This window comes from Nansenia antarctica, assembly GCF_963989245.1.
Source record: "Nansenia antarctica genome assembly, chromosome: 1".
Classification (NCBI taxonomy): Eukaryota; Metazoa; Chordata; class Actinopteri; order Argentiniformes; family Microstomatidae; genus Nansenia; species Nansenia antarctica.
The window spans coordinates 51,869,373-52,004,372 of record NC_137674.1 but is presented as its reverse complement, the minus strand read 5'-3'; the positions used below and the strand labels follow the sequence as shown (position 1 = coordinate 52,004,372).

The following is a 135,000-nucleotide window of genomic DNA, read 5'->3' as shown; positions in this document are numbered from 1 at the left end:
ATCTTCTCGAAAAGCTGTTATTTGTCATTTTCCCCCGTGTGTCATCATGGTCCTGTGTCCCCCCCCCCCCCCCCCCCCCCCCTCCCAGGCTGAAGGCAGCTAGAGACGCTGTGACGCGGACGGGCCACGCCCTGGCCCTGGGGGCCCTGTACCGCCACGTAGGAGGCATCAGCTCCCCCCACCACCTCTCTGCCTGCACTGGGGTCCTGTTCACCCTGGCCCAGGACAGCACCTCCCCCGAGGTCCAGGTACACACACACACACACACACCCTGGCCCAGGACAGCACCTCCCCTGAGGTCCAGGTACACACACACACACACACTCACACACACACACACACACACACACACACACACACACCCTGGCCCAGGACAGCACCTCCCCCGAGGTCCAGGTACACACACACACACACACCCTGTCCCAGGACAGCACATCCCCCGAGGTCCAGGTACACGCACACACACACACACACACACACACCCTGGCCCAGGACAGCACCTCCCCCGAGGTCCAGGTACACACACACACACACACACACACACACACACACACACCCTGGCCCAGGACAGCACCTCCCCCGAGGTCCAGGTACACACACACACACACACACACCCTGGCCCAGGACAGCACCTCCCCTGAGGTCCAGGTACACACACACACACACACACACACACACCCTCTTCACACTATGTCAGGATAGTACACACACACACACACACACATCCTCTTCCCACTGTGTCAGGATAGAACACACACACACACACACACACACACACACACACACACTTCATTCCCAGCTGTATTAAGGTCTATATGTGTGTGTGCCCCTCCCTCCAGACGTGGGCCCTGCACTCCCTGGCGGTGGTGATGGACCTGGCGGGCCCCCGGTACCACGCCCACGGGGAGCCCAGCTTCACCCTGGTCCTGAGGCTGCTGCTGGCCGTGCCGCCCACACACCTGGAGGTCACCCACAGCCTAGGACGCTGCCTCAACGCCCTCATCACCTCCCTGGGCCCCGACCTGCAGGGTGGGATAGACACACACACACACACACACACCCCCTCATCACCTCCCTGGGCCCCGACCTGCAGGGTGGGCTACACACACACACACACACACACACACACCCTCATCACCTCCCTGGGACCTGACCTGCAGGGTGGGCTACACACACACACACACACACACACACACACACACCCTCATCACCTCCCTGGGACCTGACCTGCAGGGTGGGGGCTACACACACACACACACACACACACACACACACACACACACAAAGAAGTACACACACACAGACAGGCACGCAGAAGCATGCACACACACACACACACACACACACACACACACACACACGCTCTCTCTCTCTCTCACTCAGCAACAAGCAGGGCTAACCCTCTCGCAAACTAAAGTCATGTCTCTATTAAGTCCAACCTGTTGAAATATGTGTGTGTGTGTGTGTGTGTGTGTGTGTGTGTGTGTGTGCCCCCCCAGGTGAGAGCCCCTCTATGGCGGCCCTGCGGGCCTCGTGCCTGGTGGGCTGCGGGGTGATGCAGGCCAGCCCAGCCTGCCTGGTCCAGGCGCAGGCCATCGCCTGCCTGCAGCAGCTGCACATGTTTGCCCCACGCCACGTCAACCTGGCCGGCCTGGTGCCCACCCTCTGTGTACGTACCCCCCCCCCCCCCGGGCCAGTACCCCCCCCCACGGGCTCAACACAACCACTCAGAATATATGTGACACATTCTAAAGCTTTGGTCCTCATGTCGGGATCCGATGTAATGATCAGACTTTTCTTTTGAAAAATGGGAATACGTTTCTGCGTTGTTGAAAATCAACGACACGTCGCTAGTCAACTAACACAGCTTGTTTCGTGAGCCTGCTAACAATGTAAAGTAGTGTTCTTTTTTTTATTTTATTCTTTTTATTGTCAATGGTCATTGGTTACAACAATCGTCATTACATTCAACATATCACAATCAACTCAGTTCCTATGACCAAAGTCTTTTTTTCTTTTTTATATTAAGTAAAGTAAAGACAAAACAGAAACTAAAACAAATGTTGTGTATTTTACCTTATTGGTTATGAATCAAAGAACAGTTATTGAGTTTAAGACGATTTATTTAAAGTACAAAAGTATACAGTTACCACAGCTGGATTTCTGGTCTGCTCTCCTCTGTGGGGCTGGGCTGGTTAAAGAGGGCCCTCTGCTCTTGTCTTGCCCTTTTTGTTCCCCTTTTCTTATGCAAATATCTACCAGTGATCCTATCACAGCCACTACAGATGCTTGCCCCACCTTCCCTAGAGCTGGTCAAGGGGTGAGAAGGGGCAGTCACCTGTGATGTCACTATGGCCTACAATCATTCCAGGAAGTAATTCCTCAGCTGTCCATAGAAGGACAGTCAGTGTCCTGAGCATGTGATCGTCATACAACCCCCATCTTCAGTAGCACAGGCCCACACCATGTGTGTTTTAAGTACAAATAAACTACACAAACAAAGAAAAAAGAAAAGCAATAGCGAGTGAACTTTGGGAGCTTTCATCTTACATATGATAGATTAGAATCGAAAATGATTCAAGAAAATAAACACAATTACATCACCCTCTCTTGTTCTTTTAACAGTTCAACAGAAATCTGACCTTACAGGTTTAACATATCCCGTCCATTTCGTCCAGATCCGATAGAATTTTTCTACCTGAATTCTAAGGGAGTATGACATCTTTTCCACTATATATATATCATGAATTATATCTATCCATTCATCCACTGTAGGTACATCTGGCTTTAACCATTTTCTTGTGATAGCCTTTTTACTTGCTACCAGAAGTATCAATATGAATTTTCTGTCGTTACTGTCCCAATTTTCGAATGAGATGTTTCCCAGGTATAAGGTGTCACATTTGAAGGGGATGTTAATTTCAAAAATAGCTTCCAGATTATTGTGTATCTCCCGCCAAAATGGGACTAGAATTGGGCATTCCCAGAATACATGGTAGTGATTGGCTTCATTCAGTCCACAGGATCTCCAACACCCTACACCCGTCCCCTGGTGTCGTTTTTGTATGGGGGTGATCAAAAACCTTGTAAGGTTTTTCCAACTAAATTCTCGCCATGTATTTGAGCATGTTGTTTCCCGTTGTAGTTTACATAATCTGTCCCAATCCTCCCCAGAAATAGTAAAATGACCCTCTTTCTCCCATTTCTCTTTAATATATATTGTATTGACTGTTTTGAGATTGATCTGGCGGAAGCCATTGTATAGTCTAGATACCACCTTGTTACATATCAATGATTTGCTTGCTGATGTAAATACTTCCATAATTCCTGTTACCCCCTCTTCTGATACTCCCCCTAAATTCTGATTGAAGTGGTGTCGGACCTGGAGATACCTATAGAAATAATTTTGTTCCAAACCATGCTTTCTCTGTAGCGATTCAAAGCTCTGGAATGTCCCCTTGTGGACAAAAGTTAAATAGTTCGAAAGGCCTTTTTCAACCCAGACTTTAAATCTAGCATCTGTTTTGTTTGGAGGGAAGTCTGTGTCATATGCACACCGTCTTAGCATTTTAAGTGAGTCTCTTATACCACACAGTCTCCTGCCAAATCTTCAAAGCCACGTTAATCCAGGGATTATTTTTATTTGTCATGTTGTTTATTAATTCACTATCTGCAACTATCGCTGCTATTTGAACCCCTTCTGTCATTGCACTCTCAATTTCCTTCCATCTTGCAGAGTATGATGGAGTACACCAACACACTACAGGCCTTAATTGAGCTGCGCAATAGTATTCTCGTAAGCAAGGAAGGCCAAATCCCCCGTTTTCTTTTCTTAACTGTAGAGTTTTGTATCTGATTCTGGGTTTTTTCCCTTGCCATAGATATCTAGATATTAATTTGTCCCATTCTATAAATTGCTTAGCAGGTATCTCCACTGGAAGAGTCTGGAATAAATACAGTAACCTTGGTAGGATGTTCATCTTAACAGACTCCACCCTGGAGCTCAAACTCAAGAAGGGAATGAGACTCCACCGTAGTACATCTGATTTTATTTTTACATTCAAAGGGCCATAATTAAGATCAGATAATTTTGAAACATCTTTTGGCAGGTTAACACCTAGGTATTTTATTGAATCTGCCTCCCATTTCAGGTTATATTTCCCTCTAATATGATTGGGTGGGTCATAGTTAAGTGTAAGTACCTGGGTCTTCTGAATATTTAGTTTGTAGCCTGAAAGTGTCCCATATTCCTCTAATAAACCCATACATTTTGGGATTGTCTGTGTGGGCTGTGTTAGATATACCAGGACATCATCCGCAAAAAGACCAAGTTTATGCTCATCAGCTGCCATGTCTATTCCCTTAATTTCAACATTTTGCCTTATCCATTGGCTCAAAGGCTCAATAAAAAGGCTGAATAGGAGTGGGGAGGCGGGACATCCCTGCCTGGATCCACGTTCCAGAGTGAAGGATCCCGATAGGTCACCATTAATTTTGATCCTTGCGGATGGGCTATCATATAATGCTTGGAAAGTTGCAATAATAGACTCATGAAAGCCGAATCTCAATAGTACCTTGTATAAAAAGGTCCACCTAACTGAATCGAAAGCTTTCTCTGCGTCCAAACTTACAAGAGCTGCCTCTATTCCGTGTTGTGTGATATGTCTGATAATGTGTAATGACCTTCTAATGTTGTCTTGTGTTTGCCTTTGTCTAATGAATCCTGTCTGATCTAAATGAATGAGTTTAGGTAGGATCTTATCTATTCTTCTGGATAATATTGATGTAAACAGTCGATAATTGAGGTTGAGCACACTGATAGGGCGGTAGCTATTACATTCTAGTTTGTCTTTCCCTTCCTTCGGTATGACTGAAATTATTGCTTCCCTCCACGAGGGTGGAATTTCCCTTTTCTGTAGTACCCAATTAAATGCCCTCAGTAATGTTGGAGCTAATTGTTCTCTAAATGATCTGTACCATTCAGCAGTGAAACCATCTGAACCCGGGGATTTGTTTGCCTTCAATCTCGAAATTGCTGATTGTAAATCCTCTATTGTTATTTTGGCTACCAAGTCTTTATTTTGTTCATTAGTGACAGAGGGTAAATCAAGAGAGGCTAAGAATGACTCAATCTGTAGGTTGTTATCCACTTGGGAATTGATTTGGGAATATAGTGTTTTATAGAACTTTTCGAAACTCTGTTGAATTTTGTCTAGCTTACACTCTATCGCTCCGGATTCGGGGTTCCTTATTTTATAGATTGCATTATCTGCTTGTTGTTTTCTTAGTCTATATGATAGGAGTTTCAATGATTTCCCACCTACTTCATAGTATCTTTGTTTTGTAAATAATAGTTTTTTTTGTATGTCCTGATTGCCTATTTCATTTATCTCGTTCCTTATGTCTTTCATTTCTTGTTTCACCCTGTTATCCAAATTGTTACTGTGTTTTAATTTCATTTCCAGGTCATGCAGTCTTTGTCCTCTACGTTTTTTTTATAAGTGAAGTAGTGGCGATGATGTTACCCCTCATTACTGCTTTAAGTGCATCCCAGAGCATATTCGGAGCCACTTCCCCGTTATCGTTTAATTCAAGATATGTTCTAATTTCAGTCTTCAAGGCCTCCCTCGTCTCTGGGTTATTCAGGATACTTGAATTCAGCCTCCATATTGTAGACCTTGGCTTTCTATTGAGACACATACATGTAAATAGGGCTATGATCAGAGAGGGCAATCGGTCCTATGTCACATTTACTTATTCTATGTAGGTCTCTATTGTAAATTAAAAAATGTGTGGTGGCCTGGGAAAACCCGTCGGATGTCGCTGGCGTTCGTTTGTGGCAAAGAGCAAAAATAGATGGAAATGTCCTATTTCTGCGATTTTGATATTATGTGGTATTCTAGTACTTTGAACTCCATACTACATTATGGTGAATAAACATTTTAAGAAAACAAAAGAGAAAGTACTTATACTTTACCGACGAGGCGAGCAGACTAACACCGCATCACAAGCAGACAAACGAGACCGGCCGATCTGCATAGGCTCCTCCCCCGACCCGGAGGAGAAAGGAGTCGGTAGCAGCATGGGGGCAGCATTTCTCACCTTTCACTTTTTTTGACATGATACCTTAAAATGCTCATAACTTTTTAAAATAAAGACCTATCTCAGTCATTCAACCAGTTATGAATATCTGAGAACTTCTAATTTATGGAAATATTAAAAAATGAAAATGTCAAAATGCCACCATGTGAAGGGTTTTCCCAGGCCACCACACAAATAATCTATCCTTGAGTATACGGCATGGGGGAAAGAGTAGTGGGTGTAGTCCCGGCTGGATGGATACAATTCTCTCCAAACATCTATGATTCCCATTTCCTTCATTAATGCTTTTATCTTCCTACTTATAGGTTTTGACTCTGGATTACCGCTAGATGCATCCAATCTTGGGTTTAAACGAACATTAAAGTCCCCCCCACAGATTAAAATTCCCTGAGATTTTGTGGCCATTAAATCAAATATCTGTCTATAAAACGTCCAGTCACTACCAGGAGGAGCATATACATTCAGTAAACTCACTAGGGTTCCTTCTATTTTCCCTATTATCATTATAAATCTACCTTCTTTATCTTTAAACTCTGATATGTGTTCATAGGTCACTATGATGGTGGCACACGATGGTGGCATCTTGATGGGGAGACCTCTGTTAGCCATGTCCTGCGTCGCCTCTTCCACGGTCTCGTAGATCTTGGTCCCCTCGTCATATTTCACCTTTAACCGGGCTGGGAACATCATTTGAAAGTGGATGTCTTTATCCTTCAGGATCCTCCGGGCCTCTGCATATTCTTTTCGCTTTTGGAGAATGCGTGGGGCATAGTCGTTATCCAGATTGACTCGCGTCCCCTGCCAGGTGAATCCTTTCTTTTGCCATGCCGCGCGGAGCGTCGTTTCTTTGGTTCTGAAGCTGAGGAATTTTACCAAGATGGATCTTGGCTGTGCCTCCGCTGGTGGCTTTGGACCGAGGGCACGGTGGGCTCTCTCAATTTGTAGACTCGTTGTGTTGGGTATGGCGAGGTTTTCTAGGAGTAGTTTTTCCACAAATGTGAACATCGACGAGGAGTCCTTCTCTGCCCCCTCCGGAAGATTCGGATATTATCCCGTCTGGAGCGGCCCTCTAGGTCGGTTAGCTTCTCTTCTTCTCCTGGCCTGTAGCTTACGCATTTCTGTCAGGATATCTTCTGTGTTCTGAATTCTCTCCTCAGCATTCACAATTCGCCCTTCTGCCTCCTCCAGTCTAACGTTTGCACTCGTTATTTCTTCTTTTATATCCTCGAGTTGGGTCTTATTGTCCCGTCGGAATTCTCTCAGTTCTCTCAGAATCAGACCCAAGTCTACCGTGTTTTTCCGGGAGCATTGAATCGCCCTCGTCGTCATCATTGCTAGCATTGGGAGAGTTGCTACGACTTTTTTCGTTTGGAAACTGTTAACTAGGTAGCCGGGGGGATTACTCACCCAATCCATTGCGTTGTTGCAGTGTTTTGGCTTGACTAGTGAGTTTGTGTTGGGATTCTCAACAACGTCGAAAGGTAGTTCCGTGTTTCAAAAGAAAAGCCAGAACATTTTGATTGGTTGCCGACATGTGGACCAAATGATCAGACTGTGTCACATATGCCATTTAGCTGAGGTCCAGGTAGGACACACACACATATACACACACACACATCCTCTTCATTAATCTCTTTGGTATCTCTTAAGTCTCCCTGGGATATCGGGTCTCTTTTATGAGAGACCTGGTTGTCCCAGTAGACGATGAGGAGACTTGAAGTTGAAGTTTCCTTCCTACTTTAGCTAGTGTACTAGCTATTTAGTTTTGCTAGCTAATCCTTCTAGCTAAAACTAAGATAACTGTCCTATATTTGCTGACTGCATGGCTTAAGGTAGCTAGTTAGCTAATTTGCTAGTGGCCCCGGCTAAAGTCAAGCTATCAGGCTAATTGCTAATCACTTAGTCTTAGCAAGCACTCTCTCTCTCTCTCTCTCTCTCTCTCTCTCTCTCTCTCTCACTCAAACACTTCTCTCTGTTGAGTCGAGTAGATGTTCATGACATTGTTGATAGATGTCATAACTGTCAACTGCAAAGGAGGCTGGTGGAGGTAGAAATCGGAGGACAGGCTCATTGTAAATGCATGGGACGGAATGATTAATTGCTCATTCCATTCCTTGCATTACAACACGATTCCTCATTCCGTTCCATGCTTTACAATGAGCCCCCGAAATCCTCTGATTTCTACCTCCACCAGCCTCCCCCCTGGTCCCCTGCTGTGTAGACCTCTGCTAGACCAGGTGGTTGACCAGGTGGTTAGTGAGTGGCGTGCGCTCCTCTGTAGTGACCATGTCTTCTCTCCCACACAGGAGATCTTGTTGGATTACTCTGTGTTGGTAGGTTGTCTCCCGTGACGACAGGAGTTGACGTGACCGTGTGACAGGTTTCTGTTTGCTGTTGCCCCCTGGTGGTGATCTTTACTGCCACTGTTTTATTTATTATTCTCAACCCTTTTTGGGGGGGGGGGTTGTTGTTTTTTTTCTTTCTTTTCCTTCTCCTAAACTAACACCAGAAGAGTTTTCCGAAAGGTTCGTAGCCCTGAGGTCCATCCCAAGTTGTGGAAGACGAAGGAAGGTTTTGCGCTACGAAGCTTTTGGGAAACTCTGTCCGGAGCGGGCGTCACAGTCAGCATGAGGCGATGGCCCGGGCCTCCCAGCTCCACTGCAGGGGCAGTGCCATGGATTGCGTCCTCTCTTTGTCACTATTTACTCTCCTGACAAATGTGACAGCAGCTGGTGAAAGCGGGAACATGTCGTCCGCCGACCAAATGTTCAGACTTTTATTCAGAAAAATGTTTTCAGCAGAAATGTCAGTCCTACTAGGAGGAATACAGCGTATGATGGAGGCTAAAACAGATAACAGTTTAAGGTAGATTTTTTGAAAATCAATGACACACTCGCTACTCAAGCCAAATATTGCAATGCAATGGATTCGGTGAGTAACCCCCAACTATTACCTAGTTAGTGTAGAGTAGTGGGGATTACTCACTGAATCCATTGCATTGCAATGTTTTGGCTTGAGTAGCGAGTGTGTCATTGATTTTCAAAAAACTTTATCTGTTTAAGCCTCCATCATACGCTGTATTCCTCTGAGTAGGACTGACATTTCTGACGACCAAGCGGTAGATATTAATATCACGACATTACTATGCAATTCCGTACAACGTAGTCTCCAATCAGACTCTTACATCAACCAATCCATAGCACTACCCTTGCAGTCAACCTTCTTACCCACAATCCTCCTTCCTCTGGAAATGGCACAGGATATGAACCCTGTCATGGTCCACCCAGGGAGGCCTACAGGGAGATAATAACGCCTCTTCTGTTTCCTGGAATGTTGTGTTGGTGGTGTTTTGCCCTCCCTCTCCCACCCTGCCCTCTCCTCCCTTCTCTTGGTTTGCTGCCTCTCTGTCATGGATAACTTTGGCTTGCTCACAGTTGAGATATCCTCTCCCTTGTCACTCCTGGGCCCTGGAATGAAATATGTTGTTGCTTACTGTCAGTTCACTCTCTGTCAACTTAATTAAGGTGTGTGTGTGTCTGTGTCTGTCTGTCCTTTCGCCCATCCTTCTTGTGTATCGTGTGTGTGTGGTGTGTGGTGTGTGTGTGGTGTGTGTGTGTGGGTGTGGTGTGTGTGGTGTGGTGTGGTGTGGTGTGTGTGTGTGTGTGTGTGTGTGTGTGTGTGTGTGGTGTGTGTGGTGTGTGTGTGTGTGTGTGTGTGTGTGTGTGTGTAGGTGAACCTGTGCAGCTCCTACCTGTCCCTGCGGCGGGCCGTGGTGGCGTGCCTGAGGCAGCTGGCCCAGAAGGAGGCGCTGGAGGTGTCAGAACACGCCGTGGCGCTGGTCAAGGAGCTGCCCCGCAGGGACAACACTCAGCTGGGTGAGGCTCACACACACACACTCACACACACACACACACACACACACACACACACACACGCACACACACACACACACTCTGTCTCTAACTCAGCAACAAGCAGGGCTAACCCTTTTGCAAATGATGTTTCTATCTATAAATCCAACCTGTTGAAATGTACTTTGGATAATGAGTAGGGATGTCCCGATCCCACTTTTTCACTACCGATACCGATACCGATACCTGGGCTTCGGGTATCGGCGATACCGATCCGATTATTTGTATACATTTTTTGACCCCTGAATTTTTTTTATTTTTTTTTTATTTTTTTTTTCCTAACACCAGGGGAGCCACCCCTCCTAAATTTCGTTGTTTGGTACCTGTACTGTAGCAATGACAATAAAGACCATTCATTCATTCATTCATTCAAATACCTCCCCAGTATATAGTCCACACCAACAACAGTTAAATTAAAGACTGCCAGCCTTTATTAAAGCAACAAAAATAGTACTCTGCAGTACTCAGTGACCACCTCTCTTAAAACGACATGGACTTTGCTTTTGTTAATTTTCCATTCGAGCAGCATCTCCTCCATGGCTGCCTTAATGGAATCCCCAGTGTGTGAGCCACGGAACTCACGGGCATGCAGCACCGCTTTCTTGAAAGTAAAATCAGAGTCTATCCAGTGTGCTGTGAGACTCAACAACGACATTGGACACACGTCTGAGCTCCAAATGTCCGTTGTGAAGCTAATAGCATCGACATTCTCCAATAGTTTGGCGAGGAACTCACACACTTCATTGTGCATTTTCGGGATGGCATTTTCGGTTATATAATGCCGACTGGGCAAAGTATAACGCGGCTCTAGGTGTTCAATTAAACTCCGAAACCCCACATTCTCTACCACCGAAAGTGGTTGGTCGTCGAGCACAATAAACCGAACCAATTTCTCCGTTATTGCTTTTGCAATTTTGCTGTCTGGGGGGAGTTTCTCTCGCATCTCGCCAATGTTATGTTCAATAACGGAGTCGAACTCAGAGCTTGTAGTCGGAGCTGGCAACACGAGTGTAACACAAAACGTAATACGGCACATGTCGTAAAGCCCAAACTGTCGTAAACACAGACGTAACACAGACGCGGATCGGGCACGCGGATCGGAGCCTTTTTTTTTTCTGGTCCGATCTCCGATCCAGCATTCAGGACCAATATCGGGTCGATATCCGATCTCAGTATCGGATCGGGACATCCCTAATAATGAGTCATAGAACCATAGAAGGTGATAGAAACAAACCTCATGTTCTAGTGAACATGTGGAACAGTTGCAGCTTACAACACAGAAAGCCTCTGAAGCAGTGGAGGCTGGTGGATGGAGAACCCAATCACAGGCTCATTGTAACGCCTCACCTGGGTTTGATACCGTTCCTCATTCCAGTCCATAAGTTCCAGTTCCATTCCACCTCCACCACAGCCTGGTCAGGTCTGCTGATATGAGTGTTGATGTGTGACTGTGTTCCCCCGTGTGCCTCTCCTCTCCCAGACGTGACCATAAAGGAGGTGGGTCTGGAGGGGGCTCTGTTCAGCCTGCTGGACCGTGAGTCGGACCCCCGGCTCTGCCAGGACATCCAGGAGACCCTGGTCCACATGATGGGCTCCATCTCCACAGGGAAGCTGGCCCACTGGCTCAAGCTCTGCAAGGACGTGCTCTCTGCCTCCGCAGGTAGGAACACCCGTCAAACTAGAGAACAGAGTGGTCTGGGGTGGTCCAGTGGTCTAGCACGGCGGTCTACAGTGCACACATGCCCATGTCGGCATGGGTTCGAATCCGGCCCATGCCCTGCTGACATGCCTCTCTCTCTCCCTTCTCCTTACTTTCCTGTCTGTCTTTACTGTATCTGTCCGATAAAATGAAAAATATGAGTGGGACTGCCCCACTCAGAAAAAAAACGTTCTTAAACTCTAGAATAGAATAGACTAAAAATAGGATGGAGAACGACCGTATCGCCCGTCCACATGAGAAGGTGTTTTTTGCTTTACCTCAGAGATGCAGTGGTGTATCCTTGTGACTTTACCTGAGTTCCCAGTTCCCACCCATTATCATAGACCCGTCTCATAGACGTACTGGTACCGGTTATCCTAGATCCAGTGTTCGAGATCCAGTGTTCTAGATCTGCCGCGTCTTGTGTTGTGTCAGAGTCCACCGCCCCGGTGGAGACCAACCAGGAGGACGAGGTGGAGAGGGACATCGACGACGCCTCGGTCTTCCACGCCAAGTCGGACTCCAGCGGCCCCTTCACCAACCTGCGCTGGTCCACGCGCGTGTTCGCCGTGGAGTGCGTGTGCCGCATCATCGCCCAGTGTGAGAACGGAGACCCCGCCCACTTTGACATGGCCCTCGCCCAGGAGAAACGCCTGCACGAGTCCACAGGTGAGTCAGTTCTCTAGGCCACTGGTGAGTCAGTTCTGTAGTCCACAGGTGAGTCAGTTCTCTAGGCCACTGGTGAGTCAGTTCTTTAGTCCACTGGTGAGTCAGTTCTCTAGGCCACTGGTGAGTCAGTCTTCTAGGCCACTGGTGAGTCAGTTCTCTAGTCCACTGGTGAGTCAGTTCTCTAGGCCACTGGTGAGTCAGTTCTGTAGTCCACAGGTGAGTCAGTTCTCTAGGCCACTGGTGAGTCAGTTCTCTAGGCCACTGGTGAGTCAGTTCTCTAGGCCACTGGTGAGTCAGTTCTGTAGTCCACTGGTGAGTCAGTTCTCTAGTCCACTGGTGAGTCAGTTCTCTAGGCCACTGGTGAGTCAGTTCTCTAGGCCACTGGTGAGTCAGTTCTGTAGTCTACTGGTGAGTCAGTTATGTAGTCTACTGGTGAGTCAGTTCTGTAGTCCACTGGTGAGTCAGTTCTGTAGTCCACTGGTGAGTCAGTTCTGTAGTCCACTGGTGAGTCAGTTCTCTAGTCCACTGGTGAGTCAGTTCTCTAGTCCACTGGTGAGTCAGTTCTGTAGTCCACTGGTGAGTCAGTTCTGTAGTGAAAGTGACTCTCCTACTGGACTGTGCACGCTATCCTGCTAGATCTAAGCATGTGGGTCTTCCTTAGTAATCGAAAAATACTTTTCTGTCATCAGTGCTCTATTCAGCCTGGCTGTCATGGATACCTGAGCCATGGACTCTTCCCCTCCGATTGTTCAATAAAACAAACCTTGATTGATGTGATCTGGGCAGACTTCCTGGTCCTCCACCTGGCGGACCTGATCCGCATGGCGTTCATGGCGGCGACGGACCACAGTGACCAGCTGCGTCTCTCCGGCCTGCAGACCCTGCTGGTCATCATACGCAAGTTCGCCTGCATCCCCGAGCCCGAGTTCCCCGGCCACGTCATCCTGGAGCAGTACCAAGCTAACGTGAGTCTGTAGACCTCCACACTTACCCCAACCCCTAGACCTAGCCCTAACCCTAGACCTAGCCCTAGACCTAGCCCTAACCCTAGCCCAGCCCTAACCCTAGACCTAGCCCTAGCCCAGCCCTAACCCTAGCCCAGCCCTAACCCTAGACCTAGCCCTAGCCCAGCCCTAACCCTAGCCCAGCCCTAACCCTAGACCTAGCCCTTACCCTAGCCCAGCCCTAGCCCAGCCCTAACCCTAGCCCAGCCCTAACCCTAGACCTAGCCCTAACCCTAGCCCAGCCCCAGCCCTAACCCTAGCCCAGCCCTAACCCCTAGACCTAACCCTAGCCCAGCCCTAACCCTAGACCTAACCCTAGCCCAGCCCTAATCCTAGCCCAGCCCTAACCCTAGCCCAGCCCTAACCCTAGCCCAGCCCTAACCCTAGCCCAGCCCTAACCCTAGACCTAGCCCTAACCCTAGCCCAGCTCTAGCCCAGCCCTCACCCTAGACCTAGCCCTTACCCTAGCCCAGCCCTTACCCTAGCCCAGCCCTAACCCTAGCCCAGCCCTTACCCTAGACCTAATCCTAGCCCAGCCCTAACCCTAGACCTAGCCCTAACTCTTGCCCAGCCCTAACCCTAGCCCAGCCCTAACCCTAGCCCAGCCCTAACCCTAGACCTAGCCCTTACCCTAGCCCAGCCCTAACACTAGCCCAGCCCTAACCCAGCCCTAGCCCAGCCCTAACCCTAGCCCAGACCTAACCCTAGCCCAGCCTTAACCCTAGCCCAGCCCTAACCCTAGACCTAGCCCTAACCCTTGCCCAGCCCTAACCCTAGACCTAGCCCTTACCCTAGCCCAGCCCTAACCCTAGCCCAGCCCTAACCCTAGACCTAGCTCTAACCCTTACCCAGCCGTAACCCTAGCCCAGCCCTAACCCTAGCCCAGCCCTAACCCTAGCCAGCCCTAACTCTAGCCCAGCCCTAACCCTAGACCTAGCCCTTACCCTAGCCCAGCCCTAACCCTAGCCTAGCCCAGCCCTAACCCTAGACCTAGCCCTAACCCTAGCCCTAACCCTAGACCTAGCCCTAACCCTAGCCCAGTCCTAACCCTAGCCCAGCCCTAACCCTAGACCTAGCCCTAGCCCCAGCCCTAACCCTAGACCTAGCCCTAACCCTAGACCTAGCCCTAACCCTTGCCCAGCCCTAACCCTAGCCCAGCCCTAACCCTAGACCTAGCCCTAACCCTAGCCCAGCCCTAACCGTAACCCATCCCAGTACCAGGCTAAAGTGAGTTTCAGGCCCTGTTCTGTTCCTCTACCCCCTATCCTACCAGGTCTTTTATTATGGGCCGGTTTCAGAGACAAGGCTTAAGCCTAGTCCTGGACTAAATCACACTTTCAATGTAAAATCTCCATTGAAGATGTTTTTTAGTCTAGGATTAGGCTTAAGCCTTGTCTGTGAAACCGGCCCTATGGACCTGTATGTTAGTCTGAGGTAACATAGACCTGTATGTTAGTCTGAGGTAGTGTTGTTCCGATACCGATACTAGTATCGGCATGGCCACCGATACGCACAAAAATGCTGGTATCGGTATCGGCGAGTACTAACAAATTTTTTATTTATTTATTTATTTTTATTTTTTATTTTTTTTACTAAAGTTATTTTGTTTGTAAATGTTCACTTGCTGTTGCACTACTACTACGACTGTTTTATATCTTAAATGGATATTGCACTGATTGGCATCTGTGAGAGCCACATTTCAGGTTTTATAAGGGGTTGATTTTCTTGTCACCATACCAGGTAGACAATAAAAAAAAGTTCTATAGCATTCACTCTGTTGGTATTTTTTCCTGTTTTACAAAGGTTTTGAGCAGTGCCAGACTAAGTGTTAGCAATAATTTTACATCGAGGTGAGTATGCGGCTCAAAAAACATGTTTTTTTGTTTTGTTTTTTCAAACGCCGTGGTATCGGATCGGTACTCGGTATCGGCAAGTACTGCACGGTCAGGTATCGGTATCGGGATCGGGATCAAAAAATGGTATCGGAACAACACTAGTCTGAGGTAACATAGACCTGTATGTTAGTCTGAGGTAACATAGACCTGTATGTTAGTCTGAGGTCTTGTCTCTCTCTCTCTGTCTGTCTGTAGGTGGGCGCCGCACTGAGACCAGCCTTCACAGCTGATGCTCCTCCTGACGTCACAGCTAAAGCCTGCCAGGTAGGACCGTAGCTCTCTCTGGCTCTCTCTCTCTCTCTCTCTCTCTCTCTCTCTCTCTCTCTCTCTCTCTCTCTCTCGCTCTCTCGCTCTCTCTCTCTCTCTCTCACACACACCCCTCTCCTAAAGCCTGCCGGGTAGGACTGTAGCTCTCTCTCTCTCTCTCGCTCTATTTCTCTCTCCCCTCCCCTAAAGTCTGCCAGGTAGGACCATAGCTCTCTCTCTCTTGTTCTATCTCTCTCTCTCTCTCTCCCATCTCCTAAAGCTTGCCAGGTAGGACCATAGCTCTCTCTCTCTTGTTCTATCTCTCTGTCTCTCTCTCCCATCTCCTAAAGCTTGCCAGGTAGGACCATAGCTCTCTCTCTCTCTCTCTCTCTCTTTCTCTCTTTCTCTCTCTCTCTCTCACACTCCCCTCTTCTAAAGCCTGACAGGTAGGACCATAGCTCTCTCTCTCTTTCTCTCTTTCTCTCTTTCTCTCTCTCTCTCTCTCTCACACACACACTCCCCTCTTCTAAAGCCTGACAGGTAGGACCATAGCTCTCTCTAGGACCGTCTCCCTCATTTACATTGAAGTCATTTAGCGGACACTTTTATCCAAGCGACTTAGAAGAAGTACGGTAACAAGAGCAGTCACAGTTGCAAGTCACAGTCAAAAGAAGATAAGTTGCTAGGGTTGTTGGCGGTGCCATGAGCAGAGTGACTGGTCTGGGGTCTGGAGACGGGCCAGCGTTCAGACAGGGAAGGCCTGTGCAGCGACTCCATGGTATAATTCTTTATGCTTAACTGGATTTTTATGGTGTAATGCTTTATGGTTAACTGGGGCTTCGTGGCCCCCAATCAATACAACTCAGTTCAATACAACTTTATTAGCCCACTTAGGGGAATGAAGATTGGAGTAGAGGCTTTTTATGACCTCCTTTGCATTAGACAGAGTAATCACACAGACAGCCACGTCCTTTAGATCCATGCAGATGCATCAACAAGGCCATTTCAGAGCCCTTGTGTTCAGTTACGTTCATTCATTGTCCACATCTACAATCCAGGCGTTACGTTTAGACATCACGCTTTGTCTGTCAGGGGAGGCTGGTGGAGGCAGAAATCAGAGGACGGACTGATGGAGGATGAATATATCATTCCATATTCCATTCCATGCATTACATTGAGCCCGTCCTCCGATTTCTACCTCCACCGGCCTCCCCTGGTGTGTGGTGTCTATTAGCCCTCTAACAGGGTCACTGCACTGACTCCGGTGTGTAGTGCATGGATCTGTTCCTCTGTGCTGGTCGGTCAGGTGTGCAGTCCTCTTAACTGTTCCTCTGTGCTGGTTGGTCAGGTGTGCAGCGCGTGGATCGCCAGTGGCGTGGTCAGTGACCTGAGGGACCTGCGGAGGGTCCACCAGCTCCTGGCCTCCTCATTGGTCAAGGTGCAAGCAGGGAAGGAGGTCCCTAGCCAGCTCTACAACGAGGGGACGTCCACCATGGAGACCATGGCTGTGCTGAAGGCCTGGGCTGAGGTAGGACACCCCCAGACTACCTTCATCTAAAAACTCCTCATTTCGTACCATTTCGTCCTCCGATTTCTACCTCCACCAGCCTCTCCCCTGACGCTGCTGTGTGCTCCCCGTTCTCTCAGGTGTACATCGTAGCGGTCCAGACCAGCGGGCAGAGAGAGAGCCCTGATAGGCTGACCGGCGAGCTGGCCGGCTCCACGCTGTCCAACGAGGGCTCGGGGGCCAGTACCGGAGGGGCTGGAGGGGCGGGGCTTCTGAAGCTGGTCCAATCGGACCTGGCCACTCTGAGCCGTCTGTGGTTGGCGGCTCTCCAGGATTACGCCCTTCTCAGCCTCCCCCAGGACTACGCCACACAGCTACCTGCTACAGGTGAGTCACACAGCCACACAGCTACCTGCTACAGGTGAGTCACACAGCCACACAGCTGCCTGCTACAGGTGAGTCACACAGCCACACAGCTGCCTGCTACAGGTGAGTCACACAGCCACACAGCTGCCTGCTACAGGTGAGTCACACAGCCACACAGCTACCTGCTACAGGTGAGTCACACAGCCACACAGCTACCTGCTACAGGTGAGCCACACAGCCACACAGCTACCTGCTACAGGTGAGTCACACAGCCACACAGCTGCCTGCTACAGGTGAGTCACACAGCCACACAGCTGCCTGCTACAGGTGAGTCACAACTACACCACGTCGAAATCACATCTCACCTTTCCACCAAAATAGACAGAACATGACACGTCCATCTCTGTGTGGTAGACTTGGTTCGTAGTGCCGTTTTTTGAGGTTTGCCACCTCTATGGTCTCTAATCAGGATGAGCTGTTCTGGGTCGTTCAGGGGTTTATTTGATTTGGATTCAGCTAACTGTTTACCAGTGGATTTTGGTGGAGGACAGTTTCATAGTAATGCATGGAATGGAATGAGGAACCATTGAGGTACCGTTCCTCATTCCATTCCATGCATTACTGTGATACTGTCCTCCGATGTCTACCTCTACCAAAACCCAGGCTGATGGAGGTAGACATCGGAGGACATCTGGACAATGAGGAATTCCATTCCAATGCGTTACGACGAGCCTGTCCTCCGGTGTCTACCTCCGCCAGCCTCCCCTTGGTGCAGCTCAGTAACCCTCTCCGAGGCGTGCCCTCAGTGAGCAGCGGTGCTGACTCTGCCCTGGCCTCTCTGTGTCTCCAGGAGGCACGTTCTACACAGCGGAGACGGTGGAGCAGGCCCGGCCCCACTACAGCAGCTCCTGGGCGCCGGTCCTCCACGCCACCGCCCTCTGGCTGAGCAGCACCGGCTTCGTCATGGTGGACGAGGGCCCCGCCAACCTGTCCCGGCCCGTCACCCCCACCTCCATGGGCCAGTCCACCGCCCTGACCACGGCCCAGTCCCCGGAGGACATCAGCTCCAACCGCCTCAACCTCATACTGGGTCAGAACCTCCTGCCCCCCTCGACCACCCCCTCTTTGACACTTTGAGTCTTTCACACTGATCCACTCTGAGGAGTTCTGCCTGTGCCCTTTTTGTTGTGTCGTCAGCCCTAGAGTGACCTAGGGAGGCCATGTTTAGATGTCTTGTTGTGTCTCTCTCTAGTAAAAGCTGAGTGTCTAGCTGAAGATGGAATAAGGCAATGATGTCATTGTCTTCTCTCTCTCTCTCTCTCTCTCTCTCTCTCTCTGTATCTCTCTCTCTCTGTCTGTCTCTCTGTCTCTCTCTCTCTGTCTCTCTCTCTCTCTATCGCTCTCTCTCTCTAGGTATCAGTGTTGAGTTCCTGTGCTCACCCCACTCCCAGGACCAGATGGAGAACATCACTTCCTGTCTGTACGCCCTGCAGTCCCTGCTGGACGTGTCCTGGCCCAGGGCCCGGGTCGGCAACGACCAGGTACCTCAACAATCACAACAACCGGAACTAATACGTCTAATTCGTTTATTAGCGCACACCGTTTTCCAAATCAATAGTCTTTAGTGTGTAGCGCTCATGTCGCTCACACGTGTTTGATCTCATTTCATTCCATGCATTACAATGAGCCTGTCATCTGATTATTGTGTCCACCAGCCTCTCCTGCTCATCCCAGGTCACAGTGAGTATCCCTGGCTTAACCTATGTGTCTGTCCTCTGTCCACCAGGCTCTGTGTGTGGAGCTACTGAGCGTGCTCCACAGGCTGATGGTGACCCGGGAGGGTCCGGAGGTCCAGCTGGCGGTGCTGGAGCTGGTCAGACAGGTGGTCACCGCTGCACAGGAGCACGTCAAGGAGAAACGACACAGCGCCGAAGGTGAGGGTGTTAGTCCGCTGATCTAAAGCCCATTAGACTGGACAGCTCATCCAAGTCTTAAAATCCAGTATTTCAAAAAGGTTCATCTGGATTAGAAAGATCCGGATTCTTTTTTCACCATCCAGGATCAGATGGAGCTGGGTGATTTCCCCAATACTACTCACAATCCGCCAGGTAGACCCGATCCTGGATTGCTAAATAGAGTCTGGATCATTCTGATCTAGATGAAAGCTTTTGAAATACTGGGCTCAGGTCTCAGCCATGTTTCTCTATAGGAGAGGTTCACTGAATCGTCTTTGTTACTGTCGACCAATTTCCTCTTGAGGATTGATATGGGGTCTATGTCTATTTTATTTTGAATCGATCTATAAAACCAACGCAGGTGTACAGTTGGATACATGAAGTCCATATCCCTATTGAAAGTTGTAGAAGGACATTATCATATTTGACTAAGTTTTACTGTGCTAAAGCCCAGGTGTTCAGGTGTCTGGTTCCTCCATCTCTAGTACCTGAACACAGACCGAGTCAGACATCTCTAGTACCTGAACACAGACCGAGTCAGACATCAGAGTCACTTTTCTCCCATTCAGTGTTTGAGGTGAACCAACATTCAAATACGCCTGTCGTGTTCAATCTTTCTCTGATTTGAATGTATGACACATCATTTGAAAGCTTACAATCTGTAGTTTAAGCATGTGTAAAAACTGAAAAATTACGTTGCACATTTCACCAAGAGCTGTCACATATTGGTTGTTGGTTATAATTGTATAGCCTATTGGTTGTTTTCTGGTGTTGTTTTATTGTTTTGCTCTGTTTGTAGTCTACTTATTGATTGTAAGTCGCTTTGGAATAAGGCCAGTGTTTCCTCTATATGCATTTATTGGTGGCGGGCCGCCACGAATGAATTTCCTCCGCCACGAATTGATTCAGTCCAGAAAAAAAAAAAAAAAATATATACAATTATTTATTTTTTTTACTTTTTAGCTGATTCAAATATATCTGATCCTAGATCAGCGCTATAATGGATGTTGACTAAAAGTGCACCTAAATCCACGCCCATCTCTCTCTAACCGCTGATCCAAAATCAGATTAATGACATTAGGGCTACTCCTGATTGGTCTAAATGTGAACCGGCATGAGAACCGTGCAGACTCAACCATCCCCGCTCAGCTTCCGAAATGCTCGGGCGCCTGTGTTTTCTCCTCGCAAATAACGGGCTAAAAGTCACCGGTAGTACCATCTAAAAGATACAAAAAGCTGTCCCAGACACTTCAAACATTGCTGAAGCTAGCAGTGGCTATGAGCGATACAAAACTGCATGGCTGGGTGTCGTATTGCAGGATTTAAGTTTCTCTATATATTTCGGGACGAGGAGCAGCATGGCATGGTCGGACCTTCCCAGCGGTGCCCTCGGGAACGAACGGTAAGCCTCGTTGATAGTAACGTAGCAGTGGTCTAGTATGTTAGCTCCTCTGCTGGGGCATGACACCTGTTGTTTGTAATTGGGAAGTTCTGTTGGTGTGATTAAAATCGCCGAGCACAATAACTGCTGCGTCGGGATTAGAGTTTTCCACAGAGGAGATGTAGGTTTATTTGTTTATTTGTTTATTTAAAAGGATCCCCATTAGCTTATGCCGTAGCAGTTTGCTAATCTTCCTGGGGTCCACATATAATCAACAGACAAACACCTAATACATTAATACAACATATAATACATTAAAGGGACAATGCGTGACCCTCCACGACATCCACACACTATCCCCCTGATACAGTAGTAAATACAACAAAATAAACTAAAATAAATAAAAATGTACAAAAAGGGCAAATATTATTAATCCATTAAAATATAAAGACCTATAAAGACATGATCCTAATGCAGTCATCTCTTCTATGAAAAAAGGAATCAACCAAAATAAACAAAGTGAAATAAAACAGCTACCCATCATCAGCCACTTAATAGGTGCCTCTTCAGTCTCTTTTTGAATAACCTTGTACTTTTTTCTTGGCGGATATCAAGAGGTAATTCATTCCAAATTGTACTAGCTCTATAAAGCACTGTTCTTTTCAAAAAATTTGTTCTTGGGTGGGCTTTCATAATGTCACCATTGCCGGCCTTCCTGGTATTATGGCTATGAACAGTATTACAAAATACTATGTGATCTTGCAGGAACTCAGGTTTGTGTGTTCGCAGTGTATTGCTAAAAAATGTCACTGTGCCTGAGGCTAGCCTTTTCTCCACATTAAGCCACGATAGGCTAGACTGCATTTTATGAATGCTAGTTCTAGAAGAGCAACCCAGAACGAGCCTAGCAGCCCTGTTCTGAGCTACTTGTAATGTAGATAGTTCTGTTTTTGAGGCCGAGGCCCACACCACTGAGCAGTAATCCAGGTGAGTTAAAACTAGTGATCTACAGACTTGTTCCAGGATATGAGATGGTACATATGGTGCACATTGTCTTGTGATGTGAATGCCAACACCCATTTTCTGAATGATTCTATTTATATGCTCTGACCATGACAGGTGGTTATCAATGACCAAACCAAGTAACTTTACTTTCTTCACTTGTTCGATGGGTTCCTTGGCTATATATAGATTCAATTTAGGCATAGAAGCCAGTTTGTGCCTAGACCCAAAAACAATACTCTGAGTTTTGGATATATTCAAAACAAGCTTGTTCAATGTAATCCATTCATGCACCATTTCTAATTATTTTGAAAGAACTTCATTGAGTTCGTTATACGTATTTGCTGCATAATAAATTGTCGAGTCATCGGCATACATCACAATACAAGAACTTTTTATAGCATAAGGCAAATCATTAGTGAAAATAGAGAAGAGGAGTGGTCCCAGACAACTTCCTTGAGGCACACCACAAGCTAATTTGCTACTATTCGATAAGCTGCCATTATAGTACACTCTCTGTGTTCTTGCAAAGAGATAGCTTTTAATTAGGGTAATGGCAGGAGGTGTGAACCTGTAACACGTGAGCTTTCTAATTAACAGCTCATGATCAATGACGTCAAAAGCAGCACTGAAGTCTAGCAACACTGCAGCCACTACCTTTGAGTTATCAATTTCTCCTAACCAGTCATCGGTCATCTGTGTGAGCGCAGTTGAGGTAGAATGGCCTTGCCTGTACGCATGTTGGTATTTGGTGGTTAGTCCATTTGACGTGAAATAGTCCTGAATCTGAACATAAATAATCCTTTCCATGACTTTGCTGAGTACAGGAAGAATACTTATAGGACGACTGTTGGGTCCACTGAAAGTTGTTCTACTATCCTTTGGCAGTGGTATAATTTTACCCTCTTTCCACAATCCAGGACACATTCCACTTAATAAACATCTATTTAATATATGACCTATAGGCCCAGAAATGTGATTAGCGGCTATCTTCAATATCTTACTGTCTAGGTTGTCAGTACCCGCCGAACCATAAGCAGGGAGGGACTCCAGCAACTTCCTAACCTCCTCAGTGTCAACACATTGAAATTCAAATGAACAGTTCTTACCCCTCATTATTTCGTTGCTTATTAGTTTACAAGTGTTGGAATTGGTGCAGCACATGTTCTGTCTCAATTTGTCAGTTTTACTTACAAAAAAATTATTAAAGTAATTAGCAATATCTAGTGGTTTTGTTAGGAACATCCCATTGGCTTCAACAAATGAAGCACACCCATTTTTCCTTCTTCCCATGATTTCATTCAGAGTGTTCCAAAGTTGTTTACCATCATGTCTAACATCACTTATTCTTTGCTTATAATATTCCTTCTTTTTGGTTTTGTTCAATTTAGTTACCAGATTTCTCAATCTACAATAATTTAGTCTGTCATCTAGTAAACAAGATTTTACTGACACCCTTTTAGCTTCATCCCTTTGTTTCATTAAACATTTCATACCCTCATCAATCCAAGGGGCAGTTCTGGATTTCACTGTGAACTTTTTCATGGGGGCATGTCTATTAACTAGTTCCATAAAAACATTCATGAAAACATTTAAAGAAATCTCTGGGTCATCAGCAGTGTACACATCATTCCAATCTAAATTTCCAACATCATGTATGAAATTGTCTTCAATAAAACTTTTGTATGTCCTTTTGAATACAATTGTAGGGCTTGCTTTTGGAATCTTTGATTTTCTTGCAGTAGCAACCATATTATGATCACTGAATCCTACTGGCAAAGAAACTGGCTTTGAACAGTGCTCAGAGACATTGGTGTAAATATGATCAATGCATGTTGAAGAAGTATATCCTGCATAATTGGTAAAGATTCTTGTTGGCATAGAGACTATTTGTGACAAATTACAAGCACTAATTAGTGATGACAACTTATTCTTCAAGGAGCAGTTACTAGCTAGCCAGTCAACATTCATGTCTCCAAGCAAGTAAATTTCACTCTTTGTATCAGCAACTCTGTCAATCATATCACATACATCATTCAAATACTGAGAGTGTGCTCCAGGGGGCCTGTAGCAGCAGCCCACCAATATTGGTTTCAAGTGGGGTAGATGTACTTGAACCCACAGTGCTTCTACATTATTACACATAAATTCCACACACAATTTTGAAGGAAGATGACTTTGTATGTAAATAGCCACTCCCCCTCCATATTTGTCTCTGTCCCTCCTGAACAGAGAGTAACCCTCTAATGATACCGCCGAGTCTTGAATGGAAGAGTCAAGGTGAGTCTCAGACAATGCCAGTATGTGAATGGTATTACCTTGCACTAGGCAGTTCAATTCATGAGTCTTGTTCTTGATACTACATATATTCACATGTGCAATCACCAAGCCTTTGTTTGGAAGATTTAAAGAGTTCAAGTCCATGATATTAAGCAGTAACCTAAAATGAATCTAACATCATCGCAGGCCCAGTAGGCCTGAGATGTTTGAGTTACGAACCTTCAAACTTGGCTGCGTTTTCGTCTTTGCCTCCCGCTCCTTTGCTTGAGTGTCGGGATGCAGGGTGGACGATGAGTTTATCATAGCGCAGGAATGCTATTTCTCCTCTCGCACGTGCAGCCTTCATCGCTGGTATGAGTTCTTTGCGTTTTTGGCGAACAGCATCTGGATAGTCCTCGTTGATGTACACATCGGTCCCTTTTAGGTCTTTAGCTTTCTCCATTACTCTGGCTTTGTCCTTGAATCTAAAGAATCTTGCGACAATTGGTCTGCTGGCTCTCTGTTCAGTCGATTTTCCAGTCCGATGCACCCGTTCAAATTCCATGCCTGTGAGTTTGAGTTTGTCAGAGAGGAGCTTCAGCACCTTCTCCTCTGATTCAGCCCAGCTCTCATTTCCAGACTCTGGAATCCCGTCAATCACAATGTTCTTTCGTCGCGACTGACCCTCCAAGTAGTCTAACTTTGGCAGGAATGAGCGAATGTTCGTAGCAACAACTGAAACATCTAAGTCAATTTCAGTGAGCTTCGTGGCTGATGTCTCCGATTTGGCGCGGAGCTCATCCACATCCTTTTGGGTGTAGTGGAGGCTTTCCCTTAAACCGCTTATTTCCTTCACAAACTCGTCCAGTCTCTTATTGTTTGACTCGGTCACAATTGTCAAAAAGATCTTAAAGCTGCTCTCCTGTTGTTCCAACATCTCTCTATAAAAGAGTCTCTGCTGTTCCAACATTTCATGCACCTGGGTTAGGGTCACAAAGTCATTTCCCGCATCCTCCTCGTTTTTCTTGCCTCTCTTTGACATGTTTTTAGTAATGTTTACAACAATGTTTTGTGGGCTGGGCAGGAGAGCCTGGGCCTGGTGGTGTTGGCTGGGCTGGACAGGAGAGCCTGGGCCTGGTGGTGTCGGCTGGGCTAGGCAGGAGAGTCTGGGCCTGGTGGTGTAGGCTGGGCTGGGCAGGAGAGCCTGGGCCTGGTGGTGTTGGCTGGGCTGGACAGGAGAGCCTGGGCCTGGTGGTGTCGGCTGGGCTAGGCAGGAGAGTCTGGGCCTGGTGGTGTAGGCTGGGCTGGGCAGGAGAGCCTGGGCCTGGTGGTGCAGGCTGGGCTGGACAGGAGAGCCTGGGCCTGGTGGTGCTGGCTGGGCTGGACAGGAGAGCCTGGGCCTGGTGGTGCTGGCTGGGCTGGACAGGAGAGCCTGGGCCTGGTGGTGTAGGCTGGGCTGGGCAGGAGAGCCTGGGCCTGATGGTGTTGGCTGGGCTGGACAGGAGAGCCTGGGCCTGGTGGTGTAGGCTGGGCTGGACAGGAGAGCCTGGGCCTGGTGGTGTCGGCTGGGCTAGGCAGGAGAGCCTGGGCCAGATGGTGTTGGCTGGGCTGGACAGGAGAGCCTGGGCCTGGTGGTGTCGGCTGGGCTAGGCAGGAGAGCCTGGGCCAGATGGTGTAGGCTGGGCTGGACAGGAGAGCCTGGGCCTGGTGGTGTAGGCTGGGCTAGGCAGGAGAGCCTGGGCCAGATGGTGTAGGCTGGGCTGGACAGGAGAGCCTTGGCCAGGTGGTGTTGGCTGGGCTGGACAGGAGAGCCTGGGCCTGGTGGTGTCGGCTGGGCTAGGCAGGAGAGCCTGGGCCAGATGGTGTTGGCTGGGCTGGACAGGAGAGCCTGGGCCTGGTGGTGTCGGCTGGGCTAGGCAGGAGAGCCTGGGCCAGATGGTGTAGGCTGGGCTGGACAGGAGTCCAGCGACCAGGGCCTTGGCTAGATGGATGCAGCTTAGCAGCAGTGCTTATGCGGTGTGGTGTTGGGCTGAAGCCTGTGCCTAGTCCAATGTTGGTCTTAACTTTCACTTTTTGGTGTCCAATTTATTGATTGTTAGAAGAACAAAAGACTCAAACCTTCAATTGTGAAGTTTTGATAACAAAAATACAGAGGATTGCCAAGATATATGAAGGATTGGAATTAAAGATTTCACCAGCAAACAATGTGTGCAGCCATCTTGGAATGGGAGGTAATACTTGGGACATTGCAATTGAAATTGCGTTCAAAGTAAAACACACACACACACGCAAATATTGACAGTAGAGCTTGGCTTGATAGTGTATATCCCCCCTGTGCTGGGTCGCCTCCACACCTGGCACCACAGAGGCCCGTTAATAAGACTGCTGTCTGTGGATTAGTTCGAAAAAAATGTGTCCAATACAACGTTGTAGTTGTTTAGTACAAATGGGTCTATAGCAGTTAGGTAACATTAGTCCTGTATCAGAGTCGTGTTGTTGGGTCTTGTAGCAGGGTTAGCTATAGCAGCTAGGTAACATTAGTCCTGTATCAGAGTTGTGTTGTTGGGTCTTGTAGCAGGGTTAGCTATAGCAGCTAGGTAACATTAGTCCTGTATCAGAGTTGTGTTGTTGGGTCTTGTAGCAGGGTTAGCTATAGCAGCTAGGTAACATTAGTCCTGTATCAGAGTCGTGTTGTTGGGTCTTGTAGCAGGGTTAGCTATAGCAGCTAGGTAACATTAGTCCTGTATCAGAGTTGTGTTGTTGGGTCTTGTAGCAGGGTTGGGTTAGCTATAGCAGCTAGGTAACATTAGTCCTGTATCAGAGTCGTGTTGTTGGGTCTTGTAGCAGGGTTAGCTATAGCAGCTAGGTAACATTAGTCCTGTATCAGAGTTGTGTTGTTGGGTCTTGTACAGTTGCTCAAAATGCAGATAAGAGAAAGTATAGGCTAATATCAAACAACAATCCTAGAGATGACTAACTCAAACGTACGCATAACTAAATAAAAGCAGGCCAACTAACGACAGCTACACGCCCTCAACTGGGAACATAAAGGATAAATGAATTTTGCAATCGAACGTGTCCTACAGCGACAGCTGGTCGTGCAAATGAGGATCTGGGAAGATTTTTGTAGCTTTTTTTTTTTTTGCCATCCTCCCTCTAGTTTGAAAAAAAAAAAAAAAGGGAGTTCTGGAGTGGAACCCTAGTTCTGGAGTGGAACCCGAGTTATGGAGTGGAACCCTAGTTATGGAGTGGAACCGTAGTTCTGGAGTGGAACCCTAGTTCTGGAGTGGAACCCTAGTTCTGGAGTGGAACCCTAGTTCTGGAGTGGAACCCTAGTTCTGGAGTGGAACCCTAGTTATGGAGTGGAACCCTAGTTCTGGAGTGGAACCCTAGTTATGGAGTGGAACCCTAGTTCTGGAGTGGAACCCTAGGTATGGAGTGGAACCCTAGTTATGGAGTGGAACCGTAGTTCTGGAGTGGAACCCTAGTTCTGGAGTGGAACCCTAGTTCTGGAGTGGAACCCTAGTTATAGAGTGGAACCCTAGTTCTGGAGTGGAACCCTAGTTCTGGAGTGGAACCCTGGAACCCTAGTTCTGGAGTGGAACCCTAGTTATAGAGTGGAACCCTAGTTCTGGAGTGGAACCCTAGTTATGGAGTGGAACCCTAGTTATAGAGTGGAACCCTAGTTATAGAGTGGAACCCTAGTTATAGAGTGGAACCCTAGTTATAGAGTGGAACCCTAGTTATAGAGTGGAACCCTAGTTATAGAGTGGAACCCTAGTTATAGAGTGGAACCCTAGTTCTGGAGTGGAACCCTAGTTCTGGAGTGGAACCCTGGAACCCTAGTTCTGGAGTGGAACCCTAGTTATAGAGTGGAACCCTAGTTATAGAGTGGAACCCTAGTTCTGGAGTGGAACCCTAGTTATGGAGTGGAACCCTAGTTATGGAGTGGAACCCTAGTTATAGAGTGGAACCCTAGTTATAGAGTGGAACCCTAGTTATAGAGTGGAACCCTAGTTCTGGAGTGGAACCCTAGTTATGGAGTGGAACCCTAGGTATGGAGTGGAACCCTAGTTATGGAGTGGAACCCTAGTTCTGGAGTGGAACCCTAGTTATGGAGTGGAACCCTAGTTATGGAGTGGAACCCTAGTTCTGGAGTGGAACCCTAGTTATGGAGTGGAACCCTAGTTCTGGAGTGGAACCCTAGTTCTGGAGTGGAACCCTAGTTCTGGAGTGGAACCCTAGTTCTGGAGTGGAACCCTAGTTCTGGAGTGGAACCCTAGTTCTGGAGTGGAACCCTAGTTCTGGAGTGGAACCCTAGTTCTGGAGTGGAACCCTAGTTCTGGAGTGGAACCCTAGTTCTGGAGTGGAACCCTAGGTATGGAGTGGAACCCTAGGTATGGAGTGGAACCCTAGTTATGGAGTGGAACCGTAGTTCTGGAGTGGAACCCTAGTTCTGGAGTGGAACCCTAGTTATGGAGTGGAACCCTAGTTATGGAGTGGAACCCTAGTTATGGAGTGGAACCCTAGTTCTGGAATGGAACCCTAGGTATGGAGTGGAACCCTAGTTCTGGAGTGGAACCCTAGTTATGGAGTGGAACCCTAGTTCTGGAGTGGAACCCTAGTTCTGGAGTGGAACCCTAGTTCTGGAGTGGAACCCTAGTTATGGAGTGGAACCCTAGTTCTGGAGTGGAACCGTAGTTCTGGAGTGGAACCCTAGGTATGGAGTGGAACCCTAGTTATGGAGTGGAACCCTAGTTCTGGAGTGGAACCCTAGTTATGGAGTGGAACCCTAGTTCTGGAGTGGAACCCTAGTTCTGGAGTGGAACCCTAGTTATGGAGTGGAACCCTAGTTATGGAGTGGAACCCTAGTTATGGAGTGGAACCGTAGTTCTGGAGTGGAACCCTAGTTCTGGAGTGGAACCCTAGTTCTGGAGTGGAACCCTAGTTCTGGAGTGGAACCCTAGTTCTGGAGTGGAACCCTAGTTCTGGAGTGGAACCCTAGTTATGGAGTGGAACCCTAGTTCTGGAGTGGAACCCTAGTTATGGAGTGGAACCCTAGTTCTGGAGTGGAACCCTAGGTATGGAGTGGAACCCTAGTTATGGAGTGGAACCGTAGTTCTGGAGTGGAACCCTAGTTCTGGAGTGGAACCCTAGTTCTGGAGTGGAACCCTAGTTATAGAGTGGAACCCTAGTTCTGGAGTGGAACCCTAGTTCTGGAGTGGAACCCTGGAACCCTAGTTCTGGAGTGGAACCCTAGTTATAGAGTGGAACCCTAGTTCTGGAGTGGAACCCTAGTTATGGAGTGGAACCCTAGTTATGGAGTGGAACCCTAGTTATAGAGTGGAACCCTAGTTATAGAGTGGAACCCTAGTTATAGAGTGGAACCCTAGTTATAGAGTGGAACCCTAGTTATAGAGTGGAACCCTAGTTATAGAGTGGAACCCTAGTTATAGAGTGGAACCCTAGTTCTGGAGTGGAACCCTAGTTCTGGAGTGGAACCCTGGAACCCTAGTTCTGGAGTGGAACCCTAGTTATAGAGTGGAACCCTAGTTATAGAGTGGAACCCTAGTTATAGAGTGGAACCCTAGTTCTGGAGTGGAACCCTAGTTATGGAGTGGAACCCTAGTTATGGAGTGGAACCCTAGTTATAGAGTGGAACCCTAGTTATAGAGTGGAACCCTAGTTCTGGAGTGGAACCCTAGTTATGGAGTGGAACCCTAGGTATGGAGTGGAACCCTAGTTATGGAGTGGAACCCTAGTTCTGGAGTGGAACCCTAGTTATGGAGTGGAACCCTAGTTCTGGAGTGGAACCCTAGTTATGGAGTGGAACCCTAGTTCTGGAGTGGAACCCTAGTTCTGCAGTGGAACCCTAGTTATGGAGTGGAACCCTAGTTCTGGAGTGGAACCCTAGTTCTGGAGTGGAACCCTAGTTCTGGAGTGGAACCCTAGGTATGGAGTGGAACCCTAGTTCTGGAGTGGAACCCTAGGTATGGAGTGGAACCCTAGTTATGGAGTGGAACCGTAGTTCTGGAGTGGAACCGTAGTTCTGGAGTGGAACCCTAGTTCTGGAGTGGAACCCTAGTTATGGAGTGGAACCCTAGTTATGGAGTGGAACCCTAGTTATGGAGTGGAACCCTAGTTCTGGAATGGAACCCTAGGTATGGAGTGGAACCCTAGTTCTGGAGTGGAACCCTAGTTCTGGAGTGGAACCCTAGTTCTGGAGTGGAACCCTAGTTATGGAGTGGAACCCTAGTTCTGGAGTGGAACCGTAGTTCTGGAGTGGAACCCTAGGTATGGAGTGGAACTCTAGTTATGGAGTGGAACCCTAGTTCTGGAGTGGAACCCTAGTTATGGAGTGGAACCCTAGTTCTGGAGTGGAACCCTAGTTCTGGAGTGGAACCCTAGTTATGGAGTGGAACCCTAGTTATGGAGTGGAACCCTAGTTATGGAGTGGAACCCTAGTTCTGGAGTGGAACCCTAGTTATGGAGTGGAACCCTAGTTATAGAGTGGAACCCTAGTTATAGAGTGGAACCCTAGTTATAGAGTGGAACCCTAGTTATAGAGTGGAACCCTAGTTATAGAGTGGAACCCTAGTTATAGAGTGGAACCCTAGTTATAGAGTGGAACCCTAGTTCTGGAGTGGAACCCTAGTTCTGGAGTGGAACCCTAGTTCTGGAGTGGAACCCTGGAACCCTAGTTCTGGAGTGGAACCCTAGTTATAGAGTGGAACCCTAGTTCTGGAGTGGAACCCTAGTTATGGAGTGGAACCCTAGTTATGGAGTGGAACCCTAGTTATAGAGTGGAACCCTAGTTATAGAGTGGAACCCTAGTTATAGAGTGGAACCCTAGTTATAGAGTGGAACCCTAGTTCTGGAGTGGAACCCTAGTTCTGGAGTGGAACCCTGGAACCCTAGTTCTGGAGTGGAACCCTAGTTATAGAGTGGAACCCTAGTTCTGGAGTGGAACCCTAGTTATGGAGTGGAACCCTAGTTATAGAGTGGAACCCTAGTTCTGGAGTGGAACCCTAGTTCTGGAGTGGAACCCTAGGTATGGAGTGGAACCCTAGTTATGGAGTGGAACCCTAGTTCTGGAGTGGAACCCTAGTTATGGAGTGGAACCCTAGTTCTGGAGTGGAACCCTAGTTCTGGAGTGGAACCCTAGTTCTGGAGTGGAACCCTAGTTCTGGAGTGGAACCTTAGTTCTGGAGTGGAACCCTAGTTATGGAGTGGAACCCTAGTTCTGGAGTGGAACCCTAGTTCTGGAGTGGAACCCTAGTTCTGGAGTGGAACCCTAGTTCTGGAGTGGAACCCTAGTTCTGGAGTGGAACCCTAGTTCTGGAGTGGAACCCTAGTTCTGGAGTGGAACCCTAGTTCTGGAGTGGAACCCTAGGTATGGAGTGGAACCCTAGTTATGGAGTGGAACCCTAGTTCTGGAGTGGAACCCTAGTTCTGGAGTGGAACCCTAGTTCTGGAGTGGAACCCTAGTTCTGGAGTGGAACCCTAGTTATGGAGTGGAACCCTAGTTATGGAGTGGAACCCTAGTTATAGAGTGGAACCCTAGTTATAGAGTGGAACCCTAGTTATGGAGTGGAACCCTAGTTATGGAGTGGAACCCTAGTTATTTTTGCGACGCTTGTTGCAAAAATGGATGACGAACGGCTGATACTTGAGGTGGAAAAATATATATTTTTGACAGTGGAGCAGGTAGAACGTTGACGGTGACAACGCTCAGGTGGAGCATGGACAACGGGAAGTTGACACAACACCGATGGAGAGGTGACGCAACGCAGTAGGTGGAGCTTGGGCGTAACGCAACCCCAGTCAAACGTTTGACTGCAGTATTCTATATTCTATTCTATGCGCCTTATAATCCGGTGCGCCCTGTATATGAAAACAGTTCTAAAATAGGCCATTCATTGAAGGTGCGCCTTATAATCCGGTGCGCCTTATAGTGCGGAAAATACGGTACTTAAAATTACCAATTACATCCACAAATCCCATTAATACAATTGAAATAAACATCTTAGCCTACAGTCGTAATTCAAAGTAGCAAAGGTGACTAGGCCCAGTGTGGCGCGCGTGCAGCCCTGGACAGTAGCGCATGCGAATCATGAAGGCCTATATTATTATATAGTTCGCCTCTAATCGTATCGGATGAGAAATAGACATTAAATGGCATATATAGGCTACACAACAGCTAATCACCGCGACAAACACCTATATTATATTTGAATATGATGACCGGAATTTCTCCCGTTTGTCCGACACATTGAAATCTTTCCGGACACGTTGACCGGCACCAATTTTTTCTAACGGAAACCCTGACCTGAACACAGACAGAGTCAGACATCTCTCGTACCTGAACACAGACAGAGTCAGACATCTCTAGTACCTGAACACAGACAGAGTCAGACATCTCTCGTACCTGAACACAGACAGAGTCAGACATCTCTCGTACCTGAACACAGACAGAGTCAGACATCTCTCGTACCTGAACACAGACAGAGTCAGACATCTCTCGTACCTGAACACAGACAGAGTCAGACATCTCTCGTACCTGAACACAGACAGAGTCAGACATCTCTAGTACCTGAACACAGACAGAGTCAGACATCTCTCGTACCTGAACACAGACAGAGTCAGACATCTCTCGTACCTGAACACAGACAGAGCTCAGACACGCCTATTTACTTGTTGTTTATCTACCTTTAGGACATTACATTTACCCATTTCTTTATGGGCAATTATATTATTTATAACCCACCAAATTGACCTCACCAAGTGAATTTCCTGTATGTGCAAAATATACATGGCCAATTAAACAAATTCTTACTCGGATAACTGCACAATGAAATCCTGTTACCCCTATGACATTGTATGTTTTTAATAATATTCCAGTCACAGCGGGTGTGTCCTAACGTCTCTGTGTTGTTTTGATCCTAGTTGACGACGGCGCAGCAGAGAAGGAGACGCTCCCAGAGTTCGGGGAGGGCCGGGACACGGGGGGGCTGGTCCCTGGCAGGTCGCTGGTGTTCGGGGCTCTGGAGCTGTGTCTGTGTGTGCTGGTCAGGAAGCTGCCCCAGCTCAGCCCCAAGCTGGCGGGCAGCCCCACGGGCCAGGGGGGGTCAGCCTGGAGCCTGGGGGAGGACGACTGTAGGCTGGTCACCTCTGCTCTGGCCATCCTCTCAGACCTGCCCTCCATCTGCTCACCCGAGGGTAAGAGGGGATAGGGGAGGAGAACACATGTTAAATGGGATCCTCTGGAAGCACAGAACACTGAGCGGGCGTCAACAGAATGACTGAGTTGGTTAGTGGTGAATGATTCATGGTCATGTGATCAGGGTGGTTGAGTGCTGCTCCGTTCACAAAAGGACGGATACTCATTTGCAAGTGAATGGTGAATGGGTGAAAGTCATTGAAAACCTGTCTTGATCTTGTTTAACACCCCCCCCCCCCCCACACACACACACTATTTATACATCTTACATACCATATTGTACATAGCTACTTTAACTGTACATAGCTCATAACTGTACCTCTAAACTACTTGCCATACTGTACCTATCACTGTCATGTTTTTATATCATGTTTTTATATCACTATTTGCACTTCTGGTTAGATGCTTAACTGCATTTCATTGTCTGGTACTTGTACTCTGCAATGACAATGAAGTTCAATCTAATCTATCTCTCTTTCTCTACCCCCCCCCCCACCCCCTCAGGAAGTGTATCCATCCTACCCACGGTCCTCTACCTGCTCATGGGAGTCCTGAGAGAGCTGGTCCACCAGCCTGTTGGCGGGGGGGCTCTGGGAGTATCAGGTGGGGGTCTGGGCCTGGTAGTGTCGGGGGCTCTGCAGGCCCTGCGGGCGGTCCTCTCCTCCCCCATGAGTCGAGCGGAGAAGAGCCGCGGGGCCTGGACACACCTGCTGCGCTGTGCCCTCAACACCCTGCTGGCCTGGGATGCAGGTACACACCACACACACACACACACACACACACACACACACACACACACACACACACCTCAACACCCTGCTGGCCTGGGACGCAGGTACACACCACACACACACACACACACACACACACACACCTCAACACCCTGCTGGCCTGGGACGCAGGTAGACACCACACACACACACACACACACACAACACCCTGCTGGGCCTCTGGGATGCAGGTAGACACCACACACACACACACACACACACACACACACACAACACCTTGCTGGGCCTCTGGGACGCAGGTAGACACCACACACACACACACACACACACACACACACACACACACACACACAACACCTTGCTGGGCCTCTGGGACCCAGGTAGAACCACCACACACACATATATACACACACACACACACACACACACACACACACACACCTGACGCCACGCTCATACAGGTACACACACATCCACACATCTTCCTAGATAACATCTTCATAGTCAGGTGTGACAGGACAGGAGCCACGTTCCTTAAAATGTACCACTTTTTTTTTTGAGTGGGGCAGTCCCACTCATATGTTTCATCTTATATGACAGATACAGTGAAGATAGACAGGAAAGTAAGGAGTAGAAGGGAGAGAGGGCATGTCAGCAGGGCATGGGCCGGATTAGAACCCATGCCGACATGGGCATATGTGTGTACTGTAGACCAGTGGCCACTGTACCACCTTTTTGAAATGTATTTTTTTCTGGTTTGGCTCTGACCTTGGCTGTAATGGATTAGCCCAGGCAGTTTTTAAGTGACATGTTTTAAGTTACATCTTTTAAGAGACATGTTTTAACTGACATGTTTTAAGATGTTTTAAGTGGCATCTTTTAAGAGACATGTTTTAAGTGACATTATTTAACCACATCTTATCCACGCCCCCCTCGAGGGGGGAAGAATCGGGTCTATGTTTAATATAAGAGATATAAAGAGCTTACCTTTATCAATAATGTTCATCGATATCGCAAACAATCGATAAGATTCCATTCTAAACGACCACATTGTTTTTTTCCTCCGCCGGTAAACACTGTGAGTCACAAGCAAGTTTTTACAGCCACGTCACATACCAACAACGAGCATGCTAGGTTTCAACGCCCGAATTTCCATATCATTGGTCTTCGAAAGTCATTTTTCCCACCTCTGCTCGATTCTATTGGCTCTGACGCTTCAAATGAGTGGTCAATCATGAAATTTGACCAATGGGTTCGACAGACAATGCCCTGCGTAACCCGTGCGTCACGAAGCATGTGTGAAAAGGAGGCGGTTGCGCAAAGCAACTGCGCGCAGCAGAGCGCTGGTGGATGCAAACAGAGTCTAAACAGTTGGATTTGGATGGAAATTATACCTATAGTGATATGTCAATGAAATATAACCAGTTTTACAGTCTGATACATGAGAAAGTCTGATACACTGATGGTGCCAAAATGTCTCCAAATGGCACAATTTGGTTGTCTGCCTAAACATACCTGTACTAAAACAGGTACAAAGTTGCATTGGCTCACATTACTAGCATCTAATTTTGCACAAGTACTCATCAGACCCTGGAGTACTGATTCCTAGATAATTTGGGCTATAAGCTCAGGTTTCCAAGCTGATATTCACTCTAAAAGCTGTTGTTTGTTTAGGCGGAGAGTGAATTGTGAGCTATGTTCTAGCTCTATTTACTCTGACACAGTAACATATTTTCTACAGTCACCCCACAGGTGTTAGCTTTCATTTGATACCAAGATCATTATGAAGGCCCTTGTGATTGTGGAGATATTCTATATTCACTGTGGGCATGTGATTTCGAGGAGAAAACCTGAAAAATAGGATCATGTTTTAAGTGACATGTTTTGGGCCTCATTCATTCTGGAAATATCCCCCAAACATCCTGCAGACACTTGCAAAGTGTGAAGACTGTGTGTCCCTGGTCCCTGTCCCCAGATACCCCCGGGGTGGAGGTGGAGGAGGTCAACCTGCTGACCGCTCTGACTGTCTTCCTGCTGTGTACCAGTCCTGAGGTCACCACGGCAACACACCTACACACACGCTGCGTAGAGAGGTTTAGAGCCAGCCTGGAGTCCAAGGACCCTGCGGTAAGAACAGCAGAGCTGTGTTATCATAGCAGTAAGAGTGTGTGTGTGTGTGTGTGTGTGTGTGTGTGTGTGTGTGTGTGTGTGATTTCAGAGGGTGTCAGAGGGTGTCATTTCCATATTCAGGCCTGCCGCAACGCTGTACAAGCACTCCACTGTAAAGCCCAGCATGTTCAGTTTGTGTAGTGACGAAGAGTCATTCAGGTTATTCAGAAACATGTTTCCAGGTTTTACTGATCAAAGATCCTCAATACAACAAATACAATTCTCTCCAACCGCTCTCTACCCAGTATGTAAGGCATACTGCATGTAAAACACATGTTAATCACTATGGAAAGCAGCATCCACTGCTGACCCTACATAAAGGTCATTTGGCTTTGTTGAGCTCTATTAAACCCCACCCCATCTACTCTTTCTCCACCCCCCTCCCCACACACACACCACCCTGGTCTCTCTATCCTGCCCCCCCCCCCCCCCCCCCCCCCCACCACCCTGGACTCTCCTCCTCTCTACCATGTCTCCACCCTCCCCCACACCACCCTGGTCTCTCCCCCCTCTACTCTGTCTCCACCCTCCCCCCCCCCCCCCCCACACACACCACCCTGGTCTCTCCCCCCCTCTACCTTGTCTCCCCCCCCCTCTCCACACACACACCACCCTGGTCTCTCCGTCCTGCCCCCCCCTCACCTCCAGGTGCTCAGCAGGTCCTACCAGCTGTTGACGTCGGTGTTCCAGAGTCAGGGGGGGGTGGCGGTGCCCTACATCCAGGCCCTGGGGGGCTCCCTGGTCCGGCACCTCCAGGGGGTGGAGAGGCGCCGGCCCCAGAGCCCAGAGGAGCTGCAGGCCGTGCAGGACGGGGTCCGGGCCCTCGAGGCGCTGGCGTTCGCTGCGGAGGACATGCACCGTGAGTCTCTCAGTGATGATGATGATGATGATGATGACTCTGGGTGCGTTCGTAAATTCGCTCCGAATGAGCGCCGGACTGCACACCGGGTACGATGTCATAAAGGGACCAAATCATTTGATTGGACAAGAGGCATTCCTCGAGTGCTGATTACATTTCCAGAGCATATTTACGAACGCAGCCTGTGCCATGTGCTACACGTAAATGTCTTATTGCGGTTTTGGTTACCGTTACCATTATCTCAACATGCCCCGGTTATGTCTAGTCATATTTAGTTGTGTTTTAGTCATACTTAGTCATATTTAGTTATGTTTTAGTTATGTTTAGTTACAGTATATCTCAAAAGTGAGTACACCCTTTAGATTTTTGCAAATATTCTGTTATATCGTTTCAGGGGATAACATTATCCTACTGAAACTTTGATATAACTTAAAGTAGTCAGTGTGCTGCTTGAATAACAGTATAGATTTATTGTCCTTTGAAAATTACTCAGTACACAGCTGTTAATGTCTAAACAGCTGGCAACAAAAGTGAGTACCGTATTTTCCGCACTATAAGGCGCACCGGATTATAAGGCGCACCTTCAATGAATGGCCTATTTTAGAACTGTTTTCATATACAGGGCGCACCGGATTATAAGGCGCATAGAATAGAATATAGAATACTGCAGTCAAACGTTTGACTGGGGTTGCGTTACGCCCAAGCTCCACCTACTGCGTTGCGTCACCTCTCCATCGGTGTTGTGTCAACTTCCCGTTGTCCATGCTCCACCTGAGTGTTGTCACCGTCAACGTTCTACCTGCTCCACTGTAAAAAATATATATTTTTCCACCTCAAGTATCAGCCGTTCGTCATCCATTTTTGCAACAAGCGTCAAGGACCTGCGGTGATTCACAGCTGACTCGCGTGAATAGCAATTCGCAATAGCTGCGACCACGAGATATAGAGTAGTTAGCTACAAGCATTTTCAATCTGCTATTATCTCTATTAGTGGATTAACCGCTGTGGTGATTTAACAGCTGATAAAAATACATCAAGTAGACTACAAACAGAGCAAAACAATAAAACAACACCAGAAAACAACCAATAGGCTATACAATTATAACCAACAACCAATATGTGACAGCTCCTGGTGAAATGTGCAACGTAATTTTTCAGTTTTTACACATGCTTAAACTACAGATTGTAAGCTTTCAAATGATGTCATACATTCAAATCAGAGAAAGATTGAACACGACAGGCGTATTTGAATGTTGGTTCACCTCAAACACTGAATGGGAGAAAAGTGACTCTGAACGCAGCCACAGCTACGAACGCTGCTAACAAAACACATCGCTACGAAGGTCTAAACTGTATTTTAATAACATGACAACATACTGGGAGAACATCGACATGCTAAAAACACATAACTACACATAACTAGATGAACACACAGTTCTTGCTTTTGAACACGAGCTAAAACGAAAGTATGTTTACAAGTCAACCCTCCCTTACCGGTAGCCTCCGGCAAACGAGAATAATGAATCCAATACACAAATTATAAGTGTTTAGTGATCGTTAAACTGTTGTTTATTATATCGAGTGGGTACTTTAAAACTTCAAGTTGAAAGCACCAAGAAGGACCGCCTCGAAATTCATCGATGTTCATGTCCCGTGCTAGCGCTGTTGCCTTCATTCGAATAGTGACTGTAGAGACGCTTCTACTTGCTGCTCTCTGTTCAACAACCCACTGTTCGAGTTTGTCCTCTAACTGTCTCTAACTGTGTCTAACTGTGGCCATCTCGCTTTGTTCCCTCGGAAACTCTGTTTAGTCTTCTTTACTTGGGGTCTTGTGGTGTGGGACTGTGAGTAAGCACATCAGTACCGGTGTTTACTGATTACCGTAATGCTGCAAGCGGTGCGGCTTTGTAGTTTACCAGTCGTACTGAAACATTTTGACAGAGCGCCTTGAGCGCCGTGTACAACCAGTATGGATCAACCAATTAACCAATTGATCCATATATAAGGCGCTCCAGATTATAAGGCGCACTGTCGTTTTTTTTGAAAATTAAAGGCTTTTAAGTGCGCCTTATAATGCGGAAAATACGGTACACCCCATAGTGAACATGTCCTAATTGTGCCCAATGATGTTGTTTTCCCGCCCTGGTGTCATGTGACTCGTTAGTGTTACAAGGATTCAGGTGTAAATGATAAGCAGGGCTGTTAAATTTGGTGTTTTGGGCAAAATTCTCTCTGAATGCTGGACAACATGGCACCTCATGGCAAGGAACTCTCTGAGCGGCTGAAAAAAAGGATTATTGTGCTTCACAAAGATGGCCTTGGCTATAAGAATATTGCCAACACCCTGAAAATGAGTTGCAGCACAGTGGCTAAGATCATACAGCGGTTTTCCAGGACAGGTTCCACTCGGAACAGGCCTCGCCAGGGTCGACCAAAGAAGTTGAGTCCACGTGCTCAGCGTCATATCCAGAGGTTGGTTTCCAAAAATAGACGTGCGAGTGCTTCCAGCATTGCTGCAGAGGTTGCAGAAGTGGGATGTCAGCCTGTCAGTGCCCAGACCATACGCCGCACACTGCATCAAATCGGTTTGTATGGCCGTCGCCCCAGACAGAAGCCTCTTCTGAAACCGATGCATAAGAAAGCCCGCAAACAGTTTGCTGAAGGCAATGAATCCAAGAGCATGAGTTACTGGAACCATGTCCTGTGGTCTGATGAGACCAAATAAACCTGTTTGGGTCAGATGGTGTCCGGCGTGTGTGGCGGCACCCTGGTGAGGAGTACCAAGACAAATGTGTTTTGCCTACAGTCAAGCATGGTGGTGGCAGCATCATGGTCTGGGGCTGCATGAGTGCTGCCGGCACTGGGGAGCTGCATTTCATTGAGGGACACATGAATTCCAATATATACTGTGACATCCTGCAGCAGAGCATGATCCCCTCTCTTCGGAAACTGGGCCGTAGGGCAGTTTTCCAACATGATAATGACCCTAAACACACCTCCAAGATGACAACGGCCTTGCTGAAGAAGCTGAAGGTTAAGGTGATGGACTGGCCAAGTATGTCTCCAGACCTAAACCCAATTGAGCACATGTGGGGCATCCTCAAGAGGAAGGTGGAGGAGTGCAAGGTGTCCAACATCCGTGGGCTCCGTGATGTCGTCATGGAGGAGTGGAAGAAGATTCCAGAAGCAACCTGTGCAGCTCTGGTGAATTCCATGCCCAGGAGGGTTAAAGCAGTGCTAGATAACAATGGTGGTCACACAAAATATTGACACTTTGGGCACAATTTAGACATGTTCACTATGGGGTGTACTCACTTTTGTTGCCAGCTGTTTAGACATTAACAGCTGTGTACTGAGTAATTTTCAATGGACAATACATCTATACTGTTATTCAAGCAGCACACTGACTACTTTTTGTTTTAGTCATATTTAGTTATGTTCTAGTCATATTTAGTCATGTTCTAGTCATATTTAGTTATGTTATAGTCATATTTAGTTATGTTCTAGTCATATTTAGTCATATTTAGTCATGTTTTGGTCATATTTAGTTATGTTCTAGTCATATTTAGTCATGTTTTAGTCATATTTAGTTATGTTCTAGTCATATTTAGTCATATTTAGTCATATTTAGTTGTTTTAGTCATATTTAGTCATGTTCTAGTCATATGTAGTCATGTTTTAGTCATATTTAGTTATGTTCTAGTCATATTTAGTTGTTTTAGTCATATTTAGTCATGTTTTAGCCATTTTTAGTTAAGTTGTAGTCATATTTAGTTATGTTCTAGTCATATTTAGTTATGTTCTAGTCATATTTAGTTACGTTTTAGTCCTATTTAGTTATGTTTTAGTCCTATTTAGTTATGTTTAGTCATATTTAGTCATGTTCTAGTCATATTTAGTTATGTTCTAGTCATATTTACTCTCCACTCCACTCTATCCCACCTGGAGAGGGGAAACAGCTACGCGAGACTGCTCTTTGTGGACTTCAGCTCTGCCTTCAACACCATCCTTCCAGACAGGCTAGTGACCAAACTACTAGACCTGGGACTATCACACTCTATCTGTGCATGGATCAAGGACTTCCTGTCTGACTGCCCCCAGAGGGTGCGGGTGGGCTCCCACACCTCCACAGCCCTCAGACTCAGCACTGGGTCCCCCCAGGGCTGCGTGCTAAGCCCCATCCTCTACAACCTCTACACCTACGACTTCACCCCCGTCCACCCCAGCAACTCCATCGTAAAGTTTGCAGACGACACCACCGTGGTGGGCTGCATCTCGGGGGGGGACGAGGCGGCGTACAGGGATGAGGTGGAGCAGCTGGGCAAGCTGTGCAAGGTTAACAACCTGCTGCTGAACCAGTCAAAGACCCAGGAAATCATCGTGGACTTCAGGAGGAAAAAATCTGAGGTCCAGCCCCTGCTCGTCGATGGAGGGAGCGTGGAGAGAGTCTCAACCCTCCGATTCCTGGGGGTGCACCTACAGGATGACCTGTCCTGGAAGATCAACACAGCAGCCATCATCAAGAAGGCACAACAGCGGCTCTACTTCCTGAGAGTCCTCAGGAAAGACCACATCGGACAGGAGATGCTGGTGACCTTCTACCGCTGCGCAGTGGAGAGCATCCTCACCTACTGCATCTGCGTGTGGTTCTCCAGCTGCACAGCCGCAGAGAGGAATGCGCTACAGAGAGTCGTGAGATCGGCCCAGAAGATCACCGGCGCCCCCCTCCCCTCTCTGGAAGAGCTGTACAACACACGCTGCCTCAGGAAGGCCTCCAAGATCTCCAGAGACCCATCCCACCCTGGGTACGAACACTTTGCTCGGCTGCCCTCGGACAGGCGGTTCAGGACCATGTTCGCAAGGACAAACAGACTGAAGCTCAGCTTCTACCCCAGGGCCATTCAGGCCCTGAACACAGCAAAGACCTAGGTTCTAGGCCCTGGACAATCTAGACAATTTGATGGCAGCTACTAGATTGAAATCAAGTGCAACACTGAAACCCAACTGTGAACATTTCAAACCTGCAAACTCCGACACTTTAAATGAATGTGCAATAACACTATGTGCAATATGACAACCCTCGGGTACATAAGGTTCAGAGATAGGAAATGTTAGAATAGGTATAGCATAGCATAGAGTACAGCACAGTGTTTTATTTGTATAGTATAGTATAGTGGATAGTGTACATAGCCTTTATTTATGTAAACCAGCTCTTTTCCCTTCTTGTTTTTAGTTTTTTTTCCCTAGCACCAGGGGAGCCCCCCCTCCCAAATGTCGTTGTTTGGTACCTGTACTATATCAATGACAATAAAGACCATTCATTCATTCATATTTAGTCATGTTTTAGTCATATTTAGTTATGTTCTAGTCATATTTAGTTATGTTTTAGTCATATTTAGTTATGTTTTAGTCATTTAGTTATGTTCTAGTCATATTTAGTCATGTTCTAGTCATATTTAGTCATGTTTTAGTCATATTTAGTCATATTTAGTCATGTTTTAGTCATATTTAGTCATGTTCTAGTCATATTTAGTCATGTTCTAGTCATATTTAGTTACGTTTTAGTCCTATTTAGTTATGTTCTAGTCATATTTAGTTATGTTTTAGTCATATTTAGTCATGTTCTAGTTATATTTAGTCATGTTTTAGTCATATTTGGCTCCTGTGTTCTGTCCTCCAGGTCCCCAGCTGGTAGCCATGCTTCTCCCCATCCTCATATCCTTCCTGTTGGATGAGAACGCCCTGGCCTCCGCCCCGGCGCCCGCCCGGGCCCTCCACGAGTCTTCCCTGAGGGACCTGATGCGTATCGGCCCCCAGCACTCCTCCGTGTTCAAGGCCCTGATGGCCTCCTCCCCCCAGATGAAGGCCAGGCTGGAGGCCGCCGTCAAGGGCAACCAGGAGAGCCTCAGTGCCAAGGCCACGCCCCAACTACCCAGCAAGACCTCCCCCAGCATCCAGCTGAAGACCAACTTCCTGTGAACTTCCCGAACAGCTTCGTTAATCATACATCAGAACCCAAGGAAAAGGCTGTTGGAGGTAGAAGTCTGAGGACGGGCTCATTGTAACGCATGGAACGGAACGCGTGTGTTTTGGGACCATTCCTCAGTCCTTTGCGTGTGTTACAATGAGTCAGTATGACAGTCCCATGTCTGTCATAGAAACACCAGAGAAGAACACTCATATATATCTTATACAGTCACTTTATCATAGCAGGACATAGCATTAAGATTGTGTTAAATAAAAGGTGAATATGAACAACAGTGCAGGATTAAAGTAGTAGTCTGTCAGTCAGAAGAAGGTGAATAGGTGTGAATAGGTTAGTGGAGGCTGGTGGAGGTAGAAATCCTAGGAAGGGCTTATTTTAATGAATGGAGTTTGGAGTGGTATCAAACACATGTGTTTACTTAGTGTTTGATACATTCCTCATTCTGTTCCTTGCCTGTCCTCCGATTTCGACCTCCACCAGCCTCCCCCCTGGTATATCAACCTCACGGTACAATAGAGCTCATTTGAACTGTTTAACCTCTGTGAGGGATAGAAAGACCACCGGGCAAAGACCATGTCAGTCAGTGACACAGAGTCCTTTAGCTAGGAGGTACAGGTAGATGCTGCTGCTAGGTTTGACACACGAGGGAAGGGACTGAAGAGGTGTGGTCTACTGTCCCTTCAACCAGTGAAGAGGACAACGTTTACTATACGTAACTTAACCACAGTTTCTGTGGAGTTCACAGCAGGGGAGGCTGGTGGAGGTTGGTGGAGGATGGGCTCATTGTAAATGCATGGAACGGAACGACGAATGGTATCAAACATATCATCCTCATTCCATTCCAGGCATTGCAAGGAGCGTACGTTGAGAGGCAGTTCACTGTCAGAAGGGTATAGTAGTTCATCATTGGCAGCTCTAATTACCTCCTGCCGCGGTTGTCCTTTAAGGTAGCTTCACTCACATCCCGGTCGAACGGGGACGATCAATATAGTCAACTATGCAGTGTTATTATGGGGTGTTTTATCGCAATACAGTGAAAGCAATGTAAACGACCATGTCTTGAAGTACCGAATGGCTGTGTTTCTTTTTAGACCAACAGTCAACAGAACCGCGTGTGTTCGCAGAACAACTGATGCTAATGAAATAGCTTCGCACTTAACACACTATAACGTACTGTCAGATGTTGGACCTGCTCCCAGCCAGCAGTGACATGTCCTCCATGTTAACATCATGGCCATCCTACTAATAATGGTCATTCAGTACACTAAGAAGAGCTGCCTCAGGATCATCTTAATAGGTAGCGTTATGGTTATTATTATGATTACATTATCATTATTGTTACAGTATCCTCCTTATGTTTCATGTCGTTTGTCTCTCTGAGCACCCTGAACTGTAGATTGTCATGCTTGAAAGAATGTATTGTATGTGTAAAACAATTTTATGGGACACTTGGATCATAATTATGGATTGTTGAAAGGGATGTATTCATGTTCAAATGTGATCATGTCAAAATACAACTAAAAGTGCGATGGCGAGTTGATCATTGATCAACCAATCGTTGTACGGAGGCTCAGAAAAGTTTACACAAAAAGAAACAAGAGTATATCTGCAATAATAATAATGGTCATGGTACAGGCTACAGAGAAGGAAACCCTGCGCTCAGCTTAGCTTCAACCCTGGCTGCCTAGCACACACATTACTGTGATGTCAAATACTAGCCGGTATAGCCTGTATCATGTGACCTGGCAATCTGTTTTGTAAACAACTGTACAAATGAAAATATTGGGTGATATTAACACATTATTTTCTAATGGCAGTGGGTGAATAAAACCTAATTTTCTTTTAATCATCGCTTCCATTGTCTTTTCATGTAAATATCAAATTGTTAGGGTGCAGGTGAAATCCCTGGGCCTAACCTAGTTTTATAAAGAAAAGGCACACACTCAAATTCTTGACATACCACACGATTAACCGTTTATTTCAATCTGAAATGGAGAGGGAGTCTTAGGGGGGTAGGTCCACCGCCAGTCAGCAGAATGTTCTCTCACCAACACCTTGTCAGCTTGAAGATGTATACAGGGTACTTCCATAACATAGCCAAGAAACAGTGCTCATTTTAGGAGTGGCTTATCAGTTTTCGCTAGGAGGTGATGGGCCATCTTGAGGTTTACACAGTAAGGCATTCATGTCTGACACCAAGCTTACTCATACTATCTTTAATAATATGCACATGTATTTACATCAAATACAGTCATGTGAAAACGATAGGACACCCCATGAAAACCTTTTGTCTTTTTCAAAAAATTTAAACATGGACATTTGATCTTCATGTTAACAATAGTGAGAAATGGAGGTAATATGACTAAACAAATAAAACTGATTTTTTTTACATTTGGAATTAATAGAAATGCAATTTTCTTGTGAGGAAAAAGTTATGACACCCCCACATTTATTACTACTTAAAATGCCTAGAATTTGAATCAAGTGCACCACATCAGGTGCAAATGATTAGAAGATTGTTAGAGAGGATTGTGGAGGAATCTGTCATATTCACATGAAAATCGGAATCAGGACCCGGAGCAGGTGGATGAGATTGCAACATTGTTGCATAAATTATTTCTCTGATTTGCGTTCTCACAGCCCTTTATGTAAATGAAGTAACATACGCAATCGAAGCAACAGACGTGGTAGTTGATTGGTCCGAAAAAGAATTGCTGTTCGTCCCGCTCTTATCCAGATCAACACGCAAGTGCTGTTGTTTTCCTATGGACAGCCTCGATGCGTCGTTTCTAATCGGAGTGAAACCACCCTTTTCAAGCGGAGCATGCGTTGGTTGTTTGCTCCGAGAACGACTTCGAATGTGCGTTCTCACAGCTCCAAACGACGCAGAGCAAAGCGAATTTTATCCTAAACTCCGATTCCAAGTGAAGCAAATGTTCTAGTGAGAACACACCCTTATTTAAACCTCAGACATTTAGTTGGTTTGCTCCTGATTGTTGAAGTGAGTGGTATCACCATGGTGAGATCAAAAGATTTATGAAACACAGGATAAGATGTAAATTCCTTTGTGCAGGCACGTACGTGAGTGTGTGTGTACGTGTGTGTCGTCTTGGTGGTGAGTGGTTCATGCGGGGGGGGGGGGGGGGGCTGGGGTTAGGTTTAATTTCGGACGCATCATCAGTAGTGTTCCTCCAGGTCATGGGGTGTTTCGGCCATCACACTATACACCCTCGCCAGAGGTGGCTAGCTCAGGGGATCAGCCCCGAACTTGCGTCAATCCTAATTCGTCATGAGAATGGCTGACGTCTCATGAGACTATGCAAGGCAGGGGCGTCCTTTTCCCTGAGTCAGGCCTAAGCTGACCGCATACCTTCTGGTTGGCTACTTCGGGGCCCAGCAGGGATCTTTCCTTCTCACAAAAAGCCACTGGCTGCTTCTTTCGGCTGCTTCCGATGCAGCTTTGATGGCTGAACGCAGGCTTTGGCCTCTGATTCCCAGGTCTGTAAACAATCTGGTGGTAGATCTTGCCACAAACCCTCTGCACCCCACCTCCACTGGGCGGACTTCAGTGTTCCAGCCGCGGTGTTGTGCTTCGGCGGCGAGCTCAGCATAGTGTAGATGTTTCCGCTCGTAAGCTTCATCCACTGCGTCCTCCCAGGGTACGGTTAGTTCAATGATGTACACCTTTTTTAGAGAAGGGGACCAGAGAACCAAGTCAGGTCTCAGGGTGGTTATGGCGATCTCTTTAGGAAACACAATCTGTCGTCCAATATCAGTCAGCATCTTCCAGTCGCGGGCCAACCGTAGCTGGCCTCGCTCAGATGGTGTCGAGCTGCTCCTGGTAACCTTTGCCCCCTCACGGACAAAGGTAATTGCCTGTTGGTGGTTGGATGCTGATGGCGGTAGGGAGTTGGTGGCAGCTCGTTTGTCCTCCAGGGTGGATGCAAAGATCTTCAGGACTTGGTTGTGACGCCACGTGTAGCGTCCTTGGGCGAGACTAGTTTTGCATCCTGAAAGAATGTGCCTGAGGGTGGCTGGCGTGGAACAAAGGGCACACCCCGGGTCTTCACCATACCACTGGCCAAGGTTAACTGGTGTTGGAAGGACGTCGTATGTAGCTCTGATAATAAAGCTCAACTGCCTCGCTTCCATGGCCCACATGTCCTTCCAGCTAATCTTCCTCCTCTCCACACTGTCCCATCGCGTCCACTGTCCCTGCTTGGCAAGAGAGACTGCCTTGGCCCATCTTCCAGCCTCCTCCTGATGGCGTACTTCCTCCACCACCATCTTCCTCCGTTCTGGTGCTGTGGCCTTACTCCAAGCAGGGCGAGCAGCTGTTAGCCCGAAGCCTCCTCTTCCCTGCTGAACATACCCCACAATGTCAGCATGTTTGAGGGCTGCTGTTGCTTCCTCCACCGCTTTGGCTGGTGTCCATTTGCACCCGGTTGCCAAGGTTGGTGCGTTGTTGCTCACCACTAAATCTCTGGATTCATTCAGTGTCATCTGGAGTCTTGTTTTTGCACACTTGAACTCCTCTGTGAGACTGGTGAGGGGCACCTTGAGGATGCTATCTCCGTAGAGACCTATGGTGGTAAGGCATCGTGGAATTCCAAGCCATTTCTTGATGTAGCCTGTGACTCCTCTTTCCAACTTCTCTACGGTTGAGATTGGGACCTCATACACTGCGAGGGGCCACAGCATCTGTGGTAGGAGTCCAAACTGCAGGCACCAAGCCTTTAACTTTCCAGGTAGCTGTGTTTTGTCGATGGACTGCAGGCCACTGCTGATATCTTTGCGCAGTTGTAGCACCTGGTCTTTGTCCTTCAGGCTTGCATCATACCACCTGCCAAGGCTTTTTACAGGTTGCTCAGACACTGTTGGGATTGGATCATCGCTGATGAAGAATTTAAAAGAGCTCTCTGAGGTCTTCAGAAAGAAAGTTGTAGATGCATATGAGTCTGAGGGTGTGTTCTCACTCGAACATTTGCTTCACTTGGAATCGGAATTTAGGATAAAATTCGCTTTGCTCTGCGTCGTTTGGAGCTGTGAGAATGCACATTTGAAGTCGCTCCCGGAGCAAACATCCGACGAATGCTCCGCTTGAAAGCGGTGGTTTCGCTCTGGTTAGAAACTACGCATCGAGGCTGTCCATAGGAAAACAACAGCGCATGCGTGGTGATCTGGATAAGAGCGGGACGAATGGGCAATTTTAAGATTTTCGGACCAATCAACGACCACGTCTGTTGCTTCGATTGTGTATGTTATTTTGTTTACATGAAGGGCTGTGAGAACGCAAATCAGGGAAATAATTTATGCAACAATGTTGCAAACTCATCCACTTGCTCTGGGTCCTGATTCAGACTTTCATGTAAGAACATGACCTAAGAAGGGATTTTAAAAGATCTCAGAACAATTAGAAATCAGCCATTCCACTATCCATAAAATAATTTACAAGTAGAGAACACTGCCAACATTGGTCAAGTCAGGCCGTCCTAGCAAGTTCAGCCCAAGAGCAGACCGAAAGATGCTCAAAGAAGTCTCCAACAAAATGTCATACACGTAGGTCCCACAAGTTCCACAAGTTGCACAAGTTAGATTTTCATGGAAGGTGTGCAAGGAGGAAACCCTTGCTGTAAAAACACATCAGGGCAAGACTAGGGTTTGTTAGAGAACACCTACAAACACCAGGACCATGTGGACCAGACAACATGACAATGACCCAAAACATTCCAGTAAATCCTTAGAATGGCTCAGAAGAAAGAAACTGAGAGTTCTGGAATGGCCCAGTCAAAGCCTGGATCTTAATCCTATTGAGAAGCTGTGGGGTGATTTAAAAGGGGCTGTGCATGCAAGACACCCCTCAAACATCACACAGCTGAAATAATTCTGCATGGAGGAGTGGAAAAACGTTCTCCCAGTCGATGTTAGAGACAGTTATAGGAATACATGTTAATGTTGAAGATCAAATATTGATATGTCCATATTTCTTTAAAAAAAAAATGTTTTTAATTATGGGGTGTCCTAATTGTTTTCACATGATTGTATTGTTAGGTGTAGGTAGGCTCCATATTGACCGTACAGTAATTTTATGGATTCTAGCGCCCCCTACCATACAGCCGCAGTGCTGACAGCTCGTGAATAAGGAATCCAGTAGGACGCTGCGTAGCCTCGTGATGCAGACGACGGAGGGCCAACTCAGTCCCCTCAGCTCTCCATTTCGCTTGAATTTGTGTATTGCGTTACCGTCCACTTTGACCTTTACGGCTCGATAAGAAGAAATGGGACTGAAGTAGCTTTCTCCTTCGGTTCGCTTGTTCCTTTAGGCACCGTTTAGTTTGACCGACCGTCGCTTTCTTCTCGTCAGCAGCTGAAAGACGGTGAGTGTGTCTCCGCTGACGGTTGTGTTGTGTGGAGCCCAGGGTGTTTCCTGGCTGCGGTGGCCGGCTGAGGCGCTGCGGCCTCCGGCTCTCATGGAACTGCAGCGCCGCGGTCTGCATTCTGGTTCTCGGGCCATGTAGCTTTAATTGGTAGCTAGCTACTTTGTGATGGACATATTTTAGAAGAACACATAAGTATTTTTCCAACCAAGAATATTTAATGTCGGTAGTCCTCAAAGAGTATGCCAATTGTGTTGTTTTTAGTTCTAATGTTGCCATCTTGTTCCTGCTAGATAGAGAGATATCCAGTTAGCTCACCTGACTATGGAGCTAACGTTTGTTTCTAGATGGCTGTCTTTTTATCCATAGCTAAATATAGACAGGTATACGTGTAAAGCTGTCTAGTCTAGATAATAGTTATTAAACCCACATGAGTTGACCAGCCGTTTGCCGTGGGAGGCACAGAAGGTACCTAGCTAGCTAACTTACTACCTTGTCGAGCTTGGGCCTTATATGCTGCTAGTCAATATAGCTGACTTGTTTTGTAAGACTGTTGTGTCTCCAGTGTGTATGTCACGACAACAGTTTCGACGTTAGTTAGCAAGCTAGCTACCTGGTTCTGTTGTCTGGAAACAAGAAGTTAAACGTGTCAGATTGTCTTGAAACATAGCTGTCTAACAATAGTTGTGGACCTATTCGTCAGTCTTTTATTTGCAAATTAACTGTCAGGCCTATTACATAATTACTCTTAAGATATCTGTCTGTTTGACTTTCTTAGGCCTAGGCTATATGATATGTTTCTTTGCTGTGTGTTGATGGAATATGAACGCTAGGGAAGCTCTCAGACATCCTACACCCAGAGGAGGTGTCATTAAACGGTGTTTACTCTGTAGACATTCAGTCTGTGTTACCTCACAGACACAGCAAAATAAACAAGAAACTTGCTGGCTCAGATCCACAGCCCAGTGACTGCGTTACGAGGGTGGTCTTTTGTATGGTTTGAGAACAATGCCGTTTCCCAGTTGTTCTGAAATTACATATTTGGATACTTTGTTCTGTACCATAACCCCATGGTATAATAGATGTGAAATCCTGTAAAATATCTAAACGTTTGTGTGTCTGTCTGTTGTCAATGCCTATCTTAGGCCAGAGTTGTAGAAACCCTCAATACTACCTGGCAATTTGTGATTAATCTGTTGATAATAGGATGGATCTACCTTACAAAGTCTGTATACAGTATAGCCATCCGGGCTCAAACAAAGGACACAATTCTGTGGATTCACATTAGTCCTAATCAATTTAGACTACAGGGCTTTCCCCTTGAACCCCACCTGAAACCATTTGTTCTGTTGTCTTGTGGAGCTGCTATGTTGATACTTGTGTGTACCTGGAGAACAGGTTTTATCTGCCCCACTTTTGCCCCCGAGACAAGACTCCATTGGTTGTGTGTGGCTTTAACAATTATATTTCTTTCTGCAGTTACATATGAACTAGGCTTTTAAACTATTGTTGCTCTGACTTGCCCAACATAATCCATTTGGGGCTGTTTCCCAGATTCTGAACTGAACATGGTCTAAGTCTTGGACTAGGCTTAATCTGGGTCTCGAAACCGATGAATACTAATCCTTTAATAAAAAGTGGAAATGAATGGAGACTTTCAAATGAAAGTGTGTTTTAATCTAGGACTAGGCTTCACCTGAGTCTGGGAAACCACCCAGAGAAGTTCAGCAGTTACTCATACCTAACCTGTGTCCCCCCCCCCCCCCCCATCTCACCCTAGTTGACTACATGACACAGAAGAGGAGGTCTGAGCAGTGATCTGTCCCCAGCAGTTCCACCTCCCGGCGGATGCGTCCCCAGTTCAGTGGACAGTGATTGGGCGTAGTGCCAGTGGGACCGGGACGGGAGCGGGGCGTTCAGCATAGGGAGTGTATCCCTAGCGGAGGGCGACCATGGCGGACGTGGACCCGGACACCCTGCTAGAATGGCTCCAAATGGGCCAGGGGGACGAGAGGGACATGCAGCTCATCGCTCTGGAGCAGCTCTGCATGCTGCTCCTCATGTCCGACAACGTCGACCGCTGCTTCGAGACGTGAGTCTTGAGTCGCCGCCGGTCAACGTCCAGAAACCGTGTCTAGTCGAGCCCCCCCCCACACCCTTGTAGACACGTGTTGATCTGAAAGGATTGGATAGGTATAAGCAAGACGGTAGACGGCCCTGCCTTGCTCTCTGATAAGGGCAGGTGGAATTTATTTGACATTGCTTATGCTTGTCCAACCCTCTCAGATTAGGTCTAGGTGGGTGGGGGGGTGGGGGGTTGGTCTGAGACTGTGGGAGATTGTCGTAGTGTTTAGAAGAATAAGCAGCTGGTGAATGACGAAGCAGTCTTTATCTGATGAGTCACAGACAACTGCTTGTATTTATCTAAACTCTTCCGCCTGGATCCCGTAGTGGTCTGTTATCTACTGTTGCTGAAATGTTGATTTAACATGATTGAGCATAAATCAGTGTTTGTTACCATTTCCCTCCCCTCTACCGAAGCATACTGTTCATAACCCTGGCAGTCTTTCTGGAATGATTTGAAGCAGGTTGCGACAACTGACCCAACTTCACTGACCCACCCTTGTTCTACGCCCGCTCTCCAGATGTCCCCCTCGCACCTTCCTCCCAGCGTTGTGTAAGATCTTCCTGGACGAGAGCGCCCCAGACAATGTGCTGGAGGTGACGGCCCGGGCCATCACCTACTACCTGGACGTGTCGGCAGAGTGCACCCGCAGGATCGTGGGTGTGGACGGAGCCATCAAGGCCCTCTGCAACAGGCTGGTGGTGGTGGAGCTCAACAACAGGACCAGCAGGGACCTGGCCGAGCAGTGCGTCAAGGTACGCCACCGCTGTTGTGTTTCTAAGTTGATCTGAAGTTCACCTTTTATTAGGGATGTTCCGATATTGATATCGGATATCGCTGCGATATTGGTCCTGAATGCTGGATCGCAGATCGCACCAGAAAAAAAATAGGCTGCGATCCTCGTGCGCGATCTGGCGTGTCACTCACGTGATGACAACAGTAGTACCGTATTTTCCGGACTATAAGTCGCTCCGGAGTATAAGTCGCATCAGTCAAAAAATGCGGCATTAAGAGGAAAAAACATATATAAGTCGCACTGGACTATAAGTCGCATTTATTTAGAAATGTATTTCACAAAACCCAAGACCAAGAACAGACATTTAATCTGGAAAGGCAAGTTTATTCAACTACACAATAGCACACAGAACAACAGGCTGAATAGAAGTCAGGTATGTTAACGTAACACATTAACAGTTATTCAGCAACACAATAGCATAAAGAACATACCTGGGAGGCTGAATAGGCCAAATTAACATAACAAGCCAGCGAGTCCAACAAGCAAGTTACCAGTAAGCAAGTTCACCAAGCTACCGTTTGCTTAGCTTCAACAAGCTAATGTTTTAGATCACTTCTTCAGGGGTATAGGAGCAGCATATAGTTGTCACAAGCCCAGAGCGGCCCAGAGCGCCCTCTGTCGGCTGTAGACGGTAATGTTTACTCCTTGGTTCATGTCAGTCAGCATGAAATTATATATATTGATATATAAGTCGCACCTGACTATAAGTCGCAGGACCAGCCAAACTATGAAAAAAAGCGCGACTTATAGTCCTGAAAATACGGTAGTCAGTGGTCACGGGCATGAGAGTTGACTACCTGTGTGTAATGAGTCTGACAATGTCATGATGCTAGCTGGTGAAATCATAAACCATTTGCTTAAGTAATTTTTCGGTTATTTACATAGTCTGAAACTACAGATGGTAAGCTTTCAAATGATGCGTTAGACATTGAAATCGGAAAGAAATTCAAGACGACACGAGTATTTGAATGTTGGTGCACCGAATGGGAATGCGACAGGAGAAAAGTGACTGACCAAACCATAACAACAAACGCTGCTAGCGGCTAACAGCTAACAGTGGTACATCGCTAGGAACGTCTAACTGCGTTTTTATATCATCACAACATACTGAGAGAACATGGACATGCTAAAAACACATAACTACATTCTGAATGCATCCGTTTGCGCGTCTGTTTTCAGTTTACCGCTGCCTCTCTGGGAGCCCAGCCCCAGTTCATCAGCTCCCTCACCTCCACTCCCATCTTAACTAGATGAACACACAGTCCTTGCTTTTGAACACGTCCTAAAACGAGAGTATGTTTACAAGTCATTATCACTTACTGGTAGCCTCTGACAAACGAGAACAGTTAATCCAATCCACAGATTATAAGTATTTAGTGATGGTTAAACTGTTTTTTATTATATGGACTGGGTACAAAAAACGAAAACCAGATATTGTTGACACTCCTTCGATTCTGCGACTGGTTTCTGGTCTCACCAGCGGGCTACACTTTTAAAAAGGGTCCTATAATTGATTTGCCATTTGTAAGAGAAGATAAATAGAATACAAACCTGAAGGCACTAAAACTAGAAATCAGACAGTAACTCTTTTTTTTTTTCTACAATGCTGAATGCTGCTGTTTAAATTGTTTTAACCAGTTGGTCACTGAGTACTGCAGAGTACTGTTTTTGTTGCTTGAATAAAGGCTGGCAGTCTTTAATAGCCAACTGTTGTTGTGGACTATACTGGGGAAGTATTTGTTATTATTCAGGAGTAAAACAATAAATACTAATATCGGATCGGTATCGGTATCGCAGATACCTGAAGCCCAGGTATCGGTATCGGTAGTGAAAAAATGGGATCGGGACATCCCTACCTTTTATTTAACCAGAGGGTGACCTGTAAAAAGACCCTTCAGAGGGTGACCTGGGAAGAAAGCAACCAGGAGGAAATAGCAGCTTGTGCTTTAGCAGGACCTGGAGCAAGTGGATGAGTTTGCAACATTGTTCAGGGCTCGACATTAAGGCTTGTCCGCTTGTCCGGGACAAGTACATTTTATGTTCGGACAAGTGGACTTCCTCCTGCAGTTGTCCGATGGACAAGTCAAAACAAAAAAAGAAATCAATATGTATTAATATCTGCAAACATGAATTCCTCCTTCCGATCTGAATAGTAAAAAAAAATAGCAAGCAAAGCGATGCCGCGCCTCATTCTCGCTGTTTCAGTCTCTCGTAGTTCGTTATCGTCATAGTTCGTAAATTCGCTCAGAGCGCCAGAGCGCACACTGAGTTCAACGTCATAAAGACGTGATTGGACAAAAGGCATTCCATGAGTGCTGATCAGATTCCAGAGCGAATTTACGAACGCAGCCATAGTGTTGTGGGTCTCCTGTCACTAGTGCCATTCACGTGAACGCGTATTCGCTTCTTCTCAATGCCTATGTCTTATTTTCATGTAGTTCGATGCGATCGTATATTTTAGGTTTGAAGTTTTAAGACCAGCACATCGCAATACGAACTTCAGAATGACACTAATTATAGATTTCTCAATTTGAATATAGGATAGGCTACTATCCAAAAGCTAGCAAATAAGATTGCTTCCATTGGGGAGAGACTATAGTTACAAACATTTTTTGTAAATATTCCTAGATATTCATCCCTTTTGTGGCCAATCTTAATCTAAAAGGGTTAGAGGTTACGTTTTTAAATAATTACAAAATATTTAATACATTTGAAAATTAAGGATACATCATTATCAAATCAATAGTACCGGTAGTCAAATGTGTTATTTGCATACACATACACTCACTGGCCACTTCATTAGGCACACCTTGGGGTTGGACCTTCTCTTTTGCCTTCAGAACTGCCTTAATTCTTCGTGGCATAGATTCAACAAGGTGCTGGAAACATTCCTCAGAGATTTTGGTCCATATTGACACTATAATATCACGCAACAGCCCGTCTGGCACCAACACCTTTATTTCCCATTCTGATGCTGGTTTGAACTTCAGCAGATCGTCTTGACCATGTCTACATGCCTAAATGCATTGAGTTGCTGCCACATGATTGGCTGATTAGATATGTGCGTTAACAAGCAGTTGAAAAGGTGTACCTAATGAAGTGGCCGGTGAGAGTATAATATATTATTATTCATATTATTGCTTTTTCTAAATCTTTGGATTTGGACAAGTAACTTGAGCTCTAGGACAAGTAAAAGATAAGTTCACTTGTCCGAAGGACATGCTATTTGTTTACATCGTAATTTAAAGAGTCATCTTCAGCAAAGAGACAGTTCCGCCTACCAATGGTATCACATTGTTCCAGCCAACCAACGACTTCTAGCCAATCGGAGGCAGAGTAGTGGGGCGGTCCTTAAGAAGTTTGAATGAGTGTAATGTTAGTAGAGACGTTCGCTTTTAGCAGCCCGCTATCTCGCTAACTTTAGTAAGAGTCTATTAAAATGGAAGCCAAGTGTTTTTTTTTTGTTTTGTTTTTTCTTCAGATTTTATCCCCTTTTTTTTCACCCAATTTGGTAGCCAATTGAACCCAACCTAGCATCCAATTATCCCCTGCCTATTGCGAGGGATCCGCCGCACGACCCCGCGGCCGGCAGTCCCAGAGGAGGCCGCCAGGCAGACTAGCTGACTGGCTCCTCGAGCCCAGCACCGTTATTCCAGCACCAGACGGGGGCGCTGTTGCGCGACGGATCCTTGTCCGGAACTACTCCTATACCCCCCTCGGGAGCGGCCGCCCAATATGCCGTTCCCCGTGTGTGCCCTGGCCATATCCGGGTCTGGCGAGCCGGGATACGAACCCCGGCCCCGGTGGGCAGCATGCACCAGTGGCCAGTGCTTAGACCGCTACACCACCGCGGGGCCGAAGCCATGTTTCTTAAACCTGGCGAAGACACAGCTATACTAGAATGAGGAGTAAGGAATAAATGGCGCTGGGCATGGATAGAGGAGAGTAGCAGGGTTTTTCTTGCATAGAGAACTATGAGGCGGCCGCCTCCCTCATATTTCTAGCCGCCTCCAGCTCTCGACAAAACTCTGACGATCGTATTTTCTACAAGCTCTGCACTCTGTGGATTTATGTCATTTCTACCTGCAATTGCGGCACTGCGCCGACGTGGTGGCGGGGGCACTGTTTCACAAATAAGTTAGCTTTCGTGTTTGCTAGCGAAACAGCTGATAGTTGATGTTGACTGCTCAAGGAGAATACATATTTGAAAGTACAGAATGCCTGAGAGCCTTATATTGCATTATATTTTGAATGGTCATCTGGTGCCTGAATATTGTTTTTTCCTTTACATGTATATATTTTATTCTGTATTGTTATAGTGATAGTGGCTTAATAAGTGATGCAATCAGTTTGGCCTTTTAAAGACATCTAAATATATTATTTTATAATATATAAAACAGTATAAAACAGTATTAATGCATTTTAACATTGAGACATATATTTTGTATTGAGTATAAAACAGTATTAATGCATTTTAACATTGAGACATGTATTTTGTATTGACTATAAAATAGTATTAATGCATTTAAACATTGAAACAAGAAGCTGTCTTCTGTACCTGCTCTCCCAATATCTCAAACTGTGACCCCCCTCCCCAAGAAAAAGTTTCAGGCACAGGATTTTTTCCCACTTTAAGCCCTGTTAATGTCAAGCCCTGTTGTTGCATAAATGATTTCTCTGATTTGCGTTCTCACAGCCCTTCATGTAAACAAAGTAACATACGCAATCGAAGCAACAGACGTGGTAGTTGACACGCATGCGCTGTTGTTTTCCTATGGACAGCCTCGATGCGTTGTTTCTAATCGGAGCGAAACCACCCTTTTCAAGCGGAGCATCCGTCGGCTGTTTGCTCCGGGAGTGACTTCGAATGCGCGTTCTCACAGCTCCAAACGACGCAGAGCAAAGCAAATTTTATCCTAAACTCCGATTCCAAGTGAAGCAAATGTTCTAGTGAGAACACACCCGTAGTCTCATTGAGATCTGTTTTTAGAAGAGAAAGATGCCTGCATTTATTCAAATTTGCTACCTTGATATGCAAGTTACAAGCCAAGCTTTTAGGCAAATTAGCTTTGTGCTGTTGTAACATTGTCATTACAAGTATAGGCACAGACACAGCAAAGACAAGACAGGAAACCCAAAACAGAAGTGCATGATTGAACAGTTTAATTAATAAACACTTGTTATTTGTGCACAGAATTGTGTTGAACTTAGGGCTGTCCCAAACAACTATTTTTCTAACGATTAATCTAGCGATTATTTTTTCGATTACTCTAACGACTAATTTAACGATTAGTCTATCGATAATTTTTTCCCTGTTTGATTCGCTAGTAATGTATCACTTAATTTCCCCCAAAATAATGGCTGTATTGTCTCTCTGTTTAACAGTGTCTTTATAAAGCACTCTGGGTAATAGCTGCTGCTCTTCTAAAACAAAGCAGCGTGTGACATGCACATTACTCAGACGGCCGCCCCTTTAAATGATCAGCTGATGTATGGGGGCTGTCTGTGGGCCCGCAATTAAACACAGACCACCTTTAATTCGGCGACCTGCTACTACTACTACTACTACTACTACTACTACTACTACTACTACTACTACTACTACTACTACTACTACTACTACTACTGTAACTGCCTCTGTCAAACAGCCCCAGACACAGGGCAGACTCACTGCTATGTTTAGCCAACTTGAATGCCAACATGGCCATCAAGGTTTTTCCTGGCTCAAAATGAGGCGGAGGTGGTACCAGTGGTGTTTGAAATCGGGGGGGACCCATGAAGCAGGGCTGTCTGGGGGTCCTTAAACATCAAACACTTAATTTCTTGCATTCTGGTGAATTGATATGCACCAATTTGTGCCCTTTCTGCATCAATTTATGGTGGAAATGTCATTATTTATGGAATAAGGAAAACACAAAGGAAAACACAATATTCAGGCACCAGATGACCATTCAAAATATAATGTAATATAATGCAATATAAGGCTCTCAGGCATTCTGTACTTGTATTCTCCTTGAGCAGTCAACATACTATCAGCTATTTCGCTAGCAAACACGAAAGCTAACTTATTTGCGAAACAGCGCCCCCGCCACCACGTCGGCGCAGTGCCGCAATTGCAGTTAGAAAGAAAAAAAAATGCAACACACCGACGCACATTACGCAAGTCGACGTATTGACGTAGTCGATTATGTCGACTACGTCGACGCGTCGTCCCAGCCCTAGTTGAACTGCTGTAACAGATGGACTATTACAGTTTTATGGCATGGCTAACGTTGGTTTGTCTTGTGACCAGGTGCTGGAGCTCATCTGTACCAGGGAGTCCGGGGCGGTGTTTGAGGCTGGAGGTCTGAACTGTGTCCTGAGCTTCATCAGAGACAGCGGCCATCTTGTTCACAAGGACACGCTCCACTCGGCCATGTCGGTGGTGTCTCGCCTCTGCAGCAAGATGGAGCCCCAGGATTCCTCCCTAGAGACCTGCGTAGAGTCCCTCTCCAGCCTGCTCAAACACGAAGACCACCAGGTAAGACCACCGACAGTCTGCGTCAATAGACCTGGATGGACCGACAATTATTTTCAGAGTGTTTGAGGTGCACTTGATCTGGTTGCCTTGGCACATCTGATGGGTGGGGTTTATTCTCTGTTTGTGTGTGACCATTCCATTGGTACTGTTGTGCCAGACAAGTTACATCAAGCTCAACTCAAAACAATCCAGTACTATTCGGACCTAGGTCTGGTAGTCAATAAATGTAAATAGATGGTAGCTTGGTTGTATGATCGTTGATCTAAACCCAGCTGACCCGTTGACCCCCCCTCCCCCAGGTGTCTGACGGGGCCCTGCGCTGCTTCGCCTCCCTGGCGGACCGCTTCACCCGCCGTGGGGTGGACCCGGCGCCCCTGGCCAAGCACGGCCTCACGGAGGAGCTGCTGTCCCGCATGGCGGCGGCGGGCGGCACGGTCTCCTCCTCCACCTGCAAGCCCGGACGCACCTCCACGGGCGCCGGACGCACCTCCACGGGCGCCGGCCCCACCGCCGCAGACTCCAAACTTAGCAACCAGGTGTCCACCATCGTCAGCCTGCTGTCCACGCTCTGCAGGGGCTCGCCTCTCGTCACACACGTAAGGACGATACCTTTATTGTTTTTAGGAAGCCTTGATTTTGGTCCTCCACTTTCTTCAGGAATCGGCGATGAGTGAATCCATGGTCACATTAAAGGGCGATGTCCTGGGGTCTTGAGCTTTGTCATTGATTCAGTAGATCCATTTTTGGCTCGTTTGGGTCTTCAGCTTCATTCAGAAATGAATGCAGCTTGATTTGACTACAATACAGCAGCACATCAAGCTGCATCCATTCCCGGGGGAAAACCAGTGACGACCAAGAATATAATGATGGTTTCACCAGCGTGAACAATGGAGATCGTTTCTCACACTCTTCAAGTGAAGAGACCAAGTGTTTGAACAAGCAGCATGATAGAGGTAATAGAGACACAGACACAATAATCCACCTGTACTAACAGCAGCCCCCCCTCCTCCTCCTCCAGGACCTCCTGCGCTCGGCGCTGCCTGACTCCATGGAGAGCGCCCTGCAGGGGGACGAGCGCTGCGTCCTGGACACCATGCGCCTGGTGGACCTGCTCCTGGTGCTCCTGTTCGAGGGCCGCAAGGCGCTGCCCAAGTCCACCGCCGGCTCCACGGGACGCATCCCGGGCCTGCGGCGCCTGGACAGCTCCGGGGAGCGGTCCCACAGGCAGCTCATCGACTGCATCCGCAGCAAAGACACGGACGCGCTCATCGACGCTATCGACACCGGAGGTGAGGGACGAGGACGACGCACGCACGCTCTGAATGCATGAAAGAGAAGGACGCAGGAGAGAGGGATGTGTTGGTTTTGGACAACTGACTCATCGCAGCAGCCGTGTTTATTGCCTGAGGCTGCCTCCCCTGTCTGATGCTCTATAGATGCCTTGTCATGTCTGTCTGCTAGGCAGCCTGTCTGATGCTCTATAGATGCCTTGTCACGTCTGTCTGCTAGGCAGCCTGATGCCTTGTCATGTCTGTCTGCTAGGCACAGGGCTTGACATTAAGCTTTTTCAGGTACTTGTCCTTCGGACAAGTGAACTTATCTTTTACTTGTCCGAGAGCTCAAGTTACTTGTCCAAATCCAAAGATTTTGAAAAAGCAATAATATGAATAATAATATTATACTCTCACCGGCCACTTCATTAGGTACACCTTTTCAACTGCTTGTTAACGCAAATATCTAATCAGCCAATCATGTGGCAGCAACTCAATGCATTTAGGCATGTAGACATGGTCAAGATGATCTGCTGAAGTTTAAACCAGCATCAGAATGGGAAATAAAGGTGATTTAAGTGACTTTGAACCTGGCATGGTTGTTGGTGCCAGACGGGCTGTTGCGTGATATTATAGTGTCAATATGGACCAAAATCTCTGAGGAATGTTTCCAGCACCTTGTTGAATCTATGCCACAAAGAATTAAGGCAGTTCTGAAGGCAAAAGAGGGGGTCCAACCCCAAGGTGTGCCTAATGAAGTGGCCAGTGAGTGTATGTGTATGCAAATAACACATTTGACTACTATTGATTTGATAATGATGTATCCTTAATTTCCAAATGTATTCAATATTTTGTAATTATTTAAAAACGTAACCTCTAACCCTTTTAGATTAAGATTGGCCACAAAAGGGATGAATATCTAGGAATATTTACAAAAAATGTTTGTAACTATAGTCTCTCCCCAATGGAAGCAATCTTATTTGCTAGCTTTTGGATAGTAGCCTATCCTATATTCAAATTGAGAAATCTATAATTAGTGTCATTCTGAAGTTCGTATTGCGATGTGCTGGTCTTAAAACTTAAAACCTAAAATATACGATCGTATCGAACTACATGAAAATAAGCGGCATTGAGAAGAAGCGAATACGCGGTCACGTGAATGGCACTAGTGACAGGAGACCCACAACACTATGGCTGCGTTCGTAAACTCGCTCTGGAATCTGATCAGCACTCATGGAATGCCTTTTGTCCAATCACGTCTTTATGACGTTGAACGCAGTGTGCGCTCTGGCGCTCTGAGCGAATTTACGAACTATGACGATAACGAACTACGAGAGACTGAAATAGCGAGAATGAGGCGCGGCATCGCTTTGCTTGCTATTTTTTTTTACTATTCAGATCGGAAGGAGGAATTCATGTTTGCAGATATTAATACATATTGATTTCTTTTTTTGTTTTGACTTGTCCATCGGACAACTGCAGGAGGAAGTCCACTTGTCCGAACATAAAATGTACTTGTCCCGGACAAGCGGACAAGACTTAATGTCGAGCCCTGTAGGCAGCCTGTCTGACTCTATAGATGCCTGGTCATGTCTGTCTGCTAGGCAGCCTGTCTGACTCTATAGATGCCTTGTCATGTCTGTCTGCTAGGCAGCCTATCTGATGCTCTATAGATGCCTTGTCATGTCTGTCTGCCTCCCAGGCAGCCTGTCTGATGCTCTATAGATGCCTCGTCATGTCTGCCTCCTAGGCAGCCTGTCTGCAGGCTTCCCACGCTGGTCTTAAAAAGCCGTTAAGTCTGAATTCCAGCAACCCGGCCCAAACGGTCCTAAATTCCAGTTATTCGGTCGGAAAAATGAGGTGCTAGGTCTTAAAAATTAGATTAGCTTGTCCTGCAAGGAGATCAGTCCGACCACCATCTATTTACGTGGAAATGAATCAAGCTGGAACCAAAAAAATGCCAATTCGCTGCCCCTCTGAGAAATGATTGGTGAACGAAGCTACGGCAGGATGACAAAAAGCTATCATATGGTGTCGCGAATAGGTCTCAAATTCTATTCAAAGAGGTCTAAAAAAGGTCTTAAATGTGACTTGTTGAAACTTGTAGGAACCCTGTGTCTGATGCTCTATAGATGCCTTGTCATGTCTGTCTGCTAGGCAGCCTGTCTGATACTCTTTAGATGCCTTGTCATGTCTGTCTGCTACGTAGCCTGTCTGATACTCTATAGATGCCTGGTCATGTCTGTCTGCCTCCTAGGCAGCCTGTCACATGCTCTATAGATGCCTTGTCATGTCTGTGCTAGGGCTGCACGATTAATCGATTTTAAATCGAAATCGCGATTTGAAATGATGCGATTAGCTAATCGCAAAGCCTGCGATTTGCCTGCGTTTTTTTTTTTTTTTTTTTTTAAACCTTTATTTTACCAGGAAGTCACATTGAGATTAAAACCTCTTTTGGAAATTTGATCAGCGCTCATGGAATGCCTCTTGTCCAATCAAATTACTTGGTCTCTTTATGACTTTGAACCCGGCGCTCTCAGAGCGAATTTACTAACGCAGGCATAGGTTGTGTCACGACAGTCAGTCCAATTATTATGAGACTTTGGGCTAACGTAACGGAGACAATTAGACACCACTTGGCTTACTGGACGTATGATAAACGTTAGTATGTTATAATTGCGACAGGTAAGTGTACAATTTCACTATACTAACTGTACCAGCCAAGTGCATGTCAGTGCTGTTAGTCCAGCCTTAAACTTAGCTTAGCTAACTTGTAGTCTTCGAGACGGTAGCTTAGCTTAGCTACTCATGCTAACCCGGCGTTAAAGTACAGACACAGAGTTGACAGTCTCAGCAACCTGCGGGTTGGTGTTTATATAGTATAGCAGGCTTATGGATACATGGAAGTTAACTGTTCTGTTGTCAAACATGAATGTGTCCTGTATGCATAACCTCATACCATTCGTTCATACCAGCCGGCTTTAAAGACGCAGAGGTTAGCCTAGCCTAGCCTTGGGCTGAAGTATGTCACAGATTCCTAAGTCAAGGTGACGTGTGTCTGTGCTCCATAGTCAGAGACCACCATTCTATCATTCATCAGTTCGACTGTTGACCGAGTCATCTAGATGTGGTCCTTTCAGTTATAGTCACAGTGTATCCCCAAATGATCATTTTAATAGCTGGATCATCTTAGAAAGTAGCCACCTGTCTAGATGAGATGAGGTTATCATATATACAATTCATATCTTTTAAGTTCTCATCCTTGCATTAGAATTAGAGCAGTTAATAGTTTGATGGTATCATGTGGTAATGCTCTCTGAAAATAGGTGATAGACAGATTCATCCAATCACCTGCCAAGTATTTTTTGAAAGTACCTGCCCTTTTCCAAACAGCTTCCAATTAAGCTTTCCTAGATGGTTGTGTGAAACAAACCACCTGAGTCAGGTTAGTAATGCTCCATCACATGTTTTAATCTGAAGCTTGATTTTAAAGCAACCCAACTTTAAAGCAACCCAATGTAAGTTTAGTTCTTTCACTCGTAGCTCGGGCTGTGGGGGTGCTAGAGGAGGGAGCCTCTAAGTCCCCTGAAGACGTACAAACAAACTGCACGTTGATACGACCTTCCTAGCCGGAGATATGGCCACACTTTACAAAAACTCCCTTTTTTTTTTTTTTTTTTTTGCTATTTAAAAAATAAATAATCGCAAATTAATCGCAATCGAGATATCTGTCCAAATAATCGCAATTCGATTTTTTCCCCAAATCGTGCAGCCCTAGTCTGTGCTAGGCAGCCTGTCTGATGCTCTATAGATGCCTTGTCATGTCTGTCTGCCTCCTAGGCAGCCTGTCTGACTCTATAGATGCCTTGTCATGTCTGCCTCATAGGCAGCCTGTCTGATGCTCTATAGATGCCATGTCATGTCTGCCTCCTAGGCAGCCTGTCTGATGCTCTTTTGATGCCTGGTCATGTCTGTCTGCTAGGCAGCCTGTCTGACTCTATAGATGTCTTGTCATGTCTGCCTCATAGGCAGCCTGTCTGACTCTATAGATGTCTTGTCATGTCTGCCTCATAGGCAGCCTGTCCGATCTTGGTACCCTGGTGTGTTTTCTTTTCTGTTTAGTCTTTTAGTTCCTCTCTATAGTCTCCGTATGTCGTGGCCAATCAGCCGGTGGTCCGTGCCGTCTTAACGGGTCAAACGCCTGCTTTGTCTTGCAGCTTTCGAAGTGAATTTCATGGATGACGTAGGACAGACTCTTCTCAACTGGGCCTCAGCATTTGGAACACAGGAAATGGTAAGATGTGATTTTGTATTTTTTGCTTTCAATACTCAATCTCCCTCCCGAGTGATTGTGTTCAGCCTTGCAGCGATGTGATTAGCCAGTACATCATGTGGTGATTATACACAGGGGAATAATGGGTCATCAGTGTTTCCCCTACCATTGCCTTGGGGGGGCGGGCCGCCCTCCCAACGGAACCCCCCGCCCCCCCAAGAAAGAGGAATTATTATCTAGTAGCACTACTCAGGGTTTCCGTTAACCGGTAATTACCGGTCTTTGTCCGGTAAAATGTGTTGAAGTCCGACAAATTGAAATCTCTTCGGTCATAATGTCCGGTGAAAATAATTCCCTCTAAGCACAATTTGAATACAATTCGCTAAAGTTCACATTCTGATTCCTTCTATATTTAAAAAAGACGAATTTATAGGGTATATATTTCTTTTATTATGATATGATTTGACGCCGGCATGATGATGAGCAGGCTAATGAAACGGCTAACAATAAGCTGCACTCTCAGCTACAAGTTGCATTTCACATGGCAAAAAATGGCATCGCATGTCATCAGTATGTGGGACTGACTGAGCTACTGAAAGCAGTTAAGGCTCCAGATTGTGTCTTGAGTGAGGGCACCGCCACAGCGACTCCGTTGACATTGTGGCGCGCGTTCAGCGCTGGACATGGCATAGCGCGCATGCGAATCATGAAAGCCTATATTATATTTATTATATAGCTCGCATCTAATCGTATCGGATGAGAAATAGACATTAAACGGCATATATAGGCTACACAACATCTAATCACCGCGACAAACAGCGATATTATATTTGAATATGATGACCGGAAATCTTCCCGGACACGTTGACCGGCACAAATTTTTTCTAACGGAAACCCTGGCACTACTACTAGACCACCACTACCCCCTTATCTGACTGGATTGCCCACAGCAGATTATAAATACTCTGGCTGTTTTGTTTACCTTTTGGTTGACAGCAAAAGGGAGAGAGGAGGATAGGGAGGGAGAGAAAGGGAGCGATAAGACGGCACACCAGAGAGAGAGAGAGCAAGAACCAGGTGAGAAAGTGGACAGGTAGTCAAGACCACATAAGTAAGTAGCCTTGAGAACCGATGGTTCTGGAGCCTAATGGCCCATAGGGCAAGAGCCTATCTCCTGTTTCCGTAGCGTGAGGCGGCTTAATGTACAAGTACACCCCTGGACATGACGCTGGTATGAGGTAGGGTCTTACCCCCTGGGGGGGGGGGGTCCATGCCACGTTCCATGCCACCCCCCCAAGGCAGCAAACCTAGGGGAAACACTGCACAAGATGGCCTCGCTGTTCAGGGTTATGCCAATAGGTGTCCATAGCAGCAAGCCACAGACAGACACACACACATACACACAAACATGGGTATCATCTGCTCTAATGCAAAGTGACTACAGAGGTGTAGGAGAGAGCAGAAGTTAGCCAGCTCCATTTTTATAAACATTCAGTTATAGCTAATGATTTTCTGATTCCTAAAGAAGACTCAATATGAATGAGTAGCAGGGAGGATCGAGTCAAGCCTGTCTTTCTTCATTAAAACCAGAATATGAAAGCATTTCAGACTAGTTCTGGAAGTTAGCTGGTGAACTCGTTGCCGTTTGTGTCACCCCATGTCAAGGCTGTTCTGTCACCTCAGGCTTGAGCAGAGGTATGTCAGGTTTACATTTAGACACACCTGTTTTGACTCTCTCCCTCTGTCTGTCTCTCTCTCTCTCTCTCTGTCTCACTCCCTCTGTCTGTCTCTCTCTCTCTCTCTCTCTCTCTCTCTCTCTCTCTCTCTCTCTGTCTCTGTCTGTCTCTCTCTCTCTCTCGTGATGGCTGTTCCAGGTGGAGTTCCTGTGTGAAAGAGGTGCTGATGTCAATAGAGGCCAGAGGTCCTCCTCCCTCCACTACGCTGCCTGCTTCGGCCGACCTCAAGTAGCAAAGGTACCTCTCTCTCTCTCCCTCTCTCTCTCTCTCTCTCTCTCTCTTTCTCTTTCTCTTTTCTCACTCTCTTTCTCTTCTCTCTCTTTCCTCTCTTTCAAATACACTTTAAGCCCTAGGTCCAGTATTTCCAAACATTCTAGATCCGAATGATCCTTTTTTTTACTAAGTTTTGAAATACCGAGCCTTGATGGTGATTGAAGTGCTGGCACTGTTTTCAGAAGATCTTAAGACAACATGGCTTTTGTTAACAGGGACTTTCACCTATAAAACCTTTGTGTGTGCGTCCGTAGACCCTGCTCCGCCACGGAGCGAACCCTGACCTCAGAGACGAAGACGGGAAGACTCCTCTGGACAAGGCCAGGGAGCGGGGGCACAGCGAGGTGGTCGCCATCCTGCAGTCTCCTGGTGAGTGTCAGGTGGTCTGTTCAGCTCTGAACAGTGTGATCATGATGGTGTATTTTAGCCCACTCTGATGGTGGTATTAAAGTGCAGTGAATCAGCTTTCACCCTGTCAAGTCAGCAGAATAGTCTGTGAAAGACCTTGATTATTCTAACACGGTTCCCACGGGTCTTTAAAAGTCATTGGAAGTTCTTGAGTTTGAGGTTTGAGGAAGTGTGGGAACCTTGTTTCTGTGACGTGGATGCTATGTACCAGAGAAGGAACCCCCCCAGGTTGTGAGTGTTGACTGTGTCCCTCAGGAGACTGGATGTGCCCCGTGAACAAGGGCGACGACAAGAAGAAGAAGGACGTGAACAAGGAGGAGGAGGAGGGCAGCGAACCCAAGGGAGACCCGGAGATGGCCCCCATCTACCTGAAGAGGCTGCTGCCTGTATTTGCACAAACCTTTCAGCAAACCATGCTGCCTTCTATTCGGTAAACACAACACTGCAAACCACAGCTTCTCCCCCGTAAAAATGCAACCGTTTTGGGCGTCTAGAAAGGCACTATATAAATGCAATCAGCTGTTGTAATTATTATTATTATTATTATTATTATTGAAACAATTCTGCATTCCAATTAGGCAAGCACAAATAACAGAGCAATCAAAACATTCTCCCCCTGACAATGACAATGTAAGTGATTGATGCAATCAATTATAGTTATTATTATTAAAACAATGCTGCTTTCTGTATGTCAAAACCCATACTGTCAGTCAATCTTCTCTGAGCTTCAGTTGACCCCAGTGCATAGTATGCGGTTTCCAAAATGTTACTGAATTAGTATTCATCAGAAGACCAAGAGGAAGTTGCAGGACATGCTCTTGTTTTGTGTCGTACGAAATGACACACAGCTCCCATTGCAGAACGGGCAATGTGCTCTCTCTCATTGAACTTTCCCAGTTCATTTCCTGGTTTCACTGTGAGGTAGACCGAATGACTCCTCCTCCTCTGCCCCTCCCTCCTACACAGAAACAACATTGTCATAGTTCAGGGCCCAGTATTCAAGAACTTAAATCTAGATCAGAATGTTCCGGATTCTTTCTTTTTTCCTATCCAGGGTCAAGTCTCTGTGGCAGATTTGAAGTAGTATAGTAGTATCAGTAGTAGTAGTAGTAGTAGTAGTAGTAGTAGTAGTAGTAGTAGTAGTAGTAGTATAGGGGAAATCAGCCAGCTTCATCTGGTCCTTGTAGCAATTTAAAAAATAATTCAGGATCATTCTGATCTAGATCCAATGTTTTGAAATCGTGGGCCCTGGTGACTCACCTCCCATCTATGTGTCTGCCCCCCCCCCCCTCCCAGGAAAGCCAGCCTGGCTCTGATCAGGAAGATGGTCCACTACAGTGGGGAGGTGCTGCTGAAGGAGGTGTGTGACTCTGACGCTGGTCACAACCTGCCTACCGTGCTGGTGGAGATCACTGCTACAGTCCTGGACCAGGAGGTCAGTACAGTCTCACACACACACACACTCACACACACACCATCGTAGACAATAGCTTATTGTGTGTGTGTGTGTGTGTGTGTGGCCCTCCCAGGATGATGACGACGGCCACCTGCTAGCGCTGCAGATCATCAGAGACCTGGTGGACCAGGGCGGGGACGTGTTCCTGGACCAGCTGGCCCGGCTGGGCGTCATCAACAAGGTGTCCACGCTGGCTGGACCCGCCTCGGACGACGAGAACGAAGAGGAGTCCAAACCCGAGAAGGTCAATAACCGTCCGCGTGTTGCCGGGGGTGGTCCAGTGGTCTAGCACTGCGGTCTACAGTACACACATGTGCCCATGTCGGCATGGGTTCTAATCCGGCCCATGCCCTGCTGACATGACCTCTCTCTCTCCCTTCTCCTCCTTACTGTCCTGTCTGTCTTCACTGTATCTGTCCAATAAGATGACAAATATGAGTGAGACTGCCCCACTCAGAAAAAATAAAATAATAACCATCCGGGAAACGACGATGCTAGGAAAAAGCAGTTGCTCCATTCTTTGCACAAGTTTTTTTAAACACCAAATTCAAGTTTTTTTTTTAACACCAAATTCTTCAGTTTTCAGGGCAGCAAAGTCAGGAAATCTAAATACAAGTTCAGAACTACGCTAGAGGAGCGGAACGTTCCAGACTAGAGACTCATCTCTGTCTCCACCCTCCCCCTCCACCCTCCCCCCACAGCAGGAGGACGAGCCTCAGGAGGACGCCAAAGAGGTGCAGCAGGGCAAGCCGTACCACTGGAGGGACTGGTCCATCATCCGGGGCCGGGACTGCCTGTACATCTGGAGCGACGCGGCCGCCCTGGAGCTGTCCAACGGCTCCAACGGCTGGTTCAGGTTCATCCTGGACGGCAAGCTGGCCACCATGTACTCCAGCGGCAGCCCTGAGGGGGGCTCCGATAGCTCAGGTAGGACCGCGCACACACACACACACACACACACACACACACACTGAATGTGCCACTCCGGTGGTAGGGTCGGAAAAGCTCAGGTAGGACGACTCGATAAACACAGGTACACACACACACAGACATTTCAGGCATTGTCATTGTAACGTGTGTGTGTGTGTGTGTGTGTGTGTAGAGAGCCGTAGTGAGTTCCTGGAGAAGCTCCAGCGCGCCCGTAGCCAGGTGAAGCCGGTGACGTCCAGCCAGCCCATCCTGTCGTCCCTGGGCCCCACCAAGCTAACGGTGGGGAACTGGTCCCTGACCTGCCTGAAGGAGGGGGAGATCGCCATCCACAACTCTGACGGCCAGCAGGCCACCATCCTGAAGGAGGACCTGCCGGGCTTCGTGTTCGAGTCCAACAGAGGCACCAAGCACTCCTTCACCGCTGAGACGTCCCTGGGTGAGTCGGTCCGTCTTCACTCCTCCATGTGGTTCAGAGCAGATTACGCTTCTGCTCACACTGATATAGCTTTTGCCTCACACGCTCCAGATAAGATAAGATAAAAGGTTCATACAAACACACTGACACATTAACACCCTCAGCATATTAAAAACACACTGACACATTAACACCCTCAGCATATTAAAAACACACTGACACATTAACACCCTCAGCATATTAAAAACACAAGGCTCTTGTTTCTGCTGTTGTTTTGTCTGTGTGCTTATGTCTGTTACGTACTGTAATGTCTCTGAAAACTAAATAAAAACACATTGATTAAAAACACAAGGCACGCAAAACACGCAGGCACCAAATGCGTTCACGTTACGTCCGTATGCAGCCACGTCATTGAGCAAGTGTTGTTTTACAGTACCACGCTAGTTTTTAATGTTGTTGCCGTGTCGTCCTTCTCATGGTCTCCCCCTCCCTCCCGTGGTCTAGGCTCTGAGTTTGTGACTGGCTGGACTGGAAAGAGAGGAAGGAAGCTGAAGTCCAAATTGGAGAAAACTAAACAAAAGGTGGATGTTTTGTTTTTGTTCTCTGACAACCTCTTGAGTTTCACTTCTCGTATTACGTATCCAAGTTTTACTGTAAAGAGAGAGAGAGAGAGAGAGAGAATATTACACATTTCCCAAGTAGCCGTCTCTCTTTTATGACTTTCACAACAACCACAAGTTTCAACCACAACCACATGTATTTCTAATACGCAGCCATTTATTTTGTCCCCTTCACACAACCAAAGTACTTAACCACTGCTCAGTATAGAGCGGTCCCAGTAACCCTAGAGTGTTTCTCCCCTCCCAGGTGAAGACCATGGCCAGGGACCTGTATGACGACCACTTCAAGGCGGTGGAGAGCATGCCCAGAGGAGTGGTGGTGACCCTGAGGAACATAGCCACACAGCTGGAGTCTGCCTGGGAGCTGCACACCAACAGACAGGTACCAGACTACTACTGTACTACTACCACTACTCCCACTATTATTATTACTACTACTGCCCACCGACAGACAGTATGGTGGAGGGACCCCTATGGAAGCATTTACACTGACCGGGGAGGCTGGTGGAGGTAGAAATCAGAGGACAGGCACATTGGACCATTCCAACCCCTAGTCACTCCCTTCTGGCTCCTCCTGTCCATCTGAGAGGATCAGATAGCTCTCATTAAGATGGAGAATATTCTGTCTGGACTGTCAGAAGTTAAGGCTGACCTACTGGCATCTGGTTTATACCTCTCAAATCCCTTCAGATCCTAGTTTCACAAGATTATTACTCACACAGATTCCTAGTCCCCTGGTCCCAGACACTTTAGGAAGATCTGAGAGGAATGTTCTAAATCAAATCAAATCAAATCAAATTTTATTTGCATAGCGCATTTCTTACAAGATGCAACTCAATGCGCTTCACACAATGAAAATGTTCAGTCAATCAGTCAATCAATCAATCAATACTGACAGAGCCGCGAGCAGGCAAAAGTAAAATCCTGTACACTATGTAGCCAGGAAAAATTCCCTTGCAGCCCTCTACACACAGAGCGACTACTAGCCAGTTTGCCTACCAGTACCCAGCGGTGGCCCCCCCCCCCAGGGAGCCCCCGCCGCCTCACGCACCCAGCCCGCCCCACCACCAGCACACCCGGCCCAGCCAAGCAAGCAGTTCTAGGTGTTGATCTCACGGTTCTGTCCGGTGTGTCCCAGTGTATCGAAGGAGAGAACACGTGGAGAGACCTGATGAAGACGGCTCTGGAAAACCTGATTGTGGTTCTCAAGGATGAGAACACCATCTCCCCCTACGAGATGTGCAGCAGTGGGCTCGTCCAAGCACTTTTTACTGTCCTTAATAGTGTAAGTCATCATCCCATTGTCCTTTTACAGTTTTTCTCTTCTTATTTCTTCCTTTTCTTCGTTGACTTTAAGTCTCAAAGCGGCTAACTCACTCTTTTAACTGTTTTTATTAATTTTGTCTTCCAGAGTGTGGAACTTGACATGAAGCATGATTGTAAGCCATTGATGGAGAGGATAAATGTATTTAAAACGGCTTTCAGTGAAAACGAAGACGATGAAAGGTGCTAGCTCTAATCCGATATCTCAACTCTCGTACATATTGGTCTGATCTAGATCCGTGCAGTGTAGACGGTGTCTCAGTCAATGACCCCCCCCCAACCCCTTTTTCCCTGCAGCCGACCAGCCGTTGCCTTAATCCGTAAGCTACTAGCAGTCCTGGAGTCTATAGAACGGCTCCCCCTGCACCTCTATGACACCCCTGGGTCTACCTACAACCTGCAGGTATGTTTCCCCCTCCACAAGTCATGTCCTTTACAGTAACGAGCATAGTCATCAGTTCCGGATTCAGCGAAACTCAGTGTGTGTGCGTGTGTGTGTGTGTGTGTGTGTTTGTGTGTGTTTGTAGATCCTGACGAGGCGGTTGCGTTTCCGCCTGGAGCGAGCCCCCGGCGAGACGGCCCTGATCGACCGTACGGGCCGCATGCTGAAGATGGAGCCCCTGGCCACGGTGGAGTCACTGGAGCAGTACCTCCTCAAGATGGTGAGGTCTCACCTTGCCTCCCTCATCTCACTCCTCGGCAGGATTTCCTCCCGAAAGCTTTGTAGACTTAAGTCAGGGTGATGTTAGTGCTATGAAGTTTTGGGCATACTCACCCCAGATGTGTACTAGTGTTGTAGTAGTAGTTTTATTAGTGCTTCGCAGTCAGGGACCAGTTTACATTCACATAAACAACTTTTATGATGTTCTATAAAACTATAATATAGGCGAGTACAAAGAAAAACAAGAAAGCTCAAACTGCAACACAGTGTTTCTGCAGATGGGGGTCGTATTTGGTGGCTTGTAAACGTCGAAGGGGCTTTTCTTTTCTGTCTTTTTAAATTTTTATTTCACTCCTCTAATTTCATCTGTTCTCCTCCTCCGGTCGAGCTCGTTCCTAAACCCCCTCCCTCTCCCCCCCAGGTGGCCAAGCAGTGGTACGACTTTGACAGGGCCTCGTTCATCTTCGTCAGGAAGCTGCGTGAGGGCCAGACCTTCACCTTCAGACACCAGCACGACTTCGACGAGAACGGCATCGTCTACTGGATCGGCACCAACGCCAAGTAGGACGCCATTTTGCTGTTAACGACAACGTTTGCGGAAAATCTGAGATTTGAGTCACTTAACTAGGCTGTTGCTGACCAACACAGACCATTTCAGTTTATTTCCTGTTTTCCCCCACATCTGGTTACTTACTAATGCATTTTGTTGTGTTTTAAAGTCACATGAAAATACAAGCCTTTTTATTTTCCACCTAACTAGGCTTTTGTTCACCAACATTAAGTAACACTGTTGTCATGAAGGAAACAGATGTCTTAAATTTGTACACCTAACTAAGCTGCTGTAGACTAAACTAGACAGTTTGTAAGTGCATGTAGTTCTTCAGCATTCAAGTGCGCCGGTCTGTAGACATCCATGAAACCCACGCTAACGTACGGCTCCTCTGCCCCTCTAGGACCGCCTACGAGTGGGTCAACCCCGCCGCCTACGGCCTGGTGGTGGTGACGTCGTCCGAGGGCCGGAACCTCCCCTACGGCCGCCTGGAGGACATCCTGAGCAGGGACAGCTCGGCCCTCAACTGTCACACCAACGACGACAAGAACGCCTGGTTCGCCATCGACCTGGGCCTGTGGGTCATCCCCTCCGCCTACACGCTGCGCCACGCCCGGGGCTACGGACGCTCCGCCCTGAGGAACTGGGTGTTCCAGGTGTCCAAGGACGGACAGAACTGGATGACCCTCTACACGCACGTGGACGACTGCAGCCTCAACGAGCCCGGGTGAGGCTAGTCACATGTCCAGACGAGGCCTCTTCCTGGTGTGTGAATGGAGCTTTTTGCAGCCTGGAAATGTCTTGAAGGAGCCATTACTTTGACTCTAGTCTATAGAAGCGTATAGATAACGTTCCTCCTCTCTAGACCAGAGTCAAAGTAAGGGCTGCCTTCAAGACATTTTCACGCTGCAACAGGTCTCTCTGGGATAGATGATATCACAACAGACAAGACAGGGTCTTCCAGTGAGTCTTCCAGTGAGCGCGTGTCCCAGAGTCCTGTGTTCTCATTCCTCTGCTGTGTCTCTGTGTGCCGTGCAGATCTACGGCCACCTGGCCTCTGGACCCGTCCAAGGAGGAGAAGCAGGGCTGGAGACACATCCGCATCAAGCAGATGGGCAAGAACGCCAGCGGCCAGACCCACTACCTGTCTCTGTCTGGGCTGGAGATCTACGGCACAGTCAGCGGAGTGTGTGAGGACCAGCTGGGTAAGACACCCCGTCACTGCTGCTACCAGGGCGTGATCCAAAGATTCTCCCCTGGATGCTTTTAGAATCTCTTGAAAACACAAGACAATAACACACACAACTTGTATTTGAAACTGCATTCTAAACTTTAGAATGATGACTTGGTGGTATTTGATATTACGGACAAATACAGGGTTTAAAGTTCTCCGGCATGGTGCCGGATTTCCGGCGCGGGGGAATTTTTTTTTTTTTTTTTTTTTTAAATCACATGCTATTTCTTTACGTCGTAATTTAAAGAGTCATCTTCAGCAAAGAGACAGTTCCGCCTACCAATGGTATCACATTGCTCAAGCCAACCAACGACTTCTAGCCAATCGGAGGCAGAGTAGTGGGGCGGGCCTTAAGAAGTTTGAATGAGTGTAATGTGAGCTTGTAGAGACGTTCGCTTTTAGCAGCCCGCTATCTCGCTAACTTTAGTAAGAGTCTATTAAAATGGAAGCCAAGTTTCTATAAGACACAGCTATACTAGAACGAGGAGTAAGGAATAAATGGCGCTGGGCATGGATAGAGGAGAGTAGCAGGGTTTTTCCTGCATAGAGAACTATGAGGCGGCCGCCTCCGTCATAGCCGCCTCCAGCTCTCGACAAAACTCTGACAGTCGTATTTTCTACAAGCTTCATTTCTAACTGCAATTGCGGCATTGTGCCGACGTGGTGGCGGGGGCGCTGTTTCACAAATAAGTTAGCTTTCGTGTTTGCTAGCGAAATAGCTGATAGTTGATGTTGACTGCTCAAGGAGAATACATATTTGAAAGTACAGAATGCCTGAGAGCCTTATATTGCATTATATTACATTATATTTTGAATGGTCATCTGGTGCCTGAATATTGTGTTTTCCTTTACATATATAATGACATTTCCACCATAAATTGATGGAGAAAGGGCACAAATTGGTTCATATCAATTCACCAGAATGCAAGAAATTAAGTGTTTGATGCTCGTTTAAGGACCCCCAGACAGCCCCGCTTCATGGGTCCCCCCCGATGTCTAACACCACTGGTACCACCTCCGCCTCATTTTGAGCCAGGAAAAACCCTGAGTAGTGACTGGAAGCCTTATGGGACGTGGTGCCAAGAAGGAGAATATAAGTGATAGTGGCTTAATGAGTAATCAGTTTGTTCTTTTAAAGACATGTATATATTTTATTCTGTATTGTTATAGTGATAGTGGCTTAATAAGTGATGCAATCAGTTTGGCCTTTTAAAGACATCTAAATATATTATTTTATTTTGTATTGAGTATAAAACAGTATTATGAATGAATGGTCTTTATTGTGATTAATACAGTACAGGTACCATACAACGAAATTTAGGAGGGGGGGCTCCCCTGGTGCTTGGAAAAAGACTAAAAACACGAGGGCCAAGGGTAAAATAAAAAAGGGAAAAGAGCTGGTTTACATAAATAAAGGCTATGTACACTATCTACTATACTACTATACAATAAAACACTGTGCTGTACTCTATGCTATGCTATAAATATCCTAACTTTTCCTATATCTGAACCTTATGTACACAGGGGTTGTCATATTGCACATAGTATTGTTGCACATTCATTTAAAGTATTAATGCATTTTAACATTGAGACATATATTTTGTATTGACTATAAAATAGTATTAATGCATTTAAACATTGAGACAAGAAGCTGTCTTCTGTACCCGCTCTCTCAATATCTCAAACTGTGACCCCCCTCCCCAAGAAAAAGTTTCAGGCACAGGATTTTTTCCCACTTTAAGCCCTGCAAATACACTGTAGGTCTGTGCAACATCCAGATAGATCCTCAAATTCAGTTTTAGTACACATGAATCGATGTGTAGACAGTCCTCATGACTCCATTCCTCTCTCCCTGTCTTTCTACCTGTCTCTCTATATCCACCCCTGTCTCTCTCTCTCCCCCCCTGTCTCTCATCCCCCGTCTTTCTCTCTCCTCCCTGTCTCTCTCTCCCCCCTGTCTCTCTCTCTCTCCCCCCTTGTCTCTCCCCTCCTGTCTCTCATCCCCCGTCTCTCTCTCTCCCCCCTGTCTCTCGCTCTCTCCCCCCTGTCTCTCGCTCTCTCCCCCCTGTCTCTCTCTCTCTCCCCCCCTGTCTCTCTCTCTCCCCCCCTGTCTCTCTCTCTCCCCCCTGTCTCTCTCTCTCCCCCCCTGTCTCTCTCTCTCCCCCCCCTGTCTCTCTCCCCCCCTGTCTCTCCCCCCCCCCCCTGTCTCTCTCTCTCCCCCCCCCTGTCTCTCTCTCTCCTGTCTCTCTCTCTCCCCCCTGTCTCTCTCTCTCCCCCCCTGTCTCTCTCTCTCCCCCCCCTGTCTCTCTCCCCCCCTGTCTCTCCCCCCCCCCCCTGTCTCTCTCTCTCCCCCCCCCTGTCTCTCTCTCTCTCCCCCCCTGTCTCTCATCCCCTGTATCTCCCCCCCCCCTGTCTCTCATCCCCCGTCTCTCTCTCTCCCCCCGTCTCTCATCCCCCCCTGTCTCTAATCCCCTGTCTCTCTCTCTCCCCAGGTAAAGCGGTGAAGGAGGCTGAGGCCAACCTGCGCCGTCAGAGGCGTCTGTTCCGCTCCCAGGTGATGAAGTACATTGTCCCCGGGGCGCGTGTGGTACGAGGCATCGACTGGAAGTGGCGGGACCAGGACGGAAACCCCGCCGGGGAGGGCTCCGTGACCGGGGAGGCCCACAACGGTGAGACCCGCTGCCCCCGCGACCATAGACCTCACCCCCCTGTGTGTGTGTGTGTGTGTGTGTGGGGGGGGGGTGGTGCTGACCAGCCTGCATAAGAAAGCATTTTGTATAGAATTAAGAAAAGAAAAAAGAGAAATGTATTTTCAGGTGCTTATAGTACCGGGGGGTGAGTTTTCCCCCAAAAGCTTGGTAGCCCTAAGATCACCTTTCTGGTGTTCATGGCCTTCAATGGACCTAAGGAGACGCGAGGCTAGGATGCTCTTGGGAAAACTCAACCCCTGGTTGGTTGATGCATGTAGTAAGGCCTACAGCAAGACACAATGCAGAGCTTTACCAGGGAATCCCCCCATGGCAACCCCCAACACTATCATTATCACAGATCATTCTAGAGAGAGTCGTCGAGGTGGGGAGAGTTTGGGTTGGGATCACGTTTCCTCCCAAATTCTCTGAGCTAGCAGGAGGAACGGGCCTTTCCCAGGCTCTGCTCCAACCAGTAACAATGGAGTCATTGATCCAAATAAATTGTGAACATCAAGTGCATTTAAATGATTTCAAGGAGCCTTTTAGTATGAATGTATGTCCCTTTGACTAACTCTTGTAGAAAAGTATCCATTTTTTTTGGGGTGGGGGGGGGGGTGGGGGGGGGGGGGTTGGTGATCATGTCTGTGCTAACGTGTGCTCTCCTGGGGGGTGTTCCGTCAACGTAGCTAAAGGAAAATCCAGGCTTGTTTTTATAACTCTCCCGAGAGTTATCAAAATGGGCTGGATTTTTTGGGAAATCTCACGAGAGTTATCAAAATAAGCCTGGATTGTCCTTAAGCGACGTTGATGGAATACCCCCCTGGTCCTTAAACCCAATCAAAGCCACTATCTGTAGGAGACACTGTAGTAGAGAGGGTTTGTGGTACTACCTCTCTAACGGGCGAGGCAGCTGGCCTGCTGTCTGCTGCTCTCTGCTGCTCTCTCACTGTCTAACGCCTTCTGCTGTGTCAGGGGAGGCTGGCGGAGGTAGAAAACGGAGGACGGGCTCGTTGTAACGCATGGAACGGATTGAGGGACAGTATGGAACATCACCGTCTTCATTCCATGCTTAACGCGTTTGATACCGTTCCTCATTCCGTTCCATGCATCACAATAAGCCCGTCCTCCGATTTCTACCTCCACTAGCCTCCCCTGATATGAACGGTAGATTATAACCAAGAGCACTTCACAGATCTGATAGGCTAAGCACTGGCCCTCCTATTCAAATCAACATTCTGAATTCAATTTCTTCTATTTCTTTCTTACTTACATCAGTCTCGGGGGTGGGGGTTTGAGTCAAGGCTAGTGTGAAACTGCATTATGTGGTGCTCCCCCCCCCCCTCGCATGATAAAATACAAAGATCCTTGAAAAGGAACCAATCGACCGATGAATGCCAATATCTTTTAAAACCACTCTTTCATCATCCTCTATACTTGACTAAACCTACCGACTGTCCCCCCTCCTCCTCCATACCTCCTCCTAATACCTCTATTGTTATTAGTTTGCAATGTCGAGGTGCCCTTCCCCTCCCCTCTCCCTCTCCCCTGTACTCCCCCCAACCCCCCAGCTAACAGGTAACCTCTTCGTATTTGTATCAGCATCTCTCCTCTCCTCTGCCTTGCTGTGTAAACCTCTGGGCAGCCTTGTTGTTGTATTTAGTGTGTTTCTTAAAGGGAACCCTGGCTATTAAGACATGTAGGCCTTAATACGCTTTAATTGCCATCTCCTACTAAAATATGTTGGTAGAAAGACATGAAATATGTACACATCGCTACGAACGTCTAAACTGTATTTTAATAACATCACAACATGCTGAGAGAACATCAGCATGCTAAAAACACATAACTACACATCACTAGTCTAGTGATGTGTAGTTATGTGTTTTTAGCATGCTGATGTTCTCTAGTAGATCTAGTAGATGAACACACAGTTCTTGCTTTTGAACACAAGCTAAAACGTAAGTATGGTCACAAGTCATTTATCACTTACTGGTAGCCTCCGGCAAACGAGAACAGTGAATCCAATCCACAAATGACAAGTAGGATATTTAGTGATCATTAAACTGTTGTTTATTATATCGAGTGGGTACTTTAAAACTTCAAGTTGGTGTTATGAAAAAAAAAAAAAAAAACTAGATATTGTGAACAGACGCGCATCTTTAGGCAGTTGGGTTCGTCCACGCATCTTCCCACTGCTTTCTCCTCTTCTTATCAGTAGGAAAGCTGTGTACACTTACATCACTCCACTTGTTCACTTAAGACTGATAGTTACAACCAAACACACAATGTGGCATTGTATGTGGCACGTTATATCCAGGTCAGGAAAGATACCAGCGTAGCAACATTTACTAAAGTTTAACCATTTCACGTCACTACTGCGCGACTACAGTAATATGGCTGCCTCCATGGGTAAAAATATGTATGGATAAGAGCAATTGCGCGTCACCTCCCTGTCATCAGAACGATCACGCCCCCTTTTGGGTGGTAGAAGTGTAGAAGTTTGACTGGCGGTCAATGGAAATTTGTGGGCTTTGCTACTTTAATCCGATAAAATAAGAAAACCGTATTGCTTTTTAGATATTAGGAGCCCAAATCCGATGGCCAGTTAGACAAACTATTACCGGTATATAGTGTCGTTGCCGATCAATGATCGACGTCATCGGTTTTCGGCTCCTAATATCTAAAAAGCACTACGGTTTTCTTATTTTATCGGATTGAAGTAGCAAAGACCAGAAATTTCCAAGAAAATTTCCTTCTACACTTCTACCACCCAAAAAGGGGCGTGGACATGACGGGAGGGCAAAGTACCCGGATGCGTTGCTCTTATCTATTACAGATTGAGGATTTTTAACATAATGAACATATTTCATGTCTTTCTAATAACATATTTTAGTAGGAGATGGCAATTAGAGCGTATTAAGGCCTACATGTCTTAATAGCCAGGGTTCCCTAAAACCAGCCTTTTAACTAATTGTCTCCATCAATCAGCTAAATGCATGTTGATGTCACAATTTTCCAGCACTGAATGGACTCCATTGCAAGTGTATTTATATATATTTTTACACATTGACAAGAAATCTATTATATTCTTCAGTTCCTTACTTTTCTCCAAGTGGCTTTGAGCTTTGCATTTGCCAAATATTCTACTTTGCTTATTTGTCATTTTCTGTAACTCATGTTTTTCTATCTCATTGCTTCACCTGGACCAGAGTGATAGTTCGTATTGTTAAGATGTTTGGCACAAATATGACGCAAGTAGTAAAGAACCGTTTTGGCATAGGTACATAAAATATTTCAAGCTCCATGTATCCATCCTAGCCTGGTTCCAGATCTATATTAGCTTGAGCCAACTCCTAACAGCCAAAGGAGATGTCAAAGCACATCCAGGTCTGGGACCAGACAGTCTCACCTGTCGCAGGTCTGGGCCCAGGTCTCCCACCTGTAGCCAGCGGTGTTCTCCCCCTCCTATCTGGTCCAGTGTCAGGCTGAGATGCTGTCTTTGACTATGCTGCCGTCTCTGCTCTCTTGCTGGGTCTCTCACACACACCGTTCATATCCTCTTTCCAGGCTGGATTGATGTCACCTGGGATGCTGGTGGCTCAAACTCTTACCGTATGGGTGCTGAAGGGAAGTTTGACCTCAAGCTTGCTCCAGGGTACGACCCTGAGTCTGCGCCGTCACCCAAACCTGTCTCATCCACTGTTTCAGGCCCAGCAGCGCAGTCCTGGAGCAGCCTGGTGAAAAATAACTGTCCGGACAAAGGCGGCTCGTCGTCCTCCACGGCGGGGGCGGGCGGCGGGGCCAGCTCCTCCAGCAGGAAGGGCAGTAGCAGCTCCGTGTGTAGCGTGGCCAGCAGCAGCGATATCAGTCTGGGCTCGGCCAAGCTGGAGCGGAGGGCCGAGGGTCTGCTGGCAGAGCAGGGGGGGGTTCTGGGGATCGGCGGCGGCTCGGGCAGCATCGGAGCCCCCGGGGCCGAGGGACAGGAGCCCATCGTGGTGCTCTCCTCCTCCTCCGCCGAGGCAGGCTCGGCCTCCAGCACCAGCACGCTCACGGCCGCCGACGAGGAGCGGAAAGCCGGGGCGGACGGAGCCCAGAGGCAGGCCTCGGCCGACGCCGCCGCCGCCATCGCCGCCATCTCCATGGGCCTAGTCAGCGTGAGCTCGCCCGACGTCAGCTCCGTCTCCGAGTCCTCCAGCAAGGAGGCGGCGTCCCAGAGGCCCCTCTGCTCGGCCGCCAGCGCCCGCCTCTCGGTGAGCTCGCTGCTGGCGGCCGGCGCGCCCATGAGCTCCAGCGCTAGCGTGCCCAACCTATCGTCGCGCGAGGCCAGCCTGATGGAGTCGTTCGTGCGCCGGGCGCCCAACATGTCGCGCACCAACGCCACCAACAACATGAACCTGAGCCGCAGCAGCAGCGACAACAACACCAACACGCTGGGGCGCAACGTCATGAGCACCGCCAGTGAGTATCACGCCGCCGCCGCCGCAGCAGAAGGGCGTTCAGCGGACGCCCTCTGGCTTTAGCTCGTCAGGCTATCAGCCAGCCAGTGTGTAGCTGCTAGCCTGCTGCTACACGTTAGGAGCACCCTAGTTTCTAGGCTTTACCAGGCGTCTGCTAAATGCCATAAAACATACACAGTGTCCAGAGCTCAAACCCACGTCATGTCTTTAGGAACGCCCATTACCCTCTGTCTGCAGACCTGCAGCCATCAGGGCTCATAACACAGACCACAACCCAGCCAGCTCACTGCATTATGATCACATAGCCTAACTGCACATAAGAATATCGTCACCTTCTTAAAATAATGGCTTATGTGACTTTTTGAGGAAAATTATGTTTTTGCCTAAATATCATATATTCTAGATTTGGTTCAGTTTATTCTTACGCCATTATTTTCAGAAGGTGAGGAGGTGTGTTGTCACCAGGGGTAGTGGTGGTCTAGTGGATAGTGAGTTGGACTTGTGATCGGAAGGTTGTGAGTTCAAATCCCGCCTGAAACCACACCACTACTAGTGTGCCCTTGAGTAAGGCACTTAGCCCTCAGTTACTCCAGGGGGAATGTCCCTGTAATTCGTAATTGTAAGTCGCTTTGGATTAAAAGCGTCTGCTAAATGGCAAAATTAATTAATTAAAATTAACCATGCATTGACAGTAAAGGTGATTGTTATGGTAAAGTCTTGGCCACCACAGTGAACGTCACAGAGAATCAGCTGTCTCACCTAGCCACGTCACATAACCGCTGGCCGCGCTTTGTGTTGCTGGTTTGTTTTAGTTGCTCTAACATTTTTGTTGAGCTGGTGATGAGAGGCATTTCACATTTGCAGACAATCCGTTATTATTGGCATGTACCTGTTTTCTGGTTGATGTGAGTTGGAACGCGAACTGTCGGTACTCGGTATCGACACTGAAGGAGACCTGAACCCCTCCCTCCCCCTCAGAAGCTGCTTTGACATGAGGTCCAATGTGCCGAGCGAAAGCATGAGTAGTGGTTTGGTAGCGGAGCACGCTCTCAGAGTTGTCGTGGTAACAGTAGTCATTATTAATACCTGCCTCTCCTCCGTTTGCCTAGTCGGTCACTAACGGCATTTCTATGGTTTCTATGTGTTTGTTTGCAGCTTCTCCTCTCATGGGTGCGCAGAGCTTTCCTAACCTCACCACCACTGGTACAACCTCCACTGTTACCATGTCCACATCCATAGTAACCAGCAGCAATAACGTAGCCACGGCAACCACAGGGTTGTCGGTGGGCCAGTTGCTTAGCAACACCCTGACGACCAGCCTGACTTCCACGTCTAGCGAGAGCGACACAGGTCAGGAGGCAGAGTTCTCCCTCTATGGTAGGATATGACACAGCTCTGTACACGTCAGAGGGAGGCCGGCGGAGGTAGGGATCGGAGGACGGGCTGGTTGTAATGAATGGAATGAGGAAGGGTGTTTGATACCATTCTCCGTTCCATGTATTACCACGGTCCCGTCCTCCGATTTCTACCCCCACCGGCCTCCACTGATGCACATCATCTACACCTCCTCCTCCTCCTCTGCTTCAACTATTAACACATACCTGCGTAACACCTGACACACTAGTAGCCTCAGGTATTTACATTCACACTTCCTGAATTCCATGTCGACTCCTCATCTCTCCCACTCCTGTTGGTCTGATACGGTTGGAGAGGAGGGCCATGCAGGGGAGGCTGGCGGAGGTAGAAATCAGAGGACACGCTCGTTGTAACGCACGGAATAGAATCAGGAATGGCATTCCATGCGTTACAAAGAGCCTGTCCTGTGACTTTTTGCCTCCACCAGCTTTACCTGATATAAGCAGCATGGTGATATGTCCAGTTTCTCCTCTCCAATCCTCTCACATCTAACAGCTTTACTCAGAGAGTCGCCAGCGGTCGCTTTGGAATTCAGCCACTTAATTACACCCTGACGATCCGTGTCGTTTTTTTTCTCACTGACTCTCGTTTCCCCCCCCCCTGCCAGACTTCCTGGATAGCTGTCGTGCTAACACGCTATTGGCCGAGTTGGACGACGAGGAGGATCTCCCCGAGCCAGACGACGACGACGACGAGAACGAAGACGACAATCAGGAGGAGCAGGAGTATGAGGAAGTTCTGGTACGGTCCAGGGGTAACCTTGGTTTCCACATACATTTTAATAGGGTAAAAAGCTGTTGCACTTTCTCTTCCTCGCATATATGTGTATGTATATGTTGATTGCATGCACCCCCCCCCCCCCCCTCTTTAAGTTGCCTGGAACCCCCCCCCTCTCCTTTTGTTTTTAAGTTGGTCTCGTCCTTTCTGTGATTTGTGAGACGCTTGATATGTGTTTGTGTTTTCTTTTCTTTTGTTTCTCCTGAAAAGCTCAGGAATCTCTGTTTCCTGTTGGTAACAGTTCATTTGGGTAGTCCCCTTTATCCATGGTTTATAGATGGTGAACTAACTCTGCTCTCTCTAGCCATGGCCTTAATGCTGACACAAGAACATTCTAGCCTGGCCGTGACCCTCACACAAAATGATTCCTCATCAAGTTGATCATTTGTTGGATTTGAGGTTTGAACATCTGGTCACAGTATTTCAAAACTTTTCGTCTGAATCAGAATAATCAGATCTCTGGCTGATTTCCACCACTGAGAATGTGCCAGATACATGTCATCCTAGATCGCCTTCTAGATCCTTCTGATCCAGATTAAATGTGTTGACGTCCTGGGGCCAGGAGACCATCTCCAGGGGCCTGCCCATATGAAACCTCCCTCTGTTTCATGTTTCATTGTTATTAATACTACCCTGGCCCAGCCATCAGAGTAGTAACAGTGTGTGTGTGTGTGTGTGCGTGTGTGTGTGTGTGTGTGTGTGTGTGTGTGTGTCTCAGGAGGAAGAGGAGTATGAAACCAAAGGAGGAAGGCGTAGGACCTGGGATGACGACTTTGTCCTGAAGCGTCAGTTCTCTGCTCTGGTCCCGGCATTCGACCCCCGGCCCGGCAGGACCAACGTCCAGCAGACCACGGACCTGGAGATACCTCCCCCAGGTACACACTCACACAGAGGTACATACACACACACACTCACACACTGACCTGGAGATACCTCCCCCAGGTACACACTCACACAGAGGTACATACACACACACACACACACACACACTGACCTGGAGATACCTCCTCCAGGTACACACTCACACAGAGGTACATACACACACACTCACACACTGACCTGGAGATACCTCCCCCAGGTACACACTCACACAGAGGTACATACACACACACACACACACACACACTGACCTGGAGATACCTCCCCCAGGTACACACTCACACAGAGGTACATATACACACACACACACACTACTGGAGATACCTCCCCCAGGTACACACTCACACAGAGGTACATACATACACACACACACACACTACGGAGATACCTCCCCCAGGTACACACTCACACAGAGGTACATACACACACACAGACTACGGAGATACCTCCCCCAGGTACACACTCACACAGAGGTACATACACACACACACACACACACACTACGGAGATGGTATCTGCCTCATTATGCAGCTCTGACCGCTTCTGATATCAGTTGACTTCATTGTACAATAACACCATGTGACACGGCAGCGGACCCACTGTTTGTCCTGCACATGATTGCATGTTCCATCTGCCTCACTGCCTTTCTGTCCACCACAGGGGTCAATGGGAAATGTCCTAATCATTTGGTACTGTCTTTACCCCCCCCCCCCCCCCTCAGGTACCCCTCGTTCTGAAGTCCAGGAGGAGGTAGAGTGTGCCCCCTCCCCCCACCTGGCCCTCATCCTCAAAGTAGCGGGGCTGGGGACCACCAGGGAAGTTGAACTACCTCTGTCCAACTACAAGTCCACCATCTTCTACTACGTTCAGAAGCTGCTGCAGCTCTCCTGCAGCGGGAGCATCAAGTCAGACAAACTCCGCCGCATCTGGGAGCCCACTTACACGTAAGGACGGGGGCGTTGCTCTCTGGTCTCTCTGTCCTGGGTTGGTTTTGTTGGTAGTCTTATGGAAAGTGTTTCCCTTTTTAACACGTTGTCCCTTTCTGTTTCTGCAGGATAATGTACAGAGAACTGAAGGACTCGGACAAAGAGAAGGAAAGCGGAAAAATGGTAATTGCCCCGTTTCCCCTCCCCTCTTCTTACCCCTGCCCATTCAAATCTTTGGCTGTGAATTTTCTGTGGCTGTTTCAAAATGTCTAGCTTAAATGCTGCTCCTGGATAGCTAGCTACCTAGCCAGAGAGCCAGCGCTCTGCTCACTAACCAAGGACACTTGACTGTGAAACAGCAACTCTAGTCCTTAGTAGTCTGTACCTACCCTGTAGCCTTAACTGCACGAGGACCCCCTAGTGGTGACTTTACTGTAATGCATGTTTCAATACTGCGTGTGCGAGTTGAGACGTTATACAAGCAGGAAAGACCAACATTTGGTTCTTCCTGTTGTAGGGCTGCTGGTCTGTAGAGCATGTGGAGCGTTACCTTGGCACAGATGAGTTACCAAAGAATGACTTGATTACCTTCATGCAGAAGAATGCAGACTCCTCTTTCCTGCGCCTCTGGAAATTAACCGGCACTAATAAAAGTATTAGGAAAAACAGAAATTGTTCTCAGCTCATAGCTGCATACAAGGTATAGAACAACAGCACTGGATGATATTATTACACCTTATTATCTCTATATCTATATATTACTTTATTTCTTTTCTTTTGACCTTCTTTTTTTTTTTTTTTTTTTTTTTTTTTTTTTTATATGGTTTCTCCTCCTCCTTCTTGCTTGACTGTGTCATGTGTAGCCCTGTTAGGACAGTGTGTTGTCGCTGTTCTCTTTAACCTCAATGGCTTGTGGCTGCTCTGTCCTCTGTCCTCAAACGCTGCTCTGTCCCCTAGACCACACTGCTCCTGTGTCCTGCTTCATTGTCTCTGTCATATATGGACATAACAACAACTACTACTACTACAACAATAACAATAAGAATAAGAACATTGTGAATGCCAGTAAGTGAATGTGCCAGTAGCCATGGTGTGTCCTAGTCCAGTTCTGCAGTGTGTGTGTGTCCCGCCCCGCCCCGCCCTGCCCCGCCGTGTTCTAGCCAGTTAACCCCAGGGGTCTGTGGATGGAGCAGAGCGGAGGGCTGACCCCTCTAACCCGGCCCCTTTATGCTTGCAGGAGTTCAGTGAGCAGGGCTGCAGGGGCTCCGGGGGCCTGAGCCCCGGGTCGCTGGGGGCTGTCCAGAGCTGTGACATCCTGAGCGAGGCCAGGGAGCAGGCCCAGGCCAAGGCAGGCTCCAGCCAGAGCGCCTGCGGGGTGGAGGATGTCCTCCAGCTGCTACGCATCCTCTTCATCATCGGAGGGGACCCCCACTCTGGACGCACGCTACAGGAAGGTATGTCGTCCTGACGCGTCCCCCCTCCCTCCCTCCCTCCCTAAAAGGTCTTGGGTCCGTGGGATCAGCAGGGTAGAGAAGACATTACAACAAGAGATGTTTATTTTCTGATCTTCAAGCATTTCATTTCATTTTCTTAAACCTGACACTAACGTTGTTTCATCATTAGCCTGTTGTTGAAGATAACACGCTAACAACCTTTATGATAGACTGGTGATAGACTGGTGATAGACTGGTGATAGACTGGTGATAGACTGGTGATAGACTGGTAGCATTAGATAGACTGGTAGCATTAGATAGACTGGCAGCATTAGATAGACTGGCAGCATTAGATAGACTGGTAGCATTAGATAGACTGGTGATAGACTGGTAGCATTAGATAGACTGGCAGCATTAGATAGACTGGTGATAGACTGGTAGCATTAGATAGACTGGTGATAGACTGGTAGCATTAGATAGACTGGTGATAGACTGGTAGCATTAGATAGACTGGTAACATTAGATAGACTGGTGATAGACTGGTGATAGACTGGTGATAGACTGGTAGCATTAGATAGACTGGTAACATTAGATAGACTGGTGATAGACTGGTGATAGACTGGCAGCATTAGATAGACTGGCAGCATTAGATAGACTGGCAGCATTAGATAGACTGGCAGCATTAGATAGACTGGCAGCATTAGATAGACTGGTAGCATTAGATAGACTGGTAGCATTAGATAGACTGGTAGCATTAGATAGACTGGTAGCATTAGATATACTGGTAGCATTAGATAGACTGGTAGCATTAGATAGACTGGTAGCATTAGATAGACTGGTAGCATTAGATATACTGGTAGCATTAGATAGACTGGTGATAGACTGGTAGCATTACTAGCCAGTTAGCATCTGCTGGTCGACGTTGAAGTAACTTAAGTGTGATTCAGTTGATTGGTGAAGATCTCACATAAATATATCGTTAGCTTCATAGCATAATTGCATAGTCATATGCAAGTCATATTTTGGCCAAATGTAGATATCTGCCTAACTCTACTCTCCTAACACTGCTGATTCACCGCGGTGAAGCACCCATCAGAATGCTTGTTACATTCCAAAATCAAAATCACTATCTGCCCAAGTCATCTCTTTGACATGGGCATTTTTGACACTACATACAAAGATGGCTCAGCTGACCACAAGTGAAGCATGACTTTTATGCTATGAGGCTAACGATATTAAGCACGAAATTCCTACGAGAATGAAAATCCTGTTACAATCCAGAAGTGTTCTGGGATTTTCAATGTCCTGAGATTTTACTTGGATGGAATTAGGGGTGTAACGATACATCGATTCACATCGATGCATCGATTCATTGACTAACGATCTGATTACATCGACGCAATGTAAAAACATCGATCTTTATCGTCATCTTAAAGATACACCTTTATTTTGAAATGGCACATTCTGCGTGACTGTCACCATTTCCGTGCAGCGCGCGACTAGCAGCGGCAAACTACAAAGTTAAAGAGCGCTGCACACTGTGCAGGTCAAGTCATGGCGAGTAGCAGGGATAACGACGACGAAATTCGCTCTCCTCTCGGTAATAAGTCGGCGGTCTGGAAATATTTCGACGAAATGCTGCACAGCAGCCAGCCAGGGTGTTCCCGTGTGGAGGGAGGGAGGAGGGGGGAGGGAGGGGGGCGTGGCGTGTGTGTGTGTGCTAGAGAGAGAGAGAGAGAGAGAGAGAGAGAGAGAGAGAGAGAGAGAGAGAGAGGTCTCCTGAACATGTTGATCAGAACAACCTCCCAAAGAAGAACACTGGAGGATATACTTAGTGATCTGTCAATATGCACTAAGAATGCGGAATTGTTTACATTTGTTTTGTTCTCCAGCTGAAATTGCTTATTTTGGTTAAGAAGAATGTATATAAGATGTACTGTACTGCATTTGCACTTATTATTTATTATTATTTATTATTATTGCACAAATATACTGTAGGTTAAATGGTGACCTTGGTTCAGTTCTAACTGTTAAAAATACTGTGTTCATGAGACAGTAAAAAAGTGAACGTTTACAAAAATCCTGCCTTAAAAAAGGGGGGACAAGTTCTTCCAGTTTTGTTTCATAGGACATTAATGTTTTAAAGCTGAATATCTCTTGTTTGTGAGACTAGTGAACGGGTCTATTTTTCTTTTTGTAACAGAAGAATACTGTATAATACAATATGATTTAAATGCTGGATACCTGGAAGATACAAAAAGTACAAAAATATTTGGACAGTCCTTTGTTCCAGCTGCACTCCGACTCTACAACCAGGCCCTGCAGGGTGGGGGAGACCTGGAGCTGGAACTTTGGAACTTGGAACTTTTTACTTATTGAGCCTGCACTGTTTTATGTATTTTATTGAATGTTTTCTGTCTGCCCTAACTGAGCTGTTTGACAACAAAATTTCCCCATTGGGGACAATAAAGGTTTTCAATCAATCAATCAATCAATCAATCAAGAGCTCACAAATAAAATGGTCAAATCATATTCTAGTTGTTTTTGTGAGTTGATAATTGTGTTAGATTGGCATATGATATCGCGTCATATCGATCATATCGTCATATCGAATCGAATCGAAATCGTATCGTGACTGACATTGTGATATCGTCAAACATTGTATCGTCATACAAACAAATCGATATAATATCGTATCGTGATGAAGCTGGTGATTTACACCCCTAGATGGAATGGTAAACTAGTGAGCGTCCCGTCCCGCCCTGTAGAAAGGTCCGCTGTGCTGTTGTGATGTATGACTCATGTTGATCCACCTGCTCTGTTGCCCAGATGTGGACGACCTCCAGTTCAACGCTTCCCCTGAAGAATTCACCAGCAAGAAGGTCACCACCAAGATCCTGCAGCAGATAGAGGTGAACACATTAGGAAGGGTTCAGTGTGAATGCTGTGCAGTACAACACAGGACACAGACATGCATCACATACAGACGTTAAAGGGGAAATTTGGGATTCAAACAATGACACATTTTGGTGAAAACAGCTGAAATCCATAGACCGCTATGCACGCAAGGACTGACAATTGCGTAGTTCACAAACAATGGAGTAAAACAAGCTAATTTTTTGGGCTCTCGTGGGGTAAGATCTGAGCTCATGAGTAATTTAGAACCAATGACTGATTGCTCCTTTAAGGGTCGCATTAAACATTGTGATTTGAAGTGTGGAGTGGAATCTAACCGCGTGTCCTCCCCTCCCCCTATAGGAGCCCCTGGCCCTGGCGAGTGGAGCTCTGCCAGACTGGTGTGAACAGCTGACCAGCAAGTGTCCTTTCCTCATCCCCTTCGAGACCAGACAACTGTACTTCACCTGCACAGCGTTCGGGGCCTCGAGGTAACAGCTTTACATCCCTCAGTTTACATCCTCAGTTTATATCCCTCAGTTTACATCCTCAGTTTACATCCTCAGTTTACATCCTCAGTTTACCGTATTTTCCGGACTATAAGTCGCGGTTTTTTTCATACTTTGGCTGGTCCTGCGACTTATAGTCAGGTGCGACTTATATATCAATAATTCATAATCTCTGACTGACATGAACTGACATACGGTAATCTCTGACTGACATGAACCAAGGAGTAACTTCCGCTAGCGCCTCATACACGATAGAATAGCCATTATACTTGACAATGTGGACATTAAACACGACAATGTGGACATTAAACATGATGTTATGGACCTTATACACAATGTTATGGACGTTATAAACGATATTAAAGTCATTTATTCCTTCCAGAGACTGTTCTATGTTGCTAAATTACCCCCGCGAGGCTATTTTGCTACTTCCGCTAGCGCCACATACGCGATAGAATAGCCATTATACTCGACAATGTGGACATTAAACACGACAATGTGGACATTAAACATGATATTATGGACCTTATACACGATATTATGAACGTTATACACGATATTAAAGTCATTTATTACCTTTCAGAGGCTGTTCAATGTTGCATTGTTTGTAGGCCGCCCTTCATCCTAACTACTTCCGTTTTTCACCAAGCTATCTTTGTCATGGCCTTATACACGATAAATAGTCGTTACACTCGACAATGTGGACATTAAGCACTATATTATGAACGTTATACACGCTATTATGAACGTTATACACGATATTAAAGTCATTTATTACCTTTCAGAGGCTGTTCCATCCTGTTTGCTTGCTCCCGCGACGCCATTTTGCTAACCTTCGTTAGCAACGCGCTAGCTAGCCCTGGCTTTACACTCGATAATTTAAGTATTTCTAACCTTTCAGAAGAAGTTTTAACGTGAATTATGTCCTTCCTGGGCTTACAAATCCTCTCATGTCTCTTCACAGTGCCAGACTAGAGTCAAGCTCAACAGCGTCTTCTTTCCCCGCTGATTCCGCCAAGCCCGTTCCCTTGAACCATGCGACTTATAGTCCAGTGCGACTTATATGTGGTTTTTTCCTCTTCATGACCCATTTTTGGCCTGCTGCGACTTATACTCGGGTGCGACTTATAGTCCGGAAAATACGGTACATCCTCAGTTTACATCCTCAGTTTACATCCTCAGTTTATATCCCTCAGTTTATATCCTCAGTTTACATCCTTCAGTTTACATCCTCAGTTTACATCCTCAGTTTACATCCTCAGTTTACATCCTCATCGTCTGATCCGTTCCCAGTGCATTACAATGAGGCCCCGTCCTCCCATGTTCTACTTACACCAGTGCTGGTCTGTGCTGGTGTGTCCTGACTGTGTTGTCCTGCAGAGCGATCGTGTGGCTCCAGAACCGCCGGGAGGCCACCATGGAGCGCTCGCGGCCCTCCACCACGGTGCGCAGGGACGACCCCGGGGAGTTCAGGGTGGGCCGCCTCAAACACGAGAGGGTCAAGGTGCCCCGTGGGGAGACCATGATGGAGTGGGCGGAGAGCGTCATGCAGATCCACGCCGACAGGAAGTCCGTCCTGGAGGTAAAACGCCCCGCCAAGGCCGCAGGGAGTTGCTATGGTAGTTGCCATGGTTTTGACGGTTCCAGACAGTGACGAAACTGTACCGTTCCACTTAAACTGATACTGACCTTGCACATTCACGGTACTGTATGTGACATTACTGATGGTATGTGTGGACTGGCGTAGCATTCATGATATGCTCAACCTTCTGTCACGTTGGGGGTGACGTCTTCTCTGGTTAGGAGTATTTTGTGTGCGCCTCTCCTAGGATGAGGGGTCATAGTGACCCAGTGTTGTGTGTCTCCAGGTTGAGGGGTCATAGTGACCCAGTGTTGTGTGTCTCCAGGTGGAGTTCCAGGGAGAGGAGGGGACAGGGCTGGGTCCCACCCTGGAGTTCTACGCCCTGGTAGCAGCAGAGTTCCAGAGGACCTCCCTCGGCATCTGGCTCTGCGACGACGACTTCCCAGACGACGAGTCTAGACAGGCGAGTACTGCTGCTGCCTGACACACTGACACACCAGACATGCTCTGATGTCACCACTTACACTGACACACCAGACATGCTCTGATGTCACCACTTACACTCACACACCAGACAGCTGACAGAACTCACGTGTACGCCGTTGAGTCCTTGACCTTGTGCCATTCACAAATCAATATCCTTAATAGCACTACATGTTCATGCTTATGAAATGACATCTTACTTACTGTTTGTGTGTGTGTGTGTGTGTGTCCAGGTGGACCTGGGCGGTGGTCTGAAGCCCCCCGGCTTCTACGTGCAGCGCTCCTGCGGCCTGTTCCCCGCCCCCTTCCCTCACGACAGCGACGAGCTGGAGCGCCTCACCAAGCTGTTCCTCTTCCTGGGCGTGTTCCTGGCCAAGTGCATCCAGGACAGCCGCCTGGTGGACTTGCCCGTCTCCCGGCCCTTCTTCAAGCTGCTCTGCATGGGCGACATCAAGAGCAACATGAGCAAGCTGCTCTACCAGTCACGCGTCCCCGTCGCCCACCACGGCCCCGCCTACCTCTACGACCCCGACCGCCACTTCTTCTCCGGCGAGATCCAGTCAGAGGCCTCGACGGAGGAGAGCCAGGACACGTACTCGGTGGGCAGCTTCGACGAGGACTCCAAGTCGGAGTTCATCCTGGACCCCCCCAAGCCCAAGCCCCCTGCCTGGTACCACGGCCTCTTGACCTGGGAGGACTTTGAGCTGGTCAACCCCCACAGGGCCCGCTTCCTGAAGGAGGTGAAGGAGCTGGCTGTGAAGAGGCGGCAGATCCTGGGGAACAAGAGCCTGTCGGAGGACGAGAAGAACACGCGGCTGCAGGACCTGGTGCTGAGGAACCCCATGGGCTCCGGACCCCCCCTCTGCGTAGAAGACCTGGGGTGAGACTCCAACCCTACTCTGAACCTCGTAGATGTATTATACCATGAGAGGATTGATAAACGAGTACTCCATCCATCCATCCGTCTATCTGTATCCATCTCTCTTTTCACACCTTTTTTCCTTCCGTCTATGGAAGTGTTTCATTCTGAACTGATGGATCTATGACTGACACTGAGCTCTCTCTCTCCCCCAGGTTGAATTTCCAGTTCTGTCCTTCGTCCAAAGTGCACGGCTTTTCAGCGGTGGACCTGAAGTCAAACGGAGAGGATGAGGTAGGCGGACATCAACACTTGTGGTTCCTTCAGCGTTACTACACGGGTCTAGAGCTGAGTGTTTCCCCCTGAGTGTGTTAGGTGAGCTGCAGGGGAGGCTGGTGGAGGTAGGAATCAACAAGCCCGTCTTTCCGATTTCTACCTCCACCAGCCTCCCCCGGGGTGTTCCCCCTCTGAGTGTACGAGGTAAGGTGAGAGGTCTCTGACTCTGTCCTCCTCTCCCCCCCTGTCCAGATGGTAACCATGGAGAACGCTGAGGAGTATGTGGAGCTTATGTTTGACTTCTGCATGCACACTGGCATCCAGAAACAGATGGAGGCTTTCAGAGGTAAGACTGAGGGAATGCCACATTCGAGGTCAACTTCATTCCAGGAGCGGTCCATGTTATACATTCACATGAATGTCATAGACTCCATCTCTAAGCATTTAATTTCTCTACTCTGTAGGCACAACATTTGTTCAATATGTCAGTAGCTATTTGTTCTATATCAGTAGCTATTTGATTAATAATGATACTGTATTAGTCCAGATACCACAATACAGTCTGGCTCATACCTCCTTTACTATGCTGAGTCACACCTGAATGACTGACCAGTGGAATGTGTTCACCTCCGTCTCCAGAGGGCTTCAACCGGGTGTTCCCCATGGAGAAGCTGAGCTCCTTCAGCCACAAGGAGGTGCAGATGATCCTGTGTGGGAACCAGTCTCCTTCCTGGACCTCTGAGGACGTGGTCAACTACACTGAGCCCAAGCTGGGATACACTAGAGACAGGTACGGTGGTCCCCTACCAGGGAAGGCTGGTGGAGGTGGAAATCGGGAGGACCGGCTCATTGTAATGCATGGAATGGTATGAGGAATGGTATAAAACACGTGTGTTGCCTTGTGTTGAACTCTCTCCTCTCCTCTCTCTCTCTCTCCAGTCCCGGGTTCCTGCGCTTCGTCAGGGTGCTGTGTGGCATGTCGTCAGACGAGAGGAAAGCCTTCCTCCAGTTCACCACCGGCTGCTCCACTCTGCCCCCTGGTGGCCTGGCCAACCTGCACCCACGTCTCACCATCGTCCGCAAGGTAAAACTCAGTCTAGGAATATGACTTCATCACTTGTTTACACTTCTTTGTTCCAAAAAAAGTCTATTTTAAGGCTATTTATAAACTATTTTAAGGCTATTTATAAGTGCTCTGCCTGCCTCCAGCCTTGAGTATGTCTCACCTCAGTGTGTGATTCCAAACAATGACCCACGTTGACCGTGACCGGCTGTGTTCTAGGTGGACGCGACAGACTCCAGCTACCCGTCTGTCAACACCTGTGTGCACTACCTGAAGCTACCAGAGTACTCCTCTGAAGACATCATGAGAGAGCGCCTCCTAGCGGCCACCATGGAAAAGGGCTTTCACCTCAACTGAGCATGCTCCGTCTTGCCCCCTCTCCCCGCCCCTCTGTTTGACTGACCAACCTACCAACCAACCATCGCCCCCTACTGGTGAAACAAGCCTGTCGTGTTTTGTTGCAGATAAAGAAACCAAGCTGTGCTCTCTGATTAAACGAACCTCCAACCTCCCTTTACGCCCCCCTCCACCTCCCCTGTTAAACGTAAGGAAAACAGTCCCACTTCACTCAACTAGCTACTGATATAGACAGAAAAGGGGCACCCCCCCACCCCACTGGTTACACTTCCCCCCGTCCCCCCTCCCAGGGCACTCTACTGCTTCAAGGGCTTGAGCGACTGGAAGCCAGGGCAGCAGTTTCCTCATCTCCGACAGTGTTTACTTACTCTCCCTCGCTCTCTCTCTCTCTCAAACATACTCTGGCTGTGAGCATCCGTGTGTAAAGTTCTCTGTAGTTTTTTGGGTTTCCAGACACCATAATTCTCTCCATATCGTTGATCCCTCGTCACCCCCAGTGTGGGGACATACAGCATAAAGCACCTGCTTGTCTAGAGCTTACTGTAGAGTGTTTGGGCATTTTTACTTACCAGGTTTTTAAGTTTTACTAGTGCCTGCCATTGTTTGGATATTAGGATTTATTTTGTTCCTCTTTTCCTTTGACTTAATCTTACAGCATACAATCATGCACATGCTTATTATTTTTTCTTTTATTTCCTTTTCATTTTGCTTTCGTTACTGTGTGAGTATGTTTTGATTGTCCATTGCCCAGCTATAAGGATCAAAGTCCCAGAGTGCATTTGTGTAATTTTACAATAAAGCTATAGAGACAAAAAAAAAAACACTGGTTCTGTGTGCAAGGCACATTTAAAAAAAGGAAAAAAAAAAGAAAAAAGCAAGCTATGCTTTCCCTTGTATTTTCTTTGTATATTATAAACATTTATTTAACTCAAGTTGCAGTTTGAAGTAAACAGATATTTTCAAATGTGTATGCTCCAAAAAATAATCATTAAAATGTTTGCAAAGTATGAAACAGGTTGTTTGTCGTTTGTATTTATTTATAAAACAATTCAGAAAAATAGTGACATGATTGATGTGCACTCTAATGAATTAAACACGATCTCACTTGTCCTTAAGTAATGGTAGTGTAGCAACTTACTACATCCTCAACAGTGGAGCTAGAACTGAGAGGAAGGGCTTGTTGTAATGCATGGAATATCAAGCGTGTGTTTGATATCATTCCATTACATACATCAGCCCATCCTCCGATTTCTACCTCCACTAGCCTCCTGTGATCCTCAACATCCTTTATTTATCATGACTTGCCAATTATTTGAAGTGATTCTTTGACAATGATTGAGTTGACAAGTCCATAGAGGAGTACTGGGCGTTTCACAACATCCTCTGAGTTGAATAACAAAGTGAAGAGCCTCAGCCCTCCATCATCCTGTCCAAGGCCAGTAACGCCTCAGCCCTCCATCATCTTGTCCAAGGCCAGTAACGCCTCAGCCCTCCATCATCTTGTCCAAGGCCAGTAACGCCTCAGCCCTCCATCATATTGTCCAAGGCCAGTAACGCCTCAGCCCTCCATCATCTTGTCCAAGGCCAGTAACGGAGCCAGGATGCGGGACTTGTTGGTCTCCACCACGTGGCCGTTCTGAATCATCTCATCCAGGATGATGTGGACCTTGTCCAAGTTGAACATGATCTGAGCTGGAGTTAAGGGAATTGGATAACCTCGTTTTTTTTTTACATGCAAATACTTTTATTACGCCATATTACTCTATGTTTAAGGGATTGAATAGCAATAGTGAAGACTCAGATAGAAGTGTATTGTGTAGAGCAGGTGTGATTATCTGTCTTATCTGGATCAGATCAGATGTACTGTACTTGCAGAGTTCTGGTTCAGCTTACTGAATACATCCCTGGATACTGGAGCTATAAGCGTCTGACCAGGTGAAACAACATTGCCTTTGACCAACTCAAGGCCACTGAAGCTTATGGACGTGTGACATTACAGAGTGACAGTTAGACACAGAGTCAATGTCAGACTGAACAGTGCTAAACCACCACCAGGCTTGGAACGACACTTCAGTGGACGTAGAAATCAGTAGGATGATTGTAACACGCGGAACGAAACGCGAAGCCTGCTCTCCGATGTCTACCTCTACCACTCTCTGATGTCTACCTCTACCACTCTCTGATGTCTACCTCTACCAGTCTCTGATGTCTACCTCTACCACTCTCTGATGTCTACCTCTACCACTCTCTGATGTCTACCTCTACCACTCTCTTGACGCTTTTCCACTACCGACCCGAACCGGGCCGCATTTGTATCCGAGCCGTGCCGTGCCGTACTTTCAGAAACCCTTCTCCATTATACTGAGCGACCCGGGACTGTAGGAGGAGTTACGTGTCATAAGATTCCCCCCGCTATACAGATCAGCGGGGGGAAATGCGATAAGAATTATGTCAAAATGCAGCACTATCGTGCACAGATCAGCCTTACAACATGTAACGTTAAGTGCCTGTTACTTGCCGCTTTCAGTTCTAGTAGACTAGTTTAGATCTCGCAACCAGGGAAATGCCGACACGATTCTATTTTTATTTCTCCTGACACTTTGAGCACTGTGCTTTTTTTTGTTGGTGAACTTTGCAGGTTAATAACTGTGGTTTCCTGTGGGTTAGGGTAAAAAATTCAAACGTGTCCGGATAGGGGAGAGGACAGGGAATCTGAAACAATTTGAATGGTGTCGATACGACACTCCTATCACGGTCGACACCGACATTATTTATATATACAGCATATGGATGTTACGTGCCTGTTACCTGCCGCTTTCAGTTCTAGTAGTTTAGATCTCGCAACCAGGGAAACAACGCCGACATGTGTTAAAGAGAGCAAGACGTGAATCTACCGGCATTTGACTGCCGCTGGACTGAGGAACAGCATAGGCACAGGACATCGCCATAATAGCGATTTTTTTTTTGTTATGCTTGTTGTAAATAAAAGTTCTATGATGCATTGAAATTACATTAAACTAAGATAATATGATGGTTATCATAATTGTTCTAATCTTTATTAATACGTTATTACAGAAACAGTAAGTGACATTTTCCGAGAGCGAAATCTGTTATGGTATTTAAAGATGGCGGTTAGCGAAGAAATCTATGAACATGGGATGACGATTTCCATTGACCAATCAACGGTGTGCAGCATCAAACGTCACACGCAGCCTGGCAAAAAGGTACCCTTCGGCCCTGGAGTTCCTGCTCGTGAAGGGTAGCTAAAGAACCGAGCCGAGCCGGGCCGACAAATGGAAAAGCGCCAAAGAAGCAGGCCAGCCTGGGTCGACCCGGGCTGGCCCTGTAGTGGAAAAGCGCCATCTGATGTCTACCTCTACCACTCTCTGATGTCTACCTCTACCAGTCTCTGATGTCTACCTCTACCACTCTCTGATGTCTACCTCTACCACTCTCTGATGTCTACCTCTACCTTCTCCACTGATACTGTTGGCCAGCTGCCTGACATCCCTGTAACGTTCGGGTTTCTAGCCAGTAGGCAGGCAGTATTACTACATCACTGTATGACATCATTGGGAGCGCGGCCCCCCTACGTCTGGGTCAGAGTTGTGCTTCTTCAAACTGATTCATATTCACACAGCTGGTTTTGATCAAATTGCAAAGGATACGTCCAGCTCACTCTGTTAGGAGGAGAAGAGAACATTAATAAACCATTATATGTTAAAGCAAACCAGAGATGATATTCTTACACTACTAACGCTACACACATAACAAACAACGGTGAATGAATGCTATACTATAGATTACAGAAGAATACGGTGTGGCCCCATATGATTATGTCCTTTGTACCGATGAGCTGTGTCGTAACGTAGGCCTCCAGCACAGGTGGGTGGACAGTTGTTATGCAGTCAAATATACAGAGGAGTCAGTGTGTGTATCTTTGAGGCGGGTTTCAGGAATGTACTGATTGTTCAAACCACTAAAAGTAATGATTAAAAAGAGAGAGGCTCACCACGCGGCTGAAGTACTTGTCCAGAACCTCGACAAAGTTGTGCACCAGCTCATAGACAGACAGCTCATTCTGTAGGGAAGACAGACAACCCATAATAACACATCGATTATCTCCACCTTAACCATTACATGAATCGTTTTAACTCTTCAAACTTTCTAACTTTATTGTCCATCTGATCTGAACATGGCATGCGGTCTTGTGACATCGTCTCACCTCTGTGTCACTGATCCCAGCGACTATGAAGAGGGCAGCGTACTGGCGATACACTAGTTTGTAGTCTTTGTATTCCACGAAAGAGCACTGTACAGGAAGTAGAGTCAAACCAGCGTTGTCAGTCAAATAAGAACATGGGAGAAGGAGTTCTGGTTAGGTCTATCTTATCTTTTTAACAAAGCATGTGGCTTGGCAACTATAGAAAGTATGTTCTGAAGAATATCATGTTGACATGTAAATAATAAACAAATGGGCAGGGATGAGAGATGCAGGTCTGAACATAATGGTATGATGGTATGCAATATGCCTCTATCATGCAAATTAAAGGTAGGGCTGTAAAGTAAACAAAACCAGTGTCATATATTCAAACAGATGTCTGTCATCTCAAAGATGCTGAAGTAGAGAGACCTCCTCCTTCTTGCGTGACAGGCATCCCTTGACAACGTCAGCCTCCAGCGATGCTCTCTTCCCGATGTCCACATGATCGTAGTACTTGGACAGGCGCGTCTGGCCCTGCTTGTTCACCATCAGAAGGAACTTGATCATCATCACCTGGCTGAGTGGAGCTGCGGGAGAGTAAAGGAAATATACAGCAAACGGAGACATTTGTATCATCCACAAAGCGCATTCAGTCTCTCTATTCTCTACACACACATTAGGACAACAACGAACTTGATATCAGAATAGTATCAGATGCACTGAAACCTGCCTGATATGACTCCAAATGCAATTGTACTCACCCTTTGAGATAGGTCAGAGGCTGCTAGAGACTAGAGCCCCACTCACAGATCAGCAACTGTTGGGGCCTACCCAATTCTAGTGCTGAAACAAAAATGTCAATGACATCTGTTGATTGAATAGACGTCCATGATAATGGAGACGCTGTGATTCCCTGCTGGTGTTAATGTAAACATGTGTTATGCCTGATTATAATCGAAAACAGATTTTTCTTTGATGCACTACTACAACAACAACACGCACGCTCCAGAATGCCACCTCCAGCCGGGGTGCGTTGGTCAATTCGCTCTGGGAATCTGATCAGCACTCATGGAATGCCTTTCGGCAAATCAAGTTACTTGGGTCGCTCTGTGACGTTGAACGCACCGTGCGCTCCGGCGCTCTCAAAGCAAATGTACGAACGCAGCCCTAGGTTGGACGACAGGGGAGAGAATGGTGAATATGTCCCATCGTGCATTGCGGGACAGCCCTCCCTCCCCCCCCCCGCAGTAAGGAGACTCACATCCAGACTCTGATCCAGGCATCGCACTAATGGCGGCCGGCAAATCCGTGCGCTGACAACAAATCCAAAACATCCCCCCGACTCACTACAGCCGCCGAGGCGTTTCGGGGACAGGCGCCGGCAAATACATACGAGAACAGTGAGGTGAAACGGGGGAGGGGGACGACATCTATCAGTGCTGGGACTCTCTTCTTCATAAAAATGGATGAACACCCCGGCGGAGGAGGAGTTGGAATGGCCGCCCCGAGACAGCAGCAGGGGAACAACAACAACGTGAACCCAGGCCCAGGGATGGTGAACCCAGGAGGGATGAACCCAGGGATGAACCCAGGGATGGGCCAGCAGAACCCCGGGATGGGCCAGCAGCAGCCGGGGAACAACAACCACGTCAACCCGCAGCAAGGCGCAGGGATGGGCCAGCAGCAGCAGCCAGACGACATGCCCCGGCCACAGCAGTACACCATCCCCGGGATCCTGCACTACATCCAGCACGAATGGGCCCGCTTCGAGATGGAGAGGGCTCACTGGGAAGTGGAGAGGGCCGAGCTCCAGGTACGCTATGATAGCAGACTAAGCTAACCTAGCCGGGACGGAGTAACGATGCGTTTAGCAGCACGAGTCTGACGGTGCTGCTCATATCAGTCTCCTGTTTATATTATGTTGATACCTTGAGTATTTGACCCCCGAATCATTCGTAACTAGTGGTGGTTCGTTGTTCTCACACTAGCTAGAGTGGTAGCGATCAACTTGTCCATCCGACTCGGCTAGCATAGGCTGCGTTCCTAAATTCGCTCTTGAAATGTGATCGGCACTCATGGAATGCCTCTTGTCCAATCAAATCACTTGGTCCCTTTATGACGTTGAACCCAGTGTGCGCTCCGGCGCTCTCAGAGCGAATTTACGAACGCACCCATAGCCTGCTTAGCTGACAGTTAGCGCGCTAGCAGCGGCCGAGCGTACTAACGTTAACATGAGAGTTACTGCGGTCACACTGTCTTACCCCCTTTTTGTCTAGGTGTTATTTCGGCTCCTGTTGTTGTTGTTGTTGTGTGGACTATTGTAGTTGCAGTACTTTCGTGATAGAAATACCATTAAAAAAGCAGAAGGATTCAGTCAAACAGAATCTAGCTGACTGTCAACTTAATCTCTGAACGCAGCCATTTTGGTTCTGGTCGTTTATGGGGACGACTTGGCCGTTAGGACGGCCTGTATGTCCGCCAGCTAGCCACGGGCACTAGGGAAACACACTATGTGAATGTGAACAGCACCACTGTTCGGTTAGCGGATAGGGTATGTGGTGTTTTGGGTTTAGAGTTGATCAAAGTGGCAATATGTGCGCAGTGAGATGACCGTCGGCTCCTGTAGTGAACATCAACAAAGCTAGCCTGGCTAGTCTGAGCTAGCTGTCACTAGTCCCCGGAGGGGGACACGCTAGGCACATTCTCTGCTCCATGAGCAAGTGGAAGTGTTGTTATAAGTGTTGTTATGTCAGTGATGGGAAGCTTTTAGTGAAGCTTAATTGTGTGTGTGTGTGTGTGTGTGTGTGTGTGTGTGTGTGTGTGTGTGTGTGTGTGTGTTTGGAGAGGGTCTGCCGTGGTGGTGTATTTCTCAACTGTTCTATGTTTGCCAGGTTATGACAAGTATGTTTATATTGTACCCAGAGACTTTTGCTGTGTAGAATTTTTTGAATAGGTCTTGGGCCCTGGCTATGAAAGGGAAGGATGTTCCAGTGTTGTGATTGTGGAGGGTGGAGGTGTTGAAATGCCAGTGACAGACGAGGCTTTGTTAGAACACACCCCACAGCAGCACAGCAGACTTGTTGAAGTGGGAGTGGAGGGACGGTAGGTCTTTGACTCCCCTGGTCCTCTGCTCTGACATGCTCAGTGACACATACTTTCAGCATGACTCCACTCTGACCACACTGATCTGGCCTACCATGTCAGGAGATCGGTATGGATACAAGTGCTGTCGTCTTCCACGACGCTTACAGCGCTTGACAATAAACACTGTTTGTCTAGCTGATGTCACCTAGTAAAGGAAGATAAAAGATAAACAAACTTGTTCTGTTTTACAAGACAAGTAGGCCACGGGAGGCTGGCGGAGGTAGGAATGGAAGGACAGGCTCATTGTAAACGCACGGAACGGACAGAGGAATGCAACCAAACACACATTCCATTCCACGCATTACAAAGAGCCTCTCCTCCAACCTCTGCCTCCCCGGAGGTAGACCTATGCATTTTTCACGAATAAAAGGTGAAAGTCTGGAATTCCTATATGTACCACGGTTGATCGAGTGAAACAGACAGCCGCGTCTCGAAGACCGCCGTTCACCCCGGGTGGGTCACGCTGGGTATCTCCCCGCCTCCCAGACTGCAGAGTAGCTAGCCTACTTCAGGTCCCTGGAGCAGCCTGACATAGATTGTTTTGGTCAGCGGGACGCAACCCATTCCTTTGCTGAGCCGTTGGCTTTGCCACCCCCCCCCCGGAGGAAACCCGTTAGCACCAATCACCTCAATGTCCTCAGAGCTCTCGCCTCACCAGGCGTGGAAGTAACCGCCTGCCTGATCTAAATGGGTTAAATCTGTCTTGATAGGTCACCGGCAGTGGCAGGAGGCCATGTTTCGAGCTGCCGCTCTGGGCTCGTCCTCTTACCCTGGACAACTGACTGGATCCTCTCCTTTTCTGTTCTCTGTACGCCTGGATATAAACAATGGCCCATTATGGGGGACGCCGGGTTTCGTTTGGGTCTGGTTAGAGTGTGTCTATTCAGACAGAGTCGGTGTTCTGAATGACGAGTGCTGCGGTCGCCCCTCAGTAAAAAAAAATCACCTCTCTTTGTCTTGCAGCCAACTTCCTTGATGTCGCTCATCCACCGAGGTCTCTCACTTTCGCGCGCAGCAGCGTGTGTCTCAGTCATGTGATGTCATTCTCTCATTCGCCCTGATTTGCCGGGTGATGATGTAACGTTCCTCTAGGAGTCAGTCAGGTGTTTCCTGAAGGCCCCGTGTCGGGCCAGCTGGTGCAGGATGTTAGGAGCCGTCCGCCCGGCCTCGGCCCCCGCAGCACACGCTGGTTAATTGGAGGAAAAAGGCCCATTCTCTCTCTCACTTCGCCACCTACGTAACATTTCTTATGTAACTCCTAACTACTGAGTGGACTAGCCCAAAAATAACTCTTCTGAATGGGCTAATGGGGCTAGTTTAAAACATGCGAGAGGGGGAATCGACTATTTCAGAGCGTTATAATGGGTTAGCTCAGCTGGGCCTGCCGTTTTTTAGGCCCAGGCTGTGCCAGCTTAATTGCTGAAAACAGAAGACTAGCTTTCTTTCTTTTTTTTGGTTTCATGACACCATACGGACCTTCAGTAACGGTTAGGAATAGGCCTATGAATAGAAGGTGTATTTATGTACGCCAGGCTTACATAAATACACGGCCAGGCTTTAGGGATACTTAGTGTGTGTTCTCTCCTAGGGAAGTGATGCGTGATTTAGGCTATTGGGCATAACTTAGTCAGCCATCAAGTCTATTTGTGTTCCTCTGACAGGACAGCTGTATCAAGAGACGTGTCATCACTTAAACCCCTCGCTACTGGGGTCTCTCTGCTGCAGTAGAGCCTGTCTGCTGGGGTCTCTCTGCTGCAGTAGAGCCTGTTCCTGCTCATCCGGTCCGTGTCCTCACGGTGGAGGCCTGCTGTCCCCCAGGCTGGCCAATAACATCACCATCTCTGCACCGCGGGCACGCACACAGGCGCACGCACACATACACACGCACGCACGCGCGTAGCCTACATAGCAGCTCTGCAGACCGCCCGGGGATTGGTCAGGGGGTATGGCAGCACGGGGAGCCATTCAGGGGAATTCCCAAAGCGGTTGCCGCCGAACCAGCATTCCTAGAACAGCGCCGACCACTGTAGATGGCTGATAGGCCCGTGAGATGTGTGTTACCCTTTCTCTCGCTCTCTTATCAGGCCGAATCAGAAACCCAAATGGTGGGCCTGACGGACTGACAAATAGTTCTGACATTTGCAACGCAATACACTTATTTAATTAAGTGCTATTTAATGGAGGAACATGAATGGTAACCTATGTGCAGAGTTGTTGATCTGGTAACATAGCTGTGCTTGTGTAACCGGGCGTCCTGACAGGGCCCCGGGGGGGCGGCTGGCTGGGTGGTAGTTGAGCTGGTTCCACAGTGTCTGTCCACAGCGGAAAGACAAATGTAGACAGCTGTTCTGTTCAGCTGAGAACCCTCGTCCCTACCTCCCTCCCTCCCTCCCTCGCTGATCAAGACCGTCCCCCCATGCTCCTAGTCTCAGGCCCAGAAAGACACTTAGCTTAGCCCTTCTACTGGCCCTGCCAAGGCAGCAAATGGAGTAAAGGGTTATAGGTGAAACATGAAGTTGTTATTTTCACAGATTGTCCTGTTTAAGAGAAATGATCACTCTCTCTCTCTCTCTCCCCCCGCCTCTCTCTCTCTCTCTTCATTAGAGGAAGCTTTAGAGGAAGTCGGTTTTCTTTAAACGAGGACTCCACTCTCTTCCCTATAGTAACTGACTGTGACATGGCTGCGTGCTAGGGCCAATCTGGTGAATTGAACGGCGTCTGAATGGTTGGACTTGAGCTCCACAATTAGCAGAGTGCTATAGCTAGTCTAGCAGAGTGCTATAGCTAGTCTCCCCCTCTGTTGTTTTAGATCTGGCCCCAGGCAGGGCCCGGGGGATGAGGGGGGGGGGGGTCACTATATCAGGGCACCCCACTTTCCATGGAGACAGCAGGGACGTCAGTCGCCAGTTTACCTGCCCAACAACGTGGTCACCCTGAGCACCCCGGGAGGGAGGGAGGGGGGACAGCTAAAAATACCCCTTCCTCTCTGCCTGCTACCCTTTACACAGCATCAGGTTTCACAGCTGCTCACAAGAAGTGGAGAGGTGGAGAGAGGATGGGAGGAGAGGAGAGAGCAGAGTATGGGAGAGATTGCCAGCCACACTTCCTGATAGAAGTCCCACTGGGTGTCATACTGCAGTGGCCTGTTTAGGCATATGTCTATGACTGTCCCACACCCGGGTGTTACTGTGCTGGTGTGGCCCTGTTGTCCTGAGTAGTCCACTGTTGACATTAAAGCCCACCTCCTCTCCTGTTCCTCTCCTGTCCCTCTCCTGTCCCTCTCCTGTTCCTCTACTGTTCCTCTCCTGTTCCTCTCCTGTTCCTCTCCTGTTCCTCTCCTGTTCCTCTCCTGTTCCTCTACTGTTCCTCTACTCTTCCTCTACTGTTCCTCTCCTCCTCTCCTGTTCCTCTACTGTTCCTCTCCTCCTCCTCTCCTGTTCCTCTCCCGTTCCTCTCCTGTTCCTCTCCCTCTCCTCCTCCTCTCCTGTCCCTCTCCTCCTCCTCTCCTGTTCCTCTCCCGTCCCTCTCCTCCATCTCCTCCTCTCCTGTCCCTCTCCTCCATCTCTCCTCCTCCTCTTCTTTTTCTCTCCTGTTCCTCTCTTCCTCTCCCATCCCTCTCCTCCTCCTCTCCTGTTCCTCTCCCGTCCCTCTCCTCCATCTCTCCTCCTCCTCTCCTGTCCCTATCCTGTTCTTCTCCTCCTCCTCTCCTGTCCCTCTCCTGTTCCTCTCCTCTCCTCCTCCTCTCCTGTTCCTCTCCTCCTCTCCTGTTCCTCCACCCTTCCTCTACTCTACTGTTCCTCCACTCATTATGTTCTGTTCCATTCTAGTCTATTCTGTTGCTAACAGCACCTAGCTTCATAGTCCAATGTCTTGTTTTACACCCTTCTGTGTGTCTGAAAGAGAACAACTGAATGAGAGTCGGATGGTCAATGTGTAGATTATACAAATATAATCTATGAGTTGACTCACCGTGTTGCCTACCTTTTGAGGCAGCAGTACTGTTAGGTTTCACTTTAATTAGATAGAGTGCCTGTGGCGTTGGTCTGCGTGGATCTCCAGGCCTGAGCACCACGCTGTGACACCGACGGCCTTCCCCTTCTGCCCATTAGCTCTACGCTGACAACCAGAGGCTGGAAGTCATACACATCATCCCCTGGCATCATTTTAATGGCTTCTATTTTCTCTCTCTCTTCTCTCTTGTCTTCCAGGCTCGAATAGCATTCCTGCAAGGGGAGAGGAAGGGTCAAGAAAACTTAAAGAACGATCTAGTTAGAAGAATAAAAATGTTAGAATACGCATTAAAGCAAGAAAGGTAAGGGAACCGTTGTTGTTGAACATGAACATTTTAATGTTGTAATGTGATTGATACTCTCAATGATAGTTCACTGTTCTCCACCTCAGCACACTAACAGAGTCTTCTCCTTTGCCTTTTTTTCCAGAGCAAAATACCATAAATTAAAATATGGAACAGAACTAAATCAAGGTGAAGTGAAGATGCCCAGCTTTGAATCAGGTATGGACCCCCCCTCGACAGACGTGGTATCGTGTGTAAATGTTAACACTCTGTCTATTCCTTGTTTTCTAGACCCTATTCATAGAAATAGAGCGAGCTTGCATCATTATTCTATGGTTCCGCTGAGAAAGGGAATGTGCCTAACTCTGTGATTTTAATTGAGATGCAGTTTAGACCAGACTTGAGGACACTGCTCTTTCCTTTGATACGTTCTTCTGGCCTGCCTTCCATTAATTGGATGTGCTTACTCTTCCTCCTCTTCCTCCTGCTCCTCCCGCTGACAGAAGACACCAAAGACACAGAGGTCCCTGCTGTGCCCCAGAACAGCCAGCTAACGTGGAAGCAGGGCCGACAGCTCCTCAGACAGTGAGTACCGGCCACTGACACGGTTTCCTCACCGGTTTGAACCACACCTTCCAAAACTTGAGATCGGGACCCCATGTGGGACCCCCTGATTAAAAAACATAAATAAAATAGTCTTGGCCCCCTCAGGGAGGTCTTCAAACCTCTCATGATGCTAACTGTGTGTTCCCTAACCCTAACCCTGGCCCTAGTTTGTCATGTGTTTGTTATGAAGGCGTCTGCTAAACAGCAAAAATGTGGTTTGTGATGTTCACCTCTGACCTCCGACAACCTTGGTGTGCGTATCCTCTAGATACCTCCAGGAGGTGGGCTACACGGACACCATACTAGACGTGCGGTCCCAGCGGGTCCGCTCCTTACTGGGCCTGTCAAGCTCTGAGCAGAACGGCTCCGTGGAAACCAAGAACCTGGAGCAGATCCTCAACGGAGGGGAGTCTCCCACCAAACGAAAGGGACAAGATATGAAAAGGTAGCTGGGTCTGCCACACGCATGCACACACCTACACGAACGTCCACACCAGCGGAGGTAGAAATGGCAGGACAGGCTCCTGGTAACGCGCGGAACGGAAACACTTTGTGTGTTTGATACCATTCCTCTTTCCATCACATGCTTTTACAATGAGCCAGTCCTCCGATTTCTACCTCCACCAGCCTCCCCTGAAACATACTGGATGAACCAGTCAGAACAGAAGTTCAGCGACCACTCGATCACTAGGTTTTATGGTTGCTGTATTTTTTATTCATAGGAAGACTTTTCTTTTACATTAACTGAAGTAGCAAGTCTGTTCTGCCTGCCAACCGCCACTCCAAATGGATTGTGCTAATGGACGGATGTTCATCCCTTCCGGATCTGATTGACGTTCTGTCTGCTCAGGCTGCAGACAGCCTGGTCCTGGCTTCACCCACGTCTGTGGCTTTGTCTGTGTATGCCGGCTGACCCGGGCCGTGAATGGAACTAAAGCCATGCTGTTTGTGAGGCGAAACGTTTGTGAGGCGAAATGTTTCTGACTCTAAACGTTTCTGTGGCTAAAAGTTTCTGAGGCTAAACATTTCTGACTCTAAACGTTTCTGACTCTAAACGTTTCTGACACTAAGGGCCGGTTTCAGAGACAAGGCTTAAGCCTAGTCCTGGACTAAATCACACTTTCAATGTAAAATCTCCATTGAAGATGTTTTTTAGTCTAGGATTAGGCTTAAGCCTTGTCTGTGAAACCGGCCCTAGATGTTTCTGACTCTAAACGTTTCTGACTCTAAACGTTTCTGACTCTAAATGTTTCTGACTCTAAATGCTTCTGAGGCTAAATGTTTCTGACTCTAAGGGCCAGTTTCACAGACAAGGCTTAAGCCTAGTCCTAGACTAAAAAACATCTTCAATGGAGATTTTACATTGAAAGTGTGATTTAGTCCAGGACTAGGCTTAAGCCTTGTCTCTGAAACCGGCCCTAAATGTTTCTGACTCTAAACGTTTCTGAGGCTAAAGGTTTCGCGGCCGTGTTACTGTACCTAACTGATGGGACGGTCCCTCAATCCCGCCGCTCTCAATGGTTTGCGTTGTTGTCTGGACTTTTTCCCCCTCCTAGGAATCCCGGAGACGTCCTGGAGACGTTTAACTTCCTTGAGAACGCGGATGACAGCGACGAAGAGGAGGACGAGGAGGGCGACCTGATGGAGGACGTGGCGGAGAGGAGCCAACACACAATAAAGAAACACAAGACCAAGGTGACGGTCGCCACTTCTCTGGTTCTCTCTCTCTCTCTCTCTCTCTCTGTGTGAAGACACAGTAACGTGGCTTAGAGCGGAGGGGAGCAAAAGCAGTACGATCTGGAATCGTTTTGACACAAATCTGGACGTGAAGCGACGACAAGTGAAGTCTTCAGGGGCGGCGGTAGCCTAGAGGTTAGAGAGGCCGACGAGCAATCGGAAGGTCGCTGGTTCGATCCCCGCCTCAGGTGGGAGCTGCATGTGCCCTTGAGCAAGGCACTTAACCCCTAATCGCTCCAGTGGGGCGCCGACTATGTCTGACCCTGTGCCTAGAGCAAAAAATACAAAATTCCAACAATTGACTGAATTGCTGAATTGACTGGTTGCATGGAAAATAAATGAATTATTATGAATTATTATTATTATGATGATGATCTTCTGTCCAGCCATTAACAGTGGTTCTGTCCTGGTGTGCAGGTTGGTAACGAGGGTCTGGCGTCTGACCTCCCAGACGACCCCGACACAGAGGAGGCCCTGAAGGAGTTTGACTTCCTGGTCAACGCTGAGGACGGCGAGGGGGCGGGGGAGGCGCGCAGCTCCGGAGACGGCACGGAGTGGGGTGTGTAGGCGCGTGTGTGTGAGTCTGTGTCTGTGTCAGATAGGTGTGTGTGTGTGTGGTGGGTTTGTGCCTAGATTGGCCAGTTGTGTGTGTGTGTGTGTGTGTGTGTATGTGTGTCGTGGAGGATTGCTACATTAGGATTGCTACACACACATAGGTGTGTGCGTGTGTGTGTGTGTGTGTGTGTGTGTGTGTGTGTGTGTGTGGTGAGTAGTGTATTCTGAGCCTCTCTGCTCTACTCCTGTGGAATCTGTGTAAGGGCCTATGCTGCGTCAGCATTCCTCCTCACTTGTGCCACAGGATATTCTGAGCCCTGACACACCACACACACACACACACACACACACTGCTGCACAGCATGTTCTAGTCACAGCCTGAGGTCATGAAGCTCCCTGGTCTGGAGGCGGAGTCAGGATGCTAGCCTGGAGGCGGAATCAGGGTGCTAGCCTGGAGGCGGAGTTAGGGTGCTAGCCCTGTACCCAGGCCACTCACACCCCTTTTACACCAAGGCATACAGGGCCGGGTGGGTGCCGGTGCTTATCTCCTCTTATCTCCAACCTGTTCTTCACGTTGCGACAGCAAAAGAACCAGCAGCTCTAGGCCAGGAAAACTGGTTCCAAAGTGGCAGGTATAGAACTAAGAACAGCGTAGGGTCTAGAACTAAGAACAGCTTAGGGTCTAGAACTAAGAACAGCTTAGGGTCTAGAACTAAGAACAGCTTAGGGTCTAGAACTAAGAACAGCTTAGGGTCTAGAACTAAGAACAGCTTAGGTTCTTAGCGGCTGGGGGGCGGGATTATCATCACCAACCGAGACCAAGAAATCGGTGTATCATTCATTTATTCGATTTGTTTAACTGCAATGTGATCGATACCAACATAGTCGATGCTAGGTAGCTAGCTATATCGATCTAGCGAGTTAGCCTACAACAAAGGTTAACATTAACCGCTTATGTCCAGTGTTAATACTTGTCTTCTTAAACGTAATCACCGTCCATAGCAATCACCACAAGCAGCACAAATACGCATACATATTGTTGTTGTTGAAGTTGAAGACTAGGCCTGTAACAGTTCAACATTTTGCTGCACAATATAATTGTCACTGAATCTCAAATTGCTCTCAGTGAGCGGGCCGGCGCCTTGCATGGTATCTTGCTGCCATTGGTGTGTGTGAATGGTTGAATGAGAGGCTATTAATTGTTTCACTGTTATGTGACCCATATAGATAATGTAATAACACAGCAACTTGTGAAATAAACCACGCTTCTTTATTATCATAAAAGGTATTGGAGATGTACAGTACCAGTCAAAAGTTTGGACTCTTGAATGGGAAAGTGTGTCCAAACCTTTGACTGGTACTGTAAGTTTTGCTAGGCGACTCATATTGGCCATCAAAAGAGTACAGCGTGTCCTCCACGCGGGCTTCTCCACTGTATTGAATGGCCGCATCTCTTTTTCAATGTAACGCGTCACGTTGTCTGTGAGCACGCACCGTTTGGAACTGTCCCGCTTATTTCGCCGGTCGGTTTAACGTGCGTGCGTGCGCAGGCCTTTGGAGTGTGTGTGTGTATATGCATGTATGTATATACACATACAGGCCTTTGGGGGGGGTGTGCGTGTATGTGGTGTGTGTCCAGGCCCCAGGTTGTGTGTTCAGAGTCCTCTCTAGGTGTGGTATGTTGTTGACCGTGAACCCCCCCCCCCTCTATGTGTCTAGCTGAGCCCCTCCCCTTCCCCTCCGGGGGCGGTAAGTCCTTCATCATGGGGTCTGATGACGTGTTGGAGAGCGTGCTGGGCCTGGGCGACCTGGCAGACCTCACCGTCTCCAACGACGAGGCCGACTACAGCTATGACGTAAGCACCCCGCCTCCCTCCTCACACTAGAGAGCACCCCGCCACCCTCCTCACACTAGAGAGCCGTACCGAGCTGGGCCAGTCTAGGACTGATTTACACTAGAGAGCTGGTCTAGCCTGGCCTGGCCTGGTTACACTAGAGAGCTGGTCTAGCCTGTCCTTGTCTGGTTACACTAGAGAGCTGGTCTAGCCTGGCCTGGTCTGGTTACACTAGAGAGCTGGTCTAGCCTGGCCTTGTCTGGCCTGGTTACACTAGAGAGCTGGTCTAGCCTGGCCTGGCCTGGTTACACTAGAGAGCTGGTCTAGCCTGGCCTTGTCTGGCCTGGTTACACTAGAGAGCTGGTCTAGCCTGGCCTGGTCTGGCCTGGTTACACTAGAGAGCTGGTGTAGCCTGGCCTGGCCTGGCCTGGTTACACTATGGCGCTTTTCCACTACCGGGCCGACTCGGTTCTTTTTCCTTTCTCCATTGCCAAACGAGCCGTACTGGGCCATAGTTCCCGTGCCATTTTTAGTTCCCGTTCGGGAGGGGTAGCGAAAGGTACTTTATTGCCAGGCTGCGTGTGATGTGTGACGCTGCACACCGTTGATTGGTCAATGGAAACCGCCATTTTTAAATACCACAACAGATTTCGCTCTCGGAAAATGTCACTTACTGTTTCTGTAATAACTTATTAATAAAGATTTGAAAAATTATGATAACCATTTTATTATCTTAGTTTAATGTCATTTCAATGCATCGTAGAACTTTTATTTACAACAAGCATAACAAAGAAATCGCTATTATGGCGATGTGCTGTGCCTATGCTTAGACCGTTCCACAGTCCAGCGTGCTTCATCATCCCCCTTCTAAAACTGCCATCTCCCCTTTCCATCCATTATGTCATTTTATCAATGAACATTGTATTACTGTTATTTCAACATTTACGCCTCTTTCACACATAGTTCCCTGTAACTTCAATGGAATCCCAAGCTGTGCCGTCCAGCCATTTTCGCCGTTCACTCATGAGCCAAATGCCGGTAGATTCGTGTCTAGCTCCCCTTAACACATGTCGGCGTTTCCCTGGTTGCGAGATCTAAACTACTAGAACTGAAAGCGGCAAGTAACAGGAACGTAACATCCATATGCTGTATATATAAATACATATATTTTACTACCAGCAAGACACCGGAGCACTCGTGTCTATAACAAACGCGGAGATTGTATGAGCCCCGCGTCAGTCAGCCTTTCCGTAGAAATACATCGCTCCGTTATATAACGTTACATGTTTTAAGACAGATCTGTGCATGATAGTGCTGCATTATGTTGATCTATTTATATCGATCTATTCTTGCTAATTCCTTATTACCAGTGGAAAGGGGGAAGGCTAAAACACTTTGAATGGAATAGATAGGACTTTCCGTTCAATGGAGGAAGCATGATACTCGCGAGTTCATCTCGCATTTCCCCCTGTTGATTTATTAAACAATCTAAGCAATCTAATCAGAGCAGTTGTTATTATGTAATATTATTGATGGATGTGCCATTTTTGATGGAGAGCAGTGAGCGGATGACTGGATGTGAGCATGTATTTGACTAATGCCGGTAGATTTGCGTCTTGCTCCCTTTAACACATGTCGGCGTTTCCCTGGTTGCGAGATCTAAACTACTAGAACTGAAAGCGGCAAGTAACAGGCACGTAACGTTATGTTACGTTATGTTTTAGGGCTGATCTGTGCATGATAGTGCTGCATTATTTGACATAATTCTTATCGCATTTCCCCCTGTTGAGCTGTATACCGGCACTTATTAAAGTGAAGTGCTCTTATGACACTTAACTCCTCCTACTGTCGGCGCTCGTTCCTGGCCTCTTGTGTATAGTGGAGAACGTATCCTACCCGGAACTTTTCATATGCGTGCCGAGCCGGTCAATGAAAAAGCGCCACTAGAGAGCTGGTCTAGCCTGGCCTGGTTACACTAGAGAGCTGAGCTGAGCTGTACTAAACCAGCCTGTTACTCTAACAGTGCTGGGAAATAACAATGTGAAAAACACAAAACACAAAGCACAGTATGGTTTGGGTCTGCCCTATAGTATGTGAAGACCTCATTGCTCTCTCTCTCTCTCTCTCACACACACACACTCTCTCTCTCTCTTTCAATCCCCCTCCCTGCCTCTCTCCCCCGTCCTCCACCACTTCACAGCCTGCTGATAGGGTTCTGGCGGAGGTCACACTCCCCAGGCCACTCCAGTAGGAGAGGGAGAGCACTCATTAGGGAACACTTGAAGTGTGGAGGGGGCATACAGTACATACCAGCCAGCAGCAGCCCCTATCAACCTGCCTCCATCTCTCACTCCACACTCCATGAAGTGGGGTCGGACTAATCACTGGAACGGAAACACTCTGGAATGTTTCATGTTTACAGTTACGTTTAGCTCTGTGTCAGGTGTATACATGTAGCTTCATGCATTCTTTCAGATACCCCCATTAGAGAGAGAGAGAGAGAGAAAAATCTCCAACACACAACTTACGTTTTGCATGTTCCATGGAATTGGAATGTTCCAACTTTCATTCCATTTGGAACGGTTAGACTGACCCATCTGCCTGCTCTCCTCTCTGCAGCTGCCGGCCAATAAGGACACGTTCCGGAAGACGTGGAACGCCAAGTACACACTGCGGAGCCACTTTGACGGTGTGCGTGCGCTGGCGTTCCATCCGGTAGAACCGGTACTAGTCACCGTCTCCGAGGACCACACCCTCAAACTGTGGAACCTTCAGAAGACCGTCCCTGCCAAAAAGTATGTGTTCTGACCTCAACCCTGGAGGGACTAACCCTAACCCTAACCCACACATAACTTTGCAACATGTATTATTTTATGTATTAAAACATATAAAATAATAATAAAATGTTTGCTTCTGAATGTGATTTTGACATTTTTAAAGTATTAATTAAGTGTTATTTCGTGTTCCCTTCTCTGTAGAAGTGCCTCTTTCGATGTGGAACCCATCTATACCTTCAGAGCTCATGTGTAAGTATCAGGTTACCTGGGGAACTGCAAGTATTTAGTTACCATGGGAGGCTGGTTGGAGGTAGAAATCGGAGGACGGGCTCATTGTAAAGCATGGAACGGACGCACGTGTTTGATACCGTTCCTCATTCCATTCTATGCTTTACAAATGAGCCTGTTCTCCGATTTCTACCTCCACTGCTGGTTACTACAGGGAACTGCTGTCCAATGGGGCTTTTCCACTAGAGGGCTGACCTGCTTCTTTGGCGCTTTTCCATTTGTCGGCCTGGGTCAGGTCGGGTCGCTTCTTTAGCTACCCATCGAGGGCAGGAACCTTTTTTGAGACCCGGAACCTTTTTGCCAGGCTGCGTGTGACGTGTGACGCTGCACACCGTTGATTGGTCAATGGAAATCGTCATCCCATGTTCATAGATTTCTTCGCTAACCGCCATCTTTAAATACCACATTCACTCTTGGAAAAGGTCACTACCGTTTCTGTAATAGCTTATTAATAAAGATTCGAAAAATTATGCTGACCATCGTATTATCTTAGTTTAATGTCATTTCAATGCATCATTATTTACATTTACATTTACATTTACATTTACATTTTTGGCATTTAGCAGACGCCTTATTCCAAAGCGACTTACAATCAATCAATTTACAACAAGCATAACACAAAAATCGCTATTATGCACCGTCTTTGCCCGTGAATAACACCGGCTATGGAGGTGGTACAAACACAATACTCCTTTGCTAACTTCACCATCGGTATACGGTCATTTTGAGCCCTTAACCACCGCGCTGACACCCCGAGAAGTTATGCTTTTAACCGTAAACTCAATGAACCGGGAGTTCACCCTCTGCTGCTCGCAGCACCGCGCCTTCTGGTTGAAACTCCAGCTGACAGCGGGGGGAGAGAAGTTTTACCAGGGAATTCGCTCCGCGCTGTGTCGACCGTGATAGGAGTGTAGGATCGACACCATTCAAATGGTTTTGGATTCCCTGTCCTCTCCCCTATCCGGACACGTTTAAATTGTTATCCTAACCCACGGTAAATCACAGTTATTAACCCGCAAAGGGCACCGTCTTTGCCCGTGAATAACACCGGCTATGGAGGTGGTACAATCACAATACTCCTTTGCTAACTCCACCATCGGTATACGGTCATTTTGAGCCCTTAACCACCGCGCTGACACCCCGAGAAGATATGCTTTTAACCGTAAACTCAATGAACCGGGAGTTCACCCGCTGCTGCAAGCGTATCTATAACGAACGCGGAGATTGAATGAGCCCCACGTCAGTCAGCCTTTCCGTAGAAATACATCGCTCCGTTATATATCTAACGTTACATGTTTTAAGGCTGATCTGTGCATGATAGTGCTGCATTATGTTGATCTATTTATATCGATCTATTCTTGCCAATTCCTTATTACCAGTGGAAAGGGGGATGGCAAAAACACTTTGAATGGGATAGATAGGACTTTCCGTTCAATGAGGCATGATACTCGCGAGTTCATCTCGCTTTCCCCCCCGTTGATGTATTAAACAATCTAAGCAATCTAATCAGAGCAGTTGTTATTATGTAATATTATTGATGGATGTGCCATTTTTGATGGACAGCAGTGAGCGGATGACTTGATGTGAGCATGTATTTGACTAATGCCGATTGTCTTGCTCCGAAACCGGAGCTGTCTACAGCGGATTCAAACTACTGTAATTCATGAACTATATGCCCAATCTAAAAAATTCAAAGAGTTTCTGAAAGCAGAGAAGTTGCACTTTTTGAACAGTTGAACTTTCCCCCTGCTGATCTGTATAGCGGGGGGAATCTTATGACACTGTTATGACGCGTAACTCCGCCTACTATCTCCTGCTCCTCCTACTCGTTCCTGGTCTCTTGTGTATAGTGGAAAAGCGACAATACCAGGAACTGTTCAAAAGCGTGCCGAAGCTAACTGTGCCAAGCCGTGCCGGGCCGGTCAGTGGAAAAGCGCCACAAGTCTCCTACCATTCACCTGTTCCCATAGGCTCACCTTCACTCTCTGACGGGTGGACGACTATGTAGCGGCTAAAAGGCATTTCTTCGACATCCTTCTTAGCTTTTCAAAAAAATGCCGGTCGAGAGAGGAAGCTGCCGTTGCTTGTTCGCCGCTTCTCCACCCGAAATCTAGGTGGAATTGCAGTATACAGAGTAGATTGTCCTACAAAGACATTTAGATTTAGTAATCTAAAAATGAATTAGACTCCTATCTATATCAATTTTTTGGGTTTCTTTTTATTTTACTACTCAATCTTTTCAGTTTGTTAAGCGTCTTTGAGTGTCTAGAAAAGCGCAATATAAGTCTAATGTATTATTATTATTGTTATTATTATTATCTAGTGGAGCTTCTAAAAGCCCAGAGTATCCAGGGAGTGTTGAGTGCACTCCTCCTGTCGTCCGTACTACAGCATATCCTGGGCTTAACAAGCCTGCAGGGATTGTGCAGTGATAGTGTTCTAAAGTAATAGTTTCCCAACCGTTTTGATGACATCAGCATAGCGATTTTTCCCCGGCACGGAATGACCACTCCAAATCGTAGCTTGTTAGAGAAAGTAGGCAAATAAAATAATAAACTATCCATTGGAAATATTTATTATTACCTGTTCGCTTGACATGTCGGGATCTCGGCTCCATGGACTAGATAGTTGTTTCCAGTAGCCAGTACCAGTGACTAGTGTCAACACAGTTATTGTAATTGCACTATCCACTCATGGCCACAACGGAGCCAGATTTCATGTGTTGCTCCTTTAAATGTAACCTTACAACACCTCCCCCTCCCCCCTCCCCAGGGGTCCAGTCCTGTCCCTGGCTATGAGCTCCAGCGGGGAGCAGTGCTACAGCGGAGGCATCGACTCCACCATCCAGTGGTGGAACATCCCCAGCTCCAACGTAGACCCTTACGACACCTACGGTAAGACCTCCTCCACCTCTCATCTCCATCATGGACCATGGTGGTGTTCTCTAGTTCATCATGGTGGTGGTGTTCTCTAGTTCATCATGGTGGTGTTCTCTAGGTCATCATGGTGATGTTCTCTAGTTCATCATGGTGGTGGTGTTCTCTAGTTCATCATGGTGGTGGTGTTCTCTAGGTCATCATGGTGGTGTTCTCTAGGTCATCATGGTGGTGGTGTTCTCTAGGTCATCATGGTGGTGTTCTCTAGGTCATCATGGTGGTGTTCTCTAGTTCATCATGGTGGTGTTCTCTAGTTCATCATGGTGGTGTTCTCTGGGTCATCATGGTGGTGTTCTCTAGTTCATCATGGTGGTGTTCTCTGGGTCATCATGGTGGTGGTCTTCTCTAGTTCATCATGGTGATGTTCTCTAGTTCATCATGGTGGTGTTCTCTGGGTCATCATGGTGGTGTTCTCTGGGTCATCATGGTGGTGTTCTCTAGTTCATCATGGTGGTGTTCTCTGGGTCATCATGGTGGTGTTCTCTAGTTCATCATGGTGGTGGTGTTCTCTAGTTCATCATGGTGGTGTTCTCTAGGTCATCATGGTGGTGTTCTCTAGTTCATCATGGTGGTGGTGTTCTCTAGTTCATCATGGTGGTGTTCTCTGGGTCATCATGGTGGTGTTCTCTAGTTCATCATGGTGGTGTTCTCTAGTTCATCATGGTGGTGTTCTCTAGTTCATCATGGTGGTGTTCTCTAGTTCATCATGGTGGTGTTCTCTAGGTCATCATGGTGGTGTTCTCTAGGTCATCATGGTGGTGTTCTCTAGTTCATCATGGTGGTGTTCTCTAGGTCATCATGGTGGTGTTCTCTAGTTCATCATGGTGGTGTTCTCTAGTTCATCATGGTGGTGTTCTCTAGTTCATCATGGTGGTGTTCTCTAGTTCATCATGGTGGTGTTCTCTAGTTCATCATGGTGGTGTTCTCTAGGTCATCATGGTGGTGTTCTCTAGTTCATCATGGTGGTGTTCTCTAGGTCATCATGGTGGTGTTCTCTAGTTCATCATGGTGGTGTTCTCTAGGTCATCATGGTGGTGTTCTCTAGTTCATCATGGTTGTGTTCTCTAGGTCAGCGGTCCCCAACCTTTTTTGCGCCACGGACTGGTTTCATGCAAGACAATATTTTCACGGACCGGCCTTTGGGTGTGGGGGCATAAATATATCGAAATAAAATGATACGACCGCAGTGTTTCCTCCAGGAATTTCCACATTAGTGGCGGCCAAGCGAATCCTCGCGCGCACGTGCATCCAGCGTGCACGTGCATGAAACGCGCACGCGCGCTCAAAACAACGACGTAATTTCACCAAAAACTAGAGGGAGCGTGGCAAAAAAAAAAAACTGTTAAGCCATTAAAGCCAAGCGGCAATGTTTTATATAGCAGGTGATCAAATACCAAGATATCCGGAGGCTACAGCTGCAGCAGAACATGGGGAACGCGCATACATACAGCACTGAATGTAGGTTACCGTATAATATCCATCTTTGGATCATAATAATATACATGTGACTGACAGATACGCCAAAGTCAACACACTGACACAGACACAGACACACACAGTGAAAGATAATCAGCTCATCGAATATGAAGTACATTAGAGTACACACAGAACCAGGAACGCACATACAGCACTGAACAACATCCGTAGAATATAAACTTGTGACTGACAGTCACACACACACACACACACACAAAGATCATCAGTTCATCAATACGAAGTAGGCCTACATGAGAGCACAAAACTGGCTAACGTTACTGATTAACTGTTTACTGTAGTGCCGAGAGACGGGAGTCGTAGGCGCCTAGGCGGGAGTCGTAAGCTAAACGTTTAATGTAGGATATGAACGATTGTCAACAACACACTCAAGCAGTAAATAGAACTGAATAAACAACTCGGGTACCACGCACTTATCTGTCCGTGCGGAACAATACTCCCAACCCATAGTTCCGTGGGTGAATTATGTCAACCCACCACATTACACAAGTAAAATCACAGTGTGACAGTCAGATGGAACATTCGGTAAACAGCTGAGTATCAGCTGAGTTAAAGAAAACCAACTCTTACCTTTGATGACACCTACATGAGCCCTGTTTTCCTGTACTTCTCCCTTGTGTCTCTTATTGTCCAAATGTTCCCTGAATTTTAGCTGCATGTTTTTCCAGCATGTAATTCCGTTGTCAATAAAAAAATCGACTCCCCTTCTTTTTTCCCTGCCAATACTGTCGTTGCTAAAGTGACGGCACATAAGAATGGTTTTTTTACTTGCTAATGTCTGCTGATACACCACCACAGCTAGCCGATACTGATGGCTCTCCTTCTGCCACCTGTTCTCCCGCTGTAGACAGAGTGAACCGTTTGAGGGATTTTTGAGTGTGAAACTAAAAGACAGAGTGAATATTATTTAAACGAAAACATATCTACAAATATTATACTAAACTGTACAAAATCATTGTTGTGATTGGACGTTAGCGTTGCTATCAGAGTGAGTGAGTTGATGTTTCTTTTCAAGGGACCGGCGGAGGAGAGGGATATCCTGAAATCCAAATTTCCCGCTAAACTTGGACCAATCACAAAACTGTTTTGCAAGCGCGTCGCTTCGCGCGTGTGGTCTGCAACATTGTAACATTGTAACTTACTGCTCCCTAAATCGGAACAAAATGTAGGTCTGAAAGCAGCCTAAATCTAGCTTCAATCTGGGTTTTTTTTTCATAATAAAGAAAAATAAATCGTCGACTTAGTGGACTGAATCAATTAGTGGCGGAGAAAATTCATTTGTGTCTTTCAGACTTTACAATATTTTTTTATTCATTCTCTGCGGCCCGGTACGGTCCGTGGACCGGTGGTTGGGGACCACTGCTCTAGGTCATCATGGTGGTGTTCTCTAGTTCATCATGGTGGTGTTCTCTAGGTCATCATGGTGGTGTTCTCTAGGTCATCATGGTGGTGTTCTCTAGGTCATCATGGTGGTGATGTTCTCGAGGTCTCTAGTATCACTGAACAGTCCTTTTTTAAAAACATGTTTATGGGTGTCATTGATCTCGTTGATCACTGCTCGCTCCCTCTACAAATTCTTTATTCAAGTCTGATTGAATTGATACAGATTGTGTTCAGACCAATGTTGTCTTTGGCCCAATCCCATTCCAAATGTTTACCCCTACCCCTTGGTTTGGAGTGCCACTCACTTTGCGGCTTGCCCCTCGGAACAGAGTTACAAGGGGTTGTGGTTGAAATCTTCCCCTTTGAAATGGGACAACCCCTCAAGACCATGATACGTCATCAGTAGTATCATAGAAAAACACTTAAGTTAAATTTTGGGCGTCATATGCCATCAAAGGGGGGAAATGCGACTTGGAAATATGTCAAAATGCAGGACTCTCATGCACAAATCAGCCTTAAAACATTGTGGTAACGTTAGATAGCTAGCTAGAGACATCGGCATACTAGCGATTTTTTAGTTATGCTTGTTATAAAGAAAAGGTCTATAATCTAATAAATGACATTAAACTAAGATAATACAATGGTTATCATAGTTTTTTTTTTAATATTAAAGAAAATAATTACATTTATTGTTTTCTTTTGTTGCTTGTGCAGCCATTATCTTGCCGATGATTCCCAAGGCATTCTGGGAGATTCCAACACTTGATTTTAACCCTTGCTTTGGAGTGTGCCTCTGAAAAAACCTGTCCTGTGATCCTTTGTCCCTGACCCCCCCCCCCCATCAGAGCCCAGTGTCCTGGCTGGCTCGTGGCTGGGCCACAGTGATGCCGTGTGGGGGCTGGCCTACAGCGGCATCAAGAACCGCCTGCTGTCCTGTTCCGCCGACGGAACCGTCAAGCTGTGGAACCCCCAGGAGAAGAACCCCTGTATCAGCACTTACAACGGAGAGAGGGGTGAGAACACGGCTTCAGAACCAGGCTTCAGAACTCTGAACCTTTAAGGCTTTATATATAATGTTGCATTATCAGCTTTGTAAAAAAGACCATAATCTGCATAAATTAGAATTGACCTGTACCTTCTCTGCTTCAAGCCCCCTGACACAGCCCTGAGGGTGGGGTTACGTGTATAGAGGTTAGGTGTATAGAGGTTAGGTGTATAGAGGTTACGTGTATAGAGGTGTATAGAGGTTACGTGTATAGAGGTTACGTGTATAGAGGTTACGTGTATAGAGGTGTATAGAGGTTAGGTGTATAGAGGTTACGTGTATAGAGGTGTATAGAGGTTACGTGTATAGAGGTGTATAGAGGTTGTGTATAGACGTGTATAGAGGTTAGGTGTATAGAGGTTACGTGTATAGAGGTGTATAGAGGTTAGGTGTATAGAGGTGTATAGAGGTTAGGTGTATAGAGGTGTATAGAGGTTAGGTGTATAGAGGTTAGGTGTATAGAGGTTAGGTGTATAGAGGTTAGGTGTATAGAGGTTAGGTGTATAGAGGTGTATAGAGGTGTATAGAGGTTAGGTGTATAGAGGTTACGTGTATAGAGGTGTATAGAGGTTACGTATATAGAGGTGTATAGAGGTTAGGTGTATAGAGGTTAGGTGTATAGAGGTGTATAGAGGTTAGGTGTATAGAGGTGTATAGAGGTTAGGTGTATAGAGGTTACGTATATAGAGGTGTATAGAGGTTAGGTGTATAGAGGTTACTAGGGATGTCGCGATCCGATATTGATATCGCATATCGCTGCGATATTGGTCCTGAATGCTGGATCGCAGATCGCACCAGAAAAAAAATAGGCAGCGATCTGGGGCTCGCGATCTGGCGTGTCACTCACGTGATGACAACAGTAGTAGTCAGTGGTCACATGCATGAGAGTTGGCTAGAAGCTACCTGTGTGTAATGAGTCTGACAATGTCATAATGCTAGCTGGTGAAATCATAAACCATTTGCTTAAGTAATTTTTCGGTTATTTACATAGTCTGAAACTACAGATTGTAAGCTTTCAAATGATGCGTCATACATTGAAATCGGGAAAAAAAATCAAGACGACACGAGTATTCAATTCACCGAATGGGAATGCGACACGAGAAAAGTGACTGACCAAACCACAACAACAAACGCTGCTAACAGCTAGCGGCTAACAGTGGTACATCGCTAGGAACGTCTAACTGCGTTTTTATAACATCACAGCATGCTGAGAGAACATGGACGCTAAAAACATATAACTACGCATAATTAGATGAACACACAGTTCTTGCTTTTGAACACGAGCTAAAACGAAAGTATGTTTACAATTCATTATCACTTACCGGTAGCCTGTGGCAAACGAGAACAGTTAATCCAATCCACAGATTATAAGTATGTAGTGATCGTTAAACTGTTTTTTATTATATGGACTGGGTACTTTAAAACTTAAAGTTGCCTGTTGCCTGGTTTCTGGTCTTACCAGCGGGCGTCACTAGGCTACACTTTTAAAAGGGTCCTATAATTGATTTGCCATTTATAAGAGAAGATAAATAGAATAAAAACCTGAAGGCACTACAACTAGAAATCAGACAGTAACTCTTTTTTTTCTACAATGCTGAATGCAGCTGTTTAAATTGTTTTAACTTTAAACCAGTTGGTCACTGAGTACTGCAGAGTACTGTTTTTGTTGCTTGAATAAAGGCTGGCAGTCTTTAATAGCCAACTGTTGTTGTGGACTATAGGGCTGCAACTAACGATTATTTCAATTATCGATTAATCTACCGATTATTTTTTTGACTAATCGATTAATCGGACAAATGAAAAGAACAGATTTCTTTTGATAAATTTTTTTTTATTTAAACTTTTTTTTTTTTTTTTTTTTTTTACATTTGTTTTATACATATACATGTGCAAAATAAATAAAAAATAAAAAATATAAATAAAAAAGGCTTTGCTACATCAAATAGGTTTAACAACCTAGATTGTTTCAATAGAAGTAGTTGAACGTAGTTGAACTCTAGCTAGAACAAGAAAATGCTAGTTTAAAAATAAAAATAAAGTGTTCTTGTGTCTCAGTGGTTTTCAAAGTGCTTTCAACCAACAATTTCAACAGTCTCAACTGCACAACTTGAACCTCAAGTCTGTCTAATCCACTCTCCTCTTTCTACAGGAACTTTGCATTGCAATGCAGAAAGGTTAGCATGTCCACATGCTCCTGGCTAAGACTAGCTCTCTTCTTGGAAGCTATGTTGCCTGCTGCGGAGAAAAGCCGCTCAGATGGTGTTGAGGTGCCAGGGATGCATAAGTAGGACTTTGCTAGCATAGCCAAGGTGGGATATCTATCCTGGTTAGCCTTCCACCAATGTAATGGACTTTGTTCCTTGGCAAGGGATTTCTCTCCAAAGTATGCGAGGACTTCATTCTTCACTTGGCTGGTGAGATCTTCATTTTCCCGCTCTCTACTCTCTTCTTCACTGCTGTTTTCAGAATCGAGGAGTGAGTCAAGTAAAGAGACATTTTTAGGTTCAGCAGCTGTAGTAGAACTGGTGGTGGAGGAGGCAAGGGTTTGGTCGCTGAGACTGTCATGCTGCTCCTGCTGCTGCTGCTTCTCATCCATCATCTCCCTTCTCACTAAGAGTGCCAGTGTTTGGACTTTGCTTTGCACATTCAGGACTTCTTCAGGTGTTAAAAACTTAAGTCTCTTGAACCTCGGGTCCAGGGCAGTGGAGAGGATCACTGTGTTTGGTGCCGTGCCTGAGAAAGAAGTCTCCCTCTGCCATCGCTGTTGGAGCTGCTCTGTAGCAGTGCGTTGGAAAGCCTGCACCGGAGCTGACTCGATGGTTGCACTCTGGGTGGACTTCAACAACCCCTTCACAAGTGGAGGTACTGCAGAGATGGTGATGTACTTCTCCCCACTCATGAAAACTGTGGCGCATTCAAAAGGCTCAAGGGCTGTGGAAAGCTCTCCCAGCAGGTTCCACTGTTCTGGTTTCAAATCCAGGTACCTTTTGCCCCTCTGAGTGACAGATGAGTCCGACAGCGTTGCTGTGACAGGCCACCTTTGCTCAAGCAGTCGGCTTATCATGTAGAACGTGCTGTTCCATCTTGTGCTTATGTCCTGGACAAGCCTGTGCTCAGGTGCGGCCATTTGTTGCTGTTTCTCTCTTAGCTTAGTGCAGGCTAGCTCGCTTCTTTTAAAATGCTCCACCAGACACCTTGCAGCCCCAATAGCTTTGTCAATGCTTGGGTGCTTCAATGCAGAATTGATCACGAGTTGCAAGGTATGGCCAGTGCACCGTACGGACATCCACCCATGCTTCTCCTCCAGTATGTTAGCTGCAGCCACAACATTGGCTCCATTGTCATGCACAATGGCGATGATTTTGCTAGGAGGAATTTCAAACCTGGTGGTTACTGCCTCCTCCAACCACTCTGCAATGTTGGATGCAGTGTGTCTGTCATGCAGTGGCATGGTGGTGAGGCAAATTGACTCCATCTTCCAATCATCTTTGATGTAATGACATGTGATGCCGAGGTATGCTTCAGTGGCTACACTTGTCCACACATCAGTGGTGAGAGCAATTTTGCTTTTGTTGGCCTTTATTGCAATCTTCACTTCCTGGGATGTCTCTTCATATTTCTTCTCCATCAGCTTGGTAAAATGGGTCCTAAATAATAATAATAATAATAAATGTATTTGTAATGCACTTTACATTCTAAACAAATCTCAAAGTGCTACAGAGAAAAAATGTGAAAATGTAAAAGTTAAAAGTTAGAAACCCTACCTTGAGGGTAGAGTGTAACCAGGGTGGAGGGTCTTGACCATTTCTCTGAAGCCGTTATCTTCCACCATTGATAGTGGCCTCATGTCAGTCACTATCATCTTGAGGACAGATAGTGTCAAATAAGCTGCTTGCTGTGGTGTGCATGGAGCTTTATTCCCAGTCAAGTAGCCAGTCATAGTGAGTTGTTTTTTTCTGAAATGAGACAGTATGCGTATGCATAATATAGCATATTTTAAAACTCAATGCATGCATTGTTTTAGTTTGTTGTATAGCATGCAATGTTGAATTCATGAATGCGAGCAAACACTCACTGGCTATCGCATTACATTAGTCATTTAGCTGACGCTTCGCCAGACCTCACAAGTGCGTCTCCTCCATACTAATACAAGTGACTATGAGCATACTCCGGTGCTGAAGGCATAGAATGCGAATAGCAGCAAGCTAAAAATACAATAGGTCATTAAGAGGGAGAATCTATTAGATAAACGATAAGAACTAACAGCCTACAGCTGTGCCAGTGAAACGAACGATCCTCACTTCAAAACGCAACGTAATATAATTACCCTGCTGAGGCTGAGCTGTCTTCATCCATCACTGTCACGTGCTTTCTTTTGAGGTGTTCTCGCATCACCGTTGTGCTCCCGTGCCATGAAAGGTCGGTTTTGCATATGTTGCAGCAAACACATTTTTCTGGAGCTTTTAAAGTGAAGTGCTCCCACACCTTGGACGTCTTCGTTCGAGTAGTTTTCTCCGCCATGATTTAAATGGAGCCGGGTCGAAAACTCCGGTACTTACACCGCCGCGACACACCTGGCACTGATTGAGATGAGATCACTTCTTCTTCAGGGCAGGCTACGCAGTACGCAGGCTAATGTCGCGCAGCTGCTGCCTCTCTGTTGGACTCCGCTACTGCACGTTACTCACGAGACAGCTCCGCAAGACACAGGAAGTAGGTTTGAATGAATGAATGAATGGTCTTTATTGTCATTGCTATAGTACAGGTACCAAACAAGTTGAAACAACGACATTTGGGAGGAATGGCTCCCCTGGTGCTAGGAAAAAGAAAAAAAAAACGAAAAACGAAAAAAAAAAAAAAAAAAAAGTTCTGTTATGGAACAAGACCCAACGAATCGATAATGGAATTCGTTGCCAACGAATTTCATTATCGATTATTATCGATTTAATCGATTCGTTGTTGCAGCCCTAGTGGACTATACTGGGGAAGTATTTGTTATTATTCAGGAGTAAAACAATAAATACAGATATCGGGCCCATTGATTGATTGAAAGTAAGAAAGTTCAAACGTTAGCAAATATAATTGGAGGGTAGGGAGGGAGAGAAGGAGAGAGAGCGGGATGGTGTCGGCACACCAGAGAGAGATAGCAAGAACCAGGTGAGAAAGTGGACAGGTAGTCAAGACCACATAAGTAAGTAGCCTTGAGAACCGATGGTTCTGGAGCCTAATGGCCCATAGGGCAGGAGCCTATCTCCTGTTTCCGTAGCGTGAGGCGGCTTAATGTACAAGTACACCCCTGGACATGACGCTGGTATGAGGCAGGGTCTTACCCCCTGGGGGGGGGGGGGTCCATGCCACGGTCCATGCCACCCCCCCAAGGCAGCAAACCTAGGGGAAACACTGGGTTAGGTGTATAGAGGTTAGGTGTATAGAGGTTACATGTATAGAGGTGTATAGAGGTTAGGTGTATAGAGGTTACATGTATAGAGGTGTATAGAGGTTAGGTGTATAGAGGTGTATAGAGGTTGAATGAATGAATGAATGAATGAATGAATGAATGAATGAATGGTCTTTATTGTCATTGATATAGTACAGGTACCAAACAACGAAATTTGGGAGGGGGGGCTCCCCTGGTGCTAGGAAAAAAAAAACTAAAAACAAGAAGGGAAAAGAGCTGGTTTACATAAATAAAGGCTATGTACACTATCCACTATACTATACTATACAAATAAAACACTGTGCTGTACTCTATGCTATGCTATACCTATTCTAACATTTCCTATCTCTGAACCTTATGTACCCGAGGGTTGTCATATTGCACATAGTGTTATTGCACATTCATTTAAAGTGTCGCAGTTTGCAGGTTTGAAATGTTCACAGTTGTGTTTCAGTATTGCACTTGATTTCAATCTAGTAGCTGCCATCAAATTGTCTAGATTGTCCAGGGCCTAGAACCTAGGTCTTTGCTGTGTTCAGGGCCTGAATGGCCCTGGGGTAGAAGCTGAGCTTCAGTCTGTTTGTCCTTGCGAACATGGTCCTGAACCGCCTGTCCGAGGTTAGGTGTATAGAGGTTACGTGTATAGAGGTGTATAGAGGTGTATAGAGGTTAGGTGTATAGAGGTTAAGTGTATAGAGGTGTATAGAGGTTACGTGTATAGAGGTTACGTGTATAGAGTTGTATAGAGGTTACGTGTATAGAGGTGTATAGAGGTGTGGTCACTTCCTGTCCCTGACCCGTTGTTTCTCCCTGTGCGTTTCGTACCAACAGAACACGGCGTGCCGACCGCGGTGGACTTCAACGGCTGTGACCCCGCCCACATGGTGGCGTCCTTCAACACGGGCGATGCCGTCATCTACGACCTGGAGACCTCGCAGGCCGCCGTGACCTTCAACACGCAGGGAGACAGCAGTGAGTCTAGCTGCTCTACATCGACATCACCTGACTTATATCTACATCACCTGACTTATATCTACATCACCTGACTTATATCTACATCACCTGATCTACATCACCTGACTTATATCTACATCACCTGATCTACATCTACATCACCTGACTTATATCTACATCACCTGACTTATATCTACATCCCCTGATCTACATCACCTGATCTATATCTACATCACCTGATCTATATCTACATCACCTGATCTATATCTACATCACCTGATCTATATCTACATCACCTGATCTATATCTACATCACCTGATCTATATCTACATACCTCTCTCTTCTCTCTCTCTCTTCTCTCTCTCTCTCTCTCTCTGCTCGCTCTCTCTCTCTTCTCTCTCTCTTCTCTCTTTCTCTCCTCTCTCTCTCTCTTCTCTCTCTTCTCTCTCTCTCTCTTCTCTCTCTCTGTTCTCTCTCTCTCTTCTCTCTCTCTTCGCTCTCTCTCTTCTCTCTCTCTCTCTCTCTCTCTCTCTCTCTCTCTCTCTCTCTCTCTCTCTCTCTCTCTCTCTCTCTCTCTCTCTCTCTCTCTCTCTCTCTCTCTCTCTCTCTCTCCCAGCCCTGCCAGCTGCCAACCACATCAACAAGGTAGTGAGTCACCCCACCCTGCCTGTCACCATCACCGCCCACGAGGACAGGAACATCAAGTTCTTCGACAACAAATCAGGTGATTAATCTGCGACCCCGCAGACATAATCAGCCTTAGTCTGGATGTGATGTGACTACAGCTGTGATATCTATGACTGACTGACTGATTATCTTACTGCCTCTCTCTCTGTGTCTCTCTCTCTCTCTCTCTCTCTCTCTGTCTCTGTCTCTTTCTCTGTCTCTCTCTCTGTGTCTCTCTCTGTCTCTCTCTCTCTGCCTGTTTCTCTCTCTCTCTGTCTCTCTCTCTCTCTGTCTGTCTCTCTCTCTCTGTCTCTCTGTCTCTCTCTCTCTCCTCAGGTAAAGTGATCCATGCGATGGTGGCCCACTTGGATGCTGTGACGAGCCTGGCTGTGGACCCCAACGGGATCTACCTGATGTCTGGAAGTAAGCACCGCAGCTCCATCACACCTGCAACGCCACGCACTTCACTGACGTTGTTTACAAAGTACTGCACACACACACACACACACACACACACACATTGTGAAAATGATAATGCATTTGGAAATTAGGTGCATTCAGTTGCTCTCCATTCTGAATGCGTTTGTGTTTATATAACCGAAGAGAATGTCAGATTTGCTGATCTCCCTCTCGTCCTCCTCCATCTCCTCCTCCTCCTCTCCCTGCTCCTCTTCCTCCCTCTCCTCCTCCTCTACCCTATCCTCTTCCTCCACCTTCTCCTCCTCCTCCTCTCCTCTTCCTCCTCCCAGGTCACGACTGTTCCATCCGGCTGTGGAACCTGGACAGTAAGACCTGCGTCCAGGAGATCACCGCCCACAGGAAGAAGTCAGACGAGTCCATCTATGACGTGGCCTTCCACCCCACCAAGGCCTACATCGCCTCCGCAGGCGCCGACGCCCTGGCCAAAGTGTTCGTGTAGGAGGAGACGTGCTCTGTTCTGGTCTGGGCCGAGAGTTAGAGAAACACACACGGAGAGATGGAGAGATGGAGAGAGAGAGGGAGAGGGAGAGAGGGAGAGAGAGAGAGAGATTTTACAGTACAGTACATGACACTACATTGATGCTGCCCCCCCTCCCCTCCCACCACCCCCTACCCTGTCAAACTCACAGTTGACTGATAACAGATGCCAAGGGGGCATTAGACACAGAGGGTTGGGGGGATGGGTTCGGGGAGCGCCCAATCAGTTTTATCTCTGTTTTCCAACTAAGAAACGTTTAAACTGTAATTTACTGTACGTGTGCTGGAGAGAACCAGTGTGTGTGTAGCCTGTTGACCGACTGGGTCCTGAGCTGATCTGATATCTGTTCTGTAGGTGTTATACCACGCCATGACGAGTCATACGTAACGCGTCTCCGTGCGTCGTCCGGTCACTGATTGGAAGACTGGGTCATGTGACCCCAGCCCCTGGTGGGCCAACGGAGACCCAGCCTGCGTTCACCCAACCCTCGACGACTCACTCACCCAACATCCATGTAGCGTGAAAAAGAAATACAAATAAAATATGAAAAAGTCAATCAACTTCATACTTTAGCATTAGTTACATACAGTACATGACATTTTTGTGTAAAATAAATATAGTTTTTATAATCCTTTTTATATAAATACAGTCTGTCGTAACAGTACTGAAAATTAAGTAAAAAAAAAAAAAAAGGGAATATTTATTTCCTATCTGAACCCTCCATCATGACGCGTTGTGTCCCCGCCCATCTACATCCTGTTTCCTGTCACTTGACGCTGCTCAGTGAAGCCCCACCCCGCCCCCAGGATGCTAACTCTAACGCTAACCTAGCTAACCTAGCTTTGACACTGTCTGTCTTGTCACGTGAGACTGTAGTAACAGAGAGCACCGCTCCAGGCTTCACCAGAGCTCTTTTAGAAAATAAACTGCAGCATCCTATCACTATGTGATATTTTTGTACACCTTACTGTATTTGAGTTTATTTATCACAGGTTAGAGACATCTTAATGCTATTTATTTCACTTTCTGTTTTAGTCTTATCCTCCTTTTAAGTTTGATTACAAAGCCAAGGATATCTCTAAGATTGGGCTGTCCCGAGAGATGGACCAGTAGTTCTGCACCTGTCGGTTGGTGGAAATACTCTTGTTGAAATGCATCTCTGGTCTGATGATGGTCTGTCAGTCTCGTTCTGATAAATAAATGCTTTGATGCATGGGGAGTAACTTTTATTTGTCTTTATTCCATGTTTTTTTTTTTTTTAATAACAAACATTTTAAGATGAATCACGATTTAAAACAATCTTTCTTTTGTTTATACTTTCCCATCCTTTATCCTGTAAAACTATTTTATTTTCAAACATGCTACAATTTATGGTGTAACTAAAGACGTTTTTTTGTTTGTGTAATGCATGATTAATACAATAAAGTATTTTTTCTAGTCTTCCAAAAAAAAAAAGGCTCTGATCAGTTTGCGAGTTTTGATGAGTTTTGTATTTTAAGGTTTTTTGATTTACAAACTATGAATCATCTGATTTTAAAGATTGTACCACATAGCAAAATACAACTGTTGAAAAGTCATGTATATAAAATGTCTATAATAAATATTAAATGGTGTACCTGTACATAAAGCTTGTGTCTGATTTATTTATATGAAGTGTTACCAGGTTAGGGTATAGCACAGGTATGGGGAGAAGGGCTTGAATAAACTAAACTCCTCAAAAAAAGTTTGAATACGTTATTTCAGTCGATTCTTCCTCCCCTTTAATAATACCAATTGGTATTGTATTTTATATCGTTGGAAAGCCTGATTCGTCACTTTTACAACGAGGTACAACTTGTAAGGATCATACATTCATGGAATGAGTAACAGAGCTAAACGTGTGGATAGCGGCCCAAAAAGATTTGCCAAAATCCCCTGCAATATTCTTCTGTTGGTATTCACTCTCGTTTTGAGCTTCAAGTGCTGGCAGGTGTATGTCAGTCACAGGTGTGTGACTGGCACCTAATTGACAGGAATGATATTCTGGGGCCAGTGGCGATCCCACTGACCTAACTCCATCCTCCATGATGACAACGCTTGCCCCCACAGAGCCAGGATCATCACAGAGCACCTCCAGTATGTGGGAGTGGAGAGGGTGGAATGGCCTGCTGTGAGTCCAGACCTCAACCCAATTGAACACTTGTGGTATCAGCTTGGGTGCTGTACGTGCCAGAGTGACCAGCGCAACCATGTTGGCTGACTTGCGGCAAATCCTAGTTGAGAAATGGGATGCCATCCCACAGCAGTGTGTGACCAGGCTGGTGACCAGTCCAGCATGAGGAGGAGGTGCCAAGCTGTTGTGACTGCGTATGGATCTTCCACACACTACTGAGGTGACCTCAGTGAGGTCCCTGACAGTGTAAAATTAATAAAGTGTAAAAATGGCCAACATGCGTTGTTTTTTCCTTATTACTGTGGGAGAGTGCAATCATCCAATCCACCAAGCAACTCAAAACGAGAGTGAATACCAACAGAAGAATATAGGGGATTCATTCCACGAATTCATGATCCGTACAAGTTGTACCTTGTTGTAAAGGTGACTAATCCGGCTTTCCAACGATATAAAATACAATACCAATTGGTATTATTAAAGGGGAGGAATAATCAACAAAAACAACTTTTCCGAACTTTTTTTGAGGGGTTTATTTGGAATGTATGAGGAGCGAACAATGTCATTAATGACCTGCAGGGGGCGACATACTGCTCACCCAGTATCAAGTCATGACAAATCACCAACTCAATCAATGCTACAACTATGAAAAACTAATTAAAAAGAAAGGATGCTGATGAACATTAATTAAACATTAATTACATTCATTAATGTTGACCATCTACTGAGTGCACCAGTGATGAGTCCGATGCATGCACTGATGTACTGCAGACACATGGTGGAGTCATTTAGTTAGTCAAATTTCGGCAAACAATTCTCATAAGAAAAGTACACGCTCGTGATGAATTGTCTTAGTGATCTCTGATCTCGGAATCTTTTGAAATAGAAACGTTGTTGTGTCAGCAGTACCTGTTGACATGGAAGACTATAGATCTGTAAACTGTGAAACTGTTGGTTTGGACTAATAAACTACCAGAGGACATCCAAGCTACTGTAGCAGGAAGGCTGGAGAGGCCATGAATGAACTCAAAAGCAGGCATGCTTTATTTATGGCTGGTGACCTTCTGTTAGACAACTACTTTACACACCTTGTGGCCTGTGTACTAAACTGCCCAGATGGCCAGGTCAGATGGGGTTGTCTCCTATTCCCCCTCCCCTAACTGGAATACCAGAGGGGTGGGTTATGTTCCTGTATGAAAAGGCTACTCTTGAGAGTGATAATGAGAGAAGCCTAGGTGCAGAGCTAGTAAGAACATATATGTATATACCCACTGACTGTACTGTTTCCTAAAATAAAGATCAAGACTTCTCTCCCTGATATTCATGGTCCAGACTGTTCAGTCAAAAACTGGAATCTCATAGTAGTCAAGATGTCTATCAGCTGAATTATTTCAGCATTTTCACTGCTTCATTTAGCTAGCAAATAGTAAAATTGTTACCACTGCCGTGGTAATAAAGTTACAGCAAAACACCTACCTTTGCAAATGGCCCACACACATGAAAGTTGGATGCAGTTTGTTCAACAAAAATCAATAGACACATTGTAAAAATACACTATTCTTTTATTCTTTATTGAAAAGAAAACAAAAGAAAAGTAATAAATATGGAATATACTGTAGAGTCAACAAACATAAAATCATATGAGAATCCCCTTCTCATCGTAGGAACAGGTCTACATGCAAATGTCTGTATTTATGGGGCTATAGAAGAACTGGCTGTGAAAAGCATGCTGTTTACAGGTACATGGAAGCATAGCATCAACAGTTGGAACCGACGAGGAAAGAGTTAAGAAATGATCATTGTACATCTTTATTCCCTAGATGTCATCCATCACCTCTACCCTAACATCATATCTATGACTCCAAACAAGAGGACATAGCAACAGAAGTGCTAAACTGTTTGTGGTACAGTGTATTTTCAGGGTTAGAGAGAGAGAATGAGAGAGAGAGAGAGAGAGAGCGTCATGTGTACATTACAGTACCATGTGACCTAGGTCGGCCTACTCATTGGTGCAGTTTCAATGCTGTTGTCTTGCCTGCAGAATACGCAGAATGAAACCTACAAGAGCATCAAATGTACATATAGGTACAGCGTTATCAAACACTTTTAGAGAAAGTGAAATGTTTGTTTTCCTAGAGAAGTTGCGTAAATATTCTCTATTATTTGTGAACAATTCTGATGAGAGTGTAGTTCTCATCATAGACACTTTTGAGGCAGTTTCCAGATTAAACCCTCTTCTGGACTAAAAGGCACTTTCAATGGTCTTTAGTCCAGGACAAAGCTTAATCTGGTCCAGGAAACTAGCCATTTGAGGTGATATCAATCTGGATACAGGATGTTCAGTTGTCCTGGTAATCTCACTTGTACCCTCTGTCTGTGTTGAACAGAGAGATGTTAGAGAGATGTTGGTTGCATTTGTTGCTACTGTGCTGTTTCAACTGGTATTTACTTGGTACTTTTGGGACTGTTCTGTAGTAACAATGGGCACTTACTGCTATAGTACATTTCAGTACATGTGGTATAATACATCTCACAGAAACAAACAAGGAATGAAAAGGTCATACCATGTCATTTCCATGTAAACACCAGGTGAACTCTTGACTGTAAAACAAGGTGCTACAGAGATGTTGTGTGTCTGGAACAGTGCTGCTGTCTAATTGGCCTCTGTGAAGGCGCGACAGATGCCTCTCACGATTGGCTGCTGGAACTGCAGAAGGCCCGTGAACTCCCGTGTGAAGAAGGTGTGGCTGTCCTTGGGCTCCGACGCCATGGCCTTGAGGTCGTCCAGCGGAGCCCAGGCCACGCCCACTGAGATGATGGTGATGCCTGGAGTGGACGTGAAGAAGAATGACCAGGTGATATTTTATACAACTACATACAGTAGCTCATTAAAACCACAACTCAACTCAGTTGGTAGAGCATGGCACTAACAACGCTTTGGTTGAGGGTTCGATTCCCGCTGTGGCCAAATGTAGTGAAAAATATATGCACACACTGCAACGGATAAAAGTGTCAGCTAAATGACTGTATGTAGTCAACTATATCCTGTGACTCAGGTAGAGGGTTTTTAACATGTATGAATTCTACCTAGTTAGTGTAGAGTAGTGGGGATTACTCACCGAATCCATTGCATTGCAATGTTTTGGCTTGCCTAGCGAGTGTATCAATGAGCATTTTTCAGAATAAAAGTCCAAACATTTTGACAGGTTGCCGACTTGTTCCCGCTTTCATCAGCTGCTGTCAGGTAGAACAACAGGTCGACCGCTCACCCACCTTCATGCTGGGCGGCGAGGGCGGGGCCACTGACATCATCGTAGGACTGCCCGTCCGTCACGATGATGAGGTAGTTCCTCCCGGGTCCGACCTTGTGGGTCCGGAAGAGGTTCTGGGCGGCGTAGGTGATGGCGTCCCCCGTGGCCGTGCCCCCGCTCATATAGGGGATCCCCTGCAGTGCCCGCAGAGCCTGGGCCTTACCAGGGTGGTCGTACAGGGTGAACTCCATCCTCTGGTCATAGGTGAACTGGACCGCCCCTGGAGGAGGAGGAGGAGGGAGGAGGAGGGAGGAGGAGGAGGGAGGAGGGAGGAGGAGGAGGGAGGAGGAGGAGGGAGGAGGGAGGAGGGAGGAGGAGGGAGGAGGGAGGAGGAGGAGGAGGAGGAGGAGGGAGGAGGAGGAGGGAGGAGGAGGAAGGAGGAGGGAGGAGGGAGAAGGAGGGAGGAGGAGGGAGGAGGAGGAAGGAGGAGGGAGGAGGAGGGAGGAGGGAGGAGGAGGAGGGAGGAGGGAGGAGGAGGAGGGAGGAGGAGGGACAGGTACAGTACCAGTCAAAAGGTGCTACAGAGCCCTGCTTTACAACCCATGCATCAACCAGACAAACACAGTACAGTTCATTAATTACAAATCAAACTACGATGACAATTCACACAATATAACCGCTTCAAACTCCGACACGTAGTCGGGTACTTCTCCTGGTCCTACCTATACGTGCTCCGATGTCGGAGATGTCGAAGC

The 135,000-nt window shown here is 46.9% G+C and overlaps 5 protein-coding genes across 5 annotated transcripts in view; 3 read left to right on the top strand and 2 right to left on the bottom strand.

Annotated features, from left to right (window-relative positions):
* The window catches only part of heatr5a (HEAT repeat containing 5a), a gene marked incomplete at its 5' end in the record, with an annotated part of 66,224 nt that extends 22,934 nt beyond the window's left edge, over positions 1-43,290 (top strand). Inside the window, 19 exons of the mRNA XM_080545471.1 lie at positions 89-248; positions 840-1,029; positions 1,500-1,669; positions 8,409-8,435; positions 9,833-9,977; positions 11,494-11,673; positions 12,148-12,381; positions 13,168-13,346; positions 15,476-15,544; positions 16,875-17,054; positions 17,174-17,420; positions 18,250-18,489; positions 18,813-18,940; positions 19,186-19,333; positions 32,943-33,215; positions 33,721-33,966; positions 35,923-36,074; positions 36,765-36,975; positions 42,656-43,290. Of these exons, the coding sequence (XP_080401597.1) occupies positions 89-248; positions 840-1,029; positions 1,500-1,669; positions 8,409-8,435; positions 9,833-9,977; positions 11,494-11,673; positions 12,148-12,381; positions 13,168-13,346; positions 15,476-15,544; positions 16,875-17,054; positions 17,174-17,420; positions 18,250-18,489; positions 18,813-18,940; positions 19,186-19,333; positions 32,943-33,215; positions 33,721-33,966; positions 35,923-36,074; positions 36,765-36,975; positions 42,656-42,954 (3,478 nt within the window). The 3' untranslated portion in view covers positions 42,955-43,290. The remainder of the gene's footprint in view (positions 1-88; positions 249-839; positions 1,030-1,499; positions 1,670-8,408; positions 8,436-9,832; positions 9,978-11,493; positions 11,674-12,147; positions 12,382-13,167; positions 13,347-15,475; positions 15,545-16,874; positions 17,055-17,173; positions 17,421-18,249; positions 18,490-18,812; positions 18,941-19,185; positions 19,334-32,942; positions 33,216-33,720; positions 33,967-35,922; positions 36,075-36,764; positions 36,976-42,655) is intronic.
* Positions 43,291-49,151: 5,861 nt separating this feature from the next.
* hectd1 (HECT domain containing 1) lies at positions 49,152-94,543 on the top strand. The gene is made up of 42 exons (XM_080545482.1): positions 49,152-49,338; positions 51,119-51,430; positions 51,984-52,218; positions 58,552-58,779; positions 59,079-59,375; positions 59,798-60,068; positions 64,268-64,344; positions 66,198-66,296; positions 66,587-66,701; positions 66,996-67,170; positions 68,037-68,175; positions 68,270-68,440; positions 68,901-69,123; positions 69,299-69,562; positions 70,046-70,122; positions 70,409-70,543; positions 71,300-71,446; positions 71,573-71,667; positions 71,782-71,887; positions 72,012-72,146; positions 72,567-72,706; positions 73,099-73,422; positions 73,734-73,900; positions 76,422-76,598; positions 80,187-81,077; positions 82,232-82,453; positions 83,100-83,233; positions 83,988-84,144; positions 84,870-85,092; positions 85,203-85,257; positions 85,592-85,774; positions 86,312-86,528; positions 89,337-89,419; positions 89,766-89,893; positions 91,292-91,493; positions 91,819-91,956; positions 92,210-92,856; positions 93,051-93,129; positions 93,364-93,457; positions 93,751-93,901; positions 94,051-94,195; positions 94,394-94,543. Exons 2-42 carry the CDS (start codon positions 51,291-51,293, stop codon positions 94,529-94,531), a joined length of 7,824 nt encoding a protein of 2,607 aa, XP_080401608.1. The 5' UTR covers positions 49,152-49,338; positions 51,119-51,290; the 3' UTR covers positions 94,532-94,543.
* A 1,546-nt stretch (positions 94,544-96,089) lies between these two features.
* Positions 96,090-99,876, bottom strand: ap4s1 (adaptor related protein complex 4 subunit sigma 1; the record flags this gene model as incomplete). The annotated part of the gene is made up of 7 exons (XM_080545503.1): positions 99,738-99,876; positions 99,497-99,578; positions 99,165-99,322; positions 98,757-98,843; positions 98,544-98,612; positions 98,200-98,211; positions 96,090-96,218 (listed from the first exon to the last, which is right to left on the bottom strand). Exons 3-7 carry the CDS (start codon positions 99,303-99,305, stop codon positions 96,090-96,092), a joined length of 438 nt encoding a protein of 145 aa, XP_080401629.1. The 5' UTR covers positions 99,306-99,322; positions 99,497-99,578; positions 99,738-99,876.
* A 146-nt stretch (positions 99,877-100,022) lies between these two features.
* strn3 (striatin, calmodulin binding protein 3) lies at positions 100,023-130,312 on the top strand. The gene is made up of 16 exons (XM_080550210.1): positions 100,023-100,548; positions 106,088-106,191; positions 106,319-106,392; positions 106,677-106,758; positions 107,048-107,224; positions 108,336-108,474; positions 108,934-109,075; positions 110,791-110,927; positions 113,526-113,701; positions 113,885-113,932; positions 116,744-116,865; positions 120,630-120,797; positions 127,098-127,238; positions 127,838-127,945; positions 128,224-128,310; positions 128,637-130,312. Exons 1-16 carry the CDS (start codon positions 100,198-100,200, stop codon positions 128,804-128,806), a joined length of 2,226 nt encoding a protein of 741 aa, XP_080406336.1. The 5' UTR covers positions 100,023-100,197; the 3' UTR covers positions 128,807-130,312.
* Positions 130,313-133,647: 3,335 nt separating this feature from the next.
* coch (coagulation factor C homolog, cochlin (Limulus polyphemus)) overlaps positions 133,648-135,000 on the bottom strand; it is a gene marked incomplete at both ends in the record, with an annotated part of 7,178 nt that continues 5,825 nt past the window's right edge. Inside the window, 3 exons of the mRNA XM_080523913.1 lie at positions 133,648-133,820; positions 134,268-134,525; positions 134,968-135,000. The exon at positions 134,968-135,000 is cut by the window's right edge and continues 226 nt beyond it. Of these exons, the coding sequence (XP_080380039.1) occupies positions 133,648-133,820; positions 134,268-134,525; positions 134,968-135,000 (464 nt within the window). The remainder of the gene's footprint in view (positions 133,821-134,267; positions 134,526-134,967) is intronic.

Bases quoted from the DNA above. Each gene is read 5' to 3' on its own strand.
- hectd1 (XM_080545482.1), top strand. From the start codon at position 51,291: ATGGCGGACGTGGACCCGGACACCCTGCTAGAATGGCTCCAAATGGGC. The intron at 85,775-86,311 runs GTATAGAACAAC...TTATGCTTGCAG, and splicing joins AGCTCATAGCTGCATACAAG to GAGTTCAGTGAGCAGGGCTG. The intron at 91,494-91,818 runs GTAAAACGCCCC...GTGTGTCTCCAG, and splicing joins ACAGGAAGTCCGTCCTGGAG to GTGGAGTTCCAGGGAGAGGA.
- strn3 (XM_080550210.1), top strand. From the start codon at position 100,198: ATGGATGAACACCCCGGCGGAGGAGGAGTTGGAATGGCCGCCCCGAGA. The intron at 106,192-106,318 runs GTAAGGGAACCG...CTTTTTTTCCAG, and splicing joins TACGCATTAAAGCAAGAAAG to AGCAAAATACCATAAATTAA. The intron at 109,076-110,790 runs GTGTGTAGGCGC...CTATGTGTCTAG, and splicing joins CGGAGACGGCACGGAGTGGG to CTGAGCCCCTCCCCTTCCCC.